This window comes from Salmo salar, chromosome 04 (genome assembly GCF_965601325.2).
Source record: "Salmo salar chromosome 04, fSalSal1, whole genome shotgun sequence".
In the NCBI taxonomy this organism is placed as follows: Eukaryota; Metazoa; Chordata; class Actinopteri; order Salmoniformes; family Salmonidae; genus Salmo; species Salmo salar.
Genome location: NC_138294.1, coordinates 44,178,977 through 44,299,404, shown reverse-complemented (window position 1 = coordinate 44,299,404; position 120,428 = coordinate 44,178,977). Strand labels below are relative to the sequence as shown.

Sequence of the window (120,428 nt, the reverse complement as noted above, 5' to 3'; positions counted from 1 at the left end):
CTCTGTGTACCGTTCAATGCACTCCTTCAAGCTACTCCTGGGTGTTGCACCTAATGTGATGATAACATACTGCAGTGATCTGTATCCAGGATCTGTGTCGGACGAAGCCATTGTCCAGAAGTTAAGGTTTGAGAAGATCTTCATGTCTGGAGACGTGATCCTGGCAGACAAAGGCTTCTTGATCCAGAGCTCGATGCCTGCAGGAGTCACTGTAAACATTCCCCCATTCCTGAACCACAGAGGGTTCACAGACAGTGAAATACATCTCACAAAAGACATAGCGAGAAACAAGATCCATGTTGAGAGGGCAAATGCTTGACAAAAATATTCAAAAATCCTGAGATCCATCCCACCTTATCTATGTTGTTATAGTAATGTGCTGGTGTAGACTTGCTGTGCACTTGTAAACCTCCAAGACCGACTCATCAGAGAAGTAGCTGTTGATTGGGAAACAAGAACAAACAATGAGGCATGAGGATGGGTGTTGAGGGACCACTTCTCACATTGTCCAATGTGGGTTTACGTTATAAACAATGAGTTTTCTGTCCAGATAAAGAAGTTGATACAGCATTGAAAAAGACCCACCACTAACCAAATGTCTGTTTGTTTTCCAGTCCAACAGGAGTGCATCCCTCTGGCCTTCCGGTGCATTGACATCCTGTGCCAGTGTGATCCGAGCACAAGAGTCCAGTTGTAGAGATTACAGCAGAACGAGCCTGTGGATGGACAGGTAAGTATCTCATCAAATGTGATACAATATTGTGTAGAACAGTGAATTTGAAGATATATCTGTGCAGTATGTTTGTCATTAGGGATGCACAATTTATCGGTAAGCATATCAGAATCGGCCGATATTAGCTAAAACTGTCAACATCGGCCCAATGTCTAGTTTAATGCCGATGTGCAAAACCGATGTCAAAGCTAACGTGCATACCTATATAACGTAGGTAGATGATGTGATGATGTCACAAAAAATACAACGGTACACTTGCTACAAAAAATTATCTAACATAAATCATGTAGCAGATATAGGATATGGTAGAAAAAGTAGGTGGCCTTTTTTGTAACTACAGGCTGGAGATAAAATGTATGACAATGTAATGAGACGGACACTTTTTACATTATGCAGGTTTATCCGATCAAATAGCATAACCTAAATGGCGCCCAATCAAATAAAAGTGCTTTGTCATGTTAACAACAAACAACATATCCTTAAAACAGGACAGGTCAAAGTAAAATGGACAATATGGAATGGACAATCACAACTGTTGTCCAGGAGTTTCACCCCCATTGTCATGATCAGTGCTTTCCATCAAGTCCATCAAGTTTGTATCCATACATTTTTGACAAGCTGACCATTGCGAAAAAAAACTAAAACTTCTGAATTTCCCGCTGTGTAAACACATCGCAAAGAGGCTCACAATAACTCTTGATGAAGTTGGGTAGCTGATATTCAGAGCTTAAATAGACAAGTTGATCCACATTTTTGCAGACATGGTAGGCTACACCCCAGTAAGCACGAGCCGATGTCTTTTGGACATATTTTTTGGTCCTTGATTTCCACATCCACAGACATTGGTTTTTGGTCTGGTCTAGACAAAATCTGAACCAATCATAGATGTCTATGTTTGGTTCAGATTTTCTCCGGTCTGGACCAGCCTTGATAATGGCCCAAACATAAACGTCTATAAATTACTATAAATTAGTCTTTTCAACTTTTATTCAGAACCCAAAATTTGACTGATTTAAACATCAGGAAAATACGCGTATTCAACGTCCTGGGAAAAAAAAATATTTTCAGAACCTAAATTTAACCTGATTTCAATAACCAGAAATATCATATGACAGAGCCAGGTGCCCCGCTCTGTCAGACGTGAAGTAGTATGATTCTGTGTTGTTTTCCCATGTAAAAGCGATTGCTTTTGATAAAAACGCTTTATCTGCCTTTCCAGTGAAAACTATTTAGAAAATGAAAATGTATTTTATGGATAATAGTTCTTGTATGATTCTGGACAATGCACCATGGTGCCTTGTAAACAAACTTTTTGCTGCCAGGCAAAAGATACCCTGTGTGTTAAAAAGGTGGATTTTGTGGCGTTCATTGACACAGTTATAAACTGTACGGCACTAGTCTCAAAGAAATCTAAGAAACTGGACATTATTGTGGCTGCTGCAGAAATTCTTTGGGGACTCAGAGGCAGGACTTGCAGCGCGATCTGCGTCACAAATAGAACTGACTTCTATTATACAGGCAGACTACACCGCTCGCGTCGTGTGCAAAATAAATTTAGAAATCGATATTATTCAATTATTGCACCCACACTGCTCGCGTGCGCCAACGAGCGTCTGCGTTGCCAAGGGCTAAAATAGAATTCAGTTCTATTTGTGACGTAGATCGCGCTGCAAGTCCTGCCTCTCCCATCTCCTCATTGGTTTATAGAAGCAGGTACCCACGTGCCATCTCCTCATTGGTTATACCCACGTGGGTGACTGAAAGACGAACGAGGTCAGTGGCAGTAATGCACCAAATTTATGAAAGTTGCCAATCGCAATATAAAGTCAAGAGAAGAGAAGAAAAAGCCTAGAAGGAGGAGAGATGACTAGAAACGATTCGGTTGACCATTTTATGTGTTGATTAATTGACGGAGTAGAGGACCTTGTGCATAAAATAACAACTCAATGTTTATATCCCAGGACAAATTAGCTAGCAACAGCAAGCTAGCTAAATTGGACAAATTAGCTAGCAAGTGCAAGCTAGCTAAATTGCCATAAATGTTTAATGCTTTTCGACCTGTCCCCAAATTAATGTAATTGGTTCAGAGTTTGTTTTGATATTTTAACCTGCGTTTGGTGTGGGGGGACAAAATACATTTATGCACTATGGCGCACCCTCGCCGCCGGTTTGGGTTCCATGTTAGCCCTTGGCAACGCAGATGCTCTTTGGCGCAATATTTGAATAATATAAATTTCTAAATTTATTTTGCAACGCTCGCGTCGCAGTCAGCCTGTTACAGTCGACTACTCTCTACAATGTCTTCACCCCAACTCTCCCATATGTCATTGAACTTTTACTTCCCTTGCATCTCGTAATCCAATTACTTCAATGCAAGAACGGAAACCCCATTGTCATTTGTTTAATTAAAATAACTCAACCCCTGCATACAAATCCCATTGGCTATTTGCAACCATTTTAAATCTAAACTCATTAACACATTTGTCAATACACCACATTTTGGTATTTTGTTCCATTTTTGCGAATCCTGTCTCCATCCCGGACAGTAGGTGGCGGAACGCATATTCCATCGCGCACAAAAAAAATATATAATATAGAAGAAAAAGATTACCGTTCAATTTGAGAGAGCGCTCCTCCCTCCGTTTGTGGTTGCTTACGCCGCGTTGAAATTTGCTGAACACATCAAATTAATAGGGGCGATCTAGCTGAGAATTGTTTCTCACTATTGAGTTTTATAACGTGAACATCCTGCGGGTTGTCGGACAACGAAGATGTCAGATCCCACCGTGGCTGATACTCGCCGGTTAAATTCAAAACCTCAGGACCTGACGGATGCTTATGGTCCCCCCAGCAATTTTCTTGAAATGGATGTTTATGACCCCCAAACTGTTGGAGTCGGGCGGAACCGTTTCACAACGTACGAAGTCCGTATGCGGGTAGGTTATTATAGCTAGAAGTCTGTCGTCACAACATAGTTAGCTAGCTGAACATGTTTGTAGCATTTGCTAAGGTTAGATGGATGAAAATCGAGGCCCAGGACTTGTTCCGGCCTACTAGCTAGTTAGCTTTGTGAGCTAAGGAAGTGTTTAAAATTGCACGTGAGGGAGCCTTTTTAAGCTAAGATGTGTTAGCTAGCGTTTACTTGTTGGCTGTCTATTGACGATAATATATAATTGTATTGTTTCTGTTTTCAATAAATGCAGACAAACCTGCCGATTTTTAAGTTGAAGGATTCTATTGTGCGAAGAAGATACAGTGACTTTGAGTGGCTGAAGAATGAGTTGGAGCGAGACAGTAAGGTGAGTGAAAGATTGTAGCTATAGCTTGACTGATGAAATAAAAAAGGGGGGGACAATTCCGGTTTCATGTGTTTAGTCTAACAGGCACACTGTGATAGACAGAAAAAACAACTATATTACAGAAACACTACAGACAAGACAGAACTGTCCAATCTGAACAGCCATTCAGTGGTCCTGGTAGAATAAGAGCAGAAGAGAACATGAGCAAAATTGAAAAAACAGACAATAGTATGTGTGAAATACTTACCAATCTCATCAGCATCTTATTTCTTTATGTCGTTAACTACATAATATACTTATACCAACCTAATCTGTATATTTCTCAGAAGAATGTATTTTCTTCGGGATTGCTCTGTCTTTGGCCAGCTTCTCCATGAACTCCTGGCAGGGGAGGTTGAGGTTTGTCTTCACAATAAGCATGGCCTTGATGGTAGGAACAGTGAACCTATTTCTTGTTGCTGTCCATATCATTCATTTGGGAGAACACTCTCTCGACTGGTGCATTACTTCCAGGTAAGCACATAACAGACTAATATAGCCAGCTTAGTGTGTGGGATGTCATTCTCTTTGAAGTGGGTAACCACCGTGCTCCATCTCTGACTAAGCGGTGTCTCAAGATGTTTTCCATTCTTCAAGCGATCCCCCCTTTAGAAACTCTTGCAGGCCAGTAACCTCGTCACACAATGCATCCTCATTGATGGTCACATTGAGCATTTTTCCTGCAGCGTGCCTGCTGCCTTCTGGATCTCTTCATGCAGAGGTTGCCTTTTTAAAAGGAGACAATGTAAATCTTTCAGATTATCTGTGTGCTTTCCCCATGCTTGCAAGTAGTTCACAGCCGTAGTGAAGAATGATCAGGATGTTTTGAGAAAGCTCTCTTTGGACATGGCTCCATTTTCCTCTAGCTCTCTCAGAAGTCCTCTGACCAAAACTGGAATGAAGTTGTCATCACTTCTTGCAGTCAATTTTGCCTCAACGTTTCTCAGAATTGCAGCGGACTCCACAGCACAGTGGTCCTGGCCTCCAAGCATCTTGATCGTGTCACTGAATACGGTCAGGTTTCCATGGACAAAGACCAGCCAAAGTTCAGTCAGTGGATCTTCGAATATTGTTCACAGGACAACAGGGCATTTGTCTTCAGAAATAAAAAAGGATTTCAATGGCACATACATTTTCAGCACTCTCTCTAGAGCATGGACATCCAGCGAACATTGCTGTGTCCTAAAATGTTATGGTACTCCTGGCCAACAAACTCACAAAAGCCCATCAGTCTTTCTACTCTGACGGTGAAAATATGAACATATCCAAATATCTTTGAGCAGGTACTCAACATCATATCCAAAGCTGTTCTGGCCGTGTTATGAATGGCTTAGGTTGTCCTGCCCACATCATTCACCTCCCGCTCCAGAGCATTTTAAACTTTGGTATGGACATTGACCCTCCCCAGCCTATTCAGCTCTCCAAAGTTGGTATTTGTTGTCAGCAGAGAATGTTTTCCAGGTTACATTTTTGGATGACCTCAGCTGCAATTTCCTCTGTTTCTCCATTCAATTCAACAAAATCAAGCAGTTTTGTTTCCACAGATGTGCTGCCATCATATCTTCCATATCTGACTACTATTGGCAGCAGCTTTACATGTCCATGATTGGACGCATCAACGGACAGGGACACATTCAACCTGGTCTAGGTCCTATGTTACCAAAGTAGTTGCCCACGTTGCTAACACGTTACTCACTATAGGGTCACATTTTGTCCTAGCACATGTAAACTTTGGCTCAATAAGCTTCCGTGCCAGTTGTGCTGTGCAGTCCATAGATCTGTAACTATGATCGTGTCGCATAGTGTGGTATGTAAAGACACCCTCCTGCACAGCTAAACCATATTCTTCTTGGGAAGGCTCTATCTTCTTGAAGAATGTGGTGACAGAGGGCATACCAACACGGGCAGTCAGAGAGGCTTTATGCTTTTTTGTCTGCTGATGTTCTACCACTGCCTTTCTTCTCCGGCTGCCAATTGAAAGAGAGGAATTACAAAGGGTGCAGTGAACCATTCTATCGTCTTGACCTGAGCGTATAAATGGAAATTCTCATGTTTTTCATAAAAAGTACATTTCCGTTTCTTGGAGAGTGTCATTGTATCTCCTCTCTGTTCTTCACTCTCCGTGTCATTCTTCTTACTCTTAACTTTTTCTTCTCCTCCAATCTTTCTCCTCCTCTTTTCTTCACTCTTCCTTTCCTTTTCTTCACTTTTCCACCTCACTCTTCTACACTCTCCTTGCTTCACTCTTTTTACGCCCTTAATTTTTCCTTCTCCTTCCTCTCCAATTTGTATTAATAAATAACATACTATTAGATAAAATACTTTGGTTAACACATTCCCATTGCTTGCCTCATTTTTTGTATTTTATCTCAAAAACATTGTTTGGAATAATAAATTGGCAGGCTCTGTAACCATATCTTTACCTTTCCTCCTCCGTCTCCTTCACTCTTCTTCCTATCCAGTCTTCCTCCTCTCCTTCCTCTCCACTGCTAATGTTATCCATGAACATTTCTAAATATATTTTCACACTACTTATTATAATGCCAAACTATTAAAATTGTAATCTACAAAAATATAATCAGAATTAATTGTGCATTCATTTAATATAATCATATTTTCAAAATAGCCCGTCCACTGCATGTTTACATGTGAACGTTTTTTAACCTAGCTACCATAACAGTAGCTAACTTAATTACATAGCTAACGTTAGCTAGCATAACCCATTTAAAACCTTATAGAGCAGATCATCTAGCTATATAATAAATTGTGACATTATAACATCACTAACTAGTATCTCAAACGATTGTAACTTACCTGGTTTGAAAAGACTTTTGTGGTGATGTTGTGGATTCACTTGATACTTGCTAGCTTCTGGCCGAGCTTTCCACAGCAGTTTTCTCTAAAACTATCGCGAGCAAGTAGTTAGTAGAAGAAGAAGAGTGACTGAAGCTGCGATAGCAAGCAGCCCCCTCTGTTGGCCTAAACGAGCACAACGCGATTGAGACGTCAACCGGTAGGCTCTGCTGCCCGGTATTTCTTGCCAAGTAAAATATTTCACTTTGCGGTCTGTTTTTAACGCACAGTTTAAAAACGTGGACATTTCCGGGGACAGCTCCAGCCAGGTACAGGCCACCAAAAACGGGGACTGTCCCCGGAAAACGGGGACGTCTGGTCACCCTACTCCAGAACAGCAGCGTTTCTTTCTGAATAATTCCAGGGTTCTGTTGATGTGTCTTTGGGTTGTTGTCCTGATGGAAGACCCACAACCTTCAACAGACACACAGTTTTTGGACACTTGGTTGGACATTGCACTCCTAAACACATTGATAATCTGATGATTTAATGATGCCTCCCAGTACCAGAGACAGCAAAGCAACCTCACAAACCTCTCCCATGTTTGATTGTAGGGAGGGTTGTCTTTTCTTTGAATGGCTCATTTGGTCTTTGGTAAACATAGGAAGAACCCACTGCTGAAGGAGACCCAAGGAAGCCTGATTGAGAGAAAAAAAATATGAACCAAAATTACAGCTCTTTGGCAATACAGATCAGCGCTGTGTTAACTGACGACCAAATGAATCATTCCATGAAAGGAACGCCCTCCCCTACAATCAAACATGGGGAGGTTTCATAATGCTATGGGGTTGTTTTGCTGTCTCTGGTACTGGGGCCCTTAAGGGTGTGCGAGGCATCATGAAATCAGCAGATTATCATGTTTTGAAGTCCAATGTTCAACCCAGTGTCCAAAAACGGGGTCTCTATTGAAGGTTTCGGGTCTTCCAGCAGGACAGTGACCCCAAAACACACCCCCCCCCCCCCCCCCCAGGGATGGTTTAAGAAGAGATGTTGGACTATTCTGGAGTGGCCAACGATTCCTATGAAATTTAGGCTTACAAGTGTTTTTAACAATGCAATGGCTGAAGATGCGTTTCCCAAAACACCACGCAGAGAAAACGTTCACTAAGTGCGTCGTTGAGGCATTTGTTGATACTGATAGGATTGAAAGAAAGCCAGCTCTGCTCTCAAATCTGCTTTCTCCATTCAAATCTTACCTTAGCATTAGAATTGTTCCACAATAGTGATTGATCAGCTCCTAGAGTCCGATTCAGACTTAAGAAATGTACACCTTGCCTACGCACTTCTCAGTAGTTGGTATTCAGACTTGCCTTGCGCAGGTGCGTAATGGGCTTCGCAGGCGTGGTTGCCTTGCGTGCGCTGAGTACATCAAATCAACCGCTGGAAACCTTCCCACTTGCTGGCCAACAGACTCTCATGGAGTTCATTCATTTGAGTTTTCAGTACATTTATCTAAAGCCATCCCTTTAAATTTGGTGATCCTTTTAATTATTTTCTCGACAAACTGACTACTATATGGAGAAAACGTGCATATTCGTCTCCTTTTCAGGACCAATTGGTTGTTAAAGAAATGTATATTATTTAGTGTTAGGAAGTATTTGTATGACTAATAAAAAAACTGGTTTAATGAGCCTTTGCGCACTAAATATATTGGTCAATCAAAAATAGTGGTTTGATTCATCCAGAAAGTTGCCGTGTTCAATCATGATGCAATGAGAGGTGGGAAAGTGTACAATAGGCGTGGGAAAGTGTACAATAGGGGTTGAGCAGTAGTCTTATAACTCTACCCTAAAAATCTTCATTAGTCATGGAACTGTTGACAACGGTCCAGTCGTTGTGAACCGTGCACCAGACTCCAGGTTTAAACTGTTACGTTTGGTGTGCATTCCATAATGATTCAAATAGGCTACATGTCCCAAATAAGTACACAACTTTGTAATACGTTGGCCTAATATGATCCACTACTGCTAGCGATCCTCAGGAACAACCACACGAACGTGACGGAGGAAAGAAAGGTAAACTAACAATGGAATGGAATGATGCAAAATGTAAGGAAACTGACAGTAAAGTTCTGACAGTTATAAATGTATGTGAGTAACCAATTTTCCTGGGGGCACAGAGCAAATTTGAGGTCTTGTGAGCGGAAACTTGAACGTTGTGAGAATTTTGTGCAACTTCCAGTGCGTGTTTTCAGTGAACACTGAGGCTGTGCCCTTACAGTTTTAGACAGTAGTCATTAGGCTAGACATTAACTATTTGAGCATAATGTAGGCCTACCAACAAAACCAATGGAGCAAATCCCATAACACTTTCACATGGAAATAGCTTTTGATTTCTATGATGTAGCTTGACATAAATTAATTTAATTATTTTACTTGGTCTGTAACACCATGGGCCCAATAGGTGACTGTAAATTGTATTGTGTTCTATGATGCAAGAAACCATTTTATAAAATGAATTATTACTATTCAGAGAATTAGACAATGTAGACTACCCCTCTGCCTATTGGCTTATTTGCATATTCCAGCCTGTCTGAAAATACAACACTGCCCCTTTAATTAAGATCTAAGCATTGTACCTGACTGGCTTTTCAAAGACAGCTTGAATTGTAACCTACACGTTTTGTGTTCTTGTAGGAAGCAGTAACTCCCCATTGCTGACCTATACTTATCTATAACTGGGCGACTAACTCGCTAACTAGTAAAGTATATCAACAAAGGTGCACACGCACGGCTCTGCACTCTTGAACTGATCTGAAAAGCACATTCACTTGTGGGTTATTGGAAGACCACTCGTGGGTTACCCCCGCCAATAGAATTCTTCTCTGTTGTGCTCTGGCTCTGCCTACAACAAAATCAGACTCAATCTTGCAAAGTTAGATTTGGTTTGATCCATTGAAAATGGGCTGATATAATGTTGATTCGATCACAGAAAAAACATTGATCTATATAGTGCAAACTCAGTGAATTTCAATCTCTTGCGTCTCTGCGTGGCATGGCTTTTCTTCTGAGCGGCAGTCCTGGAAGAAGTGTGCGACCGCTCACACGCTCAGCTTAGAGGGGACATTGGGTGTAACGGATGGTGGCTACCGCTTTAGGCTTGGACGGTATCCAGATGTTCATGCTGTCCTTCTCTCATCCTGGGATTTACATTTATTACTGACATGGCACACAAGGGGATGCTAAAAATGCAAGAAAAGCCCATTGGGCCTCTTACCAGAATTTTAACTAAATTAGCACAAACTAATAGCGAAATCAAATAAATCGCAAAATGCTAACGTAAGAAAAACGAACAAATCCAGCTTATAAAGTTATACAAGCCTAGCTTGTAGCAACCTCGGTGAGTGTGTACATTTACAAGCGAAAGTGAATGAGCGAAATGGTGCAAATGAACAGAGTTGTGATGTATGCTTTTCTGAAGGAAGAGCAGCATGTGTACACTGAGTAGAGCGGAGGAGGAAGAAAATCCTAGTAGGAAGCACACGGGAAAAATGGCAATTACTGATAACTTATCCAGAACTTTTTGACTTCTGGCAGAAATCCATTATAAGATATCTGATGGCTAACAATTTGTAGTGAATTGCATACACGTGTAACTTCATCACCTCGTGTGCCTCTCAACAGAGACTCGCCAATAAAAAAAATAACTCTTTGGACTCACCAGCTCCCACTTTCTCCCATTGTGCTATTTACAAATGTGACTGGCTCAACTGTTCTTGAAAACTACGGTAAGCTTCATTATGTAAAATAATTTGATAGGTAAAATTTAAGAATGCAATCTGCTTTATCTCCTAAGGTATTGCACAAGTTGACTGCAGGTATTAACTTAAGTATACAAAAAATATAAACGCAACGTGCAACAATTTCAACTGAGTTAAAGTTCATGTAAGGAAATCAGTCAATTGAAATACATTTATTAGGCCCAAATCTATGGATTTCACATGATTGGGCAGGGGCGCAGCCATGGGTGGGTCTGGGATGACATAGGCCAATCGGAAGGAGTTTTTCCCCACAAAAGGGCTTTATTACAGACACAAATACTCCTCAGTTTCATCAGCTGTCCGGGTGGCTGGTCTCAAACGATCCCACAGGTGAAGAAACCGGATGTGGAGGTCCTGGGCTGGCATGGTTGTGAGGTTGGTTGGACTTACTGCCAAATTCTCTAAAAGAACGTATGGTAGAGAAATGAACATTCAAATCTCTGGCAACAGCTCTGGTGGACATTCCTTCAGTCAGCATGCCAATTGGATGGTCCCTCAAAACCTGAGACAACTATGGCATTGTGTTGTGTGACAAAACTGCACATTTTAGAGCAGAATTTGTTTTGTCCCCAGCAGAAGGTGCACCTGTGTAATGATCATGCTGTTTAATCCGCTTCTTGATATGCCACACCTGTCATGTGGATGAATTATCTTGGCAAAGGAGAAATGGTCACTAACAGGGATGTAAACATTTCTGGGATATTTATTTTCTGCTCATGAAACATGGGACCAACATTTTACATGTTGTTTATTTTTGTTCAGTATAACAACACTTTTGGTTGTTTTACGAGTGGTCTGAGGCAGTCGGTAAATAGCAAGGATTTTCAAATGAAACTTTTTAGTAACAAAGGTTTTGGGAAGCTACTCAGCGTTCTAACTATGACCTAAGCCATAAGATGCTTTTAGGAAAATCGGCCCTGATCTGAATCACATCTAAAACCTATGGCGAGATCTGAAAACAGCAGTTGGTGGAGGACACTGTAAAACATTGAAGAATTAGAGCAGTTTGCTGCTAAAAGTGGGCCAAACTGCCAGCAGAAAGGTGCAGCAAACTCAATGATGGCTACAATGAGTTATCTTGGCCAAAGGCCGTGCAACCAAGTACTAGCTCCAGGGTGCCAATAATTTTGTCCATGCCATTTTGTTTTAATTTTAAAAATGTAAATTTTGAGCTTAAGTTTACAAAAATAAAATAATTCTGCAATGTTAAATCCAATTACAAGATGTGGTGACCCAATTTTTTATTTTATTTTTATTTTAACGTATTTTAGAAAAGGAAGGTGCAACTGTATAAGAAAAGTGCAAGGGTGCCAATATATTTGGCCGCAACTATATCTACACTACACATTACAATAGGATTTTACTCCATGGTGATGTCTCCATAAGTTAGGCTAATTACATTTAGCTAGAGCGATAATTAATGATGTAATTAATGAATCATGATTAAGTGGATCTGCTATGTCCTAAATGCATTGCTATTGATTTTCTTCCCCCAGATTGTAGTGCCTCCCTTGCCTGGGAAGGCACTGAAGAGACAGCTACCTTTCCGTGGGGATGAAGGCATTTTTGAAGATGCTTTCATTGAAGAGCGGCGTGTGGGTCTTGAGCAGTTCATCAACAGGTGGCCCTCAATTTATTAAACATTACAGATGTAATGATGTGAAATAACCTGCATCAACTGAGTTTTTTTTTTGTGGCAGATTTGGAATTGGCTTCTGCTGGTCTGGGTCATTTAAAATGCATTCATTTCTAGACACCATTTTTGAACTGCACATAAATGACTTTTTATGAATTCATGTCTTATGTTTTTTTTTCTTCTAGAATTGCAGGTCACCCTCTGGCCCAAAACGAGCGCTGTCTTCACATGTTTTTGCAGGACGAGAGCATCGACCGCAACTACGTTCCTGGAAAGGTACGTCTGTAGGGTTTGGAGTTGGGGTTGACAATGTGGTGTGGAAATGACTGCTTTGTCTCTCTGCTCTGCTCTCTCGTTGTTGTTTTTACACAGAGCTCTTTGCCATTCAAAGTAGTGCAGTACTTTTATTTGATATTTTGTATATAATATTGTGTAGGAATATATACAGTCCCTTCGGAAAGTATTCAGACCTCTTGACTTTTTCCACATTTTGTTACAGCCTTATTCTAAAATTCATCTTTGCCTTGATCCTGATTAGTCTCCCGGGTCCCTCCCGCTGAAAAACATCTCCACTGCATGATGCTGCCACAGCCATGCTTCATCATAGGGATTGTGCCAGGTTTCCTCCAGATGTGACGCTTGGCATTCAGGCCAGAGTTCAATCTTGGTTTCATCAGACCAGAGAATCTTGTTTCTCATGGTCTGAGAGTCTAGGTTTCTTTTGGCAAACTCCAAGCAAGCTGTCATTTGCCTTTTACTGAGGAGTGGCATCTGTCTGGCCACTCTACCATAAATGCCTGTTTGGTGCAGAGTGCTGCAGAGATGGTTGTCCTGGAAGTTTCTCCCATCTCCAAAGAGGAGCTCTGTTGAGTGACCATCGGGTTCTTGGTTACCTCCCTGACATTTTTTACATTTTTTTTAAAACATTTTAGTAATTTAGCAGACGCTCTTATCCAGAGCGACTTACAGTAGTGAATGCATACATTTAATTTCATGCATTTAAAAAAAAAATCTAAAATTGTACTGGCCCCCCGTGGGAATCGACCCCACAACCCTGGCGTTGCACACACCATGCTGGCGTTGCAAACATCATGCTCTACCAACTGAGCCAAAGCCTTTCTCCCCTGATTGCTCAGTTTGGCCGGGCGGGCAGCTCTAGGAAGATTCTTGGTGGTTCCAAACTTCTTCCATTTCAGAATGAGGGAGGCCACTGTGTTCTTGGGGGGCCTTCAATGCTGCAGAAATGTTTTGGTACCCTTCCCCAGATCTGTGCCTCGACACAATCCTGTCTCTGAGCTCTACGGACAATTCCTTCGACCTCACGGCTTGGTTTTTGCTCTGACATGTACTGTCAACTGTGGGACCTTATATAGACAGGTGTGTGCCTTTCCAAATCATGTTCAATCAATTCAATTTACCACAGGTTGACTCCAGTCAAGTTGTAGAAACATCTCAAGGATGATCAATGGAAACAGGATGCACCTGAGATCAATTTCATGTCTCATAGCAAAGGGTTTGAATACTTATGTAAATAAAAATGTAAACCTGTTTATGCTTTGTCATTATGGGGTATTGTGTGTACTGTAGATTGCTGAGGATTTTTTTATTTAATCCATTAGAATAAGGCTGTAACGTAACAAAATGTGGGAAAAGTTAAGGCGTCTGAATACTTTCCTGAAGGCACTGTATGCTAAGTTTTATGTAGTGAGTTTACTGATTTTAAATGTATTCTCTCTCTCTTATGCAGGTATGAATGAAGTAAGTTTGACTTTTTTTGACACTCTAAAATCTCTTAGAAGGTTTAGATCATAGCATGGACACAATCATTAGTTTTAAAAAAGTGGACCCCTTATCCCAGGGGGCTAAAGGTCCCGAAGCACCTGCGCATGTGCGGGATTCTCTATTTACACAGCATCTCTGCTCTACTCATAGAGAACAAGCTTCTCTTGCGAATGGTGCTTGTTCAATGAAGTTAGATCAAAGCTGAATCAATATCGGCAACATCACGTTATAATAGTATTGTACATAACAGAATCGAATATAATAGCATAGTTTAACGTTACTGTAAGACACAAATTACTGCATTTCTTATGAGATTGTAAGATGATTGTGCGAATGGTCACTAGGCAAAATGTAGGCTGCAGTTTATTAATGACAGCGTCTCAATTTTCTCACCGCACATACCAGTAATTGAAACAACACTGTACATAACCAAGAAGATCTTATATTATGGATATAATGCATATTCCCATGAAACTGATTGAGATCCAATGGTTGGCATGCAGATGCTGCACGGACATTTCACCAGTCAAACTTTTAAAGAATTATAATTCAAGATTGACAGTGAGAAATGTGAAGGGATGGTGACCACAAAAATGTATTTGTAAAGAAACACAGAACACGATACGGATCTTTTCAGGGGGGCAGAACAGGACAGTTGTCTACAAATCCGCAGTCTCGGGGCCCCCTCAACAACAACAAAAATGAGTAGGACCTGACACTTTGAGGTTAAGCATTTCACAATTTTTGCAACATCTCTTTCAGTAATGGAAAGACCATCTGATCATGTGACGCAATTGTTTGGACTCCAGATCCAGTAATCCAGAGGCAAGACGCGCCGAACACAGACCTGGACCCGTCTGTTTTATCACCTCGGCCCGATTTAAGCATACCGCACCCTATCCCCGTCGTGGCCGCAACCACCTTTGACAGCTGCCTCTGTCACTCTCTAATGCCTTGTACTGTATACAAAAAGTATATTCTGCTAGTTGCCCCAGCAGCAATGGTGCATGTCCCTCTGCAGCCCTGTAATGGGGCTGTTTACTCCAAGAACACTAAATGGGGGGTGTGACAGGGAAGTCACTGCATTGTTGGAGATATATATAAAAATACATTAGAAATAGAGTATGTTATCCCATCTAAGTATTCAATCATAATGTCTCCGTCCCTTCATACCCACAGTAACCAACATTGTTCCTCCAATTGTATGTTTCCCATCTCTGATGGATGTCAGTAAATGATACCTTCCAAAAGTTAAGCAAAACAACAATTTTAAATGGGAGATTTACTTCCCCTAGTCTTCCTGTAACATGACATTCCATGTTTCTTTGCACTTCAATATGCTCTTAGTGTGATTTTTGTATTATGACATTTTTTTCTGTAACTTTGTTTGCCTTGAGCTCTGCATAAGTTGTCTTCAGTCTGCTTATGGAATGTAATGTCAGGTAACTGTCAGGTAATCAAACCACTGTGAAAACAAGGGGCTGATAAATAATCCACACATTTTTATTGATAAAGCTTTCAGCATCAAGTTATTGACCCAAAGTATTCTTTAAATTCCTTTTTGTCATGTCTTTTACGCATTCATTATTATGTACATTTAATCATGCAACTTTCAGTTTTCATAAAAAAACTGCCTTGTTTGTACTATCAATAAAATCTCTGCCTGCTGTGCCATGTCCAAAATAGCTTTTTAAATGGTCTTTTCAAATGAATTTCAATGCATGGTATGTGGTTCTTTTTTGCATCTTGTATGTTTTTATTTTTACTAGTGTATTTCCTTATGTCGCCAGTTCTTATGTGGCCAGCTAATTACGGAAGTAGAATGGCATCTCTGTTCCAAGAGATTATTTTATGGAAACATAGTTCTTAGCGAAAGAAAGTCCATATTTTCTAATGAACCTAGTATTTTCCAGCAATCACAGTCCTTGTAAAAACATAAGCTCTTTGTATAACAACTTAATAGTTTCGCGTGTTTTTACGATTACACTACGCGGACAACCAAAGTGCTGTAGTTTGGGTGGATGTTTGTATGGGGTTACTTTGATAAAGTTGAACCTCTTTCATTTTAATTTAGTAGCGTACTCCAGGAATCGACAGGATTAACAGGGGGGGAGGGGAATGTAGTCAAGTGGATTAAATGTACCCCAAAAATAGCTTTTGATGTGTGCCTTGACCTGTATTTGCATGGTTCAAAAATAACAAGACACAATTTTCCCAAATGACCATCTGTTAAATTGTAATTGAAAGTAGCATTACAACTAATAGGATTTTCCACTCCTTTGTAGCCACCCGCATATGCAGTGGTCACTCAGTTACTTTAGCAGGGTATAAAATGTGGGTGGAGGAAATTATTTGCAAAGGGCTGTTCATGAACAACTATTAATAGGAATCAGGGATTGACATTAAAGTCTGAAAGGCACTTGCCCATCTGACAAGTCAAAGAGTTTTTGTTGTTGTTGTTGAGCTGCCTGAAGATTATGATCACTGGCCCAAAAATGTAAACTGTCTATTAATATGCAGAAGTACCATATATTGCCTGCCTTTCACCTACAGGCGAGGAATCAAAAAGATCAGTACTGGAATTATTTGTATTTTGGTTATCAGCCCAAAAAATATATAATCTCATGCTCAATTTGCCTGTCTTTCATTTAAACAATGGGTAAGAACCATTGTGTCTTGTCAGTTTTAGGCTATTGGAATTCTTTGGTTGTTTCATTATTCTTTTTAAATCACCTGCCCAATGGGGAAACCTCGGAGCAGGTTCAACTTGCGTGACCGCTCAGTTCACTTGCCCCAGGCAACAGGACGACCGTTAATGTCAAGCCCTGGGAATGCTAGGGTTACAAACACAACACACTTTTTCATTCAAACATGCATTCATGTCCCCATGTCAAATGTCTTGCACTATAGTGCTATTAAAAAAATTCTAATGTATGTGTGGTCATATCTGGTTGTGAAGTAAAGTTTAGCTTTTGCAGAACCCATGAAGAAAACTAGAGTGCACGTTTGATGCCAATCGAGACTGACTCAGAATATCTACTGAAGGCAAAAACCCACAAGCCTGTCTTTGATCTCCAGGCCTTGTCCTGTTCAATGAAAGCAGACAGAATGGATGAGCTGTATGAGACAGCAGTGAGATTAGCAGTGTTATGTTAATGGTGCAGATGCCGATACAATCCCAGAATGTAAGGCTGTAGCCTGGTTTTCAGCGGTGACGCTTGTTTTATTTAGGGAGACATGCAGTTTTGTTAGCTTGATAAAGTGGAAGTTAATTGAAAGAGCAACTCCATGCTGGCCTGAAGGGAGGCAGATGTCACTGAGCAAGGACAATAGGTTGGGTATTACCCAATGTTAAAGGGCAATTCCGCCACTTTTCAACCTCATATTCATTATCTCAAGCATAATACCAGTGTCTACATAATATGAAAAAGGCAAGATAGAAGGTCCTAATTACTGCTTCTCTGTAACCGCGTTTCCATCCAGTTTTTATGCCAGTAAAGTCATAGCGAAAACTGAAAATATATCACAACAGCTGTGATAGAAACAGGACGTTTCGTTAAAAATGTTTAAATGCCGACAGATAATTTGTTAGTTCGACATGATGGGATCTTTTTGGGTCGGTAAAATTAATTATGCGAGAAATGGCAGTACAAGCACCCTTATGTGCAAATATTTCTATAACCATCATATCGAAGTAAACTTGGAGTCACCGACTCGGGAAAGATGCCGTTTATTAGGCTACAGATAAAATAACGTATGAACTTCACAGGGTGGTGAAAGTGCACGTTGGTCTTGATGCTCCTTTCCAATAAATATCTATCGATGCTTGACTGACGTTTGGTAAATAAAAATATTCTCGCTCTTAGGCTATCCATAATAATCTCATCATGTAGATTCGTCTACCTGCTTGGCTAGAGCGCAAATACCAAGACCATAGTAGGTACGTTTGCTATTTAACGCAACAGTTACCGTGACAAAACTATCGGTGGAGTTAAACATGTGATTGAAACACATTGATCTTTATATTTTTATTCGGTACATGAAAACCTGAGCAATAAAATACATTTTGTGTGCACTACATCATAATGCAGTGATTTTTAGCCAGAAGTCCGTTTGGTGGAAACACCACTGGTGGGAAAATGCACATATTTTCTTTATGCGTTTTTTTTAACATACGCATCAAAATCTGTCGACAATTGGATGTAAACCTAGCTAGTGACATGATTTTCAAAATCTGCAACGGATTTCTAGCCAGAGGCAGGGTATTTTCTTGCTTCTCACGTCACCGTAAATGCTTTAACTTTTGATGTCATCGGGTATAACTTTTTTTTCTACAAAGTTTAGAAATGCACTGTTTTCACATATGTAGACACCAGTGATGGGGAAAGTACCCAATTGTCATACTTGAGTAAAAGCATAGCTACCTTAATGGAAAGTTAATCAAGTGAAAGTCACCCAGTAAAATACAACTTGAGTAAAAGTCTAAAAGTATTTGGTTTTAAATATACTTAAGTATCAACAGTAAATGTAATTGCTAAAATATAGTAAAGTATCAAAAGTGGACGTAAAAGTAGAAATAATTTCAAATTCCTTTTATTAAGCAAAGCAGACGGCACCATTTTCTTGTTTTTAAAATGTACGGATAGCCAGGTGCACACTCCAACACTCAGACATTATTTACAAAAGATGCATTTGTGTTTAGTGAGTCCGCCAGACCATAGGCAGTAGGGATGACCACGTGTTTTCTTGATAAGTGCGTGAATTTCACAATTTTCCTGTCCTGCTAAGCATTCAAAATGTAACGAATACTTTGGGTTGCCAGGGAAAATGTATGGAGTAAAAATGAAAATATTTTCTTTAGGAATGTAGTTAATTAAAAATAGTAAAAGATATAAATAGTAAAGTACAGATACCCCAGAAAACTACTTTAGTAGTACTTTCAAATATTTTTACTAAGGTACTTTACACCACTGGTAGACACGGATATTGTGATGGGGAGATAATACAAATGAGGTTGAAAAGTATTAGAGTTGACCTTTAAACTCAAAATATTACAGTAGAAAGAATAATTGTGTTTTCTTCTTTTCTATCATGGTCTGATTGGTGGGAGTAATATACCTCTCCTGTTATGGAGTTTGCATGCCAGTGAGATTTCAGGACTGGGAAGGGCATATGTCATACCGTCAGTATGGCCTCATTGCACCTCTAACACTCCAAGACAAGGAGCACATTGAGATGCACCCTGGAATATAGGAATACATGAATGGTTTGCGCCACCACACAAAGGGAGGGTTGTTTTACTACGATCCTCCACGTCACTGTCTCCGCCCTGTTAAAAAAAACACACAAGGACTAAGGAACGCGGGATGTTTCATCAGCGAATCTGAAGTCAACTGTATTTGGTCGTGCTGTCGAACCTTCGAACATTCCAAAGTAAAACCAAAGGTAAAGTAACCAACATCACACGTTTTTGTTTTTTTAAAGTTGTACTGAAAAAGTATGTGCTTACGTTTCGATGTTGTGGTCCATGTGTCGAAACTGCTCGAGACTCCGTAGTATTTTACTCTCGCTGTTTCTGACGCAATCCTACCCTGGTGTGTTGTCAGAAATACTAACTTTAGCCAACTACTATAACGATATTGTCTTTTAAAACAGTACATTACTGGTTATGTTTTTAGGGATTAGAATACTCTTGCTGTTTATTTTGTTTGAAATAAATAGTTGGAAGACGTTAGGTACCCATCTAACAAACGTTAGTTACCAATACCATTGCTCGCTAAGGCGGTTGATGTTTTAGCGGGTTTCGTTAATTTAGCCAGTTAGCATATTGGCTATTAATGGTAGCTAGCTAGGTAACGTTATAATCTAAGATGTGCCGTGTAAATCCATGTTGCTGCAACTAACTAGTTTATCTTGTCGGGTGTAAAAGCTGCTGTGTGCCATCATTCATTGTTTTTACTTGCTAGCTAGCTATCAAACAAAGTATTCAGTCAACTAGTTCAATTACTTTGCTAGCTAACGTTAGTTAATGTTATCTAGCTTACTATCGTTAGGTGGAAACCTACACATCGACGAACTGTAGGTATGCATGTGTGCAACCTGTAATATATATCTTAACAGTGGGTATGTAACTAGTTAACAAACCAATCACAAACAACTTTCATAATATACCAGACAATAGACGGGTCCTTGGCTCGACTGCTGTAGCGTTAGCTGCAGCTACCGCATCTATAATGTTGCGTCAGCTGTTGCGTCAGCTTGAGTTCGCTAGCTAGCAGCATTTTATAGTGGCTGATTAATATTAACTAGCCACAACTAGCTAAATGTGTTACACCGTCATATTCAATGTGAGGACTCCTCGTCTGTGTGTTGAAAGTTGTTCGCCCTCAGTCTCATGTCAGACAGTTGTTCATGGATCGCCAGCCCAATGTTTACTCTTAAGGAACAACTTTACCGCCTTACTTAGTAATTGTTTGATCAGGTTGGTCATCATGAAGAGGAACATTTTTTGTTTTATTATAGGGGGGGTCTTTGCCTCAACTGACTCATTCAAGGGGTCACTTTTTGCATAGAAGGCATTTATTTGGTCACCCTAGTATTCTAAGCTGATGGATGGAAATACACATTTGCAGGGACATTTTCTGATATGTTCAAGGGGCAAATTTGCCCCAAGCTCTGTGTAGACTGGTCATGGCATTGGACATTGAGGAAGGGATCCTGTTGGCTCTGTTCCAGTGGCTTGAAAGTCACTCATAGCAGTAGATCTTTTTTGACTAGAAAATGGATTGCACCACAGCTAGACAACTATTGACTGTCTGTGATGTGTGAAGTGTGCCGCCCATCACATAGCTCCAAGGGTGACCTCGCCCAGTGAGATTAGAATGCTGAAAGGGCACTCTGCACTAGCCTATTAAAAAGTATCCACTCCCCCAATGAACATCTGAAAAAGCATATAAAAGGGGCAAGAAACACCATGTGTAGGTGTTAAAATAATTTCCTTGTGTGTGCTTAACATTTTAATATATGGTAATTGTACCCACAAATTGCATGGTGAGCCAGTTTGTCAAATGATTCCCCTGGTCATGAAGTCAGTGGTTATTAGTCGAACATGAAATGCAGGGCTGGAGTAAAGTTGTCATTTTGAGGCATTTTCAAATCTGGTCATGTTATACAGTGCACCCATTAATTGATATGCTTGTTACAGTGAACATTTTTGAAGATTATAGCAGTGGTGCCTGGACTTTGCAATCTGTTTACCTGCCTGTCGAGGACAAGTGACAGGCAGAACCACCCATATCACTCACGTTCTCTGTCCCACACGCCAGAACTGAGAGGTGCAAGAGCGCTCTTTTTAGCAACCAGGAAATTGCGGCGCGATTTCGGCGTAGTGCATCTCTAAAATATTTTGACTCAAAACACGAGGAGACGGTGAAACAACTTATTTATTGAATACCATCTCATTAGTCTATGACACTTTAATAAAGCACTGTGAATGACTTTACAAGATGATGCATGTTTTTTCTATTGCATGCCACCAACTTAGTGGCACCCGTATAAATTCAAAATAATGTCCTGGGTCGGATTGGATATGATATGATTGTTAGGTATCTCTGGTATGTATTACTTTAACTGACTTGTCCGGAAGGGCCTGTACAGATCTGAACGCGATAATTTATGCTGCTGCTCTTGCTTTTCATGAGTGGGGCTTGTTGTTGGTCAATCATAAGTCATCAAAGTGGCAATAGTCTACAGTCATAGAGCCTCCATGTGTGGCAAATGTTAGGAGATATCTAATCTATGGCAGATGGAATGAAAAGTTAAAGGAGAAGGATGTGCTGAGAGCCAACAGGCTGCTACTTAATTTTTTGAATGGAGTTGTTTTTTGTAATTGTAGGATGACAGCGCACAATTTAAAAAATCTATTTTAAGAAACTTGGGGGGGAAGAATACTTTTTTTTTTGCCATAGCCCTGACTGGCTTTCAACATGCGCTTGTCTGAGGTGTCGGACTCGACGACAGTTGCTATCAGATTTGACCGCTGTGGTTGGTTGCTCAAAATTATGGGGTGGGGCTTAGCATAGGGTACATTTTGGGGAGGTACTACCTAAATCGCTCAAATCTCAATTTAAGATACTGACTTTATGACAAATTGTGCTATTTACACTTTGTAGTACATTTTTACGCTGTTTTGGACTATCAATGTAACATCGGTCGTTTTGAAGCAGAGAAGTTGGTTTTTGAGGTCAGCTGCCTTTTTTTTAATAAGTCTTATCTTAATTGTGTAATTATTTATTTGTCTAAATTTAGTCCATATCCATGTATTTCAGTGTCTATCGCTAGGTTTCCATCCAATTTGGCAACATTTTCATTCAAATGGTCTCAAACAAGTGCCGTGTTCCCACTAAATGGACTTATTGCAGATAAAAATCAGTGGGTGATGACAGTGCACACAATGTACCTTTTCACTTAAGTTTTCATGTACCGAATAAACATCTGAAGTTCAATGTGTTTCCATCGCATTTTCAACTCTCGATAGTTTTGTCACAAAACTGTTGCGCCAAATAGCAAATGTGCCCACTCTGGTCTTGGCACGTGCTCTAGCCACCAGCTTGCAGTGTGGGTGGGCAAGTCTACATGATGACATCATCATTATGGATAAGTGAGAATGTTTGTTTTTATTTGTCACGCATCGATCGTCAAGTCGCCAGAATCAGACCCTCAATATTTATTGGAAAGGAGCATCAAGATCACCGTGCACTTTCACCACCCTGTGAAGTTCCTCATAAGTTATTTAATCTGTAGCCTAATAAACTGCAGGGTTTCCTGAGTCGCTCTGGGAGGACCACACACCATATCGTTGTGACTCTACGACCATTTCTCACATGATTTCATTGTACAGACACAAAGATCCCACTACCAGTGAGCAGGAACACTAACCAATAAGGGAACCCACTCTTTCCACTTTATATAGTATCATAAATTAGCTAGCGATGAGGGCCTAGGTTTTAGCATATGAAATAAACAAAAGTTATCTTAAAGCCTAGGAAGCTTAGGACACCGTGATAACAAACTAGGCTAATCATAATACCGTATCGTGATGGCAGCGTTGAGGCTAGACAGTGAGGTAAAAAAAAAAGGTGCTTTGTGTGGAGTGAGCAGGAGTCTGTAATGAGATTCAGAGCTAAGATAATCCTCTTAGTCTGTTGCAGCATGTGCTTTGGAAAAGCTCAGCGAGGCAAATAATGTACAGTATCTGCGGAAGCTTCCGCCGGGTGGTTACTTGTGTGCTGGAAGACCTAGTTAAAAGCCTCGCAACATAAACCTAAATCTAATCCATAGGGTATTAGTTAGCAATACCATGGCTCTCTTGTCCCTATGCGGCAGAGGTGAGCAATATTTGGAACATTGAATCGCAATCAAATTACAGTATCGAATCTCGATACATTTCGTATCGGCACCTAAATATTGTGATAATGTCGTATTGTGATGTCCCTGGCAATGCCCAGCCCAAGTATTAGGCAATTAGACTAGGCCTAGTTTTTAATGCTCTTTAAGGGGTTGAAGTACTCCTACCCATTGTTTACTATAGCCTACCTATTACAGGAAAAGATTCCCACTAAACCCTTTAGGCCTGGAGGCTCCAACGAGCATGCCTGATTTGAGCTTCCGGGTGGTAAATTAGAGGAGCTGCGTCTTTGCAACCTGGTCTGAAGCCGCCGCTGTTTCACAGAGGCCAGCCACCCCTCGTGAAGACCACAAGGAAAAGATTAGCCTAGTTGGTCTAGGTGACGCAGGGTGGCCTACCTCCAGAGCTTACTGTGTGTGGGCAGAACAGACTAAACCTCTCAGGCGCCGCACATTAATCGCAGGCAGGGGGACTCCCAGAAGTGAATCTTTCCCAGGGCCGGAGATGACGCCTGCCCTGCCCGCCGGCCTCCTAAAACCACTAATGCAACTCTTCAGCAGAGCAGACCCTGTATGCGGTTTCTGTCCTGCATAACTATTCCGTCGTTCAATCATGACCCCTAGAGAGCACAGCCATGGTGTGTTTTTGTTTAGTTTTTTTAAACACTGGTTTAAGTTACAAGGTGGATATGCCAAGCCCATGCAGACTTCAATAAGGAAGCTGTTGTGCATGTCCTAGTGCAGGATGGAATATAGTTGGTTGCACCATTGTGATCCAATCACGGAAGCTAGCCCAGGCTGACTGCCCGGTCAAACCAGTGTTGACTATTTTCCCTGCAGACAGTTTGTGACAGTAACTACAATGCCTGATACATGAAAGTTATTTTTGAACAGTTTTAATTTCCCGTTACCTTCAGAGGCCAGGGGATATGTTTATTTTATACCGACATTCCTTTTTTTGTTCTGTGTTTGCAAATTGTTTTCTCAAAAACCTTCCGGTGATTGTGCACAGTGTTCTATGGATAACAAACGGCTCAAAAACGTTTATTATTATTATTATTGATTATTATTATAGGTGTTAGAGGCTAAGCTACCTTTTGTGGAGTGTTTGGTGTGCTGCTGAAGAGGCAGTGTCTCAGATATCTGGAATAAGCAGTAGCCACGATGACCTTACGGTTGGTCGGGACAAGGACCAGACGTTCTGTGCAACGTGCTTAATGTCAACATGGAGCTGTGTGGACAGCTGCTGCCAGTCAGACAAGGTCATGTGACCAGAGCCTCCGATGCTTATGAGGTGGTTGTGTGTGTGTGAGTGTCCCTGCAGTCTGGCACCTGCACAGATAGAGATGCTGTCTGTCCTTGAGCCGAAGGGGCCGGGGTTTTTGTTGTAACTGGTGCTATCAGTATTAGTCAGCCTGCTACATCGCTGACGTGAATGCTCTGATTTGTTGTCGTTACACGAGATTGCTGAGCAAAAGTTTTGCTTGAAACGTTGCGCTGTTGTCACTTTTTTTTGGGGGGGGGGGGGGGGGGGGGACATGCTAGTTGTAATAGGAAGTGGGATACCAAGTTGAAGACTTGTTAATAACACTTGAGTTGGCGTTGTTCTGCTAGTGTAGGGCCGATCTACTGCCTAGCTCTTGGAGGAAGGCAAATTAACCTTGCAACAGTGAACTTTGATAATATGAAAAATCCGCTTTGTATCTATGTAGGCTAAATACCAAGTGGTTGTCTTACTATGTGCTATCACTTCATTTGGTTTTGAATTGTAACTCTGTATTTTGACATGATATGGGCCTCTATTCAAGATATTATATTGTGTACTACCGTATAATAGACTACACAACGATTGTTGCTAATTACTAAAGGTGGTCGGCATGTGGGCAATTCCATGGTAATGGTGTTACGCCGAGACTCAGATTGTTAACTTTAAAACGTATACCAAACAACAACCATTTTGATTTCAAAGTTGAACAAATCATAGAGCTCTATGGACAAGGACTACTTTTTAAAAATCTACACGCATTTTACAAAAACACATTTTATAGGAAGAACTGCCGGTACAAAATTTGCTAACAGAATACAACCGAGGGAGATTTTACTGTAATTCTGTTACCAAAGTTTGCGTCTGCAGTTTTTCCATTTTAAATGTTGTCATTGTGCATAGAGTTGTATGGTTTGTTCAACTTTTGGTTTGGCATACATTTTTAAAGTGAAGAATCTGAGTCATTGGGAACTGCCTGTGTTTTTAAAATGTTAGTCTTCCAGTAAGGTTATTAGTGAATAGCGAGGCACAGAGATATTGGTGTTCACTTCCTTGTTTGCTTATCGAAGCTCTCTACCGGTCAGGTTTAGAAACATTTTTTTATAAACCACTATTGAAGGTGGAGAAATGTAATTCTGGGAAGATGCGTAATAGCTGCATGCTGTTCCATAGAAGGAATGTGGTTTGCTTGTCTGGAAACCTGCAGAAAGGGGAATTAAAACGTTACTGGAATTTCCTGAGTAGGAGGAACCAGTACTAGGAACCAATACTAGTGTGGTACCATACGGAAATGTAACATATCAACTTGACTAAATACGACGCACATGAGAGCTAATCAGTCGGTTGGTTTGCAAACAAGGGATCCACACGAAACAAGGTAAAGCAACAAACGGCTAGATTCAACTGTAGCCTATTATCTCACATCGTCACTCATCAATCTGCTTCCCCTCTGTTTGATCGTAGGATCTCTCCTGCTCCGTCTCAACTCTTCACCGCTCTGCTCAGTCAACCCCTTCAGCTTCGCAGCTCCCTCCGCAGACGTGACCATGGTAGACAAGATGGCCTCCTTTGGCCGGATCTTATTGCGACGCAGGGTACTGGACTGCTCCGATGAGGGAAGCCGCTTCGCCCGCTGCCTCTCCACACTGGACCTGGTGGCACTGGGGGTGGGCTCTACGCTAGGGGCAGGGGTCTACGTCCTGGCTGGTGAGGTAGCCAGGGAGAAGGCTGGTCCTGCCATCGTGCTCTGCTTCCTCATTGCTGCACTCTCCTCCATGCTGGCCGGACTCTGTTACGCTGAGTTTGGCGCCCGCGTACCCAAGACTGGTTCGGCGTACCTGTACAGCTACGTGACGGTTGGCGAGATCTGGGCTTTCATCACGGGGTGGAACCTCATCCTCTCCTATGTCCTCGGTGAGTTGTTAGATTGGAAATTGCTTCCGTTTTCAAAGGCTTTTGCGTTGAGCCACAATGTTCACTGTGGTTAGGCTCTAGTCTCCCTTATCCTCTTGAGTTTGGTTGATGATTTCCATGACGTTAACTTCTTCTCCATGGTCCTTTTTAGGTACAGCCAGTGTGGCCCGAGCCTGGAGCTCTACTTTCGATAGCCTGGTGGACCAGAGGATATCAGGCTTCTTCAGGTCGTCCATGGCCATGAACGTCCCGGGGGGCGTGCTGGCTGAATACCCGGACCTGTTTGCGCTCATCCTCGTGCTCTTATTAACCGGTGAGGACTTCAGTCAACCAAAATGTATAGTGCTGGGGGAGGCAGCATATAAGTTATAGCCTCATTGTAAAAGCTTGCATGTACAGTATTGTAACGTACACGTGTCTAATGCGACTTGATTTGTGTTCCTAACGCCATACTGTTGCTTCTTCCAGGGCTGCTGGCGTTTGGCGTGAGTGAGTCGGCTCTGGTGAATAAGATCTTCACGGGGGTTAACCTGGTGGTGTTGGGCTTCGTCATCATCTCAGGCTTTGTGAAGGGAAACACGGACAACTGGAACCTTACTTTGGAGGACTTTAACAGCACCTACCGTGGCATCAACGCCAATATCACCAACGCTTCCAGCTTATCCAAAGAGTGAGTCCTCCAATACAGATTAATACCAGCTGAGATTTAGCCGGAGATTCCATTATAGGGCACTGGTATTGACTAAATCATGCTTTCATGTGTCTAGCTGTGTTTTAATCTCTGCACTTGGCTTCAGAAATAAAACCGTCTCCCTTCCGCCTCCATGTCCCTCAGGGTTGTGGATAAGACGTTTGGCACAGGTGGTTTTGCTCCGTTTGGCCTCCGTGGCATTCTGTCTGGTGCTGCCACGTGTTTCTATGCCTTTGTGGGGTTCGACTGCATCGCCACTACAAGTGAGTTATTTACTGTGCTCCAAAGCTAAACGTTAGATAGGTCCACGTCGTTTGTTCTCAGTAGATTGAGCATTCACTTACATGCCACTTAATCAAAATGTGGCTTTTTCGCTAAATAGTTGTAATGTGTAGTTCTACTTGGTTGTTACCCCCCCCCCAGGCGAAGAGGCGAAGAACCCAATGCGCTCCATCCCTGTGGGCATCGTGGCCTCTCTGCTCATCTGTTTCTTCGCCTACTTCGGAGTGTCTGCGGCCCTCACCCTCATGATGCCCTACTACCTGCTGGACATCAAGAGCCCCCTGCCAGAGGCCTTCAACTACATAGGCTGGCCTGCTGCTCACTACATCGTGGCTGTGGGCTCCCTCTGTGCTCTCTCCACCAGGTCAGTTAGACCGATACACTGCACTATGGCTACTGTTCTGTAGCTCCCTTGTCTTCTACACTCCTCAGTACTTGGTGATCTTGTCAAGCTATCAAATGCACTCTTTGTTACGTGTGTGTATAATGTTGGTTTTGTTGTCTTCCTAGCCTGCTTGGGTCCATGTTCCCCATGCCGAGGGTCATCTACGCCATGGCAGAGGATGGGCTCCTGTTCCGTGGCCTGTCCCGCATGAACACGCGCACCAAGACCCCCCTGATGGCCACCGTCGTCTCTGGCTGTGTGGCATGTGAGTTCAGCCCTCCGCCCTCTCTCTCTTCATTCATCTGGTTCTGCTCTACTACCTCTGGGTTCCACTGTAGTCAACTCCTGCTGTTACTTATGTTTTTGTTTATGTATGAAACTATGAATGTGCAGCAGGAGGGAAGCCTGTCGAAATAGACCCTTTGATCAGTGGAATGCTTTTTAAAACTGTTTATTTTATGTTTTTCTATTTGTGTTTGAATGCCGGAATAACTAGAGTAAATAACCAACTAAAGGGATGTGGATTGTGTTTTCTATAGTATGTATGATGGTAATGCTCATTGTCCCCTCTCTCTGTAGCTCTGATGGCCTTCCTCTTTGACCTGGCTGCCCTGGTTGACCTCATGTCCATAGGGACACTGCTGGCCTACTCACTAGTGGCCATCTGTGTGCTCATCCTCAGGTGGGTGACGGGCTTGTACCGCTTTTTCTTATAAATATACTATAATGCTTAACACAGCATTTTGTGATATTGAAATGATGATTTGTCTCCAATTCTGTGATTTGCTTATGGTATTACCTTTCATGGTCCAGGAAACTGACCTGCTCTTCCCTCCTGTCTGTGTGTGTCCAGGTACCAGCCGGGCACCCTGAGCTCGTCCAGTCAGAGTGAGAAGCTGGTGGAGCTGGTAGGAGGGGAGAAGGTGGCCGTGTCCGGGCGGGACAGCGGTGACGAGTACGGCCTGGATCTGGAGGACCGCCCCCTCCGGGAGAAGTTCACCCCCCGCCTCCTCCTCTTCCCCAGCGGGAATCTACCCACTAAGATCTCTGGGAACATTGTCTATACCACCACGGCCATTATCTGTGAGTGACGCCTCTTCTCTTTCTCGCTCGCATACGACGTCGCAGTGCAGTTGACCACGGGTCGTTTTCAAAGCGGCTCCTTTTTTCTTTTTCTTTTTGAGGGAGCACATTTTTTTGATTGTCTCTTTGTCCTCTCTAGCGGTGCTCATCACTGTGCTGTGTGTGGTGTTGGCGGGGAAGCTGGATGAGTTGATTGAGGTTCAGCCTGTGTGGGTCACGGTGTGTGTCGTACTGGCCTTGCTCTGTGCTATTTGTGTCGTCATCATCTGGAGGCAACCTGAGAGCCAGGAAGCCCTCACCTTCAAGGTTAGTTTCTGGATACTTCAGTGTTTGTTCACGGCTTACAACCAATTCATAATACAACTTCTACGCAGTAAAACGACTAACTTCCCCTCCCCACACACACACACACAGGTGCCATTGTTGCCTTGGCTGCCCCTGTTCAGTGTCTTCGTCAACATCTACCTCATGATGCAGCTGGACCTGGCTACGTGGTGCCGCTTTGCCGTTTGGATGGGCGTTGGTGAGTTGGATTACATTATTCAGAGTAGGGAATGTTTCTAAATTCACAATAGAATCACGTGTTAATCACGGAATCCGCTGTATTGGAAACTGTCTGCCCCATGGTCAATGTAATTGCGGTGCATATTCTGCTGTTCTATCGCTTGTGCATTGATGTCGGAGGGGGGAGTAACTTTGTAATATCGATGAACCATTTTTAAAGATTCCCTCTTTAATTCAGTTAACTTAATTCCTCTCTTTTTTTATTTTTTTCTCCTTCCCTCAGGATTTGCAATCTACTTCTGCTACGGGATCTGGCACAGCAGCGAGGCAGCCAACAGCACCCCCCGGAAATACGAGCCTGCCCTCCAGACCAAGAAGAAGCTCATCTACCTGGGGAGAGACGAGAGTGAGGCGGAGGGGATGAGCCCCTGAACGGCTAGGGGCTGGAGGAAACCCCCACACGTTATACCTCTGAAGTGAAGGCAGACAATTCAACTGATACTGCAATATGTGTCTAGATTTGTTGCCTTTCATTTTTGGGAGATCTGTCCTACACTTTATTGGACAGTTGATGAGTAATACTTTCAACACTTAAATGTTTCTATTAACATTACTAGTGATTTTTTTTTTTTTAATATATTTATTAACCGTTAGTCTCTTCCTAGTTGGTGGCTGTGGCCGTGCCTCCAATCGTTAGCCCCCAGGGCCCCCAGCAGCAATAGCAAGTACAGCTGTACAGGATCTGTTGGTTAGGGCCATGTGTATTACTGGGTACCAGTGTGTCTGTGGGGTTTACGGTCTTGGTCAGGGCCTCCGTAGACTTGTTAACTGTGTCGAGGCCCGACGCGGGCGTTTTTTGGGATGACTCGTAGACGAGCTGTCCTCCACCTGCCAAAGAGCATCCTATTTAACAGTAGGACTTTGTGCACCTAGTTGCAGAAACAAGTATTTTTGTTGTTGGTGTCAGCTTCTTCAATAAGACATGAGATGGAAATACCACCACAGAGACCTCGAACTACATATCCTATAATGTTAAAGGCGTTTATGAACAATCTGTTGCCGGTGGTTTTCTGTCGTACATTTTGTCTTCGAACGTATGGTAAAAATAGTCAAAATAATGATGTATGTTATCATTTAAGGTGACGCAAGTCCCTGTGTTACTTGCCTCTGAGGTCCATCCAAAGAATTGACTGAGGTAAATCAACCCTTGGAGGGTGATAAAGCATCCCAGCACTTCTGCACTGTCTGCTGAATAATCTTTAATTTGGTATCATCATTTGGGCTGTTCTGTACTCTTGTAACCGCCTTTATATGCATTTCTATTTATCTCTGGTTTACAAATTCGAGCTACCCTTTTTAAATGGAATTACTTGAGTTTGAGATCTCTGCCTCGAATGCTTGAGCTGTCTACAGACATAGATTTAACTGTCAAACAAAGAAATACCCGTATGATCTAGTCAATGTGCTGTATTGAGTTTTTTTTTAAAGGCAGTGATTTTAGTCCTGGTCAGCTATTACCACTAATATTACTTTAGTTGTAGCTTCTTGTGAACCTATTTTCACAAACATTTTTAGTTTCCATTGAAACTTGTTCTTGGCAGCTCGGCTGTCGAGTTTGCATCAGCATTTTAGCCATCTATTTTCCTGCTATGCCCTTCAACTGACTTTGATCGAGTAATGTGCTTTTTATAGATGTGTTTTTGTCTTCTTTACATGTACTCTTGGTTACCCCCTTGCTTTTAATGTGTTACTGTATATAGCAAAACTTTTGCCTCACCAAATAATTGACAGGTCTACTCGTGAATCTATTTGTTAGTAGTCACTAGTTGTGGGGCTTCTTGACCAAGTTCCATTTCGCTTTGGAGACACTGGTTCAAGAACATGAGTATGGCCAGCAAAAATTGGTCTCTAAATGTTGAACTTTATTTGCTCAGCTCCAAAGACACTGGAGACGGCGAGTATAATTGATAGATATGGTATTGTAGTACAGTAATAACTGTACATGTACAGTGTGTGTGTGATAGCTGTATTTTATTAGTAGAATGCTGTATATTATACAAATGGACATGTTTTATAGTTGTGCTTCTTGGCATTACTTTTAACAACATGGTTTGTTAGACATCTCCAAAAGAAACCGGTTCCTAAAAATGCATACCACCTCAAAGATCCCACTGGCTGGTAAACCGTTTTCTATACTGTAAATACACTGCATGACCAAAAGTATGTAGACACCTGCTCGTCAAACATCTCAGTCCAAAATCATGGCATTAATATGGAGTTGCCCCCCCTCCCTTGCTGATATAACAGCCTCCACTCTTCTGGGAAGGGTTTCCACCAGATGTTAGCTGTGGGGACTTGCTTCTATTCAGCCACAAGCATTAGTGAGATCAAGCACTTGTCTTTGGCAATTAGGCCTTGCTCGCAGTTGGCGTTCCAATTCATCCGAAGGTGTTCGATGGGGTTTAGGGCAGGCCAGTCAAGTTCTTCCACACCGATCTCGACAAACCATTTCTGTATGGAACTGGCTTTGTGCACGGGTGCATAGTCATGCTGAAACAGGAAAGGGCCTTCCCAAACTGTTGCCACAGTTGGAGCACAGAACTGTCTAGTGTCATTGTATTCTGTAGCATTTAGATTTCCCTTCACTGGAACTAAGGGGCCTAGCACGATCCATGAAAAACAGCCCCAGGTCATTATTCCTCCTCCACCAAACTTTACAGTTGGCGCTATGCATTCGGGCAGGTAGCGTTCTCCTGGCATCCAGATTTGTTCATCGGACTGCCAGATGGTGATGTGTGATTCATCACTCCAGAGAACGCGTTTCCACTGCTCCAGGGTCCAATGGTGGCGAGCTTTACACCGCTCCAGCCGACGCTTGGCATTGCGCGTGGTGATCTTAGGCTTGTGTGCGGCTGCTCGGCAATGGAAATCTATTTCATGATGCTCCTGACAGTTATTGTGCTGACGTTGCTTTCAGAGGCGGTTTGTAACCCTGTAGTGAGTGTTGCAGCACTCGCCGGTCCTGTTCTGTGAGCTTTTGTTGCCTACCACTTCACGGCTGAGGTTCCTGTTGATGTTTCCACGTCACAATAACGACACTTACAGTTGACCGGGGCAGCTCTAACGGGCAGAAATTTGACAAACTGACTTGTTGGAAAGGTGGCATCCTATGACTGCCACGTTGAAAGTCACTGAGCTCTTCAGTAAGGCCATGTACGCCTATCAGCAATGGGAATGGTTATAATAGCCAAAGCCACTATTTTGAAGGGGTGTCCACATACTTTTGTGTAATTGCCTGTATAAATGAGCTGTATTTTCATTGTTATTTTCTAAATAAAATGGTTAATTACAAATTCTATGACTTTTTGATTCTCTCGAATAAATGGAATTGTTTTAGAAAATTCCTAATCCTATCAAGTGGGGGGGAATACATATCTATAAAATAAATTTCCCTCAATAGATCCACAACTTTTGAATGCTGCATGTACAGGTAACTGCCAAAATAACCAATATCTTCAGGGCGTTGGGCTGCCAGAAGAGTTTCAATGTGCCTTGAAGGGATGCGGAACCATTCTACGACGAGAAATTACATTATTTGGTGTTGGAGGAAAACGCTGTCACAAGCACTGCTCCAGAATCGGCCTTAAGTGTTCAATTGGATTGAGATCTGGTGACTGAGACAAACATGCCCTTTTGCACCCCTTATGCTCCTTTGAGACCCCTCTTTCATAGTCACTTCTAGCCATGGTTGCCCAAATAATGGGCAGCTGAGCATTTAAAAAAAAATAAAAAAAATGTATACATGAACTGGACTGTTTTGACATAATTAGACACTCGCCCTTCTAGATAACTTGTAAACCATCTAACCAGGTCTTGTCTGGAAGTCGGCAAGCTAGCCAATTAGCTGCAGTGCGACCATGGCAAAAACGGTTTGACTTTGGGTATCTGTGAGGGTTAATTTAGGGACTGTCAATATATTACACAATATATTGGGACAATATTTTCATGTTTCAAACCTTTTTTAAGTGTTCTCATTAAATGCATTCAATATTTGTATATTAATTTCTACAATTTATAGTTTGAGGTTTTTATGTCATTGAAATTGAGCTTTTTAATTTGAAATTATTGTCCCATGTACATTTTTATTTATTTACTGATGGTCCCTAAATAGCCCCATAGGGATATCTAAAGTGAAACCAAATTTACCATGGTCAGTGCTTCAAAGTAATGATTACTTGGGTGCTCACGCCAGCTGTGGGCAGGATTGAAATAACCCAAGGAAAATGTACGTACCCTTCCTTCCGTGACACCCTTATTTCCTAATAATCTTGCAAATTACATTTTGAAGGAGACTGACTTTGAAGTTATCCTATTTACACTTTGTTGTTCATTTTGACACTAGTATAACCAGAATAAACTCCTATAGATGCCACAGGCCATTTTCAAACAACTTTTTTTTTGCTCAGTCGCTCTTTTAATTCGGTTCATGTGATGAATATGACGTTCAGATTCTCCTGGCATTGGTCTGTGCCCTTTGTGTCATTATCATCTGGAGGCAACCTGAGAGCAAGGAAGCCCTCACCTTCAAGGTTAGTTTCTGAATACTTATTGAAGGTGTAAACAGGTGCAGTGTTTATTCATGGCTTACAACCTTGTCGTCACAGTTTTATAATACCGCTAGATATGCAGTAAAAGGACTGTTTTCTCTCCCCTATCTAGGTGCCCCTGCTGCCTTGGCTTCCTCTGTTTAGTGTCTTTGTCAAAATCTACCTCATATGACACAGCCAGTGGCGTAAAGTACTTAAGTAAAAATACTTTAAAGAGAAAGCGGCAACTACTCGGCCTCCGACCACAAGGCACTACAGAGGGTAGTGTGTACAGCCCAGTACATCACTGGGGCTAAGCTTCCTGCCATCCAGGACCTCTATACTAGACGGTGTCAGAGGAAGGCCCTACAAATTGTCAGACTCCAGCCACCCTAGTCATAGACTGTTCTCTCTGCTAATAATGTACTTTTTACTCCATACAGTTTCCCTGACACCCAAAAGTACTTGTTACATTCTTAATGCTTAGCAGGACAGGAAAACATCCCTGGTGATCCCAACTGCCTCTCATCTGGCGGACTCACCAAACGCATTTTTCATTTTTAAATGTCTGAATGTTGGAGCGTGCCCCTGGCTATCCGTAAATTAAATAACTAGAAAATGGTGCTGTCTGGTTTGCTTAATATAAGGAATTTGAAATTATTTATACTTTTACAGTACCTTTGGAAAGTATTCAGACCCCTTGACTTTTTCCACATTTTGTTATGTTATAGCCTTATTCTAAAGTGTATTGAATATTTTTTCCTCAGCAATCTACACACACTACCCCATAATGACAAAGCGAAAAACATGGTTTTATACATTTTTGCTAATTTATTCAACTTAAACAACAGAAATACCTTAAGTATTCAGACCCTTTGCTATGAGACTCAAAATTGAGCTCAGGTGCATCCTGTTTCCATGGATTATCCTTGTTTCTACAACCTGATTGGAGTCCACCTGTGGTAAATTAAAATGATTGGACATGATTTGGAAAGGCGCACACCTGTCTATAAAAGGTCCCACAGTTGTCAGAGCAAAAAGCAAGCCATGAAGTCGAGGGAATTGTCCGTAGAGCTCAGAGACAGGATTGTGTCAAGGCACAGATATGGGGAATGGTACCAAATAATGTCTGCAGCATTGAAGGTCCCCAAGAACACAGTGGCCTCCATCATTCTTAAATGCAAGAAGTTTGGAACCACCAAGACTCTTCCTAGGACTGGCTGCCCGGCCAAACTGAGCAATCTGGGGAGAAGGGCCTCCCATCTCCACTCTGCACCAAACAGGCATTTATGGTAGAGGGGCCAGACGGAAGCCACTCCTCAGTAAAAGGCAAATGACAGCTTGCTTGGAGTTTTATACATTTGCAAAAATTCAAAAAAACTGTTTTTGCTTTCTCTTTATGGGGTATTGTGTAGATTGATGAGCTATTATTATTTTTTATCAATTTCAGAATAAGGCTATGACAAAATATGGAAAAAGTCAAGGGGTCTGAATACTTTTCTGGAATACACTATTTTTGATACCTAATTATATTTTAGCAATTACATTTACTTTTGATACTTAAGTATATCTAAAACCACTTTCTTTTAGACCTTTACTCAAGTAGTATTTTACTGGGTGACTTTTACTTGAGTCATTTTCTACCTTTAATTTTACTCAAGTATGACAATTGAGTACTTTGACCACCACTGGATGCAGCTGGACTTGGCTACATGGTGCCACTTCGCTGTGTGCATGGGCGATGATGATTAACATTACATTATATACACATTCAATAGGAATTCTTTCTAGATCCACAGTAGAATCCCATATGTTTTTGTCGCCCTGTATTTTAACTATATGTGTCCTTAACTTTTAATGTTGCGCCTTGTGATTGTTACCGTCTAACCCTTTACAAGGCCAACTCTTTTTAGTGTGTGCTGCCCTCTTGTGTGTTTGTATATGGCATTGCAGCATTACACTAATGGAGACTACAAACGGTTGTTTTCGTATCAACAGTGTTCACAATTTAATAGGGAGTTATTTCATAGTATCTTTGTGGTACAAATAGATACATCACCGACATTACATTAATTTAGTCTCCATGTGCTTTGACCTGCTTGTATATCCAGTTTCACTTACGGAATATCAAATTCTTTCAACTGCTTGTTGAATAATAGGTATGTTTTTTCCAGGCTGGGGGGAATATCTAAGTCATTGGGGTTATAAGTGTGCATGCAGAGGTAACTAACACTGAACACGTGTATTTTGGATGGGCATCATAGAGCATTGGAACATTGACCATGCCTTTGTTGAGATCAAATGTTTATTCCTTACAAGCATATGAGACATCAAGCTTGCACCTTCTATGCACCCCAAACCTACACACCGCTAAAGAAACATGGTCGGCTTCATGTTTGTTTTAAATAACATTTACAAGTCACATAAATGATTTGGAAATCCATCTTTGCTTTGACTAGAGATATATGTCGTTATCCATCGCCTCCGGTGTCTATCAGAGATCACGAACTACAGAGTCAAGTCTGTCTGAATGTTCTCTCTACAATACCCTCTATTACAGTCAGCCAGTGGTATAGAAAGAAAGACAACGGTTGTTTGGTGCCAGTGCTGTGATTGTGACATGAGCAGCTGATCTGGTACCTGGCTTAAGCAGAGAATGGAGACAGGAGTCCATTCAACAACAGACTGCAATGTGTCTGGCACATGTAGGCTCAATAAGCAGGTAGGATATTTCGGTACCGGATGTCAATACGAAGGTTGTGGACGTTCATTTTTCATATATCTCCTTTCATATGGTACATGGGTACGACTTGAGTGAAAGTGGGGGAAACCAACACTATCTTAATACCCTGAACAGAGCAACACCCATTCAAAGCCTTCTCCCTTTCCACTCCAGTTACTGTATGATACATCCTACAAATATTGAAACATATGGAATTTTCTCCCCATATTGTTAGAAAGTAAAACTGGAATTCTATCACGCCAATATCACACTTCATGTTCTAGAAGTAAATGTACCCAGTACACCCTGGCTATTTACAATATGTTATATCAGAAATCCATTAAGACACTTGTAATTCTTTGGAAAATCAAATGTAAAATGGGTGAAATGCAACTATACACGTGCGGCAATGAACAACCCTCTTGTTCAACACATTGTGAAGGTTGGAGGACAGTAAAATAAATGAATGCATATTGTGGCTTTCCTTTAGAGCAAATTGTTAGTTTCTCGGTGCATAGATACTTTGAACCCAGGAGGCTCCTCATTATTGCTCTCAGACATGGTCTGCTTGCATTAACATGCATAAATTTGGACACGGGGGCCCTTGAAGCAAAGGGTTTCGTAGCTTACCGAAAAGTTGTAATAAGGTGGGTGGAAACTGGCATTGAGGAAGAAAACTGCTTAGGAAGTACTAAGGGTTGAGGTTGGAAGTCTTAATGTTTAGATAAAGCACATGGCTGAGTCTAATACACTGTAAAAAAAAAAAAGGGGGAAGATGCTGTCGTTCTGCAGTGCATTTACTGATTGGAATGATAACAAATTACACTTTGGTTCATTCAACCTATTCTATAAAATTTCCCTGAAATCAAATAACAAATTTGACAGATCAATGTGATTTTTTTTTTTTTATTGAATGAAAGTTCTAAATTGCTTTCAACACCTCATGAGCGGATGCGCATTGAATAGCGGTGGGGCAATGTAGCGGCGGCAGCCTATCAAAAGCGCTGGAGGTATAGCTTATTGGGGGCGTGGCTTTCAGTTAGTTATTTTTGCCCACCTGTGAGTGTAAATGTCATTCCTGTTAATGTGGTCTATTGTATCTGTTATTCTAACTCAAACTTGTACACTGACAGCATCTGTAATGATACTTGCATGAGTGCATATGGTACTAAAGAGCCTGTTAAGGTTTCTATGTTAAGGTAGCTAATTCTTGGTCATGATATTGTGGCTACTAAATGTATAAAGAATATGTTTAGAAACATTATTTCAAGTTATCGAACCAACTTAATTTCTTGATTTACAGGGAATTGATTTAATTGGATTTGGATAGGTAATTCCAAATTAAAAAGTGAACTTGGAACAATATGAAAAAATTGGTTACATTTACATGACATATGAGTTTGTATTTGTTATTTATTAGGTTTAACCAAAGGGGAAAAGTAAGTTGAGTTTTGAAAGAAATACATTGCAACTTCAAATATAGGTTTGGTAATAATGAAATAAAACTGTCGCCATTGAACCATATATTTGATTTCAACAAATGTAGTTTTTTTCAACTGAGAAAACCTAACTAATTTACTTGTAACCAGTTGGTCATTTTTTACGTTGATCCAAAAGAGTCCTTTTTCATTTTTTTTTACAGTGTAGGGCGGGAAGAAATATCGGACATGTTTCCTTATGCAGAATGTTGCTTATAATCATGTTAAAACTACAAGCATACGACCATACAGTATGGAGGTCTTAAGAAACTAAATGCAAACAACCCTAGTGCAGCCGACCCCATTTAAAGCTTCAGTGTTCATCAGGAGGCATTATCGTTGGGTAGATGTCAATGTTTAAGGGGTGGGCTTACAGTTTAAGCCAATGGAGTAAATAAAACTGCTTTCTCATGAGACACATTCTCTGTAATGATTATGATCGATGGACAGGGTAGCTAAAAGGGGTGATATCTTGTACATTTACCTTCTGTCACCAACTGTGCATTTAACATGAGCAACGAGGACGCAAACCGCAATAAAAACATTGATGTTAGGCATTTCACAGTGCATACCCACACTCAACGGTATAAATTCCCTGTGGATACTCATATAGAAACACAGTTGACAACTGAATCAGTACACACAAACTTTGGTTCCATCTTATCTATGATCAAAAGGGTGATGGCAATGATGTGTTCTCGGGTTATTCATTTGTCTGGTAGTGCCATCAGTCTCACAAACTAAAGCAGAGGAGGCATTGCACACAGCAGTGTGCCATTCCCCACATGCTCACGCAGTGCTAATGCAACACATGCTTCCCTCTGCGAATTGGATCTTTCCATAGAGAGGGTTTAAAAAGCAGAGCTAGATTTGGTGTCCCCTTGTATTGCACACACCAGCCAGCAACAGACTAGGGAGGTTAGGTGTCCCCCCGAAAGTTGTGTGAGCGCTCCAGACTCCAGGACAGACTTGTAAAATTTGAAGTGTGTTCCTTCCGTAGGGCACAAGACGAGGCATAAGTACAGAGAGGAAAATCTCATCATAAAGCAGGGCAGTTATTTTCTTTCAAGTGCATGTAACAGGTAAGACAGAGGCGAGGAAGGTTACTTTGGCAATTGGGTCGTTCCACCAATTCGGTGCCTTTTGAGAAGTGTACATTTTTGGGGGGTTTCACCTAATTTTAACATTCTGTCATAAAGAGCACATGTTCAACTTTAAAAAAAAACTAGTTTTCCCATTACTATAGTAATTGCCTATTAAGTGCCAAATAGGGTTGACCATAACAGGGATGACCATAACAGGGTTGACCATAACAGGGTTGACGATTTCATCTTAAATCAGCCATCAATCCCCTTGTGACAGGGGGAATGGAAGCTTGTTGTGTGCACAGGGATTGGCAATTGAACGCAAGCTTCACCCCAAAAAATGTCATTGTTAGAATATTTCTAACCTGTCTATTTGTGGGTAACAGGGTTGACGTGTTATGCTCGACCCGCTCAGTTTTCCTCCACAAAACACCAGAAAATGGCACAAAATTGTAGAACCAGCTCACCTGCTTTTACACTATGATTTCACTATTAGATGTTCGATGTTTCTTTAAAAAAATATAGATATTTTAAAAGGAATAGCTTCACCATACTAAAACGGGAGTTCAGTTGACCTTAAAACGAGGGACAGACATAAATGAATCACTAATCACATGAAATGAATAGAAATCTTCAGAAATGACTTTGGCAAAGCAACAAAATGTTAGTTTGAGAAATGTTGGGATTAAGTGGGTTAAAATCCTCCTAGAAGAGACACCGGGTTGGGAGAGGGACATGTCAAAATGCAACAGGCTATTAAAATGCAATATTGGTGCACAATTTCTACTTAAAAATATCCAAGGGGCACAAAAGGCACTCTTTTCATGGAACGACCCAAATCGCTTTGTCCATTTTTGCTTCAGTGGTAGACTAGAGCTGATATGGCCTTCCAGTATTCAGGATAGGAGTGAGAGAGCCAAATAAATGCCAGGTGATAAGACAGGGAGCTAGTGGGTCATAATGTTACAGGAATGCATGGGGGGGGGGGGGGGGGGGGTAAAGCCAACTAGACAGACAGGACATTCAGCAGAGGCACCGACGGTCACTCTTGGTGACCTCTTCTGAGGAGTGCACCACATTAGGCACAAAGCCACTCTTCACCCCCTCCCAGCCCTCCTGGATGTTGATGTCACCACTCTTCACAAGCTCAAATATGTCCTGCGTTAGCTCAGTGAAGGCCTTTTCCACGTTGATGGCGTCGCGAGCCGATGTCTCCACGTAGCGCATGCCATAGGCACCTGCCAGCTTCTCAGCTTCCTGCTGACTCACCTGCCTCTGGGACTCCAGGTCGCACTTGTGGCCCACCAACAGGAAGACGATGCTGTGAGGCTGGACGTGACTCCGGGCCTCCTCCAGCCACTCATGCACATTCTGGAAGGAGCGACGGTTGGTGATGTCGAACAGCAGCAGCCCCCCAACAGAGTTACGGTAATATGCCCTGGTAATAGACCTAGAGAGGGTTGAGGGGGTAAGCAAAGAAGAGAGACAGAATTGAGAGAAATTGTAAATATACGTATTGAGAAGTGGGGAAATGGAAAAACAAAGGACGTGACAGAGAAGTGGTGAGGGGTCCGAGATGAATAATATAGAGATAAAATAGTATATTGTTATAACAATAATATTTACAGATGACTATAAAAAAAAACGTGATTTTTTTTAAAGACAAATTATTTCGTCTTTACAATGGAAGATTAAAAAAGGAAAATACAATCTAGAAACTTAACCTGAATCGCTCTTGTCCAGCAGTGTCCCAGATTTGAAGTTTAATGCGTTTCCCTGGCTCTATCTCCACTAGCCTTGAGAAGAAGTCTACACCGACTGTGGGGTCGGACACCTGCACAAAGCGTCCCTCGGTGAATCGCCGGATCAGGCACGACTTTCCTACTGTCGAGTCCCCAATGACGATGAGTCGAAACTGGTACAGCCATATCGCTTCCATATCTCACAGAATCTATGGCAAAAAAAAAAAAAACGAATAGTAAATGGCCTATAATCAACCTATAATCAAGTAGACTAGCTTAAATCTAGACTCCTTAGTATCTACAGTACATTCATTAATGATCACCTATATACCCATTGATTCTTGAAGAATATCACTTAAACAGTATATTCCTCATGAGCTTAGTTCAACTGGTGTAAGCTTCCACTGGGCACAGACGTCAATTCAACGTATATTCGTTGAAATGACGTGGAAACAACGTTGATTCACGATGTGTGTCCAATGGGTTGTTTTACTCCAATGTTTTGTTTGACTCCAATTTTTGTAAACATTGTAAGCGTTATCCTTATCGGCCTACTTTTTTTTAATGTAGTTCTGTGTGATGGGCCTGACAATTTTTTCGAGGCCTATTCGTGATGATGTGTGCGCAACATCCAAAATCGACTTGAGTGGTGCTAAGAACTATTAAATGTAGAATTCCAATAGACTACTGCGGACGGACTAATTGCGTATTCTTGAAAAACAGTAGTCTGCCTGCCCTAGCCTACATTACAATGAGGGAAAGGCCGCTCCTCTTTCCAGTGTAAATGCACAGACAGCCCTTGCAAAATAACACTCGTACATTCAGCTCCCATAGAAACACCGTTGGTTCATAACTCGTATATTCAGCTCTCATAGAAACACAGTTGGTGCAAAGCCAATCAAGTGCAATAACATAGATTTTTAATTACAAACAAAATTAAAAGGGCAGTTATGCACATTTTTATAGACAATCTAATCTCCGCTACATATTGAATACTCAATTCAACCGTGCCAAAATTTGGAAACCTTGTTAGGTCTGGGCTACATAAGTCTGACGTTTTAGAATAAGCCATCTTAATTTAAAACACATTTAACTGATCTTCTTTCCTTCCTTCATAGATCGAGTTAGAACGGTCTTCTCTGTGGAAATGCCATATTAATCCATAATAAACACAACATTGGCATGTAGGCCAACACACTTATGTTAAATTACCTTGTTGGATGGGCGATCAACGCCTGGCAATAGCAAACCCCATGATCTTGAGAAATATTTTCTCTCGACAGTGAGAACAGTGATCCCAGGAGGCCTAGTCAAACACCGTGTTTTACACCAAGGAGTAATCCGAAAATAGGCCTTGTCCTAGGCTATCACTTTATTTTATTCTACACAGAGATTTGTTACTGTACTGGCGAGTTTCATGTGAAATAGGCTAGTGGCCGTCCTTAAAACTTGTCGATGGTTTCATTTTATGGTAATTCCATGTTTAAAGATGGAGAGATATTTTTGAAAATCCGCTGATGAAATGGCAGTAGCAACAGCATCACATAGCGCGACTCATCCCTCATCAGCACCATTACCGTAAGAACCCAGACAGCAACGCAGCAAAAATGTCTCCGCAATTACGCGCTGCTCTCAATAGAGGGAGCTACACTGGGTGCTTTAAAGGGACATTTAAATGTAGGTATTTTTTTCTCCCGAAGATTAGATTCGGGTTATCTTTGTGGGCTACTGTGTAGCCTAATGTTCTCTGAATGATTAAATAGCTTGTGTGCGAATCCTGCTCTGAAGTAGACCTACAGTAGACTATTGCAGGGTAGAAGATAATGGGTGTGGCTGAGTCTTGGCAGTTTTCAAATGTTTCGGTATCATGACATCGGGTGGAAAACTGGTCTCGAAGTGACTGGAGGGAGGGAAACTCATTGCGGAGGTGTTAGAGCTATGGAGTAGACTTTTTTTGAGGAGAAAGTTGGCCTACGCTGAAAATATCATAAGATCAAAAGTTAACATTTCGTGTTGGCTACGGTCGATGGAATCAAGTTGGATTACATAATTTGCTTGATTTCATCCTTTGGATATGAAGGCATAATTTCGGATGGGTGCACCGTGACGTAGGCCTACAGTCAACATTCAATGTTCTATATGGAAACGCTTGAAAAAATGTAGGCTGTAGTTGGAACGGAATTAGTATTAAATCATCATGTGTCTTTTAGAAAGCCATCATCACTGGTAAATAGTGAATCCCGTGGTGTGCGTTATGAATGGGCTGTTGTACAAAAGTCAGACCATGCAGCAGGAGCATTTGTTCAAAGTTCTCGTTATAGGCGACCTCGGGGTCGGAAAAACGTCCATCATCAAGCGTTATGTCCATCAGATCTTTTCTCAACATTATCGCGCGACTATTGGTGTCGATTTTGCGCTCAAAGTTCTGCACTGGGACAGTGACACTGTTATACGACTACAGCTTTGGGATATTGCCGGTATGTCTTAACCAGTCAATTTTACTTCAATATTTTACTTTATATATCCATTCATTGTAATACCAGTGGTTTGGACGATTCGTCAGACTTTATTAAAATTGAGCATTTTGTGTAAAATCATATTTATGTTTTCAACAACTCAATAGGCTTATCAATGAATTAACAGACTTTTATGAGAATGATATTTAGTTTTATCCATAGATAGCCAATGTTACATGAATCATCCTAGTGAATAGTGTAAAGTATTTCTCCCTATGGTATTTCATGTGCACTGTGGAGGAATGTGTCTTGTGTTGGGCTCAGCTGGTCTCATGCTCATGTTAGAGTCACATGAGCACTGCAGTTATTGCCAGGATCTCTCTCTCTCTCTCTCTCTCTCGTAATATGAAAAACCTGACCAGTTTTTGGATCGTGCCAAGTCATAATGCAATATAATTAGATAGTTAAATACTTATAATGAAAGTAGAGATAGACCAGTGCTGTGTGCCTCTGACCCTGATGTGTGCTGTTCTTGTATTTGTTTGTCCCAGGACAGGAACGCTACGGAAATATGACTCGTGTGTATTATCGGGAGGCAGTGGGAGCTCTGGTGGTGTTTGACGTGACCCGCGCCTCCACATTTGATGCCGTGCTCAAGTGGAAGGACGATCTGGACACTAAGGTCACCCTGAGTCATGGCAAACCTGTCCCAGCTGTGCTGCTGGCCAACAAGTCCGATCAAGTCTGCTCCCAGCAGCCCAGACTGGACACGTTCTGTCGGGAAAATGGATTTGTGGGATGGTTTGAGACCTCAGCCAAGGTGAGGAAGAAAGATACTGAAGCTTATGTACTGTAGCCCCAGCCTCTCCCAACTGCTGCATGTGGGCTGCTTCATGGCTGGCTAGAAAGTCTTGGGTTGCCCTAAAAGACATAATGTCTGATCACTTGCAATGGAGTGTGTGTGTGTGTGTGTGTGTGTGTGTGTGTGTGTGTGTGTGTGTGTGTGTGTGTGTGTGTGTGTGTGTGGTGCGTGTGTGTGTGTGTGTGTGTGTGTGTGTGTGTGTGTGCGTGCGTGCGTGCGTGCGTGCGTGCGTGCGTGCGTGCGTGCATGTGACAGACAAGCCTCACAATCTCAATGATTGTAAATATTCCACCGACTCCTGCTGGGGAACTTTTTGGCTGCTAACATTTGACAGTCTTGCTCCTATGGAAGATCACTATGTAGAATGGTATCTCTTATTTTTGGGGCTCCCGAGTGGCGCAGCGGTCTAGGGCACTGCATCTCAGTGCAAGAGGCATCACTAAAGTCCCTGGTTTGAATCCAGGTTGCATCATATCCGGCCATGATTGGGCGGTGCACAATTGGCCCAGCGTCGTCCGGGTTTGGCCGGGGTACGCCGTCATTGTAAATAAGAATTTGTTCTTAAAGGTTAAATCATTTTAAAAAAATGAAATTATAAAGAGCATACATTTGACAACAACCTTTGATTGTCAGCTTGGGTTACTTTAAAGTGTTCAATGAAATGCAATCACACTCGGCTGATAAATACATGAGATCAGCTGGAATGAAATGTTAGCATACCCTGGGGTATAAGGACACAGGCTAATTAGCCGAGGGGAATGTGAACAGGAACGTGTGAAATGTTCCAGAAGGCTATGAAAGGTATGTTCCCTTCTCACAGACTGAACCTGAGAGGAAGGGGACACTCACAGCCACTCTCTAATGAGTTACTCAGTTGGGTGTGAAGGATGATTGGGTGAATATGTCACTGGGGCCTACCCAGCTGATAGCTTACATTAATAATGATGGAAGATTAGCAACATCCTTCTGCCTGGGGTAAGAGGATTTTGAATCCTGAGCAGATCTGGCCTGGGAATACTTCCCATCTGAGATCATTCTGAGGTCTATTTGTCATTTAGCTGTACATGATTTTGTCTTCTGTTTTATCTTGTAGGAGAACACTAACATTGAAGCGGCAGCGAGATGTCTGGTTGAACATATCCTGACCAATGAAGAGAGTACAGTCTTGGATTCAGACCCAGACGTGCAGGTTCTGCCTGGGTTCAACAACAGTGTTAAAGAAAGAGTTCGCTGTGGCTCATGTAACAAATTCTGACCCATCAAAGAGAATGGAGAAAAAGGAAGATCTTCAAGGGTCTGTATGTGTCTCTCTGTAGTCTGTCGGACTGGTCCAATTAAAGAACATCTTCAAGAGAAGCTGAGAGGGGCCATGGAAAAAATACATTATGAGAGAGATGTGGTGTATTTCTCTATGTGGATTTATGATCATGTTTGTGTGAGAAATTGTAAAATAGTAATATAATGAGTGGAAACATTTTTCTTTTCACAAGAAATACATTCTTGTAACTCCTTGGTGTGAACCGCCTCTCTACATTGTGAAAGCAGGGCTCTCCCTCATTTCAGTCCCTCAGACAACTAAATGACAAAGCAGAGAATGTCAGCAACGACATGACACACATTACGATGTCTACAGTCATAGAACCAAGGATATCTGACCGTGTGATATAGAGATGTGGTTATGATTGAAATCAGACTGATACAAAAGGGCTGTTTCTGTTTATAGGAGGGGGGACAACACTGCCACAGTGCCTTGGTGTACCTATACTGTTCATGCAGTGTAGGCCTATAGCTTTAACTTCATTAAAATGGCTTTGATGTGGGGTTCGGCAGAGTTGTCTTGTCCATTTCTGTAGCCTATGTGTTGACCATGTTAGTTGTCCAACACAGCATGTTAATGCAACGTTGTTGCTATGGCATTATATTATTACCACACAGGTATACAAGGATAGTATTGATGTCAGTTCTCCTCTCATCCTAATCTGCATCCTCCACCATGAGTTGATCCCAGGACGAGGCTGGACAAGAAAGGGAGAGAACCAGTGAATTCTCAAACCTTTTCATATAGTTGGTAGCCTATAAAAATTAATTTACATCCTGTACAGTATTTGTAAAATAGAGGAAGCCAAATAGAGGAAGATAAATCAAATCTAGCCAAATCTGACTCATATTAGGGATTGTATCTCACTCGCAGGCCGAGTAGAGTCACATTTGGGACAACATGCCTAGACATTGCATGTGCTGTCTATCCTACATTCCCATAGAGAGCTGCAGGGAACTGAGAAGCTGGTGTTTTGTGAAAGGTTGTTGTTATAGTCCAATGACAATGGTATTAACGTCAATAGCACACTAACCCAGGGGTTTGTCTTCAGATGTGTCTGGATCTGATTGGACAGTGCTGCAGAGTCAGACAGATTCCATCCACTTCAAATCAAGAAGCAGCTGCCTAATATTCAGTTACGGTGTTCCGCTTTAAGATGCCCTGCCCGGACCCTTTCGGCGTTGCCCAATCAACCCCTTTCCAAGTCACCTGATTCATAGGCTACACTGCCATTTTACACGTGAAGTTTGAGTGAGAAGAAGAAAAAAAAAAAAGAATAATCGACTACCTAACAAAAAAACATTTGTAAAAAGATTAAACGCAATCAGGATAAACCATATGGAGCACGTCAATTAAAGGATATGGGAAAAGGAGGAGGAGTCACTGCCACAAGACCTCGACACGAACAGAGGGGAGCTTGAGAGGAAAAAAAAAACATTCATACGCTCTTTTGTAACGTCTTCAAAATTAGTCTAGCCCCAATCATAACCAGAGCGAACGTCGCGTGATCACCAACCGAGGATTGGTAGGCTAACTAATCAATGATTGTTGCTCTCCTGATGCTCAATTGTATTCATGCAGGCTACTGTTGCGGCTGTACACTCTAACCGGCATCACCATTGGAAAGCTATTACGGGGATATATCGTAGTATCGCGACCTCCGAACGAATCATTCTGACCTGATATTGGCGTGGGTTAGGTTTTTGTATTTGTATTTGTGGGACATTGGATTGCCATTTCGTTTACTGAATGTAGCCGTCAATTTTATTTGGCCGCCGTATGAATTCTCCCATCGGATTCGCGTCAGTGTACGTTTTTGTTTTCAGACGGGCAGTTTGTTTAGAGGGCACCCTCTCTATCATAACTAAAGACAATTTGATTTCTGATTCCCCATTTACTGCGTTTGGAATATGTCTGGACAGTCTATCACGGATCGGATCGCTGCGGCTCAGCACAGCATGACAGGATCCGCTATAAGCAAAGCCGTCTGCAAGGCCACGACGCATGAAGTCAGCGGACCCAAGAAGAAACACCTTGACTGTAGGTTAAGTCCACCACCACCAGTGCACCGCCGTTGCTACATACTAGCAACAAAAGCATTGGTTACATTGAATATTCAAGACGACCTGTATTTGTCATTATGTACATCATGTTTGGTATGGCCAAGGGTTTATCGAAATGATTCTATTAGACTATGAATAATTGCGCATCATAGGCTTCAACAGCTCAGTAGTCAATCATTATCATACAGTGTCATTATCCTACAGTAGTCTGTCGTGTTGTAGCCTGAGCATGATGAGACAAATATATTATTATTACTGAGTGTCATACAAGAAAATCAATCAATCAAATGTATTTATAAAGCCCTTTTTACACCAGCAGATGTCAGAAAGTGCTGTACAGAAACCCATCCTAAAACCCCAAACAGCAAGCAAATCAGATGCAAATGCACATATTGTGATCATAAATAGCCCGCTACACTTTATTCATTGTATGCAGTAATATTTTTTTGTACATTTTCCTTTTTTAATAGGCTATGAAAATGTTTATGGCAGCATAGGTTTAAAGAAGCACCATTGGAGTCAGTCTACCTATTGCAAACCATGTCTTCATTTCCTACTGAGTTCTAGAGGACAATGTGTCTAATTTAGGTATAATACCTTAGTACATTGTGGTGTATGTATGTATGTAGCCTTTTGAGTTTTCTCAGCTACGTCAGTTTGTGATGAGCTGGTGTCTGTAGGTCATTCATATTTGTTCAGTGGCAGCAGTGTCATAGACATTCTTGATCTCAACATGTGTCTGTTTTATCTGTGTGTGGGAATGTGGAACTGGAGTAATTATTGGGTAGAAAGTATTTTCTCCACGTTTAACTACTGAGGATTAGGTTAGGTGGCTTTATACCCAAATAATGACTTGACACAATCAACATCGTGTCCAGTCAATCAATTAAGATCAATCAGTCCTGTTCTGGGCTGCAACAAATGCCATAGACCCAGAGGGTTATTGGTTCAGCGAAACAAGGTAGGCTAGTTGGGTCCCAGGTCTAATCATGTGCTGCCAGTTTGATTATTTTCTGGGGAAGGAATGTTTAATTGTATAATTCTTTGCCCAACCTTTATCCAAACTAATCCAATTGTGAACATTTTAGTCACCTTAGTCATGCTGAGTGGAATTACATGAGCTAAAATCTTGTAGTCATAAAAACTGCCATTTCTCTGAGTGGCATTTGGGAAGACTTCAAATGTGACTTAAAAATGTGGTACCCTACTGCAATTTAGTTCTTTAAAGAGTGTAATTCCTCTGGATTATCCAGGCGTCATGATATTCCATTTGTATTTCCTTTAAGTTCCCTTTTAAGGTTTAGCATAAGCTTAGACTCAGCTTAGACTACAGTGAAATGTCTTGAAGGACTACACAATCATATTCAAGGTTATTTTTATGACGGTCTGTTTTACAATCAGATTTCCAATTTGAAATGTTAATTGCAGGCTTAGTCTCTGTAATTAAGGCATAATAAGTGAGAGTTAATTCACTAGTAAAAGAATGTGGATCTTTTTGAAGGGTGCGAGGGGCCGAGCAGAGATCCAACTGCCGCTCGGAGTTTTCAGCATGACAATATGTTTTCACTGACACTGGTATCCAGCCTCGCCACGCTAGCTTTGCCCTTGTGTGGGTGCAAGCAAGCTGGGTAGTGCTAGGTATCAGCAGCCTATCCAGTAGGGGGCTGGAAGCCATAGTGAGCCTCGATCGGTCTAGCTCATCGATGTCGCAGAGTGTTTGCATAAAGTTCAGCTTCCCCAACTTTGGTCCCACTCTGTTCACGTCTGGCGCCCGTGCTCGCGTCGTCAAATGGGCATCCACCCACTTCGCTTCTCTTCCATTGGAAATGAATGGATTTCGGTAGTTTCATCGCCCACATCGTCTTCGGTGAAGAGGCACTGTGTGTGAGTTGATCAGCCTTAGTGTAGAGTAGAGTACAACATTTCTTAAGCACCGAAAGCACTATTAAATGTTTCAAATGTCACCATTCTGTGTCGTCGGCAGACCTGATCCACTGCACCAACGAGCTGAACGTGAGTGTTCCCCACCTGGCTGACACGTTGTTCGAGAGGACGGCCAACAACAGCTGGGTGGTGGTGTTCAAGGCCCTCGTCACCACGCACCACCTCATGATGTACGGCAACGAGGTGAGTCACCCACTGACAGACTGGCTTCACTGTTAAAGTGGACCTCTGTCGCTCAGTTGGCAGAGCATGGCGCTCGCAGCGCCAGAACACTGGGTTAAATTCACGGGAACACCCTTACAAAGAAAATGTATGCACGCACGACTAAGTCACTTTGTATAAAAAAAATACATGTGTTAAATGGGTTTACAGTATATTATTTACTGATTTAATCTTTATTCTTACTGGTTATGATCACGCTGCCGCTCTCTCTTTATTCCACCAGCGACTAATCCAGTATCTGGCGTCCAGAAACACACTTTTTAACCTGAACAACTTCTTGGATAAGGGAGCGTTACAAGGTACTGTTGGGAATTTGTACGTGGAAGCAATTCCACACCACACTGTACAAAAGTCACAGGTACAAAACAACATAGAAACGTGCAATGAATAAACAAAAAATGCGCAGTTCAAACCGTCATTCTGAATGCATTGCAGAGGTTTGGCTCTGTAAGCCACCAACTAGCACTTATACTAATACAAGTGCTCCCTCTCTGCCAGGTTATGACATGTCAACGTTCATCAGACGCTACAGCAGGTATCTGAATGAGAAGGCCATGTCCTACAGACTAGTGGCTGTGGACTTCACCAAGATGAAGAGAGGGTAAGATGTCCTGTTGTGGCGAGCGTGGAACACCTCCCCATGTCACACTAAGATGCATCATTAAGCTACATCAGTGGAGACGGGTCTTAAATAGATTCAAGGTAACCCAGCTCAACTGGCCAACTGATTTCAGCAGCCACTTTGGATATGGTGTGCGTCATCATGATTGACACGGAGATGCTTTATCTGTTCAGAGCAACGTGTTTGTCAGTCGCTTGTCCTGTTAAAGTGGTTCTCCGTGCCTCTTGTCGACAGGGTCGATGGTGTGATGCGCACCATGACTGTTGAGAAGCTGATCAAGACTCTGCCTATCATTCAGAATCAGCTGGATGCACTGCTGGACTTTCAGGTAGGCTGCATGGGGGTCCATGGTCTTGGTCCTTAAATGAACATGGGCTACATGATGACAGGGAGCTGTCTGCAGGAGCTCTCAATGTGTTGTCTCTTCGTCTGTCATTTTCCCAGGCTAACTCTAACGAGCTGACCAATGGCGTCATCAACAGCGCCTTCATACTGCTCTTCAAAGACTCCATCCGCCTCTTTGCCGCGTACAATGAAGGAGTGATCAACATGCTGGGTAAGTACACTCTATATCTGTTAGATCACTGTGGTGCCGCTAGGATGTCGCTGTGCTGTTTGTAAATTGTATACTATATAAAAGAAATAGCCCAAATCCTTGTTTCTTTTTGTTCTTTCGCCGAGTTAACCTGTCTTCTTCTTGTATCCTAAAGAGAAATATTTTGATATGAAGAAGAACCAATGCAAAGACGCCCTGGAGATTTATAAGACGTTTCTGAACAGAATGACCAAGCTGTCAGAGTTTCTCAAAGTTGCAGAGGTAATGTTTTCCCTTTTCCACTTGTGTTGAGGAAAGGAAGGTTTCTGATAGATCCAGCAAGAAGGTGGGGCTCTTCTCCCGGACCTCTGCTCTTCTCCCCCTTTCTCTCTCTCTGTCTCTCTGTCCCTCTGTTGCTGTGTGGTGGAGGCTAATGCTGGTCATGAATGCAGGGGTCAGCCTATTAGTGGGCCTGAAAAGCTCAAGGTGAAGGCCCCTCCATGTGCTGCCTGTTTTGATGCCTGCATTGCATGTCTTAGCAAGAGTTTTTTTTTCCCTTACTCTTTCCTTCCCTTTCTCTCTTTTTCAATGATGAATGTCTGCTGTTATCCACGTAGAGTACTACTTGCAAGTCACGAGGCCCTGTTGCAAAGATAATCCGTATCTCTCTGTAGTTTTCTAATTTCCCGTGCATTCTTTTATTAAAAGGCGTTCTTGCTGTCTTTACTGATTTGGTAACTATTTGGAGGAAGGTTTGGGGTGATGGGGGTGTGTTTCTATCCAAAAACGGGCTAACGTTGACTTTAAGGGCCCATTCATTTACTCGTCTAACAATGTGTTTGTCATTTGTTCCCCTGCCTTTTTTTTTTTCTCGTTCAAAGTCAACATTAGTTGTGTGTTTTCTTTTGGATGTTTCTCACCTTGCAGTCACATGAGTATTACAGCCCAATGTACCCGGCCCACCTGTCAGTGGCATTTCAGTGTGTAAACATTCATTTCAAACCCAGTCTTCAGATCCTGTGTGTGTGTGTGCGTGTGTGTGTACGTGTGGGCATGCCAATTCCCCTGCCTGTTGTCTTTTTGTTGTTTTGTTTCTAGTCACTGCATGGAGTAATGGATCCTTTCGTTTGATTCTTCTTTCTCCCTCCTCCACACACCTACCCCCCCCCCCCCCTTTATTCTGTGGTTGTGTTCGTTTGTTTATTATGTTTGGTTTTTGTTTGCCCCCCCCCCCCCTCCCCCCCTCCTTTTTTGTGACACAGCAAGTTGGAATTGATCAGGGTGACATCCCAGATCTCACACAGGTCAGTGGTGCATTTCATCTCAATATCTCCCATGTCGCTCCATTCTAAACGCACCCATTCCCTACTCACCCTACAGGCTTCCAACCGCCCCCTCCTTTTCTACCTGATTTTTACCTCCCTCTCTCTGAGCTCTAGGGTAGAGAGGGCCTACATCCATAAAATGGGTTCCTAATATGTGAACCTTGGATTCTGCTGCGCCATATTTTGTTTCCAAAATTTTGGAGATTGTGCAAAACACAGACTTCCCTGGTCTCATGTCTTTCGGGCAGATTTTAGGCAGACCGATGCTTTACGTCTTTTTCTTAGACTTGAGTCTTTTGTATAGTTGAATCACAGTTTTCTAAAGTTAACACACAAAATAAAAAAAAATGTTCTGTTTGTTTGATTTTGAAATGGCGCTGAAAAGTCAGGCACCTCTTCAGCCTCTGTCCTAACAAATATGGGCGTATGGGGCTTGTGTGAGGCCCATATAAGCCTTTTGTACATCAAGGGATGACATCTCTTGATAGAATAGCTTAGAGGAATCAAGCTCTTGATTTCTCTCACAGTTTAACTTTGCGTTGCCTCAAAATGAACACTATATTGTATATCTTTTTTTCCGGACAAGATATCCCATCAAAATAGCTGTGGGGAGAGCAGTGAATGGCTTCTACCAAATAGGTTTCTGCAAATATTACTTGATTGGTATACATAATGCAATCCTAAGCACTTGCACAACATCTGTGACGCTACAAACACTGGTTGAAGCTTTCTTCAATGACAGTAATGGTGTTTCCCTCCACATGGGGCAAAAATAAACATGAGCAAACGTTTCTGTCAATTATGTCGTGTTTGCGGTGCTTATGAAGACCTTATGTATCCCTGTTCAACTAAATAGTAACCCATGTCTTTACTGAGCTGTAGATTTTTTTTTTCTGTTTATTTGAAACTTTTAGTATATTCTAGATTTCTCAGAAGAAGGATATCCAGAATTCTCATTATTCTCTCTTATTCCCTCAAAATAAGTATATGAACATTCTTATTTTTGCAAGTTACTGCATGTGTTAAGATTGCATTCTGTAATGAAAAGCAAATGTTGGGCTGAAACATGGGTATCACATGTGGGGAAATGAATTCGCTGATCCTTGGTTTATTAAACCATCATTTTGTATGTCTTTATAAAATACACTGTTCATTTCCCAAGTGTGTGTGTACCTCATTTTCATCGGACGTTTTGCCTTTCTGTGAGTTAACTCGTTTGGCTTCCAAACCTTTTTGAACTAGACACTAAAGCTAATCACCAAATTTGACCGTCTGCTACTAGAATTTCTCCTCTAACCTGCAAAATACATTTATGAAATTTGATATTCATGAATAGTTACCCAAATGATTATAGGAAACGGAATCCATTGGTTAACTCACAATTTATGGACTGGGATGTGTGTGTGTGTGTGTGAGCATTTATACACACCTGTGAAGGGGCTTCTAAGCTCCTTTCCGTATGCCAACAGACGATGTGATGTGTTCTGAACCCCACAGGAACCGGCACACTGTACAAATGACCTCCCAGGCCTGTGTACTTGCTTGCATGAGAGAGGACTGATCTGTGCATGTCTGGCATGGAGCCAAACCTAATTATACCAGATGTATTGTCTTACGTACAATACCTGCAAATATGGAGACTATACTGAACATGAATAAGCTTAGGACAATGTGCCACTTGGCCGCTGTGTTTGTTTGTGTGTGTACGCGCGGGACGCGTGTGTTTGTGGGCGCGTGTGTCTGTGCGCTTACTCGGGCGCAAATGTCTGTGTTCCTGTACGCGAGTGTATGCAAATGCAGTGTGTGTGTGCACGCGATTGGGAAAACAATTGTTCTACACAGTGCTATCCTCACTTGGTGCATTAATGTTTCCCCGTGCCCCCCCTCCACCAGGCCCCTAGCAGCCTCCTGGAAGCCTTGGAGCAGCATTTGGCCTCTCTGGAGGGGAGGAAAATCAAGGAGCTCTCCACAGCCACCAGGTAACCAACAAACAGACACACACACACACACCCACTGGTGCTAATGTTTCAGGCTTTGTGTCTGAAGTAGGCATTTACACTGAAGCAGGCATTTCAGAACATTTGTCACTCACTGAAGCTTTGATAGATATGAGGATGAATGTGCAAATGATGCTGGGCCAGTGTTCCACCCTTAGCTAGTATGTCATCTGGACTACAACGGCAATGCAGACTCATTTATCCTGGATTTGGGAGTGTTTCATGTGTTTGTGTGTCAGACCTGTCTATTGTATGACAATTACGGAACGCAAGAGTCAGAAATGTTCACAAATAAAGGAATTATTCATGAGTGGTCAGTCCCAGAATGCCGTGTGTGACAGTGAGCGTACGTGGTGGTCACTGATAAGCGCTGTGTGATCTCTCCAGAGCTAACACCTTGTCTAGTGCTGTGTCGTCACTGTCCAGCACTGGGATCTCTCTCAGCCGCATGGACGAGAAGGAGGACGAGAACAGTCTCAAGGTCAGACAGGGTCACAGTACAGCAACATTTCATTACAATGTAGATGCATTGCTGTATGAATTGAGTCTGAATAAAAAAAATTCTCAACCCTGATGTACTGTCACTTTTTGCGGGCTTGACTTGATGCGTTTGTCCCACAGGACGAGGGAGCCAAGGTGATTGACGTGCAGACGCCGACCGTCTCTCCCGGCTCCCAGTCGGTGGGCAGTGCCAACGGCAGCAGTGGGGCCACAGACCACTTCTCCAACTCATCTGTTGTGTCCGTTACAAATAAGTAAGCAGACCCTACGGTCTGATAATCCTTGTGCTTAAGTTAATACCTATGGGTATGTTTCACACAGGTTGTTCAGTTTGTATAATATAAACTGTATGCATCTTATTTTAAAATCACTTCACAGTATATTAGTTGGGTTATTCGTGGAAAGGACCTGTGAGCCACGTTTAAAATGGATGGCTGAATGGCAGTGTTCCAAGTGGTTGGTCCTGTCCGCTGTAACTCTTCCTCTCTGCCCTGAAGGGGCCTGCTCTGCTATGATTTTGTTTTATCTGTTGTCTGTCTCTCTCCTCTGTTTCCCCAGCGTGCCAAATCTCACCAGTGACTTGTTCAACCTCCAGCCCACCTTCAACCCGAACATCCAGACCATACACACTGTGCCGTCTAACAACAACGCCTGGGGAGGTGAGGGACACAAAAACACATACTGACACATGCGCGCGCACGCACACACACTATACTCTTGAAGACTAGTATTGTATTTAAAATGAAGGCAGGTACATTGAGCAGATTGTGATGGACAGGAATCAGTCACTGCAGGACATAAATAAGATATTAATTGATGTCGACCCCAACCTTTATTAGAAGAAATGAAATGTCCAGTTTTGTCCCCAATGCAATTTCCTCCTCCTCTTCCCTGCTACGATACCTATCCCTGCTGGATGCCCTCTCTCTCTGATTGGTGAGTCAATATGGCTTGTGTCACTCTACTGGACAGCTGACAGGACTGAAATGGCATTACAATATGCCTGGGGCTAGGGTTATTGCCTGTAGCCTGACTCGCTCTCTCGCTGTGTAACCTGCAGCCTGACTCTCTCTTTCTTTCACTCATGCTTTCTTTCTCTCTTCCTGCAGCCTGACTCACTCTCTCGCCCTCCCTGTGTAACCTGCAGCCCGACTCGCTCTCTTTCCTTCTCTCACTGTGACCTGAGACTGACTTTGACTCTCTCTCCCTGTGTGACCCAGACCTAGTGCTGAGCAATTAACCATTTTTGTTTGTATGTTGTTGTTATTAACCAGACCTGCCAACATGCAAGCATTTTGCTACCAACTACACAGTTCTCTGTCCATGTGTGCAGGTACGAGATCCGAGTTAAAAGTATGCAGAAATGAATAGGGCATGATTTTTTTTTTTTTTTTTAAATGTATCCACTGAGTAAATCTAACATCCCGATTCTCGAGCTGCAACACACATGCATGTACGGAGTTTGTGTCAACGGACATGGAGATGAATAGATCCTAGCTACCCCGTGTCTGCCTCCTGTTTGTTGTGATGCTGTGTTTGCCGACTGTCAGCTGTACATAAACACATGGACAAATCCCTTTTCGACTCCGTGTGTTGTGGAAAGGTAAACACTAATTGTTTCAAGCTAATGTTAGCGAACATAAGATGGACATTCAGTGGGCTCTAAAGTGCCAGCAGTTCACTAGCATTTGCTAGTGAAAGAAATGAAACGCAAATACGAAAAATAACTGGTCGCATTTGTGCGAGTGGGATATACATTTAATTCTGCGTCCCATTAGTTGTATTTTCCACGTACCATTACGAGGGTCACGCAACCTGATAGACCGTGACTGTAATTATGATCCACGTCACAAAATGCATGACAAAAGTATAATCAAAAATAAATATAAACATCTTGGCGTTAAATGGAGTCGGGAGTTTAGAAGACTGCGCGATAATGCCTACCCAATGCGTGTCTGGTATTAGCTATAGAGACAATGCTTCTAAAAAGGCATTTGCAAGTTGAATCTCCAATTTGCCGCACGCGTCTGGTACTCTTAAAAAGTTGGACAAGGTTGGCAGGTCTGTTAAACAACTAATTAACCGATGTCAGTACTATTACTTGAATTCCATTTAGTTCTGTTTTTTTGTGCGCCCAGTGCGCGGTTTCTCTACAGCGAAATCAAATCATTCACGAGAGAAATAATGTCAAGAACTACGTGGGACGCTGGGCTGAAGGGAGTTGTAGTTTTCAGGAAGCAAATATTCAACTTATTTCAGCGCCAAAGTGTGGTAATTAACTACAATTACAATAATCCATTGCGCCCGTCCTTTCCGACTCGGACAGAGACGGATACACTTTCCCGCCTGCTAAGTTAGGAGACACACAGACCCGCAGAGACTGCATGAGAGAGGAATAGAGACAGTTCGCGTTATCTACCTGGAAGAACTAGTCAAATGATTTCGTCAGACAGCTCTGCAGCATACTTAGGCAGGCTAGCCTAGCTAAATAGGATGACTAAAGACAGCGTTAGATCAGTGGTATTCAACCCTTTTCAGCGGGGATCCTATTTTTTTTCCCCTCCCCAATAATTTCTTGCAACTCGACGCCACCCCAAATCCGATGACGCAACCTTAAAATCGCTACATTTTTAAATCAACAAATGACCTTACATTAATTTCATTTTCTCGTCAAAGGAAAATAAAACCAATAAAGACATTTACTCCAATACAATTATATCTTTCAAATGATCTTCCTCAAAAACATTTGTATATCGTCCCATCCAATATTCTGTACTCTTAATTCTCTGTTCTGATTTTGGCTACCCCACTGCAGTAGGGGTCGTGACCCCTACTTTGAATACCACTGCGTTAGATGGTCTGGCTGGCTGCTACTACCTAAGCCGAGATGAGATGATGTTCTGAATAAAAAATATTAAAGTCATTAAATAAAAACAAAGTAATATACATTACTGAAATATTGTATATTTCAGTCATTTCCTATTTTTCTATTGCTACCTACCCAATGTGGACATGCCAGAGACTATGGAATATTTTCAACGTTTTGGCAATTGAATGTTCACTATTTTGGACTTTGGAATTTCCATTAAAAAGCTCTAAAATCATTTTAATGTCATTATTTCATTTCCTTGATTCCTTTTAAAAAATAATCAAACCGAAACCAAACTGACCTCAAAAAGCACTAATCACTCAGCATTAGCCAGACCTGACTCTCTCTCCCTTTGAGACCTGGAGCCTGACTCTCTCTCCCTGTATGTCTCTGTCCTCAGGTTTGGGGCTCCCAGGGGACCTGTTGAAGCCAGCTCAGCCCACACACATCCACAGCCCTGGGATACCACTGCACTCTGGTGGGAAGATGATGCCCACTGACCTGGACTCCTCCTTAGCCAACCTTGTTGGCAGTGAGTCTCTCTTTTTCCCTCTATTTTACATGTAGCTTTGCATATTCTAACATTTTTCAGGAGTCATAATGGTCATACACAGTAATGCTCTGTAACAGCATCTGAACATGTAACATATCTTAACCGCTCATTTTCCAGACTTGCAGTTCGCAGGAACACCAGCCAAAAAGTGAGTACATGACATTTGAAAAGGAGCGGAGAGCAACTACAGTAATATATTGGGATGTGGTTGTTCATCCAAGCATTTATGAATCCTGATCTAACCTGTCTTGCTCTAATGCTGTGGGTGTATTTGAACCCTGTGTTTGTCCATCAGGCCAGAGCTTCAGTGGACCCAGCTGGTAGAGAAGAAGCCCACAGGAGGGACTCACTGGCAGTCCAAAACCATGTGTACCACGCCCAACTGGAACCATCATGCCCCCATGGCTCCTCAACCTATGCCCATACCACAAATGGTGAGACATACACGCCTGGTCACGCTCACCAAATATATTACTGAGGACAAGCCAGCAATGCAGAAGTTGGCGTTCTTTTTTTCCTTATGAAATCTAGTAGCACACATTAAACTCTATGATTGTCTGAAAATCACATCTTCGAAAGTGGAAGTGGTTACTGCGGCTGTTCACAGGCGCTGGCGATTCTCATTTGCCCTCTTGTCTATTTGAATTCGTTTGCACTGTAATTATTTGTCTCCTCTTTTTCATTTCGTTTTTTCATCTGCCTTCTCTCGTAAAATTCCCATTGAATTATCCGCCGTCCGTTCCTATCTCCGTTTGCCCTGTTCCCTCCTCGTTTCCTCAACCCTGCTGCAGAATGGAATGATCTATACTGGATATGTAAGTACATGACTCTCTGTAGAGGGAGTCACTGCATTTTTCCAGAAGTACATTCCTCTGTGTGTTCTACTGGTCTTTCATTTTTCCGTTTCGCCCTTTCTCTCTGTAGGCTCCGGCTCCGGTGGCTTTTCCTATGACGACACCTCAAGTGCCTGTTTATGGAATGGTAAGGAATGATCTGCACCGTGGTACAGTACCCAGGTCAAACAATCAAATTGTATTTGTCACATGCGTCAAATGCAACAGGCGTAGTAGACCTTACCCTGAAATGCTTACTTACAAGCCCTTAAGCCCTTAACCAAGAAATAGAGTTAAGAAAATAAACTTGAATAAACTGAAGTAAAAAATCGAATAAAACGTCACACAATGTAAAATAACAATACCAATATGAGGTCGGGTCTGAGGGGGGGGGATCTGCACCATTGATACCCAGTTTACATTTCATCTCTCTCTCTGTTGTAGATGCCTCCTCATCAGATGGGGCAGATGGGTGGAGTCCCTATGATGGCACCACAGCATATGATGTACAACCAACCTGTCCTTCGGCACACCAATCCATTCGCTCCCATGCCAGGAGCCCAGGTAATTCCACTGTCCACTCCCCACTGTCTACTTTCCTGTCCACTCTCCACTGTCCACTCCCCACTGTCTACTTTCCTGTCCCCATTCCCCACTGTCCACTCTCCCCACTGTCTACTTTCCTGTCTCCACTGTCCACTCCCCACTGTCTACTTTCCTGTCTCCACTGTCCACTCCCCACTGTCTACTTTCCTGTCTCCACTGTCCACTCCCCACTGTCTACTTTCCTGTCCCCATTCCCAACTGTCCTGTCCCCACTGTCCACTCCCCACTGTCTACTGTCCTGTCCCCATTCCCCACTGTCTACTGTCCACTCCCCACTGTCCACTCCCCACGGTCTACTTTCCTGTCCCCACTCCCCACTGTCTACCCCTTCACTGTCTACCCCTTCACTGTCTACCCCTTCACTGTCTACCCCTTCACTGTCTACCCCTTCACTGTCTACCCCTTCACTGTCTACCCCTTCACTGTCTACCCCTTCACTGCCTACCCCTTCACTGTCTACCCCTTCACTGTCTACCCCTTCACTGTCTACCCCTTCACTGTCTACCCCTTCACTGTCCATTCCCCAACCACTTCTGGCATGTGAATCATGATTCAAGGCATCAGTTCCTAAGTAGGTTAATCATAATCAGAATTGTAATGCTGTCTTTGCTGCTTTATAATGTATCAGTTACTGTTTAATACTTAATTTGTCAATGCTAATTACTGTTTGTTTACCAGTAGGTTCTGGAATTATTTAGGATCTTGTTACTATGAAACCTTTTTTGTGGTATTACAGTACCCGTTTTTCTTTTCCTGAGATATTTATACTCCACAATCTAAAGCCTTTTAGAACTAGACAGATATTATTAAACCGTAACAGGCTTATTTTCCTATGCAGATGCACTTCATGTAGGACTGGGAGTATCTTACCATGACAGTAAAGCAGAGAGACAAAACAAACCAATCCAGAACCAAATGCAACGCGAGATGGAAGAGCGAAAGGAGCAGAAGATGGTGGTGTAGACAGACTGGTGATCTGTTGGTGTCGGTGCTCTTTCAGTGGCCTCTCTGTGGGATGGAACCTCTGTTACATTCTGCATCATGGCTGATATAAGAGTCCCATCTAAGTCCTTTTGACAAGTCACAGCTCACATTCATTCTGTATTTGATTTGCTCATTTGAATGGGTATTGTTCTGCCTGTTTGAACCCATGCTATGACGACGGCTGCATTCCAGTTTGTAGCTTGGCCCCTTTGCAGCGAATTCTAGACGACTGCCACCCCCCCCCCCCCCCCCCCCCAATCCGTCAGTTTCAATGGACATCTCTTTCTCTGATAGTTTGCACGCACTTTAATCAATGTGAACTTTGCCAAGGGTGTACATATGCATTGTCCAATTAGGATCTCATACAAACCACTACAACACTCCTACGTCTTTTCTCTCCAATGTTCATGTCAGAGTTGCGGTAGCCACCGTTTTTCATGCATTTCAATGCAAACATTTTGGAGTTGACTCCGTATTCATTCCATTTTTTTTTTGTTTGTTTCACAACCAGTTATAGTAAGACATTGGATAAATGGCTTGGAGACACATGGCTTGTGTACGTGTGTGCATGTACAGTATATCTGTCTGTGTGTTCATTTGCGGTGCACTCGGATCTAAATGTACAAAAGCTATTGTGTCATGTGTCCGTAGGTTCCTGTGAAAGCTATGATCTGTGTGGCGAGAGCTGCCCACTGTACTAGTTTTAAATGGTGTGCTCCATGCCTACATAGACCTACGGTATGCTCCTATGAAAGAAATGAAGAAGGCCCACTCATTTCATACGGAACCGTCACAAGTCATGACACATTCTGCCTCTGCTGTGCCACCCGTTGTTCGCTCCGCTTGATGCTATTTCAGGTTGTTTTTATATTTGATCCATGTTCCTTTAGCTACCACAACGGTGCATGGGACTTCCCGCCATCTCGTTCGATTCTGCTCTTTGAAACGGATGCGCTGTCCTTGTAACGGTCCTACCAGTCTTGCCCCATGTCAGTGAGTAAACGTTGGGAGAGTGTTCTTTGTGTTTCTTCTCGTATCGCCCCAGGTTGATGCCCAATGAGTTGTCGCATGTGTCATTGTTGTGTTTTCTGAGTGGCAGTTTGATGTGGTGTAGCTCCTAACCAACCCCTGGAGAATGTCGTCCAGCTCGTTTCTGAGACTCTGCTTCGCCAGACGGTGAAACTGACAGTCGCTCCAGTGAAGTCGGCAACTATCTGCCACGTTCTAACTCCAGCCCCGGAGAGAGCCTAGCTTTCTGTCCTGGTTACATTTTGTGCCGGAGAGGGCAGAGGACAAGTGGGGAGGAAGTAGAGAGATCTGTAAATGTGATCGAGGGTCATGTCTGTCAGAAACTGCCCGGTGTACGTAACGGTGACAGACAGACGGCATATATAGCACAAACCCTGGAGGGGGTGAGCGTTTTACTGCACAAAACTAAAACCATTGCTGGGATGTACAGTCAAAGGGGCTGGGGAAATCCTTGTTTTCTATTGATTGTGTTTCTATATGTCCATGCCTTCCCAGTGAGATAAACAGGGTAGTGTTCTTCAACGAGGCCTCCCAGCTTCTGGTCCTCCGAGGTCAGTGGGGGTCACTGAAGTCATCCAGGCCATCTGGTAGTGTCTATTTAGCAACGAGTAGTCAAGTGTCGTAACGTGTCTCAATACAAGTCCGTCGTCTGTTAGATTGCTGTAGAGCCTCTCATTCTGCTAATCATTGGCTCTGTCCAGACTACTGCATTCTGATGCCCTGTGACCAGCCCACATTTTTGTAGATGTTCTTTGAAACGTAATTCTGTCTCAATGTCATCTGTGTCAATTGAATGCTTTTATGCAAGTTCATGCAGTCCCATAGACCAATTCTGACTGTTACGCGGTCCTCTGTATATAACCTTGTATGTTTTTTGACATGTGCTCTGTAAGTGATGGCCCATTGGGAGACATGGGTTGTTATTGCTGTGTCTGTGGTGGGGTCATTGTGCTTGGCGGTGTCATGGGGTGTACGTCTGTGATGTTTGTGTATATCTTGATGGGGGTTAGGTTCAACAGTATCACAACTGGTCTACCAAGAGTGTCTTCATTGTGGCAGTGGACACTGTCCTCTCCGTACAGGAACATTTTTGCACCAAAGTCATCAAGCGCAGCTTTTTCTCGAGGTCACATTGCTGATATCCAATTTGGAGGAATTTGATTTCAGCGACGAGTCTTTTTGCATGATTAGTGTTGTCTTTTTATTGACTTGTGTGCCCGGTAAAGAGCATGATCATATGTGAAATTTCACTTACCGGTGTGTTTGCAAATGTTTAGGAATTTCTCCACGAGATTTTGACTTACCTCTTTACATAAGCGTTCATAAATGTGTGTGTCCCACCAGATATAACTGTATGTCTGTTTTGCATTTGAAATGCAATTCAAAGCTCTATCAAATATCTGTTCAGTTATGAGACCACACATTCGTGAAACAACATGAATATAAAGGCTATGCATCACCTAGCTAGCTAGACATTCAAGTCTTGTAAACCCCTCCTTGTTAAAGCGTTGCTATTTTCAATACATTTGTTGAACGCTTGCTCTCTTTTTTTGTTGAGTACTCTGCCAATGTTTTTGGACTTCTAAGTATGTTCAGTCTTGTCCCTCTTCCATTGGTTCATGTCATTCTCTGCCAATATTGGTAATCTTCCTTTGCGCTTGCAGTGGAAAATCTCACTCCCTTATCTTTTAGCCATTGAAAGATGTCAACATGCATTGTCACTTTTTGCCTGATGTACTCTGGCTATGTATAATATACATTTATGCATATTTCACAATATGCTTTTCTATTGTTTACCGTATTCTACTCCATATTGCCCATCTGAAAACGGTCTTTTTTTTTTCCTGTGATGAAACAAAGCATTGTCCAGGATGTCCTGTTTTGGAAGTGAGGGTCCATACCTTTTTTTGATTTTTCATTTATTTTTGTACATCAAATGGATTGAGAACACAATACACTGAATTGTCAATGCTAAATTACATTATGAACTGGTTTCTTTTAAAATGCAGAGGTTGTTGTTTTTGGAAGACAATTGAATAAAATGTCATATGTTGCTCAGGTTTTGTTGTTATTTTGCAGCGGTCATCTTGCTGCTCATTGTAGCCTCTGTACCTTTCACCAGTGACAGCTTGTTGGTAGATGTGCAATGCATGTTTCTATTGGATATACAGATAATCACCTTGACAGCTAATATCGGCAGGTTAAAGCATCATTCATACTGATGAATAATTGTCAAATTGGATCATACGAGTTCGCTATGAGAGAGCCTTGAAGCACTGTCACTCACAAAGTGTACAAGATGAAGATTGTCACTATAATGTATTAATCAAAGATCCATACAGCACACCTGTCCCAAAAACACAATAGGAAAATGATAATTTTCAAAAGCAGCACTACCACTAGTATTGCAACAATCGCTCACTCTGACATAGAATCACACTGCACCATCTTTAGGGTAAGAAATATCTACCTTCTGTGAATAACAAGTCTGGAAACCTAGCTTCATGCATTTCTCTGAGAATAATCTGCTGTATTATCAGAAGTTGGTATTTAAAATACTGGGACCCCTCACAGCGATTGTTCATGTCAGGCACAGGCTTGCTGGGATGTGATATATCAAAACAAATTAACCTCCATGATGAAAAGGTCAGGTGACTAGATAAAAATCAGCCTTTCTCAGGTTCTGAGCCCTACTACAGTATGTGTTGTTAGCTAATTGGAGGGCACAGACGCGCATAGAAGCTCATTGGATGGCACATGCACCGCTTGGCAAGAAGTCCTGGACGTAGGTGCACACGGCTTTACAGAGGTAGGTCATAGTGCCGTAGCGGCCACTAGGGGCACTGTCATACAGCAGCCTGCAGATCCCATTGGAGTGATCTTTCTCCAGAAGGGTGTCGTCAGCCCCCAGCACTTTCTGCAGAGGAGGGTAATATGGACACAATGTAAGGATGACATAGCAAAGACTGCCCGTTGTGCTGTTTACTGTACTTTTAACTAAATTAACATGTGGGGGTTTACAGGAAATGTAACTGAATAGTAGTAAATACATAAATAGTAAATGAAACTGAATAACAAGAACAATATAAAATAAATAATATGTTCCACTGTGAAAATCAGTGCTGAAAGAACAGCGGTCTGTTTCCTAGCAGAGGTGAGACTACCGTATGGCCACTGACTGACCTGGTCGTGGTAAAACATTTCACTGGCCATGTGGACTATCTTATCTACATGGACGACACTGCCGATGCTCTCCAGCTCCACCTCAGCCAACAGGGTGAGCACCAGTATGGCCTCCACCAGCAGCTGACGGTACTCTGGCTGGGGCACGCGATTCAGCACCGTCTCCACGTGCACCGCAAACTTGATCTCACCGGGGGTCATCTGTGATCAACAACCCCCACCCAGGAGAGGTGGATAGGAAATAGACATTGCATCATGTTGTGTGATATTGAAATCTGGTTCAGAGGTGAGCATGTGCTTGAATGAGTACAGGAAGATGAAATCATTTAGATGAAGGAGTATGCCACAGAGCAACGTGAAGTTGATGTGGCTCAGCTTGGAGATATTTTAGGGCGTACCTCTCTTGTGGTTGACGCTGGAAGAATGCACCCCACAATAGATAGGCCATGACACTGAAAAAGAAAGTAGGACGATTACATCTATGAACCAGGTAGAAACATGTTTCACGGATGCTAATTATACATGTACCAGCTAGAACAAAGTGTTTGGACTACTATGCAAAGAGTACCAGCACCCGTCACCCACAGCATCTCACCTTCTGGAGGATGGACCAGACCTTCTGGTAGAAGCCAACAGGGACTCTGTTGAGGGCTCCGTCTAGACGTCTCCTACGTAACCACTGGCCATGGCGGCTGTCTCTCACTGCCATCTTTTCTGTAGCGCTCTGCAACGACTCGATGGATGGGAGTCTGTACCGCTGGAGCATACCAGGGGAAAACAAACACTTATAGTTAAGCTTTCTCTTCATTGTTAGATCGTATAAAACCACTTCAGTTTATCACATATTTGTGGTATTGTATTCCCAGAAGTTATATACAGTACCAGTCAAAAGTTGACACACCTACTCAATCAAGTTTTTTATTTTATTTTTAACAAAAAAATAGTGAAGATATCAAATCTATGAAATAACACATATGGAATCATGTAGTAACCAAAAAAAGTGTTAAATCAAAATATAGTTTATATTTTTCAAAGTAGCCACCCTTTACCTTGATGACAGCTTTGCATACTTTTGGCATATTCTCAAGCAGCTCCATGAGGAATGCTTTTCAAACAGTCTTGAAAGAGTTACCACATATGCTGAGCACTTGTTGGCTACTTTTCCTTCACTCTGCGGTCCAACTCATCCCAAACCATCTCAATTGGGTTGATGTCGGGTGATTGTGGAGGCCAGGTCATCTGATGCAGCACTCCATCACTATCCTTCTTGGTCAAATTGCCCTTACACAGCCTGGAGGAGTGTTTTGGTTCATTGTCCTGTTAAAAAATAAATGATAGTCCCAGAAAGTGCAAACCAGATGGGATGGTGTATCGCTGCAGAACGCTGTGGTAGCCATGCTGGTTAAGTGTGCCTTGAATTCTAAATAAATCACAGACAGTGTCACCAGTAAAGCACCCCCACACCATCACACCTCCTCCTCCATGCTTCACGGTGGGAACCACACATGCGGAGATCATCTGTTCACCTACTCTGCGTCTCATGGCGGTTGGAACCAAAAATCTCAAATTTGGACTCAGACCAAAAGGACAGATTTCCACCAGTCTAATATCCATTGCGCATGTTTCTTGGCCCAAGCAAGTCTCTTCTTCTTATTGGTGTCCTTTAGTAGTGGTTTCTTATCAGCAAATCGACCATGAAGGCCTGATTCACGCAGTCTCCTCTGAACAGTTGATGTTGAGATGTGTCTGTTACTTGAACTCTGTGAAGCATTTGTTTGGGCTGCAAGGCTTTTAACTCTAATGAACTTATCCTCTGCAGCAGAGGTAACTCTGGGTCTTCCTTTCCTGTGGCCTTCCTCATGAGAGCCAGTTTCATCATAGCGCTTGATGGGTTTTGCGACTGCACTTGAAGAAACTTTTTTCCTGATTGACTGACCTTCATGTCTTAAGGTAATGATGCACTGTCGTTTCTCTTTGCTTATTTGAGCTGTTCTTGCCATAATATGGACTTGGTATTTTACCAAATAGCCACCATGTCACAACACAACTGATTGGCTCAAACGCATTAAGAAGGAAAGAAATTCCACAAATTACCTTTTAACAAGGCACACCTGTTAATTGAAATGCATTCCAGGTGACTACCTCATGAAGCTGGTTGAGAGAATGCCAAGAGTGTGCAAAGCTGTCATCAAGGCAAAGGGTGGCTACTTTGAAGAATCTCAAATATAAAATATATTTTGATTTGTTTAACACTATTTTGGTTATTACATGATTCCATATGTGTTATTTCATAGTTTTGATGTCTTCATTATTATTCTACAATGTAAAAATAGTCAAAATAAAGAAAAACCCTTGAATGAGTAGGTGTGTCCAAACTTTTGACTGGTACTGTACATATTCATATAGACAGTAAGGTACAAAATAATGGCACCCTTGATAAAGATGAGCAAAAAACACTGTATACAATAAATAATACAAATACTGAGCTATAAGAAAGGGAAATTGTATTATTTTATACTAATATAATTGCTCAGAGAAAGAGATTCCGTTCAACAGGTAATAAATTAATAAAACTGGGTCCAAATTATTGGCACCCCTGTTTTGAGTATTATAGAACCCTCCTCGTGAGGATAAAGACAGTCTTATTCTAAAATGTTTTATGTGATTAAAGAACACATTGGGAGGAATCTCAGACCGTTCCTCCGTTTAGAATCTTTCCAGATCCTTAACATCCTTCGACCACAAAAATCAACATTTTGCAATTGCCATCTATCTCCGGACTTGAACCCCATTGAAAACCTCTGGTTTACGTTAAGAGAATGGAAGGGTCAAATGCTTTATTATTCAAATATTGAAAAAAATACAGACAAAAAAAGACAAACAACATGATCTGAAGTTAGATGGGGCAGAGTCTTACAAGCATTAGAAACAACATTGGGTGTGGATACTGTCGGAAGATGTGGGTCTGAGCAAGTGTGATGTCATCAATGTGTGTAAATGTTAAGTTGTCTTTTGTTTTTGCTTATGTAAAAAATTCAAACCTGTGGTTTGAATCAAAGAGGGAAGTCCATAAGAGCAGATGAAGGATATCAAGGATCTGGAAAGATTCTGTATGGAGGACTGGTCTAAAATTCCTCCCAAAGTGTTCTCTAATCTCATAAAACATTTTAGAAAAAGGCTCAGTGCCATTATCCTCACAAGGGGAGGGTGCTGGAGTATTGAAAACAAAATCTCTTTCCCTGAGCAATTGTATTAGTATAAAATAATATATACTGCTCAAAAAAATAAAGGGAACACTTAAACAACACATCCTAGATCTGAATGAAAGAAATAATCTTATTAAATTCTTTTTTCTTTACATAGTTGAATGTGCTGACAACAAAATCACACAAAAATAATCAATGGAAATCCAATTTATTAACCCATGGAGGTCTGGATTTGGAGTCACACTCAAAATTAAAGTGGAAAACCACACTACAGGCTGATCCAACTTTGATGTAATGTCCTTAAAACAAGTCAAAATGAGGCTCAGTAGTGTGTGTGGCCTCCACGTGCCTGTATGACCTCCCTACAACGCCTGGGCATGCTCCTGATGAGGTGGCGGATGGTCTCCTGAGGGATCTCCTCCCAGATCTGGACTAAAGCATCCGCCAACTCCTGGACAGTCTGTGGTGCAACGTGGCGTTGGTGGATGGAACGAGACATGATGTCCCAGATGTGCTCAATTGGATTCAGGTCTGGGGCCGGTCCATAGCATCAATGCCTTCCTCTTGCAGGAACTGCTGACACACTCCAGCCACATGAGGTCTAGCATTGTCTTGCATTAGGAGGAGCCCAGGGCCAACCGCACCAGCATATGGTCTCACAAGGGGTCTGAGGATCTCATCTCGGTACCTAATGGTAGTCAGGCTACCTCTGGCGAGCACATGGAGGGCTGTGCGGCCCCCCAAAGAAATGCCACCCCACACCATGACTGACCCACCGCCAAACCGGTCATGCTGGAGGATGTTGCAGGCAGCAGAACGTTCTCCACGGCGTCTCCAGACTCTGTCACATCTGTCACGTGCTCAGTGTGAACCTGCTTTCATCTGTGAAGAGCACAGGGCGCCAGTGGCGAATTTGCCAATCTTGGTGTTCTCTGGCAAATGCCAAACGTCCTGCACGGTGTTGGGCTGTAAGCACAACCCCCACCTGTGGACGTCGGGCCATCATACCACCCTCATGGAGTCTGTTTCTGACCGTTTGAGCAGACACATGCACATTTGTGGCCTGCTGGAGGTCATTTTGCAGGGCTCTGGCAGTGCTTCTCCTGCTCCTCCTTGCACAAAGGCGGAGGTAGCGGTCCTGCTGCTGGGTTGTTGCCCTCCTACGGCCTCCTCCACGTCTCCTGATGTACTGGCCTGTCTCCTGGTAGCGCCTCCATGCTCTGGACACTATGCTGACAGACACAGCAAACCTTCTTGCCACAGCTCGCATTGATGTGCCATCCTGGATGAGTTGCACTACCTGAGCCACTTGTGTGGGTTGTAGACTCCGTCTCATGCTACCACTAGAGTGAAAGCACCGCCAGCATTCAAACGTGACCAAAACATCAGCCAGGAAGCATAGGAACTGAGAAGTGGTCTGTGGTCCCCACCTGCAGAACCACTCCTTTATTGGGGGTGTCTTGCTAATTGCCTATAATTTCCACCTGTTGTCTATTCCATTTGCACAACAGCATGTGCTATTTATTGTCAATCAGTGTTGCTTCCTAAGTGGACAGTTTGATTTCACAGAAGTGTGATTGACTTGGAGTTACATTGTGTTGTTTAAGTGTTCCCTTTATTTTTTTGAGCAGTGTATATTATTTTTTACATACAATATAGCTCAGTATTTGTATTATATAATTTACACTGTCTTTTTTTGCACATCTTTATCAAGGTTGGCAATAATTTTGGACCTCGCATCTACTGCCATACCCCGTTCAAAGGCACTTAAATATTTTGTCTTGCCCAGTCACCCTCTGAATGGCACACATACACAAACCATGTCTCACAGCATCTACACTGATTGAAGTGGATTGAACAGGTGACATCAATAAGGGATCATAGCTTTCACCTGGATTCACCAGGTCAGTCTGTCACGGAACGAGCAGGTGTTCCTAATGTTTTGTACACTCCGTGTATATGCATACTTGTGCATGCTCAATCTCTACTTTCTGTACTCACTGACCCAAGCCACTCACCCCTGATTCAATGTTCTCGATGTCAAGGGAATGCACTGATAAGGACTGCAAAACACAAGTAAAAAGGCAAATCAGTGTGCACATTCATATATCTTTAATGGTATATCTGTATTGATTACATAGATCACCATACAGTTGGAGGCTGTTGGATCTGTCATGTTTACTGTTTCTGTATGCAGTCATAACACAGTATAGTGTCCTTACCAGCTTCCTCACTTTACTCTGATGTTTGCTCCCGCCCACACTCTTAGAGTTAGGCGAAATATCCTGGATGGCAATGGAGTCTGTACCTGTTGCACCCGAACGCACTGCAAATATATAGTAGGAACAAAATATCCACTTAAAATAAAGAACACCACAGCCAAAACGGCTTGACAAAATACAATTAAGATGAAACAGAGAAAACGTCCTGCTCAAAACCAGCACGCTCTCCAGTAAGCTACTAATATCAACGATGATCGAAGCCCTTGTCACTCACCACTCTTCATCAGCCCAAACTCTTTCCCACTGAGAATGTGGTGCAGGAGGTTCTTTAGCTCTGAAGGGCTCATGTTCATCAGGCACTCGGTGGCCTCCTCGCCTGGAACACGCACAGAGAATACACACTTATTTACACATGTTCCCTCCTCTGACCTTACATCTCAAAGAGACACGTCGCATATAAAACGATAGAAATGGTTGCTTTAAAATGTGCCCGACTGTCTGCAAACGTCTAACGTGGTGATGCCGTCATATACTGTGTAACATAACGGAAGGAACCGTCATTAAGATCAACCTGAAGGTTGTAACATCTGACCCTAGCCTTAGTGCTATGTCAGCGCACCAGAGCAGTTGAGAGACTGGGCCAGCTCAGTAGCCATGACCTGGATGATCAGTCCGATCCTGAGACGGAACATCTCACTAAAGAGTTTTGGCTGGGTGCGGATACACATGGCCAGGAACACCATAATCTCCTGCAGGGGGAAACACAAACACCAGTTTAGAGCACGCCGAGGCACAAATCAATACTTAACATACAGCTGGGACTAGTAGTAACTGTTACATTCAGAATTATAACTTGTATATCTGAGCAACGAGCGTTCATATCGTCCTTACCTGAGTCAGAATGGCGATGGTCAGATTATTTTCACTGGCCACATCAATTAGCTTTGCCAGCTTGTCAGGGGGCATGGGGCTGTGCGAATACAATGACAACATCACTCACAAAGCAGAGTTTGTTTCTGTCTTGTCTCCATTTTGTCTCTTTCTAAAATAAATGCTGAATACTGTCATGAGGGTGCCAGGTGTGTGAAGGGTTGAGGACGGTGAGCTCACGCTGAAATGGTCTTCTCCCTTGGCTCAGGCGGGAGACCCACTGTCAGGTGCTTCTGGTGGGCCAGCAGATCTGAACAGGCCTGTCAACAAAGCAAAAAACACCTAAAGTTCAGAGGTAAAAAAAACATTGGAATGGTATGTCTGATCACCTGAGACGTGGCACTACCTTCCTGTCATTTAAGAACTTGGATTTGATCAACCATATATGTTGGCTAACCTAAATAACAGTGCATGAATCAACATGAGTAAGAAGGATAAACCGTTATGAATGGATTTGAAATGTGTCCCACTGTGGTTATGCAGCTAATTTCCGACACCAAGTTCAAGTGTAACCAGTCCTATTAATGGTGTGGTGTGACCAGTCCTATTAATGGTGTGGTGTAACCAGTCCTATTAATGGTGTGGTGTGACAGTGAGATGGGCAGTGAGTGGATAGATACCTCATCCAGCTCCTCCACTTTCTTCCGGAGCATGCCAGAGATCATGCGGACGAGGCCCCAGTGTTTCAGGTTCCCAGCCTTGTCATACAGACTGCTCAGCAGCCGTCTAACAGTGGAGCCTTTACCGTGCAGCTTAGTGTCCCAGTCCATACCCCTGACACACACACACACACACACACACAAACACAAACACAAATCAGCCCATCTCTACAAAATCTACCAGCAAAACCAACCACTCATTGGGTATAGGGAATTTATGGTTTAGAATGGATCCTTACTTGTCTTTGAAGAAGATGTAGAGGATGTCGGCCTGGTCCTGAAGGTTATGGGTCTGCTTCAGCACCTGCACCAGGGCCTGGTAGTCTATAGCTCCAGTCGTGTCCCTGGGCAGATTCATCTGGACTGGAGGTGTGGCATTGGAGCCCTGGGAGACAGAAACATGGTGTACAGCTCAGTGTTGTGTGGATACAACATCATACTGGTTAATAATCTGCAGAGTTGACATTCACAAGGTACAATGCCCTACCCTGCCATCTACATCCACTAGGTGAAGGCTTGGCTGACGGGAGCGAAACAGTTTGGTAGGGAGGTACATGTGCACGTCTGTGGAGGGAGAGGTCAGGGGAACATTGTCATGATACCCAGATGGTGACTGTGTGTGTGTGGTTTATCTGAAATACATTTCAAGAAAAAAAAAAAATAAATAGTCCTCCACAAAACGACAGATAGCATAGAGTAGAAGGCACGCAGCTCACTGTGGATGTCGAGCTCCCGTGCTTTGTGCACCAGTGAGACCATCTCACGGGTCTTTCTGGCCAACGCCCGGAAGCGGTTCAGACCGCCTTTATGGGAGCTGATCTTTTCGCTGTGTTTCGGTATGGACAGCAACTGGTCCAGATACTGAGCCAGGTCATCCACCTCTGAAAAGAGTGGGACATGCGCACACACACACGCACGTAAAAGATCTTTCAAGGAATCTATAAGCATGCTTACAAAATGAGCGACACGTGCAGCCAGCCAGTACACTGTCAGTTAGCTGACTTATTATCAGTCAGCTAAGAAGACTCCAGTAATACAGAACAAATGTAAAATGTAAGAAAAAGGTCACAGACAACCAGGAATTCAGTTTCCTTAACGAGATGGTAGGGAGATCTTAAGATGGTTAGTTGTGTGGGAATTGACAACGGGGTAAGGAAGTAACACAATCAAAACAGGCGTTGTTGTTGTATTGAAAATGGTTTACGGCAATGTGAAAATAGGTAAACCTATTTTTTTGCTAACATTTTTTTGCTAGAGATTAACTTTAGGATCTTGCGATGTTTTGCCTGAGGCTTTACCCACTCTAGCCCATCTCCCCACCATCATTACACTATCAGGCCATGCACAGCTCCAACAGCATTGTAACCACACAGACACTGTTGTCATGGTGACCACTGTAGTCACCACCCTGCTCACCATCGTCCATGAAGGACAGTTGAGAGCAACAGGAAGTATTCATGAACTTGGACAGTTTCCCTGTCTGAACCCTGCATGAGGAGGGGAAGATCAACCAATGTCATTAGGTGTGCTTGCTGAAAGCAAGAACAACTTTGAAAATCAGACACTTACTCTTATTATTTGCTTTCCACGGCCACGTGTAGTGCCAAAACTGTAAAAGCTACCAACACCAAAACAAAATTAAAGTGTGCAGGCTGACTGTCTTCAGTGTGCTTGAAAACAACTTTTTGATACTACTTATAGTTTTCACACCGACAACCATATTTGCATAACTCCCAATGGATTTCAATGGTCATTGGTTCGAATCGTAAAAATTCCGGTCGTAACTAGTCTTTAACCGTTTAAGCTACAAACGCCATTCAAACTTTAAAACTGGAATAGGTTGCTTGTATACAGATTTCTATGTATACTTCAACTATGACCGTTTGAAATGAGCATAAAAGCTCCATAGGCTTCAACGGAAAATATTTTGATTCGCCACTGTTCTTGAACTGTTTATGGTAAAAACACTAAACCAATTCTAAAATATGCAGACTGACACAACTTACATTGCTTGTCAAAAGTGTGTTGATATTACAGTTGAAATCGGAAGTTTACATACACCTTAGCCAAATACATTTAAACTTCTATTTCTTTCATCACATTCCCAGTGGTTCAGAAGTTTACATACACTCAATTAGTATTTGGTAGTATTGCCTTTAAATTGTTTAACTTGGGTCAAACGTTTCGGGTAGCCTTCCACAAGCTTCCCACAATAAGTTGGGTGAATTTTGGCCCATTCCTCCTGACAGAGCTGGTGTAACGGAGTCAGGTTTGTAGGCCTCCTTGCTCGCACACGCTTTTTCAGTTCTGCCCACAAATGCTCTATAGGATTGAGGTCAGGGCTTTGTGATGGCCACTCCAATACCTTGACTTTGTTGTCCTTAAGCCATTTTGCCACAACTTTGGAAGTATGCTTGGGGTCATTGTCCATTTGGAAGACCCATTTGCGACCAAGCTTTAACTTCCTGACTGATGTCTTGAGATGTTGCTTCAATATATCCACATAATTTTGCTTCCTCATGATGCCATCTATTTTGTGAAGTGCACCAGTCCCTCCTGCAGCAAAGCACCCCCAACACATGATGCTGCCACCCACGTGCTTCCCAGTTGGGATGGTGTTCTTCGGCTTGCAAGCGTCCCCCTTTTTCCTCCAAACATAACAATGGTCATTATGGCCAAAAAGTTATATTTTTGTTTCATCAGACCAGAGGACATTTCTCCAAAAAGTACAATCTTTGTCCCCATGGGCAGTTGCAAACCGTAGTCTGGCTTTTTTATGTCAGTTTTGGAGCAGTGGCTTCTTCCTTGCTGACGGCTGCATGGTCCCATGGAGTTTATACTTGCATACTATTGTTTGTACAGATGAACGTGGTACCTTCAGGCATTTGGAAATTGCTTCCAAGGATGAACCAGACTTGTGGAGGTCTACAATTTTTTTTCTGAGGTCTTGACTGATTTCTTTTGACTTTCCCATGATGTCAAGCAAAGAGGCAGTGAGTTTGAAGGTATGCCTTGAAATACATCCACAGGTACACATCCAATTGACTCAAATTATGTCAATTAACATATCAGAAGCTTATAAAGCCATGACATCATATTCTGGAATTTTCCACGCTGTTTAAAGGCACAGTCAACTTAGTGTATGCAAACTTCTGACCCACTGGAATTGTGATACAGTGAAATAATCTGTATGTAACCAATTGTTGGAAAAATGACTTGTGTCATGCACAAAGTAGATGTCCTAACCGACTTGCCAAAACTATAGTTTGTTAACAAGAAATTTGTGGAGTAGTTGAAAAACGAGTTTTAATGACTCCAACCTAAGTGTATGCAAACTTCCGATTTCAACTGTATGTATACTTTTTGAACTATAACCATTTTACATTTGCATAAAAGCTCCATAGACTTAAATGGTAAATGTGGACGCCACGCCAATGTTAAAATGTGCTGAATGAATCACAATTGATTGCTTGTCAAAATAATTTTTATACTGATTATACTTTTTCAACGACAACCATTTTATATTAGCATAAACTCTCTATTGGCTACAATAGGCTGGATTTGGATTCGCCCCATTTATGCCGCAAACTCCAAACCAACATATTGACCCAATTTATATTGCTTTTTGCTTTAATTCACACTTTATAACCTATTAAGCTTGTTGCATCGCCATTTATTTCAATGGCGGGAATAAAGGCTTCAACATTCTAAACTGAAATCGTCTCCACAGAACTATCAGAATGTTCAAACTAAAACATTTTTCAGAGCTTAAGTACTCACTCTAGCCGACTATACTGGCTCACTATAATAACTCCACACCTACCAACCACCCCAAAATAATGCACTTTAACATACACATAGCCTATGGAAACCCTATTACTACTACTACCACCACTACCACTATTTCACAAGCATAAATGCCTCAAGACAAGCAAGCGCACACATTTTCCTTTAGGAAATGTCCTTTTCTGATTTTGACACTGACGTTGATCATTCTAATAGGCCAGTCTGTGGAACTCAAGCCCATGATCTAATTAGCCATTCTTCTATCAGGAACACCTCACCTTGCTCCTCCGTAGTAACCATCTTGCAGTTTTCTCAGAACGGCTAGTACTGCAGGGTCCAGCTCTTTGTGGTCATCAGCTGCAACAGAGTTCCAGAGAGTGGATTGTCAGGAGTAAGTTACGTACGGTATACTATTTCATTAGGCTGCCGAGTCACGATGGGGCGGTGGTCAGGTCAAGTGACTTACTGAGCATATTGGACGAGATAGGGAAGGAGACCGTGGGACAGCCGGTAATTCTCCAGCGGGACGCCAGGTAGGAAAGGTCATTACGCAGCATCTCCAATATCATGTGGTTGTCCAATGCCAAGTAGAATTCCTGATGATCAATGAACTGGACATAACAAGAGCGACAGGGACATGTCAGTGTTGAGTTTAATCAACAGTTGGTAGCGAACAACATATCCTGACAGGGCTTCATCTCACCTGAGGGGTGAAGGAGAAGACGGTGTCACGGATGATGTAGAATTTTGATGTCCCCAGAGTGCCAATGCGTCTGTATGGTCTCCCAGTGAGGCCTAGTCTCTGGTTGCGACCTGCATGGCCAACACGATGAAGAATTATTGGGACAATCATGGCACACATTATATTTCTACACCTGGCTTACACGTCACGTAAACGGGCTCTTAAAGCCAAGGGGTCAAATGAACATCATAAACAACAAAAGCTATTAGCACAAGCATTAGCCTGTATCTTTATCCTTTTAATTCATCTGTAGGTGTAGTGTTCAGTTCACCTAGCCTTGCATAGATGTGACTCAACACCCTGGAGGGTTGGACTCTGATAGGATGGATGTCCTCCAAGGTCTCAGCATCTATCCCTTGTTTCATCAACAGATGTTTGATGTGGTCCGTCTCCGCTAAGATGGACACTGAAAGCAAAATCAGGCAATAAAGAACACTTCAATTTTGTCTAGTTTGAAGAGCCTCAAGAGCTAAAGGAGTCTCTAGTGTATGATATGTCATTTAAAACAATTAACACCAAGAGAATGTATTATTTTAACCACTGTAGCAGATTTATGAGACTCAATTAGGCACAATCTCTTCCAAATGCCATCTTTTGTACTGCAATTTATTACAGTCACCTACTGTACACATTATGACTACAAATATGTGTATTCTCCTGCTGAGGTCAATATATCTTCTCTTCTTCCAGACTGCCTGGTGTGATCATCTTACCTTGAACCACAACATCAGGTTTGGATACAGTGGACAACCGTCTGTTCAGAGGATCAATCTCTCCTGGGGCTAAAAAACCCTAAAAAAGGACAAGGAAATCAATTGAGTATTTATAGTCAGTTTCAGTTGTATACATTTATCAGAAATAACCAAACTCTCTCCCTTCTGGCTATTGGGATAAAATCCATAGTCCTATTTCAAAATGTATATAGCAAGGTAAGCGAGCCTGAATAAAATTAACAAACTTGCAAAAAGTGAAAGACGTAGTATGACTATCCGTACCAAACTTTAACGTGTATTTCCAGGTACTAGCATTACACCCCATCCTATCCGTACCAAACTTTAACGTGTATTTCCAGGTACTAGCATTACACCCCATCCTATCCGTACCAAACTTTAACGTGTATTTCCAGGTACTAGCATTACACCCCATCCTATCCGTACCAAACTTTAACATGTATTTCCAGGTACTAGCATTACACCCCATCCTATCCATACCAAACTTTAACGTGTATTCCCAGGCACTAGCATTTCGCCCCAATCAAAATGGCATGCTCATACTCCAATATTTCACAATAAGGCCTGGTTGGCGCCCCCCTTGGGTTCGTGCCTTGGGGAAGATTTTCGTGGGCTATACTCAGCCTTGTCTCAGGGTAGTAAGTTGGTGGTTGAAGATATCTCTCTAGTGGTGTGGGGGCTGTGCTTTGGCAAAGCGGGTGGGGTTATATCCTGCCTGGTTGGCCCTGTCCGGGGGTATAGTCGGACGGGGTCACAGTGTCTCCCGACCCCTCGTGTCTCAGCCTCCAGTAATTATGCTGCAATAGTTTATGTGTCGGGGGGTTAGGGTCAGTCTGTTATATCTGGAGTATTTCTCCTGTCTTATCCGGTGTCCTGTGTGAATTTAAGTAGGCTCCCTCTAATTCTCTCTCTTTCTCTCGGAGGACCTGAGCCCTAGGACCATGCCTCAGGACTACCTGGCATGATGAATCCTTGCAGTCCCCAGTCCACCTGGTCGTGCTGCTGTTCAAGTTTCAACTGTTCTGCCTGCGACTATGGAACCCTGACCTGTTCACTGGACGTACTGCCTTGTCCCAGACTTGCTGATTTCGACTCTCTCGCTCTCTACCGCACCTGCTGTCTCTAACTCTGAATGATCGGCTATGAAAAGCCAACTGACATTTACTCCTGAGGTGCTGACCTGTTGCACCCTCTACAACCACTGTGATTATTATGATTTGACCCTGCTGGTCATCTATGAACGTTTGAACATCTTGGCCATGTACTGTTAAAGTCTCCACCCGGCACAGCCAGAAGAGGACTGGCCACCTCTCAGAGCCTGCTTCCTCTCTAGGTTTCTTCCTAGGTTCCTGCCTTTCTAGGGAGTTTTTCCTAGCCACCGTGCTTCTACATCTGCATTGCTTGCTGTTTGGGGTTTTAGGCTGGGTTTCTGTATAGCACTTTGCGACATCGGCTGATGTAAAAAGGGCTTTATAAATACATTTGATTGATTGATTGATTTGCACCCCACAGTGGTCCAAATGTGGAATCTGTACCTTTGCCGATATCATGGACAGTAATGGCTTGAGAGAATTCCAAGATTTGAAAGACACATACACATTACCAGGCAAATTCTTTTTCCTATATTTACAACTTAGATCAGCTATGCTGGCCTATGGAGTCCCTTGGGAAACCCAACTACCGAACAATCCAATGATGGGATTTATAAATAAATGATCAAAAAAATACATTAACATTTGTTCACAGACTGTATTTAACAGCAAGGAAACATTTTACGATGAGATTGGCCCCAACTCCCAACTGTTCACTCCCCCATATGACGTGGGAGTGACCTGCAGTTAAATGCCTCTGGGGAAAAGTCACACAATTAATTTCAAAGTGCATGAATATAAATATTCAATGCTTGCATCTATTATGTTACTTAACGATGATAGCTCCTTGAATCTCTCAGTCAATCAGAGACGATTACTGCTGGTAGGCAGCACAGCTGTGAAAAACGTTGGCTCTTCGATGGTAATCACCTCACCCTCTCCCAATTCCCCAGTGGATACAGTTACAATTAGAAGCTCTAACATCAGAATTATTAACAGAGAGAATGAATGGTGCTAGTCAAAGAACAACTGAGGCCTGGACAAATATACTTGACTCTGTAAATAATAATCTCAGCTAAATCCCAACCCATACAAAGAAACAATCCATTAATGCCAACACATGCATACAAACAATATACTGTATATACACTGAGTGTACAAAACATTAAGAACACCTGCTCTTTCCATCACATAGACTGACCAGGTGAATCCAGGTAAAAGCTATGATCCCTTATTGATGCCACTTGTTAAATCCACTTAAAATCAGTGTAGATGAAAGGGAGGAGACAGGTTAAAGGATTTTTAAGCCTTGAGACAATTGAGACGTGGATTGTGTATGTGTGCCATTCATCCTCTGACTGACGAGCAACCCTAGTTGATAGGGGGGTGGGAAAGGGTGGGAAACATGGTTTCCGGGAGTGGGAGGTGGGGGGGGGGTTGGATGGAGACATATTGGCTGGGTGGGGTTCGGGGAATGGGACACAGAATTTAGTATTTATTATTAAAATCTGTATATATTTCTTAAAAACATGTATTATTTTTTTTGGGGCAGCCTACGGGTACAGGTTTTATAAACTTCGAATTTGAAATGGACCATTAAGCCCTCCAACACAAAAATAACAAAACAAATAAAACTTTGGTCGCAAAGAAAGTAAATAACCGCTGAGAGTCACAAGGGCATTACGTACCATATAACGCAACAATAATATGTTGATATCCACTGGATATCATAAGGTGTATGCACCAACTTGTAAGTCGCTCTGGATAAGAGCGTCTGCTAAATGACGTAAATGTAAAATGTAAATGTAATGATCATAGTAGTTAATTGCATTTAGATTTCAATGCGCTCTACATTTTGTTTGGGTACTGTAAACACCTCATCCATCAAGGAGAAACAATGCTACATTTTCAACAATAATGAACATTCTTGACTAACCCTGTGTAGTGGAATTAAAAGGAAAGCAGGGTCACACTTTATTTGGATAGTCCAGATTTTCCATCTATAGATGCTCTACAGATGGACATACTGTCAACAAACTTGATAAGCAACTGCTTGCTAAGGTTACAGTTAAGTTTAAGCTTAGAATAAGGGTTAAGGTTAGGGTTCGGGTTAGAGCTAGCGTTAGTAGATAGTTAGTTGAAATGTTACTGATAGTCTGTAGAGCATCTACAGACGAACTATCCCAATAAAGTGTTACCGAAAGCAGTGAATAGATTAACTTAACTTACATCAGCCATCAGGTTTCCCAGTATGTACAGAGACTGTCCCCACATCAGAGGTAACTTGCCCATGGGAACTCTCTCTACAGAATGGGGATTCACATACTCCTCGTCTACCTGCATAAAACACACACAGTGCTAATTTTACCTGCTGTATATTCTAAGTGGACTCAGTTATTATGATAATGAATTTAGATGAGTGTGGCCCTCACCTTGTCTGCAGGGACACTATAGAGCTCGGGCACCAGGCTAAGGCCGTCCTTCTGTTTGATCGTAATAGCCTCCAGGGCATCTCTGTATTCTTGCACCTGGTGATACAGGACAAACTCTTGATCACAATAGAACCCACACACACAAGATCAAATGAATGCGGTCTCAGAATGGAGCCATTACCCGCTGGCCATTGTATGTCCACATCCCCCCTGACTGACCTGCTCAGGGCTGTTGATGAAGATCCCATCCAGAATGAGGTAAGTCCAGAAAAGTGGCCACTCACATTCAATATTCTCAAAGAGCTTCAGCTCAGACGACTCATAATATATGCGACTGGGGTCCTGGAGGATACACGAGCATGTACACAATATATCAAAATTACACAAAGGAATCCGTTCATCAGTTGAGGGTGGGAGAAGGCTGTGGGGGTAGATATCTTGGCCAGTCAAAAAGAGGCAAAACATAAATATGAAATATAATTTTCACCTCTTTGGGGGTTTTGTGTCCATCTCTGAGGAACCTGCAGCATCCATATCTCCCCTAAGAGGAAAGATAGAGAGACAGCTAGGGACACATCGACCATTTTTATTTACCTTTATTTAAGTCAGTTAAGAACAAATTCTTATTTTCAATGACAGCCTAGGAACAGTGGGTCAACTGCCTTGTTCAGGGGCAGAACGACAGATTTGTACCTTGTCAGCTCTGGGACCATATGGGCTGTGCTTTCATGCTACAGTCATCATTACAGTGTTCTGCTCTAACAGACAGAGAACGTCACTGCACTGACCGGCCCTGTCATCACCTTCCTATTCCAATACGCCACACGTTTCATATACAGTACTCTCCCCGGCAGTTAATAGCCGACTATTAAAAGGCTAATATATAACACAAAATGTTCAATAGATAAACTCCAAACAAGGACAGCATTGAATGTAACGGTAGAGGACAACCTCACCTGCAACTTGGAAATGATTTCCTCCTTGGTCATATTAACGATGTCAATGTCTTCCACAGCGAACGCTGGGTACGAGATAATGGACAGAACCCCAGCATCCACCTCTTTGGATGTGGAAGCTCTTGGCAACATGGAACTAAGGATCGACTGACCATATAAAATGGGAGAGAGAAAGGGGGGAGGGAGAGAGTAATATCTTCTTCAAAGACTTGTGAAAGTGAGTGAAAACATGTCGCTGGGAGCTTGGGCTCCTGTCCTCTCTCTATGGTCATCACAAGGCTTACCGTGCAGCGCTGAATATCATCAGCTAGGGCATGGACTACAGATTCATGACCCCCCTTGGCGCCAAACAGATTGAGGCCATCCAGGGCCTCAAGTGCAGCCTACAGACACGCATAGGAAAATAGATGGCTGTTGTCAATATGACAATCCCTTTGTTAGTGTGCACACATTACTATGATACTGAAACAATACCCATTGGTATCACCCACAGTAAAAGGTCACATTTATTATAAGTTGCTTGTTGATGAAACGATGGAAGGTCAAACATAATTGGCTGAGTGTTATTGGCGTCCGTGATTAGTGCCTACTCAGTGCCATCAACCGCGTTCCATAAGTATAATTTCAAGTAGTCAACAGATATCGACACACAGTACACGTTGCGTAAAAGACAACTTACTTTTGCCATGCCGATTGAGCTGACGTTGATCTCCGGGATCCCCTGGTTTGTCTTGTCCCCCCGTTCCCACATTCCAAAATCCTGGGAAAAAATCAAGATAAATCAAACTGAGTAACAACTGGTTCATACCTCTAGATCAAAGACACGTGACTACCGTAGCACTCAGCAAATACACTGAACGTCAACCTCATGTCAAACAAAATTACATACTGCCACTTTATACGCAGCCTCGATGTAGAACATAAGATTCTGGATGATGTCCACCTCATCCCGAGTGTAGACGATGTGAAGGCCTGCCAATGACAGCAGACAGGATTCAAAAACAACTTTTTCATGTTTTATCTTCAGTTCACATAATATCATTTCAAAAATATGCATTAAGGTCTCTGTAATAGAATGTACTTGTCGAAAACAAATGTAGAGATTAATAAATGCATTTCTATAGATTCCAAAATCATTTCATCGGTTACGTCCATATGTCGCGTGCTTATCCCGGACTGCATCTACTGAGGTTGCAGCAATGCTGGAGGAGAGGAGAGGGCACACCATAGGAGCAGTTGACATATAAGAGGGGGGGATATTCAAGAGGGCTATTTGAAACCACCCCCCTTCAAATAATTTTCTATCCAATTAATCCAGGTGCATAAATGTTATAATTTTTCTTCCATTTTGACATGACAGAGTATTTTGTGTAGATCATTGACCAAAAATTCCAATTAAAACACAACAAAATGTGGAAAAAGTCAAGGACTGCCCCTTATTTAAATTGTATTTGTGACTGTTTATGTCTATGTACTGTATATTGTATTCCAGGTTCCTGCTGAACTTACAGTGCCTTCCGAAGGTTTTCACAACCCCTTTCCCACATTTTGTTGTGTTACAAAGTGGGAATAAAATGTATTTATTTGTCATTTTTGGTCAACCATCTACACAAAATCCTCTGTAATGTCAAAGTGGGAGAAAAACTCTAACATTTATAAATAAAACACCAATATATCTTGATTAGATAAGTATTCATCCCCCTTATACTCCCCTACATGTTAGAAACACCTTACAGCTGTGAGTGTTTTGGGGGTAAGTCTCTAAGAGCTTTGCACACCTGGATTGTACAATATTTGACCATTATTCTTTTGAAAATTCTTTAAGCCCTGTCAATTTTACTCAGTGATATCTTGTGTTGGAACAGAATGCTTCGTATTCAGGACAAAAAGTTAATTTCTTTGCCAAACGTTTGTGCAGCGTTACTTAAGTGCCTTGTTGTAGACAGGACGCACGTTTTGGAATATTTGTATTCTATACAGGCTTCCTTCTTTTCACTCTGTAATTTATTGTGGAGTAACTAGAATGTTGTTGATCCTCAGTTCTCATATCACAACCATTAAACTCTGTAACTGTTTTAAAATCACCATTGGCCTTGTTGAAATCCCTAAGCAGTTTCCTTCCTCTCTGGCAACTGAGTGAGGAAGGACCAGTAGCATCATCTCTCAGAGCAGTCATCCCTCTATGCTGCCACCTACTGATATGTCATCTCAGTGCATCTCTCAGGAATTTTTTTATTTTTTATTTTTTAATTAGTGGGCTTTCAAAAGGAACCATATAAGGAGAAGTGGGAATTTTAAAAGTAGTCTTTTAACACTAGAAGCTCTGAAATTCCATAACTACTAGAACCACCATGACTTAATATTTCAAATTTTCAATAATACTTTGTAAAATGAATAGATTTTTAATAAGTTAATGTAGCTAATGTTAGCTAGCAACAATAAAACAAATGACATCTTGAGTGGCACCTTCTGAAACCCCTACTTCTCCTTATATGGTTATTTTCAAAACCCCCACTTTTCCTGAGAGATGACGTATCAGTGGGTGGCAGCGTAGGGCTCTGAGAGATGGTGTCGCAGCTGGACCCCTCTCGGAAGGACGCCTGTATCTTTCTAGTGACTAGGTGTATTGATACACCATCCAAAGCCTAATGAATAACTTCATCATGCTCAAAGGGACATTCAGCATCTGCTTTTTTAAAATATTTTTCACACACAACCACCAATCGTTGCCTTTCTTTGCAAGGCACTGAAAAACATCCCTGATCTTTGTGGTTGAAGCTGTGCTTGAAATTCACTACTCAATTCAGGAACCTTACAGATAATTGTATGTGTGTGGTAGAGATGGGGTGGTCATAAAAATGTCAACCACTATTATTGTACACAGAATGAGTCCATGGAAGTTATTATGTGATTTGTTAAAGGGATACTTTGGGATTTTCCCAGAGAGATGAACTCGTGGATACCATTTTTATGTCTGTGTCCCCAGTATGAAGGAAGTTAAGAGGTAGTTTCGCGAGCTAATGCTAACTAGCATATCTGCTAACAGCAGTTTTTGGAGATTGAGAGCTTTCCAGTGTTATTTGTTTGGTCCAATCAAAAGAATGCATGACTTAACAGAATTGTAAGGCTTTCTCATTACAATGTTGCAATGGGGTAGAAAATAAATACCATGCCCAGGGCTGGGTTTCCCAAAACCATTGTAGCATTGCAACCTGGTCTCAGAGCAGGTTGAGCACTAAGATCATTTCGTTTCAATGGAATTAAGATGATCGTAGTGCTACAACGCTTTTAAGAAACCCAGCACAGGTCATTCTCCAGTCACCACTCTGTCCTCCAATTGTTCTCCAATCTGGCAGCAACCCGGTGGCACAAACTCCCGGTAGAAAAAGGGGCGACGTTTGGACCCACTTTACTTATTGTGTTGATTCAAACAAGACCAAATGCAACGTTTCTACAGGAGAAATGTTGAAAGGGAAAAATACTACCAACCTCAAGAGACATCTGAAAGCGCATCATTCCAACATATACGCTCAGGTAATAACAGATCGATAATACTACTTAGTTAGGTTGCAGCAACCTATCAGACCACTACTTATGACAGAACTTTGATTACAATAGCTATGGTATGGGGCAGGGCTCCGATCTGTGACCATTTTTTTTCGCATTTTGCTACCTTTCGACTTGGCTGTGAGTAAAATTTCTCATTGGTCGCATTAGTGCGAGCTGAACATTCATTACATGGTCACCTCGCTCAAAACGTCCTATTTTTTGGGCTGTTAAAACCATGATTTGGTCAAACAGTAAACTACATTATCATCATGAGTCCTGCAATGAAAGTGTCTGCCCTGCCCCTGGGCCTGTTTCGCTGGGGCCTGCTGCTGTGATGAGGGAGAGAAAAAAGACTTCTGATTCTAAAACATTTCAAAAGCAATTGGGAGAAATCCATCGCTTTTGAAGAAACTACTTTAATCATTTGTAATGATAATTGACTGTCACGCCCTGACCATAGAGAGCCCTCGTGGTTCTCTATGGTGTAATAGGTCAGAGTGTGACCAGGGGGGGTTTCTAGTTATTATAGTTCTATGTTGGTGTGTGAGTATGGTTCCCAGCTGAATATCGTTGCCTCTAATTGGGGATCATACTTAGTGTGTCCCTTTTCCCACCTGCGTTGTGGGATATTGTTTTGTGTGAGTGCCTTTGTGCGCTACGTTTTGCACGATCGTTATAGCTGTTGTTATTTTTGAAGTTTCACGTGAAATAGAAATGTAGAACTCTACTCATGCTGCGCTTTGGTCCAGTTATTTAAACGACGGTAGTGACATTGACAGTCTGGCTTACAGTCCTTACAAAAGCTCCACAGCACACTACAGCTTGAGGAGAGAATACTACAATGAGTGCAAGCTCATATTTATTGAAAGAGAAACAAATGTGAGCTAATTAGTTGTTGAGAGGAAAGGAACATGTTTGATTAATATTGAGCTTAATGGCAACTATTTTACAACTGGGATTTGTTATATGGCTTTTAGACAGGAAATGCGCAATTGCGCATCAGCCATTGCAAGTGCATATAGAGTAGCAGGCTACAACTGCATCGTTTGTTTTTAGGACATTACATTTACTGTTAGATTAATACATGACTACTAGCAGTGGGTAATATATTTAGTGTTAGAGATCTAGCTAATATGTTTTGAGTTACCCCCCCTCTCTCACTCCCTTTCTTTATGCGATATGTTATGCCGAAAAATATGCTGGTAGGACAAGGCTATGTATGTTTGTGCACATGAAAGTCAGTGATGCATGTTTACTATAGGTTAACGAGGCATTAAAAATGTAACGTGACTAAAACTAAAGGGCATTTCGTTGACTAAAATGGCCCACTGTTTTCGAAATGTTGACAATAACTACACTAAATCATTATTCAACTGACAAAAATGTGACTAAGACTAAACTAAATCTATAAAATGAACACTGGAATATTGACCAACAGAGCATTTTTGAATAGCCCTCTTCATGTACACCTAAACATTTTTTTTATTTTTTATGTTTTAATCTTCTGTGTTGTATATAAAGTAATATTGGGATGTAAACAAACCTAAACATATTTAACTCAATATCTGACATGGGACACTATCAAAAAACACCCTGTGTGACCCTGTTTTAGCCCATTGTGACGCAGGGGGTGAACACTATTTGTCAGCTGACACTATTTGGCATGACAGGAACCTGACACATTTTCAATATCTTTGGGAGCAAGTCAGGGGAGAATGACTGCCCCCTGTATTGAAGCCACAGAAGTTCAAGGCCGACCCGGTACTGCAGGCATTGTTAGCCGAAAACAGGATACACAATTATACTGAATGGAAAAAATGGCAGTCTTTGTGCAGTCAATTCTGTTTTTCCTGTGTTTTGTATCATAGTTTCTTCAGCTGTTGTATAAATAACACTTTAAAAGTGTGAAAATGTTATGTGATATGTAATAGTTGCTGGTTGAAATTCAATCTACACAGGACTTTCGCATCAGCAGGTTTTCCATGGGTGAAATTTTGGCTTGCCAGGTGACATCACCAGGTGGTATAAGTTAATACACCAATAACAAAGAGTTCGAAACCTCTCTGCCAATAACAGTTCATTTCCTGGTTACATATCCCTCCCATTAGGCCCCTCTATATTGGTGGATTGATCCACATTGTGGTTAATGCACTGCTTTGGTGCCCTACCCCTCCCCACTCAGACCAGTCCCAGCCAGTCTTGCAAAATTACTGCTTGAAATCGTTTTTGGGGCAAAAATTTGTTTTTTAAACTTTTTGACAATTTTAATGCGAAACTACGACAGCAAGGTATTTAATCGTTACTCAGAAACAATTTGATATCGAAATAAAAAATAAAAAAATTGCTGCACTGGGCCTTTAAATGCAGAAAATGCGTTTTCAAGTTTATACATTTTTCCCGGGGGGGGGGGGGGGGGGGAAAGACCCCCAGACCCTGTGCTGAAATGTTTCCACGCCATTGCTAAAATCATGCCAACGCCACTGGGGCACACAGTGGAGTATGAGTTTACCTGATGCAGTCATCTGGGCCAGGAAGAGCAGGAATATGGAGGTGGCATCCACCTGCAGGTGACCCCACTCATCGTCTCCCACCACCGTGGCAGTTGTCTGGGAATCATACTTGGCGTGCAGGCAGTCAGCTTTGTTCTTGCTGTATTTAAACTTCTCCACTTTGTCAATCTGAGAAAAATGGAACAACCACAAATACCAGGACTTAAGACCAGTTCATTTGAGGTCCAACATTTTTTTTTTGCAGTTTGTAGAAGAGAAGCCACAGGTCATATTCTGTAATCTGTATACAGAATGTTGATCTATTGACATGTTTATTTCAAACAGTGACCTTTCCTTTGATTTTCTTTGCTCAATGAGAAATTAACCACCACCACAGCATGCAAGCTGAAGTGTGATTAAACTCTTTCCATGGCCCACATTACAACTGTGAATGGCACAATCCTTGCCTGCATACCTGCCTCATCATACACTGCAGCAGGCTCCTCATGAGTTTAACTACATTCTGTGGAGAGATAGAGAGAGAGATAGTCAGCACCCAGTCTCAACCATGACCTTCAACCTCCCCCATCTGCCAGCAGAATCAGAGTAACCTGAAACCCGTCCCCAGCGTAATGGCCTGCCCCCTGGCATTTCCATGTGGGAACACACACACACACACACACTCACTGACCTACCATGGGCAGGACCAATTTAGGTCTATTTACAGCTGCTAAAGCCCTATGCCCAGGATAGCCGTGAAGATAATTATAGTGGTTACTGTCAGCCAGGTATTAGAAAATATACACTTGTGTTACTCCTATTCAAACTTTTTAAAAACAATACTGGTTTGAGACAGACAGGTAACTGGAAGGGCCCTCCCACCTGTTCCAGCTCGTAGGCCTTCGCCTTGTCCTCATCTCGGTCAGCGTTCTTGCGGTAGGCCAGGCTGAGGGCCCACACAGACAGGATGCCGTAAACATTGTCCCGGACCCAGGCATGGTGGGTTTCCGGGTCCCCTGGGAGAAGCCCCGTCACCGGATCCTGGTCATAAGAGGAACATAGCATCACATTCAGTAACACTGGACATACACAGATACATGGTGATTACATACATACATACATACATACATACATACATACATACATACATACATACATACATACATACATACATACATACATACATACATACATACATACATACATGCATACATACACATACTAAACATGAATGTTTACACACAATATCACCCATGTGCAAGCATTCACATGCAATTATAATCATAATAATAATCAAACTAATAATAATCATTGACATTTTATTTCTCCCTATGATTTCAATTGATCTTAAATCAAAATCCACTATCATTTACACACAATCAGCCAGTCATAGTGAATGAATTGTAACCACCGTTTATGTTGACTGATGTGACAAATTATGAATTGTTCCAACAGGTAAGCAGTGCAGTTTAAAATACAAATTATATTTGTAAATTGTTATTTCAGTTGCTGTCTGGTAGCAAGTAATTAGGTCTAGCAGGGCCTCAGATTTCCATCATATGAATTCTGGAGAGGTTGTTTTTTTTAGATCAGTGTAGAACCTCAATAAAAAATAATTTTGGAGTTGAATGTCCTTTTAAAAAGTCCCCAGAACTGAGCCTCTCAGTCCTTCTACATACAAATTATCCCAGGGAATACCCCAGACCCACTAAGCAAGGGGACTGGAATTGGTCAAACTCGCAGTTTAATACACTTACAAAATCCTCTTTCCCTAAAAGCATGATGGTCATTACTTTTTTATATAAAAGGGGAGGTTAAATTAGCCCCAGACAATTGATCTGAGATTGACTTATAGACAGCTCTACTCAAATACTATTTTTTGGTATTATTTTTTTTCATTAGTCCATTGTTGATACAGTCCCAAAATGTTTTTCTTGTCAGCAGTCAAGTTTTCAAGATATTGGACTTTCTAGAAGCCAAGTGTCATCGATCACATCCTCATGAGGCTAATGTCTTGAAAACTTGACTGCTGACATGCAAACACATTTTGGGACTGTATCAACAGTTGACTAATGAAAAACAATACCAAAATATCGTTTTTTTAGAGGAGTTTCCCTTTAAGTGTCAGTCATGGGATTTTTGCTTTACATGAGCTGAACATGTGTAAATAAGTAGACTACTACACATACAGCATGTCAAGGGTAACCTATTGTCATAAATAGGCCCACAGTGCACTCACCTGGTGACGAAGTATTGTTTTTGTAACCATGCGCGCATAATTGTCGAGTTTCACCCCAGAGTTACTACGGCTCCTCATGATGTTGCTTGATGTTTTGCGTGAATTTCAGCCCTCAAACCTCGCTGACATTATCTCTAATACAGCTTGTTATGTAGTTGCACCATCGGATGAGAACATGAGAGGGAAGCAAATGTCAAAGTCTAGGAGGGTGCGTTCTGCTCACGGTATCTGTTACACTGCCCATGGCTGCTCACAGACCAGTTGGTCTGTATTTTCTGTGTGCAGTAGGCCTATACCCAGTGTACAGTTGCCTAGCATCTTCAAAAGAACAATGTAACAATGTCATTAGATGGAGATGTCATAAACTATAACATCAAGTTAAATATATAGTTATTAATGCTAAGTTATAAAATTTCGAAAGTATATATATACAAATAAAGCTATAACCAAAAAGTTGCTCCTGCTCCTCCCCTCCGGCAGACGACATTGCCAGAGTACTAACCACCGGTCCTGGGATTCACCATTACGCACACCTGTGTAACGCCCTGGCCATAGAGAGGGGTTTTTTGTTCTTTATTTTGGTTAGGCCAGGGTGTTACATTGGGTGGGCGTTCTATGTTCTTTTCTAGGTTTTTTTGTATTTCTTTGTTTTGGGCCGTGTGTGGCTCCCAATCAGGCACAGCTGAAGTTCGTTGTTGTTGATTGGGAGTCACACATAAGGAGCATGTTTTTCCTTTGGGTTTTGTGGGTAATTGTTTCTGTTTAGTTTTGTACCTAGCAGAACTGTAGGCTGTCGTTCATTTTCGTGTTTTGTTTAAAGTGTTTCTATTAATTAAATATTGAATATGAACACTCACTCCGCTGCGTATTGGTCCACCTTTTCCGACGATGACTTCTCTGTTTCATCTGACGACGAAGACAGCCGTTACAGAATTACCCACCAACAACGGACCAAGCAGCGGAGGAAGGAGAAGTGCCAGGAGAGGAGCGTTCAGGATTCGTGGACTTGGGAGGAAATCCTGGACGTGAAAGGACCATGGGCTCAAGCTGGGGATTATCGCCGCCCGCAGTGGGAGATCGAGGCGGCGAGAGCTGAGAGGCGCTGGTATGAGGAAAGGGAGCGCAGCAGACACGAGAGGCAGCCCCCAAATTATTTTTTTGGGGGGGGCACACGGGGAGATTGGCGGAGTCAGGCGGTAGACCTGAGCCAACTCCCCGTGCTTACCGGAAGCAGCGTGGTACTGGTAAGACACCGTGTTATGCTGTGGAGCGCACGGTGTCCCCAGTGCGCGTGCATAGCCCGGTGCGCTACATACCAGCCCCCCGCAAGTGCCATGCGAGTGCAGGCATCGAGCCAGGGCGGATGGTGCCAGCTCAGCGCATCTGGTCTCCAGTGCGCCTCCTCGGTCCAGGTTATCCTGCGCCGGCGTTGCGTACTGTGTCTCCAGAGCGCTGGGAGGGTCCAGTTCGCCCAATGCCTGCTCTCCGCCCGTGCCGGGCCAAAGTGGGCATTCAGCCTGGAGTAAGCATGTCGAGCGTACATACCAGAACTCCAGTGCTCCCCCACAGCCCGGTTTATCCTGTGCCTCCTCCTCGGTCCAGGCCTCCAGTGGGTCTCCCCATCCTGGTCCGTCCTGTGCCTCCTCCTAGGTCTAGGCCACCAGTGGGTCTCCCCATCCTGGTCCGTCCTGTGCCTCCTCCTAAGTCTAGGCCACCAGTGGGTCTCCCCATCCTGGTCCGTCCTGTGCCTCCTCCTAGGACCAGGCCAGCAGTGGGTCTCCCCATCCTGGTCCGTCCTGTGCCTCCTCCCAGGACTAGGCCTCCAGTGGGTCTCGCCAGTCCGGAGCCGCCAGAGCTGCCCGCCAGTCCGGAGCCGCCAAAGCTGCCCGCCAGTCCGGAGCCGCCAGAGCTGCCCGCCAGTCCGGAGCCGCCAGAGCTGCTGCCAGTCCGGAGCCGCCAGAGCTGCCCGCCAGTCAGGAGCCGCCAGAGCCGCCCGCCAGTCAAGGGCCGCCAGAGCCGCCCGCCAGTCCGGAGCCGCCAGAGCCGCCCGCCTGTCCGGAGCCGCCAGAGCCGCCCGCCTGTCCGGAGCCGCCAGAGCCGCCCGCCTGTCCGGAGCCGCCAGAGCCGCCCGCCTGTCCGGAGCCGCCAGAGCCGCCCGCCTGTCCGGAGCCGCCAGAGCCGCCCGCCTGTCCAGAGCAGTCAGAGCCACCCGCCAGCCCGGTGAGTCCTGTGCCTACGCCTAGGGCCAGGCCTCTAACATGTCTCCTCAGCCTGGTGAATCCTGGGTCAGTGCTGCCGGAGCCGCCAGGGACGCCCGCCAGTCGGGCGCAGCCAGGGACGACCGCCAGCCGGGCGCAGTCATCGCCACCCGTCAGCCGGGCGCAGCCATCGACGCCCGCCAGCCGGGCGCAGTCATCGCCGCCCGCCAGCCGGGCGCAGCCATCGCCGCCCGCCAACCGGGCGCAGCCATCGCCGCCCGCCAGCCGGGCGCAGCCATCGCCGCCCGCCAGCCGGGCGCAACCAGGGTCGCCCGCCAGCCGGGCGCAACCATCACCGCCCGCCAGCCGGGCGCAGTCAGGGTCGCCCATCAGACCTTCGGCGCGGCCAGGTGCGCCACCTAAGAGGGCGACACCGAGGGTGGAGCAGAGGCCACGTCCCGCACCTGAGCTGCTGCCGTAAGAAGGCCCACCCGGACCCTCCCCTTCAGTGTCAGGTTTTGCGGCCTGGGGGGGGGGGGTACTGTAACGCCCTGGCCATAGAGAGGGGTTTTTTGTTCTTTATTTTGGTTAGGCCAGGGTGTTACATTGGGTGGGCGTTCTATGTTCTTTTTCTAGTTTTTTTGTATTTCTTTGTTTTGGGCCGTGTGTGGCTCCCAATCAGGCACAGCTGAAGTTCGTTGTTGTTGATTGAGAGTCACACATAAGGAGCATGTATTTCCTTTGGGTTTTGTGGGTAATTGTTTCTGTTTTTTAGGTACCCATCACTCTGGCTGACTGTCCCTCATGCCCTGTGTCTACAGCTTTAGTGGATTCTGGCGCCACGGAACTTTATGGATCAGACCCTTGCCTCCTCTCTCAATATTACTACCTACCTGCTCTCCTCTCAATGAAATGTATTTATAAAGCCCTTCTTACATCAGCTGAATCATTATGATTCACACCTGGACTCCATTACCTTAATCTTTTCCTCCCCTTTATATGTCACTCTCCCAGGTTCACTCACCAGATGGTATTGTTCTTGTGTATTGGTGGTCTGCCTTATGTTAGTGGCGTGTTCTTGTTTTTTTTGTGTTTTTTTTAAACATTTCACCTGCTTCTGACTCACTGCCCCATCATTACAGAATACCAACTCAAAATATGGAAGCAGCAGGACAACCGGACATCTACCAGACGATCAATGAACAAGGCGACCTTCTTTGTCAGCACCATGATCAACTGGGGATGGCCATGGAAGAGGTTCTCCGCAGTCTACAACGTCTCAACAGTGGAGGATATTCTAGAGCCAGTCTACCCAACGAGTCAGGCCATTCAGCAACACCGCTCAGGTCAGCGATGCCCGTCTATCCCTCTCGGAGAAATGACGGGACACCATCCAAATGTCGTGGCTTCTTCCTTCAGTGCTCCCTCTATTTCGCACATCAGATGGGAGCTCCCACCACCAAGAGGTCTAAGGTTGCCACGGTTATTTCTCTGCTGACTGGGCGGGCATTGGAATGGCCTACGGCCGTCTAGGAGAGGAGGAGCTTGAGTCTTATGAGGGGTTCATGGCTCTGTTTTAATTGTATTTTCGATCATCCCGCGGCGGGCAGAGAGGGAGGTAGGCGTCTGCTTCAGCTCCAGCAGGGGAATCAGACGGTTGCTGAGTATGCGCTTACCTTCCGGACAGTAGCAGCTTCTGGTGAATGGAATGAGCCGGCGCTCAGCACGTTATTTAGAAGAGGTCCAGACGGAACTGGCCTGCCGAGATGACAACCTCACTCTGGACACACTCATTGCGATGGCCGTCTGGATAACCTCCTCCGGGAGCGTCGGCATCTACATCACTTCCCTCCCTCCTTTGGCGAGTGTTTGGGCTCAGAGCCTGAACCCATGGCGGTAGGGGTCACACGTCTTCCCACGGTGGAAAGACGCAGACGGAGGCAGCTGGGGCTCTGTCTGTACTGTTGCCAGGGAGGGCACAAGCGCGTGTCCATTACTTCAGAATCTGGGATCCACTAGAGCAGAGGGACGGTCACGTGATGTTACATCACCTGGACCAGGAGTGAGTATTCCATCTACTGCTCTTCCTGTCAGACTCTTTTAGGTACCCATCACTCTGGCTGACTGTCCCTCATGCCCTGTGTCTACAGCTTTAGTGGATTCTGGCGCCACGGAACTTTATGGATCAGACCCTTGCCTCCTCTCTCAATATTACTACCTACCTGCTCTCCTCTCAATCAAATTTATTTATAAAGCCCTTCTTACATCAGCTGATGACAAAGTGCTGAACAGAAACCCAGTCTAAAACCCCAAACGGCAAGCAATGTAGGTGTAGAAGCATGGTGGCTAGGAAAAACTCCATAGAAAGGCCAGAAACTAGGAAGAAACCTCGAAAAAAACCAGGCTCTCCTTTTCCAGTTCAAGGCCTAGACTGTTGGCATCTAGGATTCGGAACATCACACACATCTCCAACCACTCACCGACTGGTCACCTGAATGTCGGAAGACCTGCTTTCCTGTCCCTTGTGGTTCCACGTTGGTTGAGAGTCCTGTGGTTGCCCTCCAGCCCAACATCCTGGAGGAGTATCAGGGTCTAAGGCAGGTATTCTCCAAGACCCGCGCTACTGGTCTTCCTCCTCATCGCCCCTGGGACTGTGCCATTGACCTGTTTTCCAGTGCTACATCGCCGCGCAAACACATATACCCTCTGTCAGTGGCTGAGACCCTGGCCAGGGTGGACTACATTCAAGAGGCGCTCCAACAGGGTTTCATCCGCAGGTCGATGTCCCCTGTGTCGGCTGGCTTCTTATTCATGGCCAAGGAGGGAGGATTACGTCCTTTTATTGATTACCGTGGACTCCATGACATCCCCATGAAGTATCGGTACCCTCTCCCGCTGGTGCCATCGAGCAGCTCTGCGGGGCCCAGTTCTTCACCAAACTGGACCTGCGGAGTGCCTACAATCTCATTCGCATCCGGGAGGGGGATGAGTGGAAGATGACGTTCAGCACGATGTCTAGTCACTATGAATACTTGGTTATGCCCTTTGGCTTAGCCAATGCTTCGTCAGTGTTCTAGGCATTCGTCAACGAGGCATTCAGGGACATGCTCGGACGTCAGGTGACATCCTGATCTTCTCAACCAACCTGGAGGATCACATCACTCACGTTCAAGCAGTCCTGGAACGCCTCTTGTCTAACCACCTGTTCGTCAAGGCGGAGAAGTGCCAATTGCATCAGAGGGCTGTCTCCTTGGGCTACCAAATCAGCCCGCAGGGAGTGAGGATGGAGGACAAGGTAAATGCAGTAAGGTCATGGCCAGGCCCAACCACCAAGGGGTTACAACGGTTTCTGGAGTTTGCCAACTTTTACCGCCGCTTCATCAGGAATTTCAGTACCGTCGCCGCCCCTCTCACCTCCCTCAAGGGTGGGCCTCGTAGGTTGCTTTGGTCTCCAGCAGCCAATGAGGCATTTCACCTCCGCCCCCTTGCTAAAACACCCAGATCCCACACAACCTTTTGTGGTTGAGGTAGACGCATCGGAGGTGGGTGTGGAGGCAGTTTTGTCAAAGACAGGGGGACACATTAAAATTGTATCCAAGAAACTGTCCCCCGCAGAGAGGAAGTACATCGGCCATCGTGAGCTCTTGGCGGTGAAGTTGGCATTAGGAGTGGTGACACTGGCTGGAGGGTACCAAGGAACCATTCGTCATCCTCATGACCATCGGAACTTTGAGTACATACGGACAGCGAGGAGACCGAAAAGGCGCCAAGCCAAGTGGGTCCTCTTCACCAGGTTCGACTTCCCGCTGACCTATCGCCCAGGTTCTAAGAACATCAAGGCCGATGCCCTGTCCCGTATCTACGATTCGGGAGAGGCTCCTGTCCAGAGGGCACCCATAATCCCATCCTCCCGAGTCGTGGGTCCAGTGGTTTGGGACGTAGATGTGGACATCCGCCAGGCTCTAGAGGGTGCCTGCACCCTGGAATTGTCCTTCTGTGCACATCTACGTTCCCACAGGGATAAGGGATCAGCTGCTGACCTGGGCACACACAGCTGTCTTTGCTGGACATCCAGGTATTTCTCACACCATCCATTCCATCACTGAGAAATACTTGTGGCCCACCTTGGTGCAAGATGTTACAAGGTATGCCAACTCCTGTTCCGTGTGTGCTCAAACCAAGTCCCCCCGGAATCTCCTGCCGCTTCCCGTGCCTCAGCGACCTTTGTCCCATCTGTCATTGACTTTGTTACTGATCTTCCCCCTTCTGATGGTTTCACCACCATTCTGGTGGTAGTGGAGTGATTCTCCAAGTCATGTAGTTTAATCCCTCTTCCTGGTCTTCCCACTGCTCTCCAGGTCACTGAGGCACTCTTCTAGCAGGTCTTATGGCATTATGGCCTTCTAGAGGACATCGTCTCAGACAGTGGACCCCAATTCACATCCCGAGTATGGCGGGCCTTCTTGGAGAGGCTTGGGGTCACGGTTAGCCTCACATCCAGGTATCGGCCTCAGTAACGGGCAGGTGGAGAGGATGAATCAGGAGCTGGGGAGATTCCTGAGGAGTCACTGTCAGGACTGGCAGGGTGAGTGGGCACGTTTCCTTCGTTGGGCAGAGTATGCCTAGAACTCTTTACGTCACTCCTCCACTGGGTTGACCCCCTTCCAGTGTGTTTGGTTTCCAGCAAGTCCTGGACCCCGGGCTAGACCGCGGCTCCTGCAGTTGATGAGTGGTTCCGGTGCGCGGAGGACGTGTGGAACAATGCGCACGTGAGACTCCAGCACGCTGTCAATTGTCAGGAGCAGGCAGACCGTCACCGCAGTGAGACCCCTGTGTTCCATCCTGGGGATCATGTCTGGCTCTCTACCAGGAACCTCCCACTCCGCCTGCCCTGCAAGAAACTGAGCCCCTGGTTTGTGGGTCCATTCAAGGTTCTCCTTGAAGGGTCAATGAGGTGACATACAGGTTACAATTACCCAGTCACTACTGTATCTCACCCTCTTTTCATGTCTCCCTTCTCAGGCCGGTGGTTCCTGGTCCCCTAGCTGACGCTGTCCCCCCTGGACATCGAGGGGAGCCCGGCGTACTCTGTCTGGGAGCCCGGCGTACTCTGTCGACCGACCCGCTCCTCGTCTTCGGGGTCCCCCCCCCCCCCGGTCAGTGTCGTCCAAGAGCCGCAGGACGTGCATATGCCCTGCCCATTCTCCTCCCCCGTATCCCAATTTGTGCCACCCATGAGTGAGAAACCTCAAGTACAGATCATATATTGTGTTCCCTTCAGGTTATAGAAGGAGCAGAATCTCCAAGCTCTCTGTTCAGACCTCAGTCCTACCTACCTACAGGTTATGGAAAATTTGCTATTTTAGTATTTCTCCAGTAGGATTCTGCAAGGAGAAAGCCTTGACTTCTATGTCAAAGATGATTAAATAAAAACACTATAGTAAGTACTACAGTAATGTCCACAAAAACACTGCAGTTAATACTACAGATGTATTTTCATCTGACTTTCTTATCCAGTTTTTGATTTGCATTAGTGGGTTACGATTGACATGTACAGCATTCTTCCCATTACTTTTAAAGTAGATAATTGGAGGTCACTTAAAACTGGCACATGTCCAAGATATGACAGCATGCAAGATACAAAATTAGGTGTGTATTACACATAAAACAGAGAATGATGTCTGCCCTCTGTGGATGCTCTTTGGTCAGTTCTTTGCTCTGTATGCGAACTTGGCACATCCCACGGTCAGTACTTCGAAATGGTTCTCTCTCCAACTATTATCTAACAAACCTGGAGATTTTACTCTCTTCTATTCCAATATTGATTTGGTTTCACTGTAAATGTCTTCATTTTCACTGTTAAATCTATACATTTTCAGACGATGCAAGTCAGACAACAATCTTTTGGTTCCTTTCAGCTTCTTGTGGATAGCAAAGCAGAGACCTATCTGGTGCTAAAGAAGTAGCAGTGTGTTAAAGGTTGAACCGTCATGCTGACCTATGAGTCTGTTGATGCTACAAAGTCAGTCTTGGTGTTATTTGAAACCTTACCGTGTGCTTTGAAATATGAGTAGTGTTAAAAGAATCCAATTTCTTTACATTAATTTATGGATAATAAAACATATAAAGTAAATATCTCAAAAGTACCCTTTTTGGTTTTGATAATTTTTAGACATTGTTTTAAACAATATACTCTACAAGCAAATTTCCAGAGTGGGCTCTCTGCTACTTTTGAAGTTATTATTCATTTTATGAGCACCACCAACAGAGTGAATCACAAAATGGATTGGAAGGGAACTTCCTCTGCTGGTGGTTGATTAATGACCTATAATGCCAAATGATATGTATAACATGGGTCATATCTTCAACAGTACCAGAGAGCCCACTCTGGAAATGGTATGTACTTATAGAGTATATTGTTAAACACATTATGTCTAAAAATGAACAAAATCAAAAAATGTACTTTTGATATATTTATATTGTTAATTATCCCTAAATGTATGTGAAGAAATTGTATTATTAATATAAACACTTCTCATTTCAGAGCACATGGTAAGGTTTCAAATGTCACTAAGACTGGCTTCATCTACAGACTCATTGTAGTGTCTTAAAGAAGGTCCGGGTAAAGCCAAAATGTCACATTTTACAACTTTAATTATTTCAGGAAGATCCAAAACAACATACATATCTTTGGGCCATCCTGGCATGGAATAACCCATGAGTCCAAATCACTTGAGTGTTCCTTTTTCTATTGGCCCCTAATATGAAAAGTTCCAATCAGAGTAGATCTTGCATCAACAGAATCATGCGTTCAACACAAAAAAGCAAAAATATAAACAGCTACCACATATTGTGTTCCTAAATTTAGCTGTAAATCCCCATTGGGCACAGATGTCTATTCCACATTGGTTCTGTCACGTCCTGACCAGCAAAGGGAGTAATTGTATTATAATTTGGTCAGGACGTGGCAGATGGGTATTTGTTTTGTATGGTTTAGGTTGAGTGTGAATTTTGTAGGGGTGTTTGATTTATTATTTCCGGGTTTTGGTTTGTTCTATGTTTTGTATGTCTAGGTTCATTCTAGTTCTTTGTATTTCTATGTCTAAGTAATTGGGTGTTGGACTCTCAATTGGAGGCAGGTGTTTTCTGTTGCCTCTGATTGAGAGTCCTATATATAGGTTTGTGTTTTGGTTGTAGTTTGTGGGTAGTTGTTTTTGCATTGCGTTGTATAGAGCATGCAAAACTGTTCCTGTCGGTCATTGTTGCTTGTTTTTCCGTGGTGTTCACATTTAAATAAAATGTGATGAGCACGCAACCCGCTGCGTATTGGTTCACTTTTTCTGACAGCGATTTCTCCATATCTTCAGACGAAGAGGAGCGTGACAGAACTACCCACCACAAAAAGACCAAGCAGTGGAGGAAGTCTGGTGAGGACCGGGGAACACGGCTGGTAAGGGAGCCCGAGAGGCAGCCCCAATCACTTTTTTTGGGGGGGCACACAGGTAGTTTGGCTGGGCGAGAATTGAGCCCCAGGCCAAATCCCTGTACTGTTGTTGGGCGACATATGACTGGACAGGTCCCGTGCTTAGGGGTGATGGGTGCTGTGGCGAGGCCGGGTATTTTCAGGCCGGTATGCGCAGTACCAGCGCCCCGCATGTGCCAGGGGAAAGTGGGCATCCAGCCAGTAGGGGTGATGCCAGTCCTGCGCTCGAGACCGCCAGTATGCCTCTACGGTCCAGTGTTTCCCGCTACACGCACTAGCCTTGAGGTGCGTGTCTCCAGGCTGGCACGTCCAGTACCAGCCCCACGCATCAGGCTTCTAGTGTGTCAGCCCAGCCTCGGCAGTCCAGGGCCGCCCGCCAGTCCGGAGCCGCCAGGGCCGCCCGCCAGTCTAGGTTCATTCTAGTTCTTTGTATTTCTATGTCTAAGTAATTGGGTGTTGGACTCAGGTGTTTTCTGTTGCCTCTGATTGAGAGTCCTATATATAGGTTTGTGTTTTGGTTGTAGTTTGTGGGTAGTTGTTTTTGCATTGCGTTGTGTGTATATAGCATGCAAAACTGTTCCTGTCGGTCATTGTTTCTTGTTTTTTCGTGGTGTTCACATTTAAATAAAACATGATGAGCATGCAACCCGCTGCGTATTGGTCCACTTTTTCCGACAGCGATTTCTCCATATCTTCAGACGAAGAGGAGTGTGACAGGTTCAACGCCACTTCATTGAAATGACGTGGAAACAATGTTGATTCAACCAGTGTGTGCCCAGTGGGACTTCACATAGCTTAATCTTTGGTGGAGCAGTGGCAGGGGAAAGAGAGATTTACGTGTTAAGAACTGGGATTATGAGTTGTGGCATGCAGCTTCCACTCATTATTCAGAATTAGCCATACATATTCATAATAGCCCCAGGACCAGAAACAATGTAGGAGCCATAGGGAATAAAAATATCCACAGGGTGACTTAGAGGATGTAATTCATGACCCGTGCTGTGACATGTTTGGGTGTTTTGTCATACAAACACTAATAAATAACACAATCATTTTGGGAAGTTTTTAGGTCTCCGTGCACAGACTTTTATATCAGGCTTGATCAAAATCAAATTTTATTGGTCGTCTACATATTTTGCAGATGTTAATGCGGGTGCAGCGAAATGCTTATGTTTCTAGCCCCAACAGTGCAGTAATACCTTACAATACACACAAATCCTTAAAATGTAAATCAATAAATATAACAAGCATGTCAGAGTCTGGAACAGAAACACATTCAGGGGGCCGGCTAGTGGTGACTCAATTTCAAGTCTGATGGCCTGGTGACAGAAGCTGTTTTTCAGTCTCTTGGTCCAAGCTTTGATTCAACTGTACTGACTCATACCCCAGACTAATTCTGTAGACCAGCCTACATGTCAATTGACTAAATTTCGCTACACTCGCATTAACATCTGCTAACCATGTGTATGTGACCAATAACATTTTATTTGAATTGGCTATCTACCATCTTGCATTCCAGTCATTGATTGTCGTGAAAGTACTGAACTGGTGAAGGTGATTTACTTATATTGTTTTCACTTTATCATTTCTCCAAATATGGGTGCAGAGATGCCAAGGAAAGGTCACTAGGCTACATATGCACTGTGGACAACGTCTGATTTTATTCAACTGAGGGTACACTAGGATTGTAACTCTCACCATTGTCTGTTCTGGGTTTATTTTCAAAAAAAAAAACAAGGAGGTTGTTGGTTTTGAGGAGTCATTGGACTTTCTACAATACATGCTTGAAGAAATAGTGCTCGATTTCAATAATAAACATATACCCAAATACTTAATGCTGTTAACTTTGTCATCTGCAGACATGCAAATATTCAGGTCTGTGTGTGACGCCCAGGGAATCATCATTGGCAATGAGTTTGGGGACTGGACTAGGCATAATGTGATCCTTGTTTGCTGTACTGGTGGGTTCAATAGTCAATTAAAATCTACTCTATTTCCATGGTGACTGGTTTCTAGTCAGAATCCTTGGGAAAATAAAGGAATAATCAATCGACGATAAACTGATCAGTATTAGCATCTGGGATCCGCTCTCAATGTCTGTCGTGGCAGGAAGTTGTTGGAATTCGGTTAAAATCCGATAGGATAACAACAGAGCAGAGTTCTCTGTCGAAATCCATCCGACGAAGTAATAACGACTTTTTTATTTTATTAATATGTCAATAGTATGTGCTTGCACAGGAAGCTCTGTGCTTACTATTAAGGTGTATGAGTGTGTGGCTGATGCTATCGCGCTGGTTAACTTAGCTGTCCAACCACCTATCTAACGTTAGTTAGCTAACGACGTTAGATAAATAGCTAGCTAGGTGCCATGCCGGTTGGAGACAGACGGGTTGATGTCAGTCAGTATTTAGCTAGAAGCTAACCACAACAGCCAGTCGAACACAATACATTAAAACAGACGGAGCTAACTAGCCAACGTTAGCTAGCTCACGTCGTTAGGTCTCAGGGCTCCCAGATGTAGCAAGTTTAGCGAATGTAGTTAGGTGGAGGATTCCTTTGAACTCTGCTTTTGGACCCTGACCTTATTCTGTGTGTATTCCGTCAGGATTCTCGATGGATAACACCGGATATTGCAACGAGAGCAGCACAAGTGACGAGGACATGGTGGAGATAGCAGGGGCGACGTTAGACTTCTCTACCACAGAGGATGTACCACCCTTGGACCGAGACAAAGGTTCTGGTAAGGCCAAGGCCTGTCTGTGTTGTATTGATTTTATACACATCGTTTGTGCCAAAACAAGCATGGGTATTGCAAATGTGTTATTTTATTTTTATTATTTCACACCAGAATATGTGACACTCTTTTTAAATCCTCACGTCTCTCCTCCCTTCTCGTCCAGGGGATAACCCAGGTATGGAGGAGGTGAACGGGGTGCCTAAGCTGATGGACCTGCTGGATGATCCGGTGCCAGGGGTGGGCACCTATGAGGACTTTAACACCATAGACTGGGTGCGGGAGAAGTCCAAAGACCGCGACCGCCACAGAGAGGTGACCTACAACTATTTACTTCCTTGTTCTTTTAACTCTTAACTAGGGCTGTTGCGGTGACTGTATTACAGCCACACCGACGGTCACGAGTCATGAAGGCAGTCAAATTCCACGGTCATGGTAATTAGTCTTCTCCATGCTCTGATGCTGCTCATGGTCATTCATAGCATACCAAACTTGGTAATTCGTAGCCTAATTACCTGGTACTCAGCACTGTATTGTCCCTCTAATCACACTGACATCAATGCAAAAGTATTTGAAAATCTAATCAAACACTCCATGGGAGTCCATGAGCTCATGTTGCGCAACATTTCAAAAGACTATGCAATTAAGTGAGAAAAGTGAGAGTGATGGCCTCTACTAAAAAGAGGAGGATCAGCTTTCTATAGACTAGGCCTACTATATTTATTTCTCAACTTTCCTAATATTAAGAACTTTGCTAATATTTACTACAGGAGTATAGCCTACCTGGCTGACATAAAAATAAACCACGGGGAAAGCGTCCTCCATTCGCTATTTAAGTGCATAGATTACATTTTTTTCCGCTGCCCCTGTTACGAAGGAGGTGCATGATAATAGTCCATTCTAAATCAGAACAAATTTCACAAATTCTTTAATATATGTAAAGAATATAAAATCAAGAATAGTCTGATGGGTGATATTAGCCTATGACTTGTGAATGATATATTATCACTTGTGAATGAGGCCCAGCATAAGAAACAATGCCTTTTTTTGGCGAGTTTTTCGAATCATAGTCGCACACCTCATGTAGCCTAGCCCGTAGGCCTATATGTTTTAATAAGGTTTGTATCACAACTAAAGTGGCCAAATAACTTCTTAAAATTAAGCACATTAATCCGCTTTACAAGGGGTGTAGAGCCTAACTAGCAAATATATATATATATATTTTTTTATTTCACCTTTATTTAACCAGGTAGACTATTTGAGAACAAGTTCTCATTTACAACTGCGACCTGGCCAAGAAAGCACAGCAGTTGGACACATACAACAACACAGAGTTACTCATGGAATAAACAAACATACAGGGAAAAACTATGTTTGCAAGGGACAGGAGGGGACAAGACAAAAACGCACGTCCGACTGCTACGCCATCTTGGATCAACATTGATAACATTGATAATCAACATATATAAGCAACGCGTGAGTTTCAAGTTTGGGGAAGATCATTTTCACCATAAAAATGCACCTTTATAATAAAAGCATTACATGCATAATTGCATTTGCGGTCACTTTTGATAATGGTGTTTTCCGCTAATGGAACGTTCGCACTTATAGCCTACTACCATATGCGCATTGCTACGCTTATAATGTAAAGAAATAGCCTAATAATTTATCAACATTTTAAGCTAAACGTTCTGATCTGATTCATTTGGGATCTATCGCATCCCACAACTGTCCCAGACTATGTTTGGAATATTTATTTCTCAACCTTTGTACTATGGGGGATAGTAGATTGACATAGGCTAGTGCTTTTGCTGTTCGTTAGGCCTACTCATCTTGTTGGCTGATAAAGTAAATGTTGACAGTTCTTCCAATATCTTCAATATGCATCTTGGAATTGGATAAGGACGCGTGCAGTTGCGTCCCCGACGTGTCTGTCTTCACTTGTAGCCTGTGAGAAAGACCCGATCATGTGATGGAGCGCACAGCACTCAGGAAGAAGGGCACTACGGCCACTGGCTGCGAACGGCATGGATTCTTTTAGGGTGAATTAAGGACACACAAAGTGGATGCTGCTGTGAAATTCTAGGCATTATCAAGTGCTTGTCAAATTGTGACTGATGTAGTGTGCAGCCTGCGCAAAAAAACAAAGCGGAGCTCATGCCTTTCAAGTGACTTTTTCAAATCATCATTAGTCGCATCTTGCCGTACAATGTATTCCAAATCCAAACATAGAACAACCAAAGTTACATTAATAACTCTAAATTAAGCATATAGGAATACCTATTTCTTAACGCTCAGCACAGACTAGCTGCATGTGCATACTCCCACAAATCGTTTGGAGAAAATATTCTTTCCATTTTATTCAGCTTTGTTCAATTGTATTCTTCATACTCTAGGTAAAAAGAGCCAGCATAATGAACAAAGTTAATAGATAATGCCAGTTTTGTTAATGTCCAAATAAAACCAGAAGGGGGCAGCAGACCTTCAGGGTGTGGATCTGCTATATATAGTGGGAGAGGGCTTCTGCATGGGGGATGTTTGTATAAAGACTTGAACATCCATAGTTATAAGTATATGATTACATTCAACTTGGACATCCTCAAGGGTCTTTAGCACATCAGTGGTGTCGGTATTGAGTGCTGGGGGGGAAGGAATCAACTTTTTAATGAAAAAAATAGACAAATTGGGATAGGGGTTCCGTGAGACTATCATTACCAGAGACTATAGGCCTCAGAGGAGGATCAGATAGTTTCTTGTGAATCTTAGGTAGGCCATAGTAAGCTGAACATACTGGGTAAGGGGTGATGAGGAAATCCCTCTCCTTTTCAGTGATCCAACCTTGGTCTAAAGCACTGTTATTAATGTATGCATCAATTTCACTCGTTAAAAAAATAGGTTGATCAGCTTTAATATTGCAGTTATATTGTGGCTTCTATCAATGTAATTGTCTGCATCATTTCCAAACACCCATTTATATATTTTTGTAAATATATATAACATTTAAAAATATATATATTTCCCCCTAACCCTAGCACCCCTCCCCTAATTGGAGTAAACTAATGGAAAGCAACACTTCATTCCAGCTTATGCATACTATATACAATTTATCAGCTTATCAATTGACTATGACTTCCCAAATCACCCAGCAGTGCTATTTTAAGAGTTAGCTCCAAGTAAATGCAATTTTTCAGCCCTTCCTGAACCTGTAACCAAAAACAAGCTACATATGGGGAGTACCAAAACAAGTAATCTAATGATTTTTTCTTTGCAGCAAAATCTGCAGAGCTGGGATGGTTGTATCCCCCATTTATATAACATTCTATTGGTTGCAAGAATTTTGTATAATAATTTAAAATGGAAAATAAGTTTTGAATCCAGCGTTGTTTTGTGTATCAGTTCATAAACCATGTGCCATGGAATCGTTACATCAAAAATCTCCCAACTATTTTGCGACCTGTAAATTGTTTGGTCCTTAACCTCTTAAATGTAATTTAAAAATGTAGATTTCCGCCAAAATAGACAAGTAACTGCCATTCATGTGTAATTACATGATTCTGACATGCCAAACCTTGGTATATTTGGAAAGAAAACATCTGGGAGATTATGAGGAAACAATCAGAAAATAGGAGTTACATAGTTCAGAATACACAAGATCGAGCACACACAAAATAACCGTTTAAATAAATATGTATTTTGAAAGTAATCTTTCATTGACAAGCTGTAAGTGAATTATTGCTTCCCAGAGCTGGAAACGCATCAGATGGCTTCCACAACATGTGAACAACAACAGAATAAAAATGGTATTGATAGACATACAGTTGAAGTCGGAAGTTTACATACACTTAGGTTGGAGTCATTAAAACTTGTTTTTCAACCACTCCACACATTTCTTGTTTACAAACTATAGTTTTGTTAAGTCGGGCATGACATCTACTTTGTGCATGACACAAATAAGCCATCTGATTTGATGAAAGATGGAGTTGAATTTGATGTTCTTCCCATAATTTCATTTAAAGAAGTCAAGTAGTTTTTTTTACTTCATAATTCTTAATATCATTGACCTTGGCTTAATACAGTTTATTTTTTATTTTTGTTGAGTTTAGTCACATAATTTGTCAATTTGCAGTAAGTCAGCCAGTCAGATATGCAGCCAGACTTATGAGCCACTCCTTTTGCCCCATCTCTTTTAGCCGTACAGTTTTTCAATTCCTCATCAATACATGGAGCCTTAACAGTTCTAACAGTCAGTTTCTTAACAGGTGCATGTTTAGCAATAATTAGAAGAAGCAATTTCATAAATTCGTCAAGTGATGAACAAATATTTTTAACATCATGAAAGTGAGTCATGGCAAAATGTTTGTATGATCTCTTATACAAAAGCTGGGCCTAAAATAGTGTAACTTTGGCTTTCCTGGATATAGCCACTATATTGTGAACACTGGGTATGGATACAGCTTTGCAAACAAAGTATTAGTAAAAATGTTCTCAATACATGTGGATGATCTTGTTCCTGTAGTGTTTGTAAACACCCTGGTAGGTTGATTAATAACCTGAACCAGATAATAGGCACAGGTTACAGTGAGAAGCTTCCTCTTGAGTGGACAGCTTGATGAAAACCAGTCAATACTTTTTTTAAATTTCTCCTTTATTTAACCAGGTAGGCTAGTTGAGAACAAGATCTCATTTACAACTGCGACCTTGCCAAGGTAAAGCAAAGCAGTTCGACACATACAACAACAGTTACACATGGAAAAACAAACAGTCAATAATACAGTAGAGGGAAAAAGTATATATACAGTGTCTGCAAATGAGGTAAGATAAGGGAGGTAAGGCAATAAAATAGGCCATAGTGGCGAGGTAATTACGATCTAGCAATTAAACACTGGAGTGATAGATGTGCAAAAGATGAATGTGCAAGTAGGGATACTGGGGAGCAAAATTTAATAAATATGGTATGGGGATGAGGTAGTTGGATGGGTTATTTACAGATGGGTTATTTACAGATGGGCTATGTACAGGTGCAATGATCTGTGAGCTGCTCTGACAGCTGGTGCTTGAAGTTAGTGAGAGAGATAAGTCTCCAGCTTCAGTGATTTTTGCAGTTCGTTCCAGTCATTGGCAGCAGAGAACTGGAAGGAAAGGTGGCCAAAGGAGGAATTGGCTTTGGGGGTGACGAGTGAAATATACCTGCTGGAGCGCGTGCTGCGGGTGGGTGCTGCTATGGTAACCAGTGAGCTGAGATAAGGCGGGGCTTTACCTAGCAAAGACTTGTAGATGACCTGGAGCCAGTGGGTTTGGTGACGAGTATGAAGCGAGGGCCAGCCAATGAGAGCATACAGGTCGCAGTGGTGGGTAGTATATGGGGCATTGGTGACAAAACGGATGGCACTGTGATAAACTGCATCCAATTTGTGGAGTAGAGTGTTGGAGGCTATTTTGTAAATTACATCGCCGAAGTCGAGGATCGGTAGGATGGTCAGTTTTACGAGGGTATGTTTGGCAACATGAGTGAAGGATGCTTTGTTGCGAAATAGGAAGCCGAATCTAGATTTAATTTTGTATTGGAGATGCTTAATGTGGGTCTGGAAGGAGAGTTTACAGTCTAATCAGACACCTAGGTATTTGTAGTTGTCCACATATTCTAGGTCAGAACCGTCCAGATTAGTGATGCGGGCAGCGATCGGTTGAAGAGCATGCATTTAGTTTTAGTTGCATTTAAGAGCAGTTGGAGGCCACAGAAGGTGAGTTGTATGGCATTGAAGCTCGTCTGGAGGTTAGTTAGCACAGTGTCCAAAGAAGGGCCAGAAGTATACAGAATGGTGTCGTCTGCGTAGAGATGGATCAGAGAATCACCAGCAGCAAGAGCGACATCATTGATCTATACAGAGAAGAGTCGGACCGAGAATTGAGCCCTGTCTTGGACCTGAATTGAGCCACCCCCATAGACTGCCAGAGGTCCGGACAACAGGCCCTCCGATTTGACACACTGAACTCTATCAGAGAAGTAGTTGGTGAACCAGGCGAGGCCGTCATTTGAGAAACCAAGGCTGTTGAGTCTGCCGGTAAGAATGTGGTGATTGACAGAGTCGAAAGCCTTGGCCAGGTCGATGAATACGGCTGCACAGTATTGTCTCTTATCGATGGCAGTTATGGTATCGTTTAGGACCTTGAGCGCCGCTGAGGTGCACCTGTGACCAGCTCGGAAGCCAGATTGCATAGCGGAAAAGGTACGCTGGGATTCAAAATGGGCGGTGATCTGTTTTTTAACTTGGCTTTCGAAGACCTTAGAAAGGCAGGGTAGGATATAGGTCTGTAGCAGTTTGGGTCTAGAGTGTCTCCCCCTTTGAATAAGGTGATGACCGCGGCAGCTTTCCAATCTTTGGGGATCTCAGACGGTGCGACAGAGAGGTTGAACAGGCTAGTAATAGGGGTTGCAACAATTTCGGCAGATCGTTTTAGAGGGGGTCCAGATTGTCTAGCCCGGCTGATTTGTAGGGGTCCAAATTTGGCAGCTCTTTTAGAACATCAGCTATCTGGATTTAGGTGAAGGAGAAATTGGGGAGGCTTGGGCGAGTTGCTGTGGGGGGTGCAGGGCAGTTGAAGCCAGGTGGAACGCATGGCCAGCTGTAGAAAAATGCTTATTGAAATTCTAAATTATTGTGGATTTATCAGTGGTGACAGTGTTTCCTAGCCTCAGTGCAGTGGGCAGCTGTGAGGTGTTCTTTATTCTCCATGGACTTTAGTGTCCCAGAACTTTTTGGAGTTTGTGCTACAGGATGCAAATTTCTGTTTGAAAAAGCTAGCCTTCGCTTTCCTAACTGCTTGTGTATATTGGTTCCTAACTTCCCTGAAAAGTTGCATATCACGGGAGCTATTTGATGCTAATGCAGTACGCCACAGGATGTTTTTGTGCTGGTCAAGGGCAGTCAGGTCTGGAGTGAACTAAGGGCTATATCTGTTCCTGATTCTACATTTTTTGAATGGGGCATGCTTATTTAAGATGGTGAGGAAGGCACTTTTAAAGAATAACCAGGCATCCTCTGCTGACATCAATATCCTTCCAGGATACCCGGGCCAGGTCGATTAGAAAGGCCTGCTCGCTGAAGTGTTTTAGAAAGCGTTTGACAGTGATGAGGGGTGGTCGTTTGGCCGCAGACCCATTACGGATGCAGGAATGGATGCAATATTCAGCTCCCCAAGAAAGTAGACCTCTCTGTTTACATCACATACACTATCAAGCATTTCACACACATTATTTAGATACTGACTGTTAGCACTTAGTGGTCTATAGCAACATCCCAAAATAAAATAATTTAATGTGCCAAGTGAACATGCAACCACAGTGTAACGGCCGTCGTATGAAGTAGACCAAGGCGCAGCGGGTTGAGTGCTCATTTTAACTTTATTAGAACACTGAGAAAACGAACAAAAACAACCTCCCACACTTCCCATTAAACACACCCCTATACATAGGACCTTCAATCAGAGGCAACGAGGAACAGCTGCCTCCAATTGAAGGCCCAATCCCAATTAACTAAACATAGAACTAAACACCCTAGATCTAACATAGAAATACAGAACATAACCAAAAACCCCGGACTACTCTAAACAAACACCCCTCTACATAAACACATTTACCAACAAACCCCGAACCACATAAAACAAACACCCCCTGCCACGTCCTGACCAAACTATAATAACAATAACCCCTTTACTGGTCAGGACGTGACACACAGCACTTCAATAACACTTGACATAAGATCTTCTCTAAACAAGAAAAAGGGAGAAAGAAAAAAATATATACATACATACATACATACATACATACATACATACATACATACATACATACATACATACATACATACATACATACATACATACATACATACATACATACATACGAAGTCAGAAGTTTACATACACTTAGGTTGGAGTCATTAATACTCGTTTTTCAACCACTCCACAAATTTCTTTTTAACAAACTATATTTTGGCAAGTCGGTTAGGACATCTACTCTGTGCATGACACAAGTCATTTTTCCAACAGTTGTTTAGACAGATTATTTAACTTATAATTCACTGTATCACAATTCCAGTGTGTCAGAAGTTTACATACACTAAGTTGACTGTGCCTTTAAACAGCTTGGAAAATTCCAGAAAATGATGTCATGGCTTTAGAAACTTCTGATAATTTGTGTCAATTGGAGGTGTACCTGTGGATGTATTTCAAGGCCTACCTTCAAACTCAGTGCCTCTTTGCTTGACATCATGGGAAAATCAAAAGAAATCAGCCAAGACCTCAGATTATTTGTTTTTGACCTCTGCAAGTCTGGTTCATCCTTGGGAGCAATTTCCAAACGCCTGAAGGTACCACGTTCATCTGTACAAACAATAGTACGGAAGTATAAACACCATGGGACCACGCAGCCCTCATACCGCTCAGGAAGGAGACGCGTTGTGTCTCCTAGAGATGAACGTACTTTGGTGCGAAAAGTGCAAATCAATCCCAGAACAACAGCAAAGGACCTTGAGAAGATGCTGGAGGAAACCGGTACAAAAGTATCTATATCCACTGTAAAACGAGTCCTATATCGACATAACCTGAAAGGCCGCTCCGCAAGGAAGAAGCCACTGCTCCAAAATTGACATAAAAAAGCCAGACTACGGTTTACAACTGCACATGGGGACAAAGATTGTACTTTTTGGAGAAATGTCCTCTGGTCTGATGAAACAAAAATAGAACTGTTTGACCATAATGACCATCGTTATGTTTGGAGGAAAAAGGGGGAGGCTTGCAAGACGAAGATCACCATCCCAACCGTGAAGCACGGGGGTGCTTTGCTGCAGGAGGGACTGGTGCCCTTCACAAAATAGATGGCATCATGAGGAAGCAAAATTATGTGGATATATTGAAGCTACTTCTCAAGACATCAATCAGGAAGTTGAAGCTTGGTCGCAAATGGGTCTTCCAAATGGACAATGACCCCAATCATACTTCCAAAGTTGTGGCAAAATGGCTTAAGGACAACAAAGTCAAGGTAATGGAGTGGCCATCACAACGCCCTGACCTCAAACCCATAGAACATTTGTTGGCAGAACTGAAAATGCGTGTGCGAGCAAGGAAACCTGACTCAGTTACAGCAGCTCTGTCAGGAGGAATGGGCCGAAATTCACCCAACTTATTGTGGAAGGCTACCCGAAATGTTTGAACCAAGTTAAACAATTTAAAGGCAATGCTACCAAATACTAATTGAGTCTATTTAAACTTCTGACCCACTGGGAATGTGATGAAAGAAATTAAACATTCCCTGCTATTATTCTGACATTTCACATTCTTAATAAAGTGGTGATCCTAACTGACCTAAACAGGGAATTTTGACTCCGATTAAATGTCAGGAATTGTGAGAAACTGAGTTTAAATGTAATTGGCTAAGGTGTATGTAAACTTCCGACTTCAACTGTATATACAGCAGCACCTCCCCCATAAGCATTTGTCTCTTCTATAGATGTTATATCCTTTTATTGCTACTGCTGTATCATCAAATTAATTATCTAACTGAGTCTCAGAAATGGCTATATATGAATTATCTGATTGTTTGTGATTTTTTTTTAACCTTATTTCTAAAGCTACATATAGTAATATGGGCTATCTTCATCCATTTCCGTTGGTGGCTTATCGGAGATGGACATAATACAGAAAAAGCAAACAAAGCAAATTGATATAAGTGTGTGTGTGTGTGCTGCGGGGTTGAAGCTATGAACACGTAGGCTTGGCTCTCTCATCCCTTCCAGGCTTTTGGGACAATGAGCCTGTCATAGCAGATGTAAGTAATGTCCCCACTCGCTCTGGCAGCTTTCATGACTGGGATAAGTTCTTTCCTCTTCTGGCGCAGAGCTTCAGGATCATGTTCTTGGCTCTTTCTAGAACAGCTACCTTGTCCTTGAACCTCAGGAACTTGACCACTATTGGCCTGGGCCAGTGGTGGGTTTTCCAGTCCTGTGGGCATGCTCCACCTCAATCTTCCTGTGGTCCATCTTCAGATTCTCCGCGATCATTTTCCTCACTTTGTCCTCCGACTCCGTCCAGGTCTCATGTGGAGATTCTACAATTCCGTCCACAACAATGTCGTTCCGCCTTGATTTTCCCTTGCCATTCTCATGTTTAAACTCATCAAGCTGACCCTGGGAGAACTGCAAACTGTTCTTCAGGTCCTGAGCCTCTCTGGTCAGGTCATCTATTCTTTTATTAGTTGACTCCATCAGTATTTGGCCAAAAACTTGAAGCAATTTTCTTGTTGTTGTAACAACTGCTGGTAGAACTCCTTTCTGTTCATTTTAAATATCCTTCACCTGTGATAGACACCAGTATCCTCAGTGGTACTCCTGCTGGCTTTGGTCTTTGTCATGGTAGCAACGTAGGTTAAGCTGTCACTCCTCGCAGTTCCAGACAGGGCAGGTCACAGGGAAGATTGAACACAACAACAAACAGCAGGGATCTAGCCAGTCACAAGCCCAGGGAAATCCGCAGCCCCAGCAACAAATGGCTAACCGTGTTGCAGGCTGCTTTCAAGCCCTCAAGAAAACCATGCTAGCTTGATAGGCAGCTAGCTAGCAGCTGGGCTACTTTCTACGCCAAGCAGCTCCTCAGACCCGGCCTTTGTTCGGCAGGATCACTGGACAGATAGTAGCAGCAACTGATACCAACCGCGTTGCGGGAACCAAACTCAAAAGGTACTAGCTGTTCGAGTTCGGGTTCGAGTCCAGGCTCTGTCGCAGCCGGCCGCGACTGGGAGACCCAAGGGGCGGCTCACAATTAACCCAGCGTTGTCCGGGTTTGGGGAAGGTTTGGCCGACAGGAATGTCCTTGTCCCATCGCATACTAGCGACTCCTGTGGCGGGCTGGGCACAGTGCACGCTGACACGGTCGCCAGGTGCACGCACGGTGCTTCCTCCAACACATTGGTGTGGCTGGATTCCGGGTTAAGTGGGCATTGTGTCAAGAAGCAGTGCGGCTTGGTTGTGTTTCGGAGGACAAACTGCTCTCGATCATCGCCTCTCCCGAGGCCGTACGGGAGTTGCAGCGATGAGACAAGACTGTAACTACCAATTGGATACCACGAAATTGGGGAGCAAAAAGGGTAAAAAAAAATCACTCTGTAATAGCACTCTCTCACATTATCTCTCTCTGCTTTAGTCTTTGCAATGACAAGCAACATGAGCTCTAGAGAGCGTTTGTTCAAAATATTGTCCCGTCTCTGCATTAAATGACTGTCTTCTAAGACAAAAGCAGGGGGCCTTGTTCATTCTAAGCCCCGAGGGATACTCCAATAGAATGCCATAACTGGCCAGTTTCTTTCTTTATTCTTCCACTTCTCTGTTTAATTTGTCAATGTCAATATTGGGTTCGATTGGCTCGGCGAGATCTTGGAAGAGTGAATGTGGTAGTATAATGCTCATCCGTATAAGAAAGAGTATCAGATCTTGCAGACGTCTTTGTGCGTATTTTGGCAAAAGTGCTCATTGTAAAATGCCTTTGTGGCGATAGGCGAGCTACGGGGGGGGGGGGGTGTCCTCCACGACCCGCCCTTAGTAGAAAAATTGAAAAAAGGGTATACCGAAACGCACTTCAGCCCAGCTGAATATTTCTGTCTTTCTCTGTAGATTACCAGTAAAAGCAGAGAATCCACGTGGGCGCTGGTGAAGAGTGTCAGCGATGCCTTCTCTGGATGGCTGCTCATGCTGCTGATTGGACTCATGTCAGGTCAGTCTAAATGGATACGGATGTTTATGATTCGACTTTTTCATTTGATCCCTTCTACTAAACCCCACACAGCAACGCCCTGGAAACCATTGATAGTGTTGTGATCTATTCCAGGTGCTTTGGCAGGTGGGATCGACATATCAGCCCACTGGATGACAGACCTCAAGGAAGGGGTTTGTTTGAATGGGTTCTGGTTCAACCATGAGCACTGTTGTTGGACCTCCAACGAGACTACCTTCCAGGAGAGGGATAAGTGTCCCCAGTGGAAAAGCTGGGCCGAGCTCATCATTGGCACGACAGAGGTGGGTTAAAATTGTACTACTTGAACCATTGTTTTTGTTTTACGTGATTTATTTTGGTCAGTCTTATTGTAAAATTTCTCTCCGCAAGGGTCCCTTTGCGTACATTATGAACTACCTAATGTACGTGTGCTGGGCTCTACTATTCTCCTTCCTGGCTGTGACACTGGTCAGGGCCTTCGCCCCCTATGCCTGTGGCTCTGGAATCCCGGAGGTACGACTACTTTATGCCTCTTGCCTTATTTGATATGTCTTTTGAAAGAGGACAAATGACATGGTTAATTTACCCATGCTATTTATTTTCTGCACCAGATCAAAACCATATTGAGTGGGTTCATCATCCGAGGGTACCTGGGGAAGTGGACCCTGATAATCAAGACCATCACCCTGGTCCTGGCTGTGTCATCAGGGCTCAGCCTGGGGAAGGAGGGGCCCCTGGTCCACGTGGCCTGCTGCTGTGGCAACATCCTATGCCACCTGTTCACCAAGTACCGTAAGAACGAGGCCAAGCGCAGAGAGGTGAGGAACAATAGCAGTGGGCTATTCACAAACAGCTACATGTTTTATATGGTGTAGGAACACTGATGTTGTTTTGCATTGACGCCGTGTCAAAGGAATTTGAGAGCGCCTCAAGTCAGACTCAGCACGGGAAACCCCCATGAAAGTATAAATAGCCTATAGATGGTCTCGTGGGTTTACGATTTCAATAAACATATACCCCACGGTGATGCTTGTTCTCCCCTGCCACAGCGAGCTACGACTGGCAGTGCAGTGCCAACAATTATCGTTCTCAATTCTGTAAACACTGCGCCTGAGATGTAATTTCCAACACAGAGATATTTGGCATTGATTCACAGCATTATATGAGCTGTTATTCAGCTTTGTTGCTGTGCTGTGCTGTGTTATAAAGGCTTAGTGTAAGGCCACACTGATCACCACCTTCTCCTTGGTTGTTTGTGTCAGGTTCTGTCTGCTGCTGCTGCCGTTGGTGTGTCTGTGGCTTTCGGTGCTCCTATAGGAGGAGTGCTCTTCAGTCTGGAAGAGGTGAGAAGCGCCTTGGCTTCTTCTTAAATCTATGTGCTTTCTGATTCAAGTTGAACTACTCTTAAAGTTAAATTGAACATTCAATTCAAATGTTGACATTTTGACTATGGTCACTGTGTAACTGTCCTTCTTCTCATGGCCCTGTCAGGTGAGCTACTACTTCCCTCTGAAGACCCTGTGGCGGTCGTTCTTCGCGGCCCTGGTGGCAGCCTTCACCCTGCGCTCCATCAACCCGTTTGGCAACAGCCGCCTGGTGCTGTTCTACGTGGAGTTCCACACCCCCTGGCATCTCCTGGAGCTCGTACCCTTCGTCCTCCTTGGCATCTTCGGCGGCATCTGGGGCGCCTTCTTCATCCGAGCCAACATCGCGTGGTGCCGGCGGCGTAAGACCACGTGGCTGGGCCACTACCCGGTCCTGGAGGTTCTGGTTGTCACCGCGGTCACGGCGGTGGTGGCTTTCCCTAACAGCTACACCCGCACCAGCACCAGCGAGCTCATCTCGGAGCTCTTCAACGACTGTGGCCTGCTGGACTCCTCCAAGCTGTGCAACTATGACAACGCCAACGTCACCAAGAGCAGCAACGAGCTGCCGGACCGTCCGGCTGGAGATGACGTCTACACGGCCATGTGGCAGCTGTCCCTGGCCCTCGTCTTTAAGATGCTCATCACCGTGGTTACCTTCGGCATGAAGGTACAAGAGGACCTCGTTCCTTCTACCGTAGCCTGTCTGTATGGCACATCTGTCCAGAGATGTCACCGCTTACTTGTATGATTTCAATGCGAGAGCTCTTCCATGGGATTTGAGTATTTTATATAAATCATGTCTTTCCTGTTCCTCCAGGTTCCTTCTGGGCTGTTCATTCCTAGTATGGCGGTGGGGGCGATTGCAGGCAGGCTGCTGGGTATAGGCATGGAGCAGCTGGCCTACTACCACCATGACTGGGCGATCTTCAGGGGCTGGTGTTCTCCTGGTGCTGACTGCATCACCCCAGGCCTCTACGCCATGGTGGGGGCTGCTGCTTGCTTAGGTAAGGGCTACAAGAGTGCTGTATGTTGGCACCTTGCATGTCTAAGAGTGTTTTCTTCACTTGGTTTTGTCTTTACTCTGAACTCCTTTGTTCCTGGTTAAATGTCAACATTAGTCATAGCCTTGAGACTTCTGCCTCCAGCCCTCTCTCTGTGCCCACAGGTGGGGTGACCCGCATGACCGTATCCCTGGTGGTCATCATGTTCGAGCTGACCGGAGGGCTGGAGTACATCGTGCCCCTGATGGCCGCGGCCATGACCAGCAAGTGGGTGGCGGATGCCATCGGGCGCGAGGGCATCTACGAGGCTCACATCCGCCTCAACGGTTACCCCTTCCTGGAGGCCAAGGAGGAGTTCAGTCATAAAACCCTGGCCATGGACGTGATGCGGCCGCGTCGCAGTGACCCGCCGCTCTCCGTACTGACCCAGGACGGCATGACGGTAGAGGACGTGGAGACCATGATCACAGAGACCACCTACAGTGGTTTCCCCGTGGTGGTCTCTCATGAGTCCCAGCGCCTGGTGGGCTTCGTGCTGCGCAGGGACCTCACCATCTCCATAGGTATGGATGATGGGTCATCGCCCTGTGTCGTGCTAGGTGCTGGCTTTTGACCAACATGTTCATTGTCATCATAGCTGAGTGTGGTTACATGGACACAATAAGTACGATTTCCCTAATTGTCTTGTTTACATGGACACGTTCTAAAATCAGGCGACCTAGTGGCACTCTGATCAATGCAGAAAATCGCCAAATCAAAATAAACTTTTGTTTCCACAGCAGCCATGTTATTTTTGGAACTAATATTTGAGTCGGGACATATAAAGTTTGTATGTTAAAACAATTTCTAAGATGCATACATTCAGTTGTTCTGAACTCAACTTCAGTCGCGCTAGAGAGGGAGGCTCGCTCGGCTGGTGCTAACACATCCGTATTTCAGACATACCGCTGGAACGCTGATTAAGGTCTTCACATGTCCTACTAATTCTAAAGATTTCTCAAATGCTTACTTCGATTTTTGACATTACGCCGATTTTTAAGATAAGCGGAGTAAGGTGTTAACGTGACTAGTGTAATCTGCCTACTGCCGTAATCAGTTTAATATCGAATTATTACTAATTATTATGTAGACGTACTCAATGTCATTAGCAGTGTGTTTAACACCTTTTTGGTCTATTTACCTCTGCCACTCCTCTGTAAAACCCTCTCTCTCCCCTCAGATAATGCCAGGCAGCGTCAGGATGGGATTGTGTGCACCTCGAGGATCTTCTTCACAGAGTACACGCCCCCTCAGCCCCCCAGCAGCCCCCCTCCTCTAAAGCTTCGGGGCATCATGGACCTTAGTCCCTTCACTGTCACAGACCACACCGCCATGGACATTGTGGTGGACATCTTCAGGAAGCTGGGCCTGCGCCAGTGCCTCATCACACACAATGGGTAAAGCTCCTGCTACTGAGAACTAGCTATGTAGCTAGGAACCACTACTTCTATACACTACCGTTCAAAAGTTTGGGCTCACTTAGAAATGTCCTTGTTTTTTAAAGAAAAGCTCTTTTTTTTTTTGTACATTAAAATAACATCAAATTGATCAGAAAAACAGTGCAGACATTGTTAATGTTGTAAATTGCTATTGTAGCTGGAAACGGCTGATTTTTTTAATGGAATATCTACATAGGCGTACAGAGGCCCATTATCAGCAACCATCACTCCTGTGTTCCAATGGCACGTTGTGTTAGCTAATCCAAGTTTATCATTTTAAAAGGCTAATTGATCATTAGAAAACCCTTTTTGCAATTATGTTAGCACAGCTGAAAACTGTTGTTCTGATTAAAGAAGAAATAAAACTGGCCTTCTTTAGACTAGTTGAGTATCTGGAGCATCAGCATTTGTGGGTTCGATTACAGGCTCAAAATGGCCAGAAACAAATAACTTTCTTCTGAAACTCGTCAGTCTATTCTTGTTCTGAGAAATGAAGGCTATTCCATGTGAGAAATTGCCAAGAAACTGAAGACCTCGTACAACGCTATGTACTACTCATTACCCATTATGCTGATAATGGGCCTCTGTACGCCTATGTAGATATTCCATTAAAAATCAGCCGTTTCCAGCTACAATAGTCATTTACAACATTAACAATGTCTACACTGTTTTTCTGATCAATTTGATGTTATTTTAATGTTTTTTAATTTAAATTAAAGTGACCCCAGACTTTTGAACTGTAGTGTACATTCATGAGTAGAACTGAACAGAAACCCCAAGACAGACAAACAAAGTGACAGAACTTACTTATGTAAAAGAGTTTGTATATGGTAAGAAGTCCAGACCTCTGACGTTTTGTCCCTGTCTATCTTGCAGTCGGTTGCTGGGGATTATCACAAAGAAGGACATTCTGAAGCACGTGGCCCAGATAGCCAACCGGGACCCAGACTCGATCCTCTTCAACTGATGCTTCAGTACCAGCTGCAGCACCTTTGGCCAGACACCACTGTGGAACCACAGCTTTTACCCAGGCCCGTCTCCAGGCCAACTCCATTGCACTATGTTTATGTCTAACTAGTGGATTCCCTCACACTTTTGAATGCATTGCAGTGACAACTGACCGCTTCATTAGAACTATAGAGACAGAGAATTCATTGCACTTCAACAGCAAGCTGGCTTTCCAGGATTGACCCAAACGATGAACTGGATTTAGGGAAAAGTCTATGGCTTATTAAATGACCGTCGGTAACTGGGAGAACCTTTTTTTTCCTTGGCCGTATAGGCAGGAGTGGTCTTCCTCGTCAGTTGTTCAGGTATAGCATGTGTCTCTAGAGCTACCAAGGATCCTAAAGGAGTCGAGACCGTCTGGAATCTTAAGGTATAAGCCAAACCACTGCCATTTTGAAAACTTAATCCCCATACAATAACTAAGCTAGGAGTGGAAATAATCAGCTTCAACCTATCAAAATCACAGTTGAAATTGTGGCTGCGCTGAAATATTTATGCCAGTGTTGAAATGTTGAAGTCTTTTTCCCTGGTGTTATAGCTAAACACTTTAGCTCGAAAGAAATGTTTCTTTCTTTGGTAATGGGTTGTGGTTTTGACACAGACCAGGAGATGTTTTCTTCGTACAGACACACTGTTATTACAGACTAAAAGAACCTTCCCCTGGAACATGCATGCTGTGGTAATCCTCTTTGACCACAGGGAGGCACTGCTGTGCACTAACCCGCTGTGGCTTAGTCACAATACTCAGTCTCTCCAGAATTCTGCCATCGTTTCTTTTTTGCAAAATCAATTTAGCATATTACGCGATGGCTTGCACATTTGACCAATCACCGCACAATTTCCACATAAAACAGTCCAATTGTTGCGTTAAACTGACCCATCACCGCAGTACAAACAGTGAATTTCAGCCAATCACTGCACACTTACCGCGTAATATGGTTCAATCAAGCCACACATCAACAAAATGCTTCCCTCATCAGCACATGCAAAATGTCAGAATTGCCACAGCAAAATCAAGGTTTTTGTCCTGCAAATATCACCAAAAATCCCGGCGCAATCCAGGAGGGACTGACTACTAAACTTTATCAACTGATCTGTAACACTCAAGTGCAATCATGAAAATATGTATTACTCATTTTGAATATGCACCTCTATATTTCTGAGCTTCATGACCTTTTCAGTGAATAGTATTTATTGCATCCATATACTTGCATCACAA

The 120,428-nt window shown here is 43.2% G+C and overlaps 7 protein-coding genes and 1 long non-coding RNA gene across 13 annotated transcripts in view; 5 read left to right on the top strand and 3 right to left on the bottom strand.

Moving 5' to 3' along the window:
• The first annotated feature begins 3,252 nt into the window (after window positions 1-3,252).
• Window positions 3,253-15,785, top strand: LOC100286608 (sorting nexin 12). 2 transcript variants are annotated; one of them, NM_001146547.1, is given in 6 exon segments: window positions 3,385-3,669; window positions 3,937-4,032; window positions 12,181-12,305; window positions 12,506-12,596; window positions 14,068-14,078; window positions 14,865-15,771. In NM_001146547.1, coding segments are annotated over 5 exon segments (483 nt in total). In that variant the 5' UTR covers window positions 3,385-3,504; the 3' UTR covers window positions 14,074-14,078; window positions 14,865-15,771.
• A 2,888-nt stretch (window positions 15,786-18,673) lies between these two features.
• On the bottom strand, window positions 18,674-20,082 carry LOC145878642 (uncharacterized). The gene is made up of 2 exons (XR_014392142.1): window positions 19,612-20,082; window positions 18,674-19,431 (listed from the first exon to the last, which is right to left on the bottom strand). It is a non-coding gene; the product is annotated as an uncharacterized LOC145878642 (long non-coding RNA).
• On the top strand, window positions 19,397-32,983 carry LOC106602957 (cationic amino acid transporter 3). Its single transcript, XM_014196011.3, has 12 exons — window positions 19,397-19,547; window positions 26,236-26,685; window positions 26,837-26,998; window positions 27,154-27,355; window positions 27,521-27,639; window positions 27,800-28,022; window positions 28,169-28,308; window positions 28,623-28,725; window positions 28,897-29,126; window positions 29,266-29,432; window positions 29,541-29,649; window positions 29,914-32,983. Exons 2-12 carry the CDS (start codon window positions 26,319-26,321, stop codon window positions 30,060-30,062), a joined length of 1,971 nt encoding a protein of 656 aa, XP_014051486.1. The 5' UTR covers window positions 19,397-19,547; window positions 26,236-26,318; the 3' UTR covers window positions 30,063-32,983.
• A 3,520-nt stretch (window positions 32,984-36,503) lies between these two features.
• Window positions 36,504-42,808, bottom strand: LOC106602960 (ras-related protein Rab-39B). Its single transcript, XM_014196020.3, has 3 exons — window positions 42,456-42,808; window positions 41,226-41,452; window positions 36,504-40,951 (listed from the first exon to the last, which is right to left on the bottom strand). The coding sequence occupies exons 2-3, from the start codon at window positions 41,438-41,440 to the stop codon at window positions 40,525-40,527; spliced, it is 642 nt and encodes a 213-aa protein (XP_014051495.3). The 5' UTR covers window positions 41,441-41,452; window positions 42,456-42,808; the 3' UTR covers window positions 36,504-40,524.
• Window positions 42,809-42,965: 157 nt separating this feature from the next.
• LOC106602959 (ras-related protein Rab-38-like) lies at window positions 42,966-46,388 on the top strand. The gene is made up of 3 exons (XM_014196019.3): window positions 42,966-43,720; window positions 44,251-44,519; window positions 45,655-46,388. The coding sequence occupies exons 1-3, from the start codon at window positions 43,498-43,500 to the stop codon at window positions 45,814-45,816; spliced, it is 654 nt and encodes a 217-aa protein (XP_014051494.3). The 5' UTR covers window positions 42,966-43,497; the 3' UTR covers window positions 45,817-46,388.
• Window positions 46,389-46,489: 101 nt separating this feature from the next.
• Window positions 46,490-64,016, top strand: LOC106602958 (phosphatidylinositol-binding clathrin assembly protein). 4 transcript variants are annotated; one of them, XM_014196015.3, is made up of 19 exons: window positions 46,490-47,919; window positions 49,927-50,069; window positions 50,332-50,407; window positions 50,607-50,709; window positions 50,965-51,058; window positions 51,175-51,286; window positions 51,441-51,547; window positions 52,528-52,569; window positions 54,484-54,569; window positions 54,975-55,068; window positions 55,209-55,342; window positions 55,647-55,747; window positions 58,373-58,489; window positions 58,628-58,658; window positions 58,806-58,944; window positions 59,302-59,325; window positions 59,435-59,491; window positions 59,788-59,907; window positions 60,770-64,016. In XM_014196015.3, exons 1-19 carry the CDS (start codon window positions 47,790-47,792, stop codon window positions 60,800-60,802), a joined length of 1,743 nt encoding a protein of 580 aa, XP_014051490.1. In that variant the 5' UTR covers window positions 46,490-47,789; the 3' UTR covers window positions 60,803-64,016. The 4 variants fall into 4 exon arrangements, with proteins under 4 accessions (XP_014051490.1, XP_014051491.1, XP_014051489.1 ...); XM_014196016.3 differs by having other exon boundaries at window positions 58,358-58,489; window positions 60,788-64,016; XM_014196014.3 differs by having other exon boundaries at window positions 58,358-58,489.
• Window positions 62,965-90,387, bottom strand: phka1b (phosphorylase kinase, alpha 1b (muscle)). Its single transcript, XM_014196010.3, has 32 exons — window positions 90,178-90,387; window positions 88,821-88,979; window positions 88,414-88,461; window positions 87,959-88,127; window positions 82,790-82,872; window positions 82,580-82,660; window positions 82,185-82,283; window positions 81,901-82,047; window positions 81,432-81,485; window positions 81,164-81,286; window positions 80,945-81,040; window positions 80,742-80,849; window positions 77,404-77,482; window positions 76,962-77,096; window positions 76,652-76,761; window positions 76,415-76,559; window positions 76,227-76,305; window positions 73,579-73,649; window positions 72,879-73,043; window positions 72,650-72,726; window positions 72,402-72,547; window positions 72,124-72,277; window positions 71,684-71,763; window positions 71,465-71,543; window positions 71,193-71,322; window positions 70,848-70,949; window positions 70,574-70,677; window positions 70,370-70,414; window positions 65,741-65,902; window positions 65,544-65,597; window positions 65,146-65,346; window positions 62,965-64,879 (listed from the first exon to the last, which is right to left on the bottom strand). Exons 1-32 carry the CDS (start codon window positions 90,253-90,255, stop codon window positions 64,706-64,708), a joined length of 3,537 nt encoding a protein of 1,178 aa, XP_014051485.1. The 5' UTR covers window positions 90,256-90,387; the 3' UTR covers window positions 62,965-64,705.
• Window positions 90,388-101,781: 11,394 nt separating this feature from the next.
• Window positions 101,782-120,428, top strand: part of LOC106602954 (H(+)/Cl(-) exchange transporter 5) — a 19,571-nt gene continuing 924 nt past the window's right edge. Inside the window, exons 1-13 of one of the 2 annotated variants that reach the window (XM_082974417.1) lie at window positions 101,782-102,043; window positions 102,464-102,592; window positions 102,759-102,907; window positions 114,256-114,355; window positions 114,470-114,657; window positions 114,746-114,868; window positions 114,967-115,173; window positions 115,618-115,698; window positions 115,847-116,389; window positions 116,540-116,726; window positions 116,888-117,286; window positions 117,943-118,159; window positions 119,078-120,428. The exon at window positions 119,078-120,428 is cut by the window's right edge and continues 924 nt beyond it. In XM_082974417.1, coding sequence (XP_082830543.1) covers window positions 102,472-102,592; window positions 102,759-102,907; window positions 114,256-114,355; window positions 114,470-114,657; window positions 114,746-114,868; window positions 114,967-115,173; window positions 115,618-115,698; window positions 115,847-116,389; window positions 116,540-116,726; window positions 116,888-117,286; window positions 117,943-118,159; window positions 119,078-119,168 — 2,406 coding nt within the window. In that variant the 5' untranslated portion in view covers window positions 101,782-102,043; window positions 102,464-102,471 and the 3' untranslated portion in view covers window positions 119,169-120,428. Of the gene's footprint in view, window positions 102,044-102,463; window positions 102,599-102,758; window positions 102,908-114,255; window positions 114,356-114,469; window positions 114,658-114,745; window positions 114,869-114,966; window positions 115,174-115,617; window positions 115,699-115,846; window positions 116,390-116,539; window positions 116,727-116,887; window positions 117,287-117,942; window positions 118,160-119,077 lie in introns of both variants that reach the window. The other variant, XM_014196009.3, reaches the window with a different exon arrangement.

Excerpts from the sequence above, each read along its gene's own strand:
- LOC106602959 (XM_014196019.3), top strand. The coding sequence starts at position 43,498 with ATGAATGGGCTGTTGTACAAAAGTCAGACCATGCAGCAGGAGCATTTG. Across the intron at positions 43,721-44,250 it reads ACAGCTTTGGGATATTGCCG|GACAGGAACGCTACGGAAAT; the intron begins GTATGTCTTAAC and ends TGTTTGTCCCAG. Across the intron at positions 44,520-45,654 it reads GGTTTGAGACCTCAGCCAAG|GAGAACACTAACATTGAAGC; the intron begins GTGAGGAAGAAA and ends TTTATCTTGTAG.
- phka1b (XM_014196010.3), bottom strand. The coding sequence starts at position 90,255 with ATGAGGAGCCGTAGTAACTCTGGGGTGAAACTCGACAATTATGCGCGC. Across the intron at positions 88,980-90,177 it reads AAACAATACTTCGTCACCAG|GATCCGGTGACGGGGCTTCT; the intron begins GTGAGTGCACTG and ends TCTTATGACCAG. Across the intron at positions 82,661-82,789 it reads AGGCTGCGTATAAAGTGGCA|GATTTTGGAATGTGGGAACG; the intron begins GTATGTAATTTT and ends ATTTTTTCCCAG.
- LOC106602958 (XM_014196014.3), top strand. The coding sequence starts at position 47,790 with ATGTCTGGACAGTCTATCACGGATCGGATCGCTGCGGCTCAGCACAGC. Across the intron at positions 51,287-51,440 it reads AGGAGTGATCAACATGCTGG|AGAAATATTTTGATATGAAG; the intron begins GTAAGTACACTC and ends TGTATCCTAAAG. Across the intron at positions 55,748-58,357 it reads TAACAACAACGCCTGGGGAG|GTTTGGGGCTCCCAGGGGAC; the intron begins GTGAGGGACACA and ends CTCTGTCCTCAG.
- LOC106602957 (XM_014196011.3), top strand. The coding sequence starts at position 26,319 with ATGGTAGACAAGATGGCCTCCTTTGGCCGGATCTTATTGCGACGCAGG. Across the intron at positions 26,686-26,836 it reads CATCCTCTCCTATGTCCTCG|GTACAGCCAGTGTGGCCCGA; the intron begins GTGAGTTGTTAG and ends GGTCCTTTTTAG. Across the intron at positions 27,356-27,520 it reads GCTTCCAGCTTATCCAAAGA|GGTTGTGGATAAGACGTTTG; the intron begins GTGAGTCCTCCA and ends CATGTCCCTCAG.
- LOC106602960 (XM_014196020.3), bottom strand. The coding sequence starts at position 41,440 with ATGGAAGCGATATGGCTGTACCAGTTTCGACTCATCGTCATTGGGGAC. Across the intron at positions 40,952-41,225 it reads GCTGGACAAGAGCGATTCAG|GTCTATTACCAGGGCATATT; the intron begins GTTAAGTTTCTA and ends AACCCTCTCTAG.
- LOC100286608 (XM_014195687.3), top strand. The coding sequence starts at position 3,505 with ATGTCAGATCCCACCGTGGCTGATACTCGCCGGTTAAATTCAAAACCT. Across the intron at positions 3,670-3,936 it reads CGTACGAAGTCCGTATGCGG|ACAAACCTGCCGATTTTTAA; the intron begins GTAGGTTATTAT and ends CAATAAATGCAG. Across the intron at positions 4,033-12,180 it reads AGTTGGAGCGAGACAGTAAG|ATTGTAGTGCCTCCCTTGCC; the intron begins GTGAGTGAAAGA and ends TTCTTCCCCCAG.